The sequence below is a fragment of the Eubalaena glacialis genome, chromosome 5 (assembly GCF_028564815.1).
Source record: "Eubalaena glacialis isolate mEubGla1 chromosome 5, mEubGla1.1.hap2.+ XY, whole genome shotgun sequence".
NCBI classification, from domain to species: domain Eukaryota; kingdom Metazoa; phylum Chordata; class Mammalia; order Artiodactyla; family Balaenidae; genus Eubalaena; species Eubalaena glacialis.
Genome location: NC_083720.1, coordinates 94,819,218 through 94,963,396, shown reverse-complemented (window position 1 = coordinate 94,963,396; position 144,179 = coordinate 94,819,218). Strand labels below are relative to the sequence as shown.

General features: G+C 39.1%; 2 protein-coding genes and 1 non-coding gene across 3 annotated transcripts; 2 read left to right on the top strand and 1 right to left on the bottom strand.

The window, feature by feature from the left end:
• The first annotated feature begins 31,814 nt into the window (after nucleotides 1-31,814).
• On the top strand, nucleotides 31,815-135,514 carry CCDC158 (coiled-coil domain containing 158). Its single transcript, XM_061191504.1, has 22 exons — nucleotides 31,815-31,884; nucleotides 37,953-38,170; nucleotides 43,369-43,478; nucleotides 43,595-43,922; nucleotides 44,284-44,360; nucleotides 45,808-45,918; nucleotides 46,553-46,667; nucleotides 52,823-52,942; nucleotides 55,008-55,205; nucleotides 55,881-56,363; nucleotides 62,680-62,869; nucleotides 64,686-64,838; nucleotides 66,887-66,999; nucleotides 70,794-70,952; nucleotides 72,319-72,411; nucleotides 73,246-73,371; nucleotides 107,693-107,850; nucleotides 114,208-114,267; nucleotides 116,758-116,825; nucleotides 119,064-119,222; nucleotides 133,062-133,169; nucleotides 135,438-135,514. The coding sequence occupies exons 1-22, from the start codon at nucleotides 31,815-31,817 to the stop codon at nucleotides 135,512-135,514; spliced, it is 3,294 nt and encodes a 1,097-aa protein (XP_061047487.1).
• On the top strand, nucleotides 65,502-65,609 carry LOC133092868 (U6 spliceosomal RNA). Its single transcript, XR_009701217.1, has one exon. It is a non-coding gene; the product is annotated as a U6 spliceosomal RNA (small nuclear RNA).
• Nucleotides 135,515-138,635: 3,121 nt separating the features above from the next.
• STBD1 (starch binding domain 1) lies at nucleotides 138,636-142,852 on the bottom strand. The gene is made up of 2 exons (XM_061191503.1): nucleotides 142,418-142,852; nucleotides 138,636-139,965 (listed from the first exon to the last, which is right to left on the bottom strand). Exons 1-2 carry the CDS (start codon nucleotides 142,623-142,625, stop codon nucleotides 139,103-139,105), a joined length of 1,071 nt encoding a protein of 356 aa, XP_061047486.1. The 5' UTR covers nucleotides 142,626-142,852; the 3' UTR covers nucleotides 138,636-139,102.
• Between the last annotated feature and the right edge of the window lie 1,327 nt (nucleotides 142,853-144,179).

Below are 144,179 nucleotides of genomic sequence, written 5' to 3'. Positions count from 1 at the left end.
TTTGTTCACTGATGTTCTTGGCATATAGTTGGTGTTTAATAAATATTTGTTGAATGAGATCAAACTTTCTTTTTTTTTAATTAATTAATTAATTAATTTATTATTTTTGGCTGTGTTGGGTCTTCATTTCTGTGCGAGGGCTTTCTCTAGTTGCGGCGAGTGGGGGCCACTCTTCATCCGGTGCGCGGGCCTCTCACTGTCGCGGCCCCTCTTGTTGCGGAGCACAGGCTCCAGACGCGCAGGCTCAGTAGTTGTGGCTCACGGGTCTAGTTGCTCCACGGCATGTGGGATCTTCCCAGACCAGGGCTCGAACCTATGTCCCCTGCATTGGTAGGCAGATTATCAACCATTGCGCCACCAGGGAAGCCCCTCAAACTTTCTTCTTTTTTTTTTTTTTTTTTAATGTAAATGACTTATCCTCTCCTGTTTTCTTTCCATGTCTGGTTATACTTATTTCTCTGTGTTTTGTTTTTTTTATGTCTGTGTCCAGTCATCACTTTATTTATTTATTTTTTTAATTATTTATTTATTTTTATTTATTTATTTATGGCTGTGCTGGGTCTTCGTTTCTGTGCGAGGGCCCTCTCCAGTTGCGGCAAGCGGGGGCCACTCCTCATCGCAGTGCGTGGGCCCCTCACTATCACGGCCTCTCCCGTTGCGCAGCACAGGCTCCAGACGCGCAGGCTCAGCAAGTGTGGCTCACGGGCCTAGTCGCTCCGCGGCACGCGGGATCCTCCCAGACCAGGGCTCGAACCCGTGTCCCCCGCATTGTCAGGCAGACTCCCAACCACTGCGCCACCAGGGAAGCCCCCAAACTTTTTTTTTTTAAATATAGTTTATGGAAGTATAGTTTATTTACAATGTGTTAATTTCTACTGTACAGAAAAGTGATTCAGTTATACATATATATATATATGCATTCTTTTTCATATTCTTTTCCACAGGTTTATCACAGGACACTGAATATACTTCCCTGTGTTATACAGTAGGGTCTTGTTGTTTCAAACTTTCTTACTAAATACATTTCTTTTCTTGTAGTCTTAGCGGAAAGAAAATGTTAGAACATTAACTATACAGTTTCTAATGTTTTATACCATATCTACTTGAAAAAATTATTGGAGGTGATTTGCCATTTATTTCCTCCACAATATATATTGAGTCACTTCTATGTGTCTGCATTCTACCAGGCACTGGGGAAATACGGCTGTCAAATAGCGCTTGAAATAGAAATTTTAAAACCATAATCAGAAAGAGAAAATATCTATACCAAAATCCAGGCTACTCTGTAACTCTGGTTTAGCACTGCATTTAGTTTTGAAGACCTTTGGCAAAAAATCTTTAAGGTTGAAGTTATAAAGGAAACACATGGTTAAAAATTTTTATATAATCTACACTATATTTTTTAAACTACCACTCATTTACAAAACTGATTGTGTTGGGTGAAACAAGATTTTTTTTTTAACTAAGCAAATCATGAATTAAATTTTAAGTGACCTTACATATACATCATGTATGGGATGTCTGAAGTGCTTTCCTAGTACACTTTTAATCAGTGCTACTGTACTAAGATAAAGTTCTATTTTTTGGTTTTATAGAATCATAGTGGGGTTTTGGGGTTTCTTTTGAGTTAGAAATATCTCGTGATAATTTCTACATCTAGCATTTTGCAGATGAAAATACTAATGCTCCAACAGGTTAAATGGCTTGCCCAAGGCTGTATAGTTAGTGACAAAGCTCAGACCAGCTCTGGGTTCCTTATTACTGAACCATCCTCTAATCAACCAACAGTCCTTAACTGCACCTCATAAAGGCCAGCAGCCATTCAACAATAAGAAGGACACTGGTTATTTGAGGGCAGAAACTGGAGCTTCTTTGTATCTTCCCCCAGTGCCCAGCATAGGGTCTGGTCCAGAGTAGAAACCCAAAAAGGGAGACAAATAACAACCCTGGATTGAGGCATGGACTCTTACTAACGAGCTCTTGGTGACTTGGGCCCTATATGACCAGAACCCCCAACCTCCTCTGGCTGGTCCACTCTGCTCAGGCCAAGCTGGCTTTTTGGCTGATTCTTTTTTTTTTTTTTTAATTTATTTATTTTTTATTTATTTATTTTTTTAGCTGTGTTGGGTCTTCGTTTCTGTGTGAGGGCTTTCTCTAGTTGCGGCAAGCGGGGGCCACTCTTCATCGCGGTGCGCGGGCCTCTCACTGTCGCGGCCTCTCTCGTTGCGGAGCACAGGCTCCAGACGCGCAGGCTCAGTAGTTGTGGCTCACGGGCCCAGCTGCTCTGCAGCATGTGGAATCTTCCCAGACCAGCGCTCGAACCCGTGTCCCCTGCATTGGCAGGCAGATTCTCAACCACTGCGCCACCAGGGAAGCCCCTTGGCTGATTCTTAAATACAACAAGCACACACTTGGGGAGCTGTGTTCTACAATATAGCTCCTCCCTCTAGGAGGAGACCTCTGTTCAATGTCACTTAATCAATAAGGCCTTTTCAGACCACACTACGAAATTAACCTCCTTACATGTCTCATTAACACTTATCCCCATCTGACATATTTGAACTTGCCTCTTTGCACATTGCTCATCTTCTTCTACAAGAATGTAAACTCCACGAGGGTAGGGACTTTTTTTATGATTCACGGCTATATTTTCAACACCTTTCCATCAGGTGCTCTGTGAATATATGTGAAATGACTGGATGAATGGTAAATTAACTCTGGACCCCTTCCTTTATCTCTAAATTATTTTAAAAGCTAAGAAGCTCTTCTATATTCAATATCAGAAAAATACCATGAAGTAAAACTGCAAGATACTTCAAAATGCAAAGAATGTTACAATGAAGTTATAATAAAATAATAAGAGAGGGCAGACAGCAGAAGCAAGAAGAACTACAATCCTACAGCCTGTGGAACAAAAACCACATTCACAGAAAGATAGACAAGATGAAAAGGCAGAGGGCTATGTACCAGATGAAGGAACAAGATAAAACCCCAGAAAAACAACTAAATGAAGTGGAGATAGGCAATCTTCCAGAAAAAGAATTCAGAATAATGATACTGAAGATGATCCAGGACCTTGGAAAAACATTGGAGGCAAAGATCAAGAAGATGCAAGAAATGTTTAACAAAGACCTAGAAGAATTAAAGAACAAACAAACAGAGATGAACAATACAATAACTGAAATGAAAACTACACTACAAGGAATCAATAGCAGAATAACTGAGGCAGAAGAACAGATAAGTGACCTGGAAGACAGAATGGTGGAATTCACTGCTGTAGAACAGAATAAAGAAAAAAGAATGAAAAGAAATGAAGACAGCCTAAGAGACCTCTGGGACAAAATTAAATGCAACAACATTCACATGATAGGGGTCCCAGAAGAGAAGAGAGAGAGAAGGGACCCGAGAAAATATTTGAAGAGATTATAGTCAAAAACTTCCTTAACATGGGAAAGGAAATAGCCACCCAAGTCCAGGAAGCACAGAGAGTCCCATAAAGGATAAACCCAAGGAGAAACACGTTGAGACACATAATAATCAAATTGGCAAAAATTAAAGACAAAGAAAAATTATTGAAAGCAGCAAGGGAAAAACGACAAATAACATACAAGGGAACTCCCATAAGGTTAACAGCTGATTTCTCAGCAGAAACTCTACAAGCCAGAAGGGAGTGGCATGACACATTTAAAGCGATGAAAGGGAAGAACCTACAACCAAGATTACACTATCTGGCAAGGATCTCATTCAGATTCGTTGAAGAAATCAAAAGCTTTACAGACAAGCAAAGGCTAAGAGAATTCAGCACCACCAAACCAGCTCTACAATAAATGCTAAAGGAACTTCTCTAAGTGGGAAACACAAGAGAAGAAAAGGATCTATAAAAACAAACCCAAAACAATGGAGAAAATGGTCATAGGAACATACATATTGATAATTACCTTAAACATGAATGGATTAAATGCTCCAACCAAAAGACACAGGCTTGCTGAATGGATACAAAAACAAGACCCATCTATATGCTGTCTACAAGAGACCCACTTCAGACCTAGGGACACATACAGACTGAAAGTGAGGGGATGGAAAAAGACATTCCATGCAAATGGAAATCAAAAGAAAGTTGGAGTAGCAATACTCATATCAGGTAAAATAGACTTTAAAATAAAGAATGTTACAAGAGACAAAGAAGTACACCACATAATGCTCAAGGGATCAATCCAAGACGACATAACAATTATAAATCTATATGCACCCAACATAGGAGCACCTCAATACATAAGGCAACTGCTAACAGCTATAAAAGAGGAAATCAACAGTAACACAATAATAGTGGGGGACTTTAACACCTCACTTACACCAATGGACAGATCATCCAAACAGAAAATTAATAAGGAAACACAAGCTTTAAATGACACAATAGACCAGATAGATTTAATTGATATTTATAGGACATTCCATCCAAAAACAGCAGATTACACTTTCTTCTCAAGTGCGCATGGAACATTCTTCAGGATAGATCACATCTTGGGTCACAAATCAAGCCTCAGTAAATTTAAGAAAATTGAAATCATATCAAGCATCTTTTCTGACCACAACGCTATGAGATTAGAAATCAATTACAGGGAAAAAAACATTAAAAAAACAAACACATGGAGGTTAACAATACGTTACTAAATAACCAAGAGATCACTGAAGAAATCAGAGGATATCAAAAAATACCTAGAGACAAATGACAATGAAAACAAGACAATCCAAAACTTATGGGATGCAGCAAAAGCAGTGCTAAGAGGGAAGTTTATAGCAATACAAGCCTACCTCAAGAAACAACAAACATCTCAATTAAACAATATAACCTTACACCTAAAAGAACTAGAGAAAGACGAACAAAGAAAACCCAAAGTTAGCAGAAGGAAAGAAATCATAAAGATCAGAACAGAAAAAAATGAAATAGAAACAAAGAAAACAATAGCAAAGATCAATAAAACTAAAACCTTGTTCTTTGAGAAGATAAACAAAATTGATAAACCATTAGCCAGACTCATCAAGAAAAAGAGGGAGAGGACTCAAATCAATAAAATTAGAAATGAAAGAGGAGAAGTTACAACGGGCACCGCAGAAATACAAAGCATCCTAAGAGACTACTACAAGCAACTCTATGCCAATAAAATGGACAACCTGGAAGAAATGGACAAATTCTTAGAAAGGTATAACCTTCCAAGACTGAACCAGGAAGAAATAGAAATACGAACAGACCAATCACAAGTAATGAAATTGAAACTGTGATTAAAAATCTTCCAACAAACAGAAGTCCAGGACCAGATGGCTTCACGTGTGAATTCTATCACACATTTAGAGAAGAGCTAAAACCCATCCTTCTCAAACTCTTCCAAAAAATTGCAGAGGAAGGAATACTCCCAAACGCATTCTATGAGGCCACCATCACCCTGATACCAAAACCAGGCAAAGATACCACAAAAGAGGAAAATTACAGACGAATATCACTCATGAATATAGATGCAAAAATCCTCAACAAAATACTAGCAAACAGAATCCAACAACACATTAAAAGGATCATACACCATGATCAAGTGGGGTTTATTCCAGGAATGCAAGGATTCTTCAATATACGCAAATCAATCAATGTGATACACCATATTATCAAGTTGAAGAATAAAAACCATATGATCATCTCAATAAATGCAGAAAAAGCTTTTGACAAAATTCAACACCCATTTATGATAAAAACTCTCCAGAAAGTGGGCACAGAGGGAAACTACCTCAACATAATAAAGGCCATATATGACAAACCCACAGCAAACCTCATTCTCAATGGTGAAAAACTGAAAGCATTTCCTCAAAGATCAGGAACAAGACAAGGATGTCCACTCTCACCACTATTATTCAACATAGATTTGGAAGTCCTAGCCAGAGCAATCAGAGAAGAAAAAGAAATAAAAGGAATACAAATTGGAAAAGAAGAAGTAAAACTGTCACTGTTTGCAGGTGACATGATACTATACATAGAGAATCCTAAAGATGTCACCAGAAAACTACTAGAGCTAATCAATGAATTTGGTAAAGTTGCAGGATACAAAATTAATGCACAGAAATCTCTTGCATTCCTATATACTAATGATGAAATATCTGAAAGAGAAATTAAGGAAACACTCCCATTTACCATTGCAACAAAAAGAATAAAATACCTAGGAATAAACCTACCTAGGGAGACAAAAGACCTGTATGCAGAAAAGTATGACACTAATGAAAGAAACTGAAGATGATACAAACAGATGGAGAGATATACCATGTTCTTGGACTGGAAGAATCAATATTGTGAAAATGACTATACTACCCAAAGCAATCTACAGATTCAATGCAATCCCTATCAAATTACCAATGGCATTTTTTACAGAACTAGAACAAAAAATCTTAAAATTTGTATGGAGGCACAAAAGACCCCGAATAGCCAAAGAGGTCTTGAGAGAAAAAAACAGAGCTGGAGGAATCAGGGTCCCAGACTTCAGACTATACTACAAAGTTACAGTAATCAAGACAATATGGTACTGGCACAAAAACAGAAATATAGATCAATGGAACAGGATAGAAAGCCCAGAGATAAACCCACGCACCTATGGTCAACTAATCTATGACAAAGGAGGCAAGGATATACAATGGAGAAAAGACAGTCTCTTCAATAAGTGGTGCTGGGAGAACTGGACAGCTACATGTAAAAGAATGAAATTAGAACACTCCCTAACACCATACACAAAAATAAACTCAAAATGGATTGGAGACTTAAATGTAAGACCGGGCACTATAAAACTCTTAGAGGAAAACATAGGAAGAATACTCTTTGACATAAATCACAGCAAGATCTTTTTTGATCCACCTCCTAGCGTAATGGAAATAAAAACAAAAATAAACAAATGGGACCTAATAAAACTTAAAGGTTTTGCACAGCAAAGGAAACTACAAACAAGACAAAAAGACAACCCACAGAATGGGAGAAAATATTTGCAAACGAATCAACGGAGAAAGGATTAATCTCCAAAATATATAAACAGCTCATGCAGCTCAATATTAAAAAAACAAACAACCCAATCCAAAAATGGGCAGAAGACCTAAATAGACACTTCTCCAAAGAAGACATACAGATTGCCAACAAACACATCAAAAGCTGCTCAACATCACTAATTATTAGAGAAATGCAAATCAAAACTACAATAAAGTATCACCTCATACCAGTTAGAATGGGCATCATCAGAAAATCTACAAACAACAAATGCTGGAGAGGGTGTGGAGAAAAGGGAACACTCTTGCACTGTTGGTGGGAATGTAAATTGATACAGCCACTATGGAGAACAGTAGGGAGGTTCCTTAAAAATCTAAAAATAGAATTACCATATGACCCAGCAATCCCAATACTGGGTATATACCCAGAGAAAACCATAATTCCAAAAGACACATGCACCCCAATGTTCATTACAGCAGTCTTTAGAATAGCCAGGTCATGGAAGCAACCTAAATGCCCATCGACAGATGAATGGATAAAGGAGATGTGGTACATATATACAATGGAATATTACTCAGCCATAAAAAGGAACGAAATTGGGTCATTTGTAGAGACATGGATGGATCTAGAGACTGTCATACAGAGCGAAGTAAGTCAGAAAGAGCAAAACAAATATCGTATATTAACGCATACATGTGGAGCCTAGAAAAATGGTACAGATGAACCGGTTTGCAGGGCAGAAATTGAGACACAGATGTAGAGAACAAACGTATGGACGGACACCAAGGGGGGAAAGCCGGGGGGTGGGGGGGCGGTGGCGGTGGTGGTGGGATGAATTGGGAAATTGGGATTGACATGTATCTACTGATGTGTATAAAATGGATAACTAATAAGAACCTGCCATATAAAAAATAAAATAAAATAAAATTCAAAAAAAGTTATAATAAAATAATTTTCATACATATATTCGGGTTTAAATAGTTTTATAGTGTTCTAATTAACATACTATTTCAATTAAAGACTTCAAAACGTAAAGAAAACAGAACTTTCTTTGTTCGTAGAGCCCAGGGTACAAATACAAACATGAGACACCAATGGAAATCACATATTAGGAACTAAAATATTTTCTTGCCACACTCATGCTTTGATAGAATAAAATTTAAAACAATATAATTAAAGAATGCTTTCTGTCTAGCCACAAAACTTAAACCATTCATCCCTTCATTTAATACGATTTCATTCCCTATTAAAATACTTGATTCTATAGGCAATCTTAGCTCTCTCCCAGTCAATAAATGGAATAATTTATATCATAGGTATGATAAAAAGCAATCTTTAGTGGTATTTAATACTAGTTTTATTAAATTTATAACTACATTATATAATGTAGGATTTATTAATACTTCCAATCAACTTGCACATAAAAAGTTATTCACTGTAGGTGTCCGTATAACGCGGCAGCCAATAGCATTAAAGCGACAGGTTGCATCTATCACACGCAGGCCTTTCTGGATTCCTTCCATCTGAGCACTAATTTAGGCAGCACCGAGAGGTCTAAGTGTGCAAATCACATTATGTGAAAGTTCTATATTAGAGATAACGACAGAGAGCAACTGAAGCACAGCGGAAGAAACAACTCTCCGGAGGCAAGAGGGTCAGCTACCCCGAAAACACTTGTGAACCTTACAAATCATTCCGTACAGAGGATCGGCATAAACGAAGGCAGAGCTGCAGAATGTGAACCGTTAAATGAGATAGTCAAAGGAGAATTGAGGGGTGGGTTGGCGGAGGTGGGGTACGGAGGCACTGTCAGAAGGTGGGCGGGGAGACCTGACTGGCAACGCCAGGATTGGGCTTGACGCTTAGATTGTGGGTGGAGATAGGATTTGTGAGGGTCGGTAAGAATTGGGGAAGATCATTTGCGGAACAACTTCGAGAATAGCCTGGGGCGTGCGGGTGCGGGGGCGGGGGGAGGGAAGAGTAGGACTTGGAAACCGGCTAAGAGACTGTAGATAAAAGAGAGATGCCTTGAGAGGCAGAGAGCGTAAGTGGAGGCCCGAATCAGGGTCGTTTCTGGGGTAGGGCTGGCAGGATTTGATGCTTGCTGGGTGCAAGCAGCAGCCTCCTTAGGGCTTCTGGGGTCGGGGAGGAGGGCGGGAGAGGGGGGGAAATGGCGCTCGGTTGCCCGGGCGACGGCGTCTGGGGACGGAGTCCGGGGCTGGCGCCGGCCCCCGCAGGAGTAGTCCAGCACCCCTTCCCCCTCCCCACGCCCGGCTGAGGTGCTAACCGTTGCCCGCGCGGCTGGCTTGGAGCAGGCGGCGGCCGGAGCCCGAGCGCACGAGGAGTGGGCGCAGGCGTGGGCGGGGCAGCGTCCGCGCCCCCGCTGCCCCGCCCAGTCGACGCAGGTGCGGCCGCCGCGCCCGCCGGCGTCCCCGCGGGGATGGGGCCGGTCTCCTAGGATGAGGCGTTGGTCGCAGGTACAGGGGTGGGCGCGACCCTGGGACCGGGTGAGGGGGTGGGTCGTTTTCCGGAGGACCCGAAGCAGCGCGTCTTCATTTCTGGAACCTTCCAGACCTTTGTGTTTGTTTTGCACGTGGTAGATGGCCAGTTGTTTCTTTATCAGAACGGACTGCCGTCGTTTTCGGGGATCGCAAGACCTCCGGGGACGGTGGCTGAACTCTGGGACCATAGTATTACTTTTGGTAGAAATAACGGGATCCTGTCCCGACATTACTGCCAACTCCTGTTCCTACCGCGCTTCCGGCGGACGGGGGGAGGGGTGGGGAAGACAGAGGTATGAAGAGGAATGTGTAGCCTTGGACAGTCTCATGCAGAATGAGATTGTATTAAATGCTGTGCAGGGGCCCTTTCAGGTGGAGCCCGCCCTGTTAAGTGAGGAGTCTGGTTCTGCATCAATCAGAAACAAGAAGTTCTCAGATGAGACCATCCTTTTCCACAAAACTGTGCTCCAAGTCCCCACTGAGGCTGTTCCAGGTTCTGTTCATTTATCTTGGTGTACTTTAAGGGCAAGGAAAAGTAGAAGAAAAGTGAAGTCGGCTATTTCTCAGGGTTTTTAGACTGGCAAAACCACTTCTTGCTTTCTCAGCAGCCGATTCGGGAAGGACAGGGCTGGCACTTTCCACTGTCCCAGAGACCAGCCGGGCAGGACTGTTTCCATGTGGGTAAAGTCGTGGGATGGAGGTGAGGGAGTGGTGGGAGACAGTCTGATCCTCCCACCTCTGTACCACATTTATTGTTTTAAAACTTATACAGTTATCTTTATTTGTGTTGTGGGTAAAGTGGTTTTTAGGCCGTAGACACATTATTATACTCCTGAATTGAGGGCAGAAATTGACAAGTTATTTGGTATGTGCAGAGCCCTTACTATTGTGTTCTACAAAGAGGACTCAGTGTTGTCTATCTAGTATGTTAGGGCCACTCACTGTAAAAATCCACAATTCATTAAATAGGGCCTCTGTGAACCACCTGTTCCCAAACTAGATGGCCCCAAATTATATGGTATAGTAGGCGGAATAAGGGCCACCCCAAAATATCAGGTCCTAATCCCTGGAACCTGTGAATGGGATAAGGAAAGAGGGTGAAGTCAAAGATCTTGATACGGGAGGTTATCTGGGTGGGTTCTAAGTGCAAACACAAGTATCCTTATAAGAAGGAGTCAGAGGAGATTAGATACAGAAGAAGAGATGCAGTGTGACCACAGAGACATAAATTGGAGTGATGCAGCCACAAGTCAAGTAATGCCAGCAGCTACCAGAAGCTGGAAGAGGCAAGGAATGGATTCTTCCTTAGAGCCTCTGAAGGGAGCACAGCCCTGCCAATACTTGGATTTTGAACTTCTGGCCCCAGAACTGTGAAAGAATAAATGGCTATGGTTTTAAGCCACCAAACGTGTGGTAACTTGTTATGGCAATTACAGGAAACTAATACAGTTATACTTATAAATCACATAGAATCAATCCTGTATTGATGAATACAGTAAGTCTTCTACATATGAACCTCCAAGTTGCAGGCTTTCAAAGATGTGAATGTGCCCCTGTATGCCAACTGTTGTACTGTACTACTGTACTTTTCAAGGTACTGTACTGTAAGATTAAAAATGTTTTACTTTTTGTGTTTGTTTGTTTTTTATGTATTATTTGTGTGAAAAGTATTACAAACCTATTACAGTACAGTACTATATAGCCGATTGTGTTAGTTGGGTACCTAGGCTAACTTTGTTGGACTTACGAACAAATTGGACTTACAAACACACACAGAACGGAACTCGTTCATATGCAGGGGACTTACTGTATTTTAAAGCTCTCCAGCTGGGGCAGTGGCAGGTGTAGTAGTGGAGACCACTAAATATTTCCTGAACCCCGTAAATCCTAAGGAAAAGGCTGAACAAAGAATTTGGTGAGAAAAGAAATTAAAAAGTGCATAAGAAAGAGGTGGTCTAGCACTTCAAAGCAATTTTTTAAACTTTCGTTGTATTCCTATTAATATATCACTGCATTTATTCTGGTTAAGAGAATAAAGGTACAAAGTGACTTAGGCTTGGTCCTTAGCTAAGACATTGTTGGATAGCTGTCGTGTGTTTATCAAATAAGAGTTGCAGACACTTGGGGATTGAGTTCCAGGCTCAATCCAGGGGAAAAGAGGTAATGCCAAAGTGCCTCCATGTGGCGGGGAGTTAAAAACAACCTCTAGTCATCTTGAAATAAAGACCCTTTGGAGTATTCAGGATGCAGGAAAAAGCCAGTGTTCAGGTTTAATTGATTGACTTCTGGGTCCCAGGCAGCTAATTTGCACCCCTCTTCTTACCCCACAGAACATCACAAAAACGTACAAAGAGTAGCCAATCTGCTTTCTTTTTGAACTGCTTTTTTGAGATATAATTTGCATACCATAAAATTCACCAATGTTAAGTGTAAAATCCAATGATATTTAGTAAATTTAGAGTTGTGCAGTCATCACCACAAATCAGTTTTAGAACATTTCCGTCACCCAAAAAAGATCCCTGGTACCCATTTGTAGTCAATCCCCATTCCCAATCCCAGCACGAATCCAGTCTAGATCACTGGCCTCCTTTAGAGTTAAGGTTTTAGTCCCTCTGCTGTACTACTCCAGTGGCCTCATAACTGGCTCCTTCTACTCAGTAGACTTCCCACCCAGCCGCTAGAGGATTATATTCCCCTGCTTAAAATCCTCCAGCGGCTTTCCACTGCAATTATAGAATAAACCCCAAAGTCATTAGTATGACTTTTTCAAGGTCCCGTGAGCTCTACCACCAGCCAACCTCACCAGCAACTTCTCAGGATAATTTAGGAAAGGAACTGCTAATAAGCACAGCATTCCTTTGGGCACAGTACACAGTTGGCTGTCTATAAGCAGACCTCCCATTCTCCCTGGACTACATGCAGCTTCACTAGCCTCCTTCCTGGCAGTCAGTGAACCCTTAGCCCTTCTCATCTCAGGACCTTTGCATGTGGCACTTCCTCTTAAGATCTTCCCCAGTCCTCTGCAGGGCTGAATTTTTGTCATTCAGCTCACATGTCACTTCAGGAAGTCTTTCCCTGACCTACCCTAACTAAGTAGTCTCAACTCCTTCTCTCTGTATATTATTACTACCGTGTGTTATTCTCATCATTGCACTTGACCAATTTCCAAAATTATATATATATATATTTTTTTTTTTTTAAAGATCTGATTCTTTTTTATTTATTTATTTATTTATTTATTTTTGGCTGTGTTGGGTCTTCGTTTCTGTGCGAGGGCTCTCTCTAGTTGCGGCAAGCGGGGGCCACTCTTCATCGCGGTGCGCGGGCCTCTCACTGTCGCGGCCTCTCTTGTTGCAGAGCACAGGCTCCAGACGCGCAGGCTCAGTAGTTGTGGCTCACGGGCTTTGTTGCTCCGCGGCATGTGGGATCCTCTCAGACCAGGGCCCGAACCCGTGTCCCCTGCATTGGCAGGCAGACTCTCAACCACTGCGCCACCAGGGAAGCCCAAAATTATATTTTTGATTTGTTTTGTTAGTGTCTTTCTCCGTTAGAATATAAGATCCACGAGGGCAGAAACTTGATTGGTCTTGATCTTAGAAAGTTCTATCTCTAGTATTTATAGAAGCACTATTCATAGCAGCAATACATTGTAAACCATCAAAATGCTAACAACAGTAATTAATAATTACCAGAGGTCTACTTTGTACCAGGCCCTGTGCTAAGTGTTTTATATGCATGAATGATTTAATTAAAGCGTACTACTTTTGATGTGGGGAGAGTAAGGGGAGCATGTCCTCCAGATATAGTCCCCTACATTAAATTATATTTTTCAGAGGCATTGGGCAGTTTTCTTTCCCTTTTTATTAGAACACTGATTTTAAAGACTGGATCAGTGTACATTGCTACCAGCTACATAGTTTTGAACCTCTTTCTCCACATCCCTAAAAGCTAAACTGGAGAGGATTTTGCTGGGAAGAAAGGAGGAAGAAAAAGAAGAGTATAAATACAAGCAGGGTCCTGAAAGAGCAGGACATGCTCAGGACACAGCTAGTAAACTTTGAATGGTGCACAGTGTGTGTAAAGGGAGTGAAGATGAAGATGAGGCTGGGAGGTTGGTTAGGCCAGATGGTAAAGGGCATTGAGTGCTGGTCTTAGGTCAAAGCTTTGTTTTTGGGCAAGGTATGGCAAAATGGCTCTGATTTTAAAGGAAGATTGTAAGAAAATGAAACTAGAAGGATCATTATGAGGTATTTTGTAGCAGGTCTAGTAAGAGTTGATTAAAGCATGAAAGAATACGATAGGACTAAAATTAACTAAACTGCATATTCCAGGATTCCTTCCTTATAACTTTTGACCACACTTAAGTCTCCTTCCCTGAGTTAAAAGGTATTACAGAGATAGACTCAACAGAATGTGGAGTTTGAATAGATGAAGAATGAAGACACTGAAATGTCTGACTTGGGAAGTTGGGTTTATGGTATCACTATCTGAGAACGCCCTAGAAAACAGGTTAGGTGGGAAGGAAAAGAGACCAGATTTGGGATAAGATGAATTTAAGGTGACTGTAAACATATATGCAGAGGTGTTAAAGGAACAGATTTCATTAAAATTTATCTAGAGCCAAAATTTTTAAACAAAAGAGCATGAAACTTGGTGGAAGCAGTGGAATTGTCCCTATCTGGCTTTGCTGTTGACTGAAATCATCTGTGAGAAGTCACTGTATTTTTGGTCATCTTTTTGCTGAATGTTCTCCATACAAAATCATAGAATGTCCAGATTGGAGAAGATTTTACACTTCTTCTAGTCCAATACTCTTCCCAAGAGAGGACAGCCAGTGGCAAGTTGTCATCCCAACAAATGCTCATCCACCCTCAGTTTGAGCACCTCACAAGGGAGTCCACCATGTAAATATCCAAGGTGCTCTAGTTTTTAGAATGTCCATTTCCACCCTGAGCTAGAACCTACCTCCCTTTACTTCTGTTCATTAGTCCTCATTCTGAACCTAGAATATTATCATTCTTTTTTTCAAATGAGGTATAACTGATATATAACATTATATTAGTTTCAGGTGTATTTCACAATGATTTGATACTTGTATTGTCATTCACTTTTCCAATGAGGCAACTGCTTACTTAGATTCCACTGAGATAGTCCAAAAATCCTAGTTGTTTATCTCAGCTCCATCGCTTAAGATTTATAGACCCATTTCTGACCTATTTCTGATTTATAGACAGAATTTCCTCTGCTCAGTAACTTTTCTAACCAAGCATAAGAGCTGTTACCTGGTCAAAGCATCTCCAAGCAGTGAAAAGCAGTTTAAATGATCAGAAGACATTCAGGGGGTCTACTTAAGTCAGTTTGGACAGTACCTGGAGAAAGGTCAGGTCTGGGGAATGTAGACACGGGCCTATAGGTTTACTTGCTGTGCTATCTTGATAATGTCAATGAGACCTATACCAACAAGATTAGCATTGGGCCAATAAATAGGGAGCATATAATTGAACATGTTCTGTTGTATAAACATAGCCTAGATAAGTGCCATAGGCTGTAATTTTAAAGCATACTCTCATATATAAGATAAGCCCAAAGGAAAAAGAATTTAGTTTTGTTGCTGCTGGTGGTGTTGTATGTGTGTGTTTTAGGTGTTGTCAAGATCTTAAGTGATGAAAATTAACTTGCAAATTGAACTTTTTGAAAATAATAAATTTCAGGTAATGAAGTATTCTATATATTAATAAGCAGATTTTTAAATATTTTTTTTCAGGTGTTAATAGTATAAGTGAAAATAAGAATATCCAGATTTTAAGGTATTTCTTGTTTTACTTTTGAGTTATATTTAAGAATTGTGACTAAATACAACTGATACACTAATTTATTATATCTGTATCTAATTTTAGAGCCTGAAGTCTTAAACTTTATGAATGCCTAGGCTGGAGTATCTAAGATAATAAAGTTGTAAGGGGTTTATCTCTGTGGTTTTCAAACTCTGCTCCGTGGAGCCTTCTGCATTCCATAAAGGTGTTTGGGAGGCAGAGAGGAGGGTGTGTAGTCGGGGGTCTGAAGATGCAAAAAAACGGCTTCCACTCCTTAAGAAATGTTTGGAAAACACACCCGTAACCTCACTTAGGAATGGTGGAAATTGAGGCTCAGAGATGTGAAAAGATTTGCCCATGCTTTCACAGGTAACCAATGACAGAATTACATGTCCTGATCCTAAGTTCTGTGCTTCTTACATGCTGCCTCCCTACAAGATGGTATTAGGTACTGGTGAAGTAGGGTCTAAATAGCTTAATTCTGCATTACATTATAATGGTCCCTGTGTTCACTCAATGCATTTTAAACTCACTCTCTTCTCTGTTAGTGGACCTATATGAAACTTATATCTTCTTTCTAGATATACAGAAAGATATAGCCATTTATTATGGGCAAGTGAGGGGGTATACACTGCCTAAATTTTAAAAACAATATTGTTATTCATGGCTTACTGTGGCACTATGTACCTATAGATTGAGGCAAGTACTGTATAGTAAGGCTGACATGAGTTATCTCAGTTAACTCTTATTCTTTTGAGGTATGTACTCTATCTCCATCTTATAGTCTTACAGAGGTTAAATACAGTTCTCAAGGTCACATAGGTGGTAGATCACAGAGCTAGGATTTGAACCGTAACAGTCAATGACAACATCTAGAGAGAAAGAATGTGATTGAGAAAGCAGACAGTAAGAGTGATGTGAAGTTATTGGTAACAACAATAACTCAGGCAATAAAGGGTTATTCAGTAATAATTGCCGCCTCATTGCGTTTCTGAGACTGTACCAGCCCAGGTATGTGGTATTTGGATCAATCTTGGGGTACCTTAGAATTTTCTAGGGGAAACATACCTGCACACTGGTTCTACGAGAGTATGGACCAGTTTTATAAAATCACCAGTCTCAGGCTTCTGTGAAAGGTAGCACTCTAGGGGCTTGAGTCATTAGTTGACAAATCCAGTAATCTAAATATGACACACATTATACGTAATCTTTCCCAATCAAAATAGAGCATGGATTCTAAATCAGCTTACTGTGGAGACAGTCACATTTTATCACAGTCACATGAGAGGTCCACCTTACGTAGCCATAAGGAAAGAAATCAAGGTGAGGAATGGTCACATTAGGGAAAGTAGGTGTACAGCCACCATGGCCTTTTGGAAGCCAAGGAGAAAGGGGTGAGAACCCAGGAGATAGTTTTAAGTCTTTTAGCTCAACTATGTAACAAAAACTAAAGCCTATAAATTATTTTCCTCCAAAAGTCCTCTTTTTGTGGTTTGTGGTTTCTAAGGCCTTTTCTGCAACATTCCAATTAAATAACAAGAGTAGAGTCTTTACCTAGCTATTACTTGTCAGAAATTTAAGGCTCCTTTCAATGTGAACCTGTTCATAATTTTAAACCAGGTAGAATTGTTCTTAATAAATCTTGAGCGTACTAGAAGAGGCCAAGATCTTATGTGTGTACTTTACTCAGAGATTTAAATCAGACACATGTAAGCTCATGTTTTGATCCCCAAATCAACAAAGTGCAGCGTTTTCACAATTTTATGACTTACTGAGGCAAAAAAACCTTTCTCTTCCCAGGAATCCTTAGTAATTTAATAAGTTTTATGCCTGAAAATAGGAATTATCTTTCAGTTCTTACAATGCAATGCAAGTAGAGAAACACTGAATGATTTGACCAGTTTAATGATTTGGTTAGTCTAAAATAGTGAAAATCTAGATTACAAATACTTTTTTAAAGACAGATTTCATTACTCTACGGTACATAAAATAGCTAGCAGCATTGACAAGTAGAAGTGCTAAGCATCTTTACAAATAAATGGTTTTAAAATTCTTGTTTAAGTAAATAAACCTGTGCTGTCTTCTTTATTAATTTTCTAAGAAAAAAAATTTCCCTCTGAAGGACTGTGGCTCCTAATGTCCTACCAACAATCAGTGGTTACTGAATTAATGAGTTTATTATCATCATCTTATGCCAAAGTAGAACATGGTTTCCATATCAGAATAATTTGAAGTCAAACCTTTTCCTTTCTTCTCACTTCTCCAACTTCTAGTACCCGTTCTGCTTATCTTGCTTGTAGGTTCTGTTTCCTTCTTGATACCCAGAACTCTGGTATCAAGCAGAGTGGATTAGTGTATGATCTCGCAATGCTGGGCTTTGATTCACCCTGTCCTGCTCATTCGTTCATGCTTTTGATCTATCTGTAATTTATGATAATATTACTCACTAATTTACATTTTCTTACTGTCTTTCATCATCCTGAAGAATCCCCAAATGCATCACTTTAGCGTGTAAGCTAAGTTATACAGCAAACATTCATGATAAAACTTGTTTAAATGAGAGTTTTTTCCCAAATAGCAATTCCTTCTGTTAGAACATTTAAATTGCCTAGCAAGCTTGAGTAACATTCCATTTGTTATAATTCTTTATGGAATGTCTCCCTACCTACTATGTATTTCCTAAAAATGATAGCACAAAACATATTAAGGTAGAATTTATCTAACTGTTGTTTTGACAGGTGGCACCTCAGTAATCTAAAGGGAGAAACTATGAGTGAGATAAAAAGGAATTCTGTTCAACAAAAATTCTTTTTAGCTCAGAAGTTTTTTTTAAAAAAAATTTTAACACTATGCTTACATTGTGCATTAATGTAAAAATGGTAAGCAGCATGTTATAAGTGATCTTCCTCTTTCTATCATTTTGATGGTCCTTACCGATATTTTTTAAAGAATCAGGATTCTGATTCATTAATTTGATCTGTTGTTTTTCTGTTTTCTTCATTAATTTCTGCTTTTATCTTTATTATTTCCTACCATGTGCTTTCTTTTTTTTTTTTTTTTTTTTTTTTTTTTTTTTAAACATCTTTATTGAAGTATAATTGCTTTACAATGGTGTGCTAGCTTCTGCTTTACAACAAAGTGAATCAGTTACACATATACATATGTTGCCATATCTCTTCCCTCTTGCATCTCCCTCCCTCCCACCCTCCCTATCCCACCCCTCTAGGTGGTCACAAAGCACCGAGCTGATCTCCCTGTGCTATGCGGCTGCTTCCCACTAGTTATCTATTTTACATTTGGTAGTGTATATATGTCCATGACACTCTCTCACCCTGTCACATCTCACCCTTCCCCCTCCCCATATCCTCAAGTCCATTCTCTAGTAGGTCTGTGTCTTTATTCCCATCTTGCCACTAGGTTCTTCATGACCTCTTTTTTTTTTTTTTTTTTTTCCCTTAGATTCCATATATATGTGTTAGCATACTGTATTTGTTTTTCTCTTTCTGACTTACTTCACTCTGTATGACAGACTCTAACTCCATCCACCTCATTACAAACACCTCCATTTCATTTCTTTTTATGGCTGAGTAATATTCCATTGTATATATGTGCCACATCTTCTTTATCCATTCATCCGATGATGGACACCTAGGTTGCTTCCATGTCCTGGCTATTGTAAACAGAGCTGCAATGAATATTTTGGTACATGACTCTTTCTGAATTATGGTTTTCTCAGGGTATATGCCCAGTAGTGGGATTGCTGGGTCATATGGTAGTTCTATTTTTAGTTTTTTAAGGAACCTCCATACTGTTCTCCATAGTGGCTGTATCAATTTACATTCCCACCAACAGTGCAAGAGTGCTCCCTTTTCTCCACACCCTCTCCAGCATTTATTGTTTCTAGATTTTTTGATGATGGCCATTCTGACCGGTGTGAGATGATACCTCATTGTAGTTTTGATTTGCATTTCTCTAATGATTAATGATGTTGAGCATTCTTTCATGTGTCTATTGGCAATCTGTATCTCTTCTTTGGAGAAATGTCTATTTAGGTCTTCTGCCCATTTTTGGATTGGGTTGTTTGTTTTTTTGTTATTGAGCTGCATGAGCTGCTTGTAAATCTTGGAGATTAATCCTTTGTCCGTTGCTTCATTTGCAAATATTTTCTCCCATTCTGAGGGTTGTCTTTTGGTCTTGTTTATGGTTTCCTTTGCTGTGCAAAAGCTTTTAAGTTTCATTAGGTCCCATTTGTTTATTTGTGTTTTTATTTCCATTTCTCTAGGACCTGGGTCAAAAAGGATCTTGCTGTGACTTATGTCATACAGTGTTCTGCCTATGTTTTCCTCTAAGAGTTTGATAGTGTCTGGCCTTACACTTAGGTCTTTAATCCATTTTGAGTTTATTTTTGTGTATGGTGTTAGGGAGTGTTCTAATTTCATACTTTTACATGTACCTGTCCGATTTTCCCAGCACCACTTATTGAAGAGGCTGTCTTTTCTCCACTGTATATGCTTGCCTCCTTTATCAAAGATAAGGTGACCATATGTGCGTGGGCTTATCTCTGGGCTTTCTATCCTGTTCCATTGATCTATATTTCTGTTTTTGTGCCAGTACCAAACTGTCTTGATTACTGTAGCTTTGTAATATAGTCTGAAGTCAGGGAGCCTGATTCCTCCAGCTCCATTTTTCGTTCTCAAGATTGCTTTGGCTATTCGGGGTCTTTTGTGTTTCCATACAAATTGTGAAATTTTTTGTTCTAGTTCTGTGAAAAATGCCAGTGGTAGTTTGATAGGGATTGCATTGAATCTGTAGATTGCTTTGGGTAGCAGAGTCATTTTCACAATGTTTATTCTTCCAATCCAAGAACATGGTATATCTCTCCATCTATTTGTATCATCTTTAATTTCTTTCATCAGTGTCCTATAGTTTTCTGCATACAGGTCTTTTGTCTCCTTAGGTAGGTTTATTCCTAGGTATTTTATTCTTTTTGTTGCAATGGTAAACGAGAGTGTTTTCTTAATTTCACTTTCAGATTTTTCATCATTAGTATACAGGAATGCAAGAGATTTCTGTGCATTAATTTTGTATCCTGCTACTTTACCAAATTCATTGATTAGCTCTAGTAGTTTTCTGGTAGCATCTTTTGGATTCTCTATGTATAGTATCATGTCATCTGCAAACAGTGACAGCTTTACTTCTTCTTTTCCGATTTGGATTCCTTTTATTTCTTTTTCGTCTCTGATTGCTGTGGCTAACACTTCCAAAACTATGTTGAATAATAGTGGTGAGAGTGGGCAACCTTGTCTTGTTCCTGATCTTAGTGGAAATGGTTTCAGTTTTTCACCATTGAGGACAATGTTGGCTGTGGGTTTGTCATATACGGCCTTTATTATGTTGAGGAAAGTTCCCTCTATGCCTACTTTCTGCAGGACTTTTATCATAAATGGGTGTTGAATTTTGTCGAAAGCTTTCTCTGCATCTATTGAGATGATCATATGGTTTTTCTCCTTCAATTTGTTAATATGATGTATCACGTTGATTGATTTGCGTATATTGAAGAATCCTTGCATTCCTGGAATAAACCCCACTTGATCATGGTGTATGATCCTTTTAATGTGCTGTTGGATTCTGTTTGCTAGTATTTTGTTGAGGATTTTTGCATCTATGTTCATCAGTGATATTGGCCTGTAGTTTTCTTTCTTTGTGACATCTTTGCCTGGTTTTGGTATCAGGGTGATGGTGGCCTCGTAGAATGAGTTGGGGAGTGTTCCTCCCTCTGCAATATTTTGGAAGAGTTTGAGAAGGATAGGTGTTAGCTCTTCTCTAAATGTTTGATAGAATTCGCCTGTGAAGCCATCTGGTCCTGGGCTTTTGTGTGTTGGAAGATTTTTAATCACAGTTTCAATTTCAGTGCTTGTGATTGGTCTGTTCATATTTTCTATTTCTTCCTGGTTCAGTCTCGGCAGGTTGTGCATTTCTAAGAATCTGTCCATTTCTTCCAGGTTGTCCATTTTATTAGCATAGAGTTGCTTGTAGTAATCTCTTATGATCGTTTGTATTTCTGCAGTGTCAGTGGTTACTTCTCCTTTTTCATTTCTAATTCTATTAATTTGAGTCTTCTCCTTTTTTCTCTTGATGAGTCTGGCTAATGGTTTATCAATTTTGTTTATCTTCTCAAAGAACCAGCTTTTAGTTTCATTGATTTTTGCTATTGTTTCCTTCATTTCTTTTTCATTTATTTCTGATCTGATCTTTATGATTTCTTTCCTTCTGCTAGCTTTGGGGTTTTTTTGTTCTTCTTTCTCTAATTGCTTTAGGTGCAAGGTTAGGTTGTTTATTCGAGATGTTTCCTGTTTCTTGATGTAGGCTTGTATTGCTATAAACTTCCCTCTTAGAACTGCTTTTGCTGCATCCCATAGGTTTTGGATCGTCGTGTCTCCATTGTCATTTGTTTCTAGGTATTTTTTGATTTCCCCTTTGATTTCTTCAGTGATCACTTCGTTATTAAGTAGTGTATTGTGTAGCCTCCATGTGTTTGTATTTTTTACAGATCTTTTCCTGTAATTGATATCTAGTCTCATAGCGTTGTGGTCGGAAAAGATACTTGATACGATTTCAATTTTTTTAAATTTACCAAGGTTTGATTTGTGACCCAAGATATTATCTATCCTGGAGAATGTTCCATGAGCACTTGAGAAAAATGTGTATTCTGTTGTTTTTGGGTGGAATGTCCTATAAATATCAATTAAGTCCATCTTGTTTAATGTATCATTTAAAGCTTGTGTTTCCTTATTTATTTTCATTTTGGATGATCTGTCCATTGGTGAAAGTGGGGTGTTAAAGTCCCCTACTATGATTGTGTTACTGTCGATTTCCCCTTTTATGGCTGTTAGTATTTGCCTTATGTATTGAGGTGCTCCTATGTTGGGTGCATAAATATTTACAATTGTTATACCTTCCTCTTGGATCGATCCCTTGATCATTATATAGTGTCCGTCTTTGTCTCTTGTAATTGTCTTTATTTTAAAGTCTATTTTGTCTGATATGAGAATTGCTACTCCAGCTTTCTTTTGATTTCCATTTGCGTGGAATATCTTTTTCCATCCCCTCACTTTCAGTCTGTATGTGTCTCTAGGTCTGAAGTGGGTCTCTTGTAGACAGCATATATATGGGTCTTGTTTTTGTATCCATTCAGCCAGTCTGTGTCTTTTGGTGGGAGCATTTAATCCATTTACATTTAAGGTAATTATCGATATGTATGTTCCTATTCCCATTTTCTTAAATGTTTTGGGTTTGTTATTGTAGGTGTTTTCCTTCTCTTGTGTTTCTTGCCTAGAGAAGTTCCGTTAGCATTTGTTGTAAAGCTGGTTTGGTGGTGCTGAACTCTCTCAGCTTTTGCTTGTCTGTAAAGGTTTTAATTTCTCCATCAAATCTGAATGAGATCCTTGCTGGGTAGAGTAATCTTGGTTGTAGGTTTTTCTCCTTCATCACTTTAAGTATATCCTGCCACTCCCTTCTGGCTTGCAGCGTTTCTGCTGAAAGATCAGCTGTTAACCTTATGGGGATGCCCTTGTGTGTTATCTGTTGTTTTTCCCTTGCTGCTTTTAATATGTTTTCTTTATATTTAATTTTTGATAGTTTGATTAATATGTGTCTTGGTGTGTTTCTCCTTGGATTTATCCTGTATGGGACTCTCTGTGCTTCCAGGACTTGATTAACTATTTCCTTTCCCATATTAGGGAAGTTTTCAACTATAATCTCTTCAAATATTTTCTCAGTCCCTTTCTTTTTCTCTTCTTCTTCTGGGACCCCTATAATTCGAATGTTGGTGCGTTTAATGTTGTCCCAGAGGTCTCTGAGACTGTCCTCAGTTCTTTTCATTCTTTTTTCTTTATTCTGGTCTGCAGTAGTTATTTCCACCATTTTATCTTCCAGGTCACTTATCCGTTCTTCTGCCTCAGTTATTCTGCTATTGATCCCATCTAGAGTATTTTTAATTTCATTTATTGTGCTTTTCATCGTTTCTTGGTTCCTCTTTAGTTCTTCTACGTCCTTGTTAAATGTTTCTTGCATTTTGTCTATTCTATTTCCAAGACTTTGGATCATCCTTACTATCATTATTCTGAATTCTTTTTCAGGTAGACTACCTATTTCCTCTTCATTTGTTAGGTCTGGTGTGTTTTGACCCTGCTCCTTCATCTGCTGTGTGTTTTTCTGTCTTCTCATTTTGCTTATCTTACTGTGTTTGGGGTCTCCTTTTCACAGGCTGCAGGTTCGTAGTTCCCGTTGTTTTTGGTATCTGTCCCCAGTGGCTAAGGTTGGTTCAGTGGGTTGTGTAGGTTTCCTGGTGGAGGGAACTAGTGCCTGTGTTCTGGTGGATGAGGCTGGATGTTGTCTTTCTGGTGAGTTCGTCCACGTCTGGTGGTGTGTTTTGGGGTGTCTGTGGCCTTATTATGATTTTAGGCAGCCTCTCTGTTAATGGATGGGGCTGTGTTCCTCTCTTGCTAGTTGTTTGGCATAGGGTGTCCAGCACTGTAGCTTGCTGGTCGTTGAGTGAAGCTGGGTCTTGATGTTGAGATGGAGATCTGTGAGAGATTTTCGCCGTTTGGTATTACGTGGAGCTGGGAGGTCTCTTGTGGACCAGTGTCCTGAAGTTGGCTCTCCCACCTCAGAGGCACAGCCCTGATGCCTGGCTGGAGCACCAAGAGCCTTTCATCCACACGGCTCAGAATAAAAGGGAGAAAAAATGGAAAGAAAGAAAAAAAGAGGATAAAATAAAATAAAATAAAGCAATTATAATAAAAAATAAGAAAAAAAATTATTAAGAGTAAATTTATTAAGAAAAAAAATTTTTTTTAATTTTTAAAAATAGATTTATTAATTTTTTATACTAAAAATAAGAAAAAAATTATTTAGAAAAAATTTATTAAGAAAAAAAATTTTTTAATTTTTTAAAATAAAAAATATGAAAAAACTTATTAAAAATTTTTTTAAAAATAGAAAATAAGGAAAAAATTATTAAGAAAACATTTATTAGGGAAAAAAATTTTTTTTAAGCCAAAAAAAAAAAAAAAAAAAAAAAACGGACGGACCTAACCCTAGGACTAACGGTGAGAGCAAAGCTATACAGACAAAATCTCACCCAGAAGCATACACATCTACACTCACAAAAAAAAGGAAAAGGGGAAAAGTTAATATATCCTGCTCCCAAAGTCCATCTCCTAAATTTGGGATGATTCGTTGTCTATTCAGGTATTCAACAGATGCAGGCACATCAAGTTGTTTGTGGAGCTTTAATCCGCTGCTTCTGAGGCTGCTGGGAGAGATTTCCCTTTCTCTTCTTTGTTCGTACAGCTCCCGGGGTTCAGCTTTGGATTTGGACCCGCCTCTGCATGTAGGTCCCCTGAGGGCGTCTGTTCCCCGCCCAGACAGAACGGGGTTAAAGGAGCAGCTGATTCGGGGGCTCTGGCTCAGTCAGGCCAGGGGGAGGGAGCGGTACGGAGGAGGCGGGGCGAGCCTGCGGCGGCAGAAGCCGGCGTGACGTTGCAGCAGCCTGAGGCGCGCCGTGTGCTCTCCCGGGGAAGTTGTCCCCAGATTACGGGAGCCTGGCCGTGGCGGGCTGCATGCACAGGCTCCCGGGAGGGGCGGTGTGGAGAATGACCTGTGCTCGCCCACAGGCTGTTTGGTGGCGGCAGCAGCAGCCTTAGCGTCTCATGCCCGTCTCTGGGGTCCGCTCTGATAGCCGCGGCTCACGCCCATCTCTGGAGTTCGCCCAAGTGGCGCTCTGAATCCCCTCTCCTTGCACGCCGCGAAACAAAGAGGCAAGAAAAAGTCTCCTGCCTCTTCGGCAGCTGCAGACTTTTTCTCGTGCACCCTCCCGGCTAGTTGTGGTGCGCTAGACCCTTCAGGCTGTGTTCACGCAGCCAACCCGTCCTCTCCCTGGGATCCGACCGAAGCCCGCGCCTCAGCTCCCAGCCCCCGCCCGCCCCGGCGGGTGAGCAGACAAGCCTCTCGGGCTGGTGAGTGCTGCTCGGCGCCGAGCCTCTCTGCGGGAATCTCTCCGTTTTTCCCTCTGCGTCCCTGTTGCTGTGGGATCCGCGCTGATAGCCGCGGCTCGCGCCCGTCTCTGGAGCTCGTTTAGGCGGCGCTCTGAATCCCCTCTCCTTGCGCGCCGCGAAACAAAGAGGCAAGAAAAATTCTCTTGCCTCTTTGGCAGCTGCAGTCTTTTTCCCGGACTCCCTCCCGGCTAGCACCGAAGCCCGAGCCCCAGCTCCCAGGCCCCGCCCGCCCCGGCGGCTGAGCAGACAAGCCTCTCGGGCTGGTGAGTGCTGGTCGGCACCGCTCCTCTGTGCGGGAATCTCCGCTTTGCCCTCCGCACCACTGTGGCTGCGCTCTCCTCCGTGGCTCCGAAGCTTCCCCCCTCTGCTACCCGCAGTCTCTGCCCACGAAGGGGCTTCCTAGTGTGTGGAAACCTTTCCTCCTTCACAGCTCCCTCCCACTGGTGCAGGTCCCGTCCCTATTCTTTTGTCTCTGCTATTTCTTTTTTCTTTTGCCCTACCCAAGTACGTGGGGATTTTCTTGCCTTTTGGGAGGTCTGACGTCTTCTGCCAGCGTTCAGTGGGTGTTCTGTAGGAGCAGCTCCACGTGTAGATGTATTTCTCATGTATCTGTGGGGAGGAAGGCGATCCCCGCGTCCTACTCTTCCGCCATCTTGCCCCTCCCATGTGCTTTCTTTTGTTATACTTTTTCCCCCTACCTTTTTGTGTTAGAAATCTAATTCACTTATTTTCATTCTTTTTTAAAAATTGAAATAGGTGTTTAAGGATAGGAATTTTCCTCTTTGCATTGGCTTTTTTTTTTTAAAGTCTGTTGTTTATTTATTTATTTTTGAGGGGGCTGCGTTGGGTCTTCGTTGCTGCACTCGGGCTTTCTCTAGTTGCAACGAGCGGGGGCTACTCTTCGTTGCAGTGTGCGGGCTTCTCATTGCGGTGGCTTCTCTTGTGGAGCACGGGCTCTAGGTGCGCAGGCTCAGTAGTTGTGGTGCATGGGCTTAGTTGCTCCACGGCATGTGGGATCTTCCTGGACCAGGGCTTGAACCCTTGTCCCCTGCATTGGCAGGTGGATTCTTAACCACTGCGCCACCAGGGAAGTCCCTGCATTGCTTTAATGTATCTCAGATTCTGATATGTAGTGCTTTCATTGTCATTATTTTTCAGAAATTTTTAAATTTCTGTTTATATTTCTCTTATCACATGAGTTATTTAATACAAGGCCTTTTAATTTCCAAGTGGAAAGGCCTTTTTGCTTTTGGGTTTTACTTTTACTTTCTAGTTTTATTACATTGTGACCAGAGGTGGATGTTTGTAACATTTTTATTTATGGAACCTACTGATCTTTTATTTGTGCCCTAAAGTATGATTGGTTTTTGTGAATATTCCATGTGCACTTGAGAGGAAGGTATATTCTCTATTATCAAAATGTAGTGTTCAATATATATCCAAAAAGTCTACCTTAGTGATTATTTCATCTAAATCTTTTATATCCTTACTCATTTTTTGGCCGCTTGACCTATCTCATACTGAGTGGCCTGTTAAAGTCTCTCATTATTACTGTGTTTCTAGTTCTTATTGCATTTCCTGTAATTTATGTTTTATCTTAGTGGTTGCTGTGTTATATGGTAAATGGAGTCAGGGATAGTATATCTTTATTGTGGAATGTAGCTTTTAACTTTAAGTGCCCTTTGTCTTATTTAATACTCTTTGGCTTGAGGACTACTTGGTCTGGTATCAGGATTTTAACCCATGCTTTTTTTTTTTTAATTTTATTGAAGTATATTTGGTTTACAGTGTTGTGTTAATTTCTGCTGTACAGCAAAGTGACTCAGTTATACACACACACACACACATATATATATATATATATATATTCTTTTTCATATTCTTTTCCATTATGGTTTATCACAGGATATTGAGTATAGTTCCCTGTGCTATACAGTAGGACCTTGTTGTTTATCCATCCTATATATAATAGTTTGCATCTGCTAATCCCAAACTCTCAATCCTTCCCTCCCCCACCTCCCTCCCCCTTGGCAACCACAAGTCTGTTCTCTATTTCTGTGAGTCTGTTTCTGTTTCCTAGATATGTTCATTTGTGTTGTATTTTAGATTCCACATATAAGACATATCGTATGGTATTTGTCTTTCTCTTACTGACTTACTTTGCTTATTATGATAATCTCTAAGTCCATCCATGTTTCTACAAATGGCATTATTTCATTCTTTTTTATGGCTGAGTAATATTCCATTGTACATTGTATAGCATTGTATACCACGTCTTCTTTATTCATTCATCTGTCAATGGACATTTAGGTTGTTTCCATGTTTCAGCTATTGTAAATAGTGCTGCTATGAACATAGGGGTGCATGTATCTTTTTGAATTTGAGTTTTGTCTGGGTACATGCCCAGGAGTAGGATTGCTGGATCATATGGCTACTCTATTTTTAGTTTCTTGAGGAACCTCCATACTGTTTTGCATAATGGCTACACCAGTTTACATCCCCACCAACAGCATAAGAGGGTTCCCTTTTCTCCACACCCTCTCCAACATTTATTATTTGTAGACTTTTTATTGATGGCCATTCTGACTGGTGTGAGGTGGTACCTCATCATAGTTTTGATTTGTATATCTCTAATAATTAGCAGTGATGAGCATCATTTCATGTGCCTATTGTCCATCTGTATGTCTTCTGTGGAGAAATGTCTATTTAGGTCTTCTGCCCATTTTTCAATTGGGTTGTTTGTTTTTTTGTTATTGAATTGTATGAGCTGTTTATATATGTATTTTGAAAATTAATCCCTTGTCGGTCTCATCATTTGCAAATATTTTCTCCCAGTCCATAGGTTGTCTTTTCGTTTTATTTGTGGTTTCATTTGCTGTGCAAAAGCTTATAATTTTGATTAGGTTCCATTTGTTTATTTTTGCTTTTATTTCTATTGCTTTGGGAGACTGACCTAAGAAAACCATGGTACGATTTTTGTCAGAGAATGTTTTGCATATGTTCTCTTCTAGCAGTTTTATGATGTCATGTCTTATATTTAAGTCTTTAAGCCATTTTGAGTTTATTTTTGTATATGGTACGAAGATGTGTTCTAACTTCATTGATTTACCTGCAGTTGTCCAACTTTTCAACACCACTTGCTGAAGAGACTGTTTTTTCCCCATTGTATATCCTTGCCTCCTTTGTCGAAGATTAATTGACCATAGGTGTGTGGGTTTATTTCTGGGCTCTCTATTCTGTTCCATTGATCCATATGTCTGTTTTGGGGCCAATACCATGCTGTTTTGATTACTGTAGCTTTGTAGTAGTGTCTGAAGTCAGGGTATGCCTCCTGCTTTGTTCTTTTTCCTCAGGATTGCTTGGGCAATTCTCTGTCTTTTATGGATCCATATAAATTTTTGGATTAATTGTTCTAGTTCTGTGAAAAATGCCATGGGTAATTTGATAGGGGTCACATTAAATCTGCAGATTGCTTTGGGTAGTATGGCCAACCCATGCTTTCTTATTGCTTTCATTTGCCTAGCAAATCATTGTCCATCACTTTATTTGTAGTCTTTTTGAATCAATGCCTATTAGTGTCCTCTTGTGTACAGCACAGAGTTGAATTTTTTTAGGAGCCAATTTGATAATACTTCTCTTTGAATAGGCAAGTTAAGTCCCTTCAGGTTTATTGATGTGACTGTTGTGTTTGGTCTAAATTCTGTCATATTGTTATTACATTATTATCTTCTGGTGTAATTACTGCAAGTATTATATTTACTGAGTTTATTTGGTGTTTCTTCTTTACTTTTTCTTTTTAAAATTCTTTTGTCACTTAAGAAGATTTGTATTTTTATTCTAGTGGTTACCTTTGCCTTAATACTTTCTATACTGCACCTATAACCCCCTTTTTTTCTTTCTTTACCTTTTGCTTTTTGTCAGTTTTAATGGTACCTTTTACAACCAATGGCATTCTACTTTCCCTTTTTTTCTCTTTTCCCGTCTTTAGTTACATCTGTTCTCCATTGTCACACATATAATATTTATATGTTATTCTTCAGTGCCATTATCCCACCCATGTTTTAGTCTCAACTTTGCAATTGAATATTTAAGTGTTCACCATCAGTCTTTTTTCAGTGTTCCCAGTCATCTTTTTTTTTTTTTTTTCAAATGTTCATCTTTTTTCCCAAGTTTTATTTTGAAAAATTTAAAACCTAGAGAAAAACCAAAGATTTTCACCAGTTGTTACCATTTGGCCACATTTGCTGGTCATCTATTGGTTGGATGAAGCTTCACTCCCTCTAGTAGACTTCTCAGAAGGGGCACTTAATGTACAGTGTTCTGGTGCATTCAAAACTGCTTTTCTGTGCCTTTGAATCTTTTGAAGATCTTGGCTGGGTATAATATCCTTGGTTTATATCAATACTTTCTTTCCTTAGATTTCTTGAAAATGCTGCTCTTCTGTTGCCTTGCTTTGTATGTTGTTTTTGAATAATCTGATGCCATTCTAATCCTCTTGTCTTTGTATATTATTTCATCTTTTTTGCCTGAAGGCCCTGAGGATTTTTTCATAATCTTTAAAGTCTTAATATTGTTTTATTAGGATATATTTCAGAGTTGATCATTCTTGGTCGATTTTCCCTAGTATGAAAAATGTGTAGATTTGGATCTTCCTTTATTTATAGGAAGCTTCCTTGGATTATAGTTTTAAATAATAGTTCTGTTTCATTTTTTTGGACTTTTTTCTTCAGGGACACCAATTATGTTCAACCTTCTTTGCCTGTCTTCCATTTCATTCACTTCCTCTCCCACCCTTTTTATTTCTTTATCTCAGTTTTCATCCTCTTGGTTGTTTTCCTGATTTTCTTCAATGCCTTTATTAAGTTTACATTACAGTCTCTCCTCCCTGTGTACTTTGTAATTTGGTCTTCATTTCTGATATAATTTTGTCTTTTTCTTTTCCTTCTTTCCTTACTTTAATCAACTCTCATTTCATTTCTTCCTGATTTTTTGCTTTTTTCTTTGTTTCTTGTCCACTTCTGTACTTGCATTTACAATTCTCATTCAAGGGTGACTTTTCATCACCCCCAAATGCTTGCTTGAGAATATGTAGTTCAGTTTGGAGTGTTGTGTTACAATTTTCTTTGACTTCATGTTTGTTGGCGGGGAGGGTACGGGGGGGACTCTTCATAGGCAAAAAAGAGTTTATCCACATTTTCTGACATTTTGTTGTAGTTTTGTATGGATGTGTTCTACTTTTATTTATTTTTATTCATTTAGTGGACAGGATTCCTTGTCTGAGAGAGCCGTCTTCCATGTGTTCCCTTTTATGGATGGTGGTGGGGACGTTGGGTGGGAATGGTAGAAGGAGCATTGGCATATCTTGCTTCTTTTTGTTTCTGCTGGTTCCTGAATTTTCCCCTCTCATTTCCTTCTTCCCTTTACTGCCATGTCTCCATATCTGATTCTCCCCCAGAAACATTCTTCTCTGAGGCTGACACTCCTGGTGCCCGCCCACTTTCAAGCCCTTACTGCATAGCCAGGGCTACAGACTATCATGTTCCAGCCTGTGCTTAGTAACCTGGCCTTTCTTCTTCACTTTCCGGGGTGGCTCTGTGCTTCCTCTCAGTCCTCTACTCCTTTTCAGCCTTTTCAGCCTCTCCTTTCCTGTTGTCCATACTCACAGGCCTGCAGTGCTGGTCGGTAGAATATGGGAGAACTTTTGGAAAAAAATTTCCCTCTCCTTACAGACAATTTGAAGGCTGTGGTATTCTCTGTCTTCTGGGAATGCTGAAGGCTTGGAGCCCATGTGCTTTTATTTATTTGTTGTTCTTGTTGTTTTATGGATATTCAGAGGATGAGGAGGAGATTTGGAATCAGGCCACCACCAGTGTTTTCCAAACCCAGAAGACCCCTTTTGGCCTAATCTAAAATTATGAGCACTATTTGATATCAAAGAAGTTTTTACATTTTATTAATGATTTCTAATTTGCTGATTTGTGATCTTTTTTCCTAATTTGTGACTCTTTACTGAGGAAATGTCTTCTTCCATTATTTGACAATGTAAGGTGATGAGAGAGACTTAAGAAGAGAAAAAACTCTGCCCCAAATCAGAGTGCTAATAATCATAATAATTAAAGTGTTAGTTTTTTATTTTTAGATTGTCTCTAATAAGCCACTTGACCACTAAAATCAATAAGTTTTACAGTAAGATTCTGTTCACTTACTAATGTTAGATAATAATAAAATATTTCTGTGTAAATATTTTCCTGGTGAAAAATTGCTATTAAATTTCAAATGTAAATATAGTCAGTTCCTCCTCTATGAACTTTTTTCACATAATACCTTATTAATAAAGATTGAATCCCTGTCTTTTATAGATAAGAACTAAAAGAACTAAATAGGGAAGCATTCATATTTCAAGATCTCTAAGAAGAGGTAGCAAATATTTAATATGGAACAAAAACCTCGTGAATCAAATAATGAGGATCTTTTATCGAATAGTGGCATTACATCCAATGCAGGTACGTGCTTTTTATAAAACAAAATGGGAAAAAAATTAGAACTAAGCAGTCTTCATAATATTCATTCAAGCTGCTATTTTTTCAGTATGTTTTGACTTTAACTGTGCAAGGCACAGACCTTGTTCATGAATGTTTACCAGATTATTTATAATTCTGCTTTATGAGGAAGAAATTGTTTAGTCTTCTAAAAATAGCATATCTATTTTTTAGCATGTGTTTACATTATTTTTTGGTTTGAAGATACATTATTTTTTGGTTTGAAGATTGTTTTCAAGTTGAGGCACTTAAGCACATGCCATGTTTCTCTAAATGCCTTCTCTTCCTCGGTCTGCTCTAAGCCCAAATTCTGCATCACTGTAACTTCTTTTCCCTCACACCCCCCGCCCCCCCATCCAGTCAAGTACCAAGTCCTGCTTTCTCTATTCTCAGAAATGTGTCTTGAATGCATCTTCCCTCTCCATTTCCATGACTACTGTCCTAGTTCAGGCCCCCCATCAACTCTGATGAAAATTATTTCAGTCAACAGATAGCAGGCAGGAAAACAGAAACAGTTGGAATAAATAGGTGACATTTAATACAGGGAATTGATAACACAGGTGTTGAAAGAGCTGAGAAGGCTCAGAGATGAGCCACTGCAGGAAGCTGCTACCAGCTTTTGGGCTAGAAGGACCCTGAGAATGGGAACTGTCATACGGCGTAGGTACAAGCAGGAGCTAGAACCATGGAGACGGCTGCCTGTGGGAGCTGAAGCCACCACTCACTGCCAGAAGCCTGTCTGAGGCAGGAGAGAGGAGCGATCCCTTAGCTTCTCCCTTCCTCTGGCCTTCTGGTCTTTTGCCAGTACCTCCCACTGCGAACCGTCCTGGAAACAAGTTGGGAACGGGGCCTAGGAAAACAAGTTCTCCACAACACACAGCAAAATAGGGGCAGGACAGAGAATGGATTATCTGGCAGTCAGGCAGGTGACCTGCACAGCCCTAACTGCTTTCCCTGTCATGTCTCTCTCATCTGAAAGAATGCAGCCAGAGTTTATTCTCAGTTATAGGTGTTGTTTCACTGTTTCTAAGCACAGTGAAACGGTGCTTAGAAACTTTTATCTTAGCACGCTTATTTTGTAAAAGCTTCTGCTGCTTAGGATGCTCATGCCATTGTCACCTCCATCCTACTATACCCATCAACCCTGCTCACCTCCCCACCTACACGATATCCCTCATCCTCATCAGGGACATGGGCACTTAGCTCATGGGCTGTCTCTCCCTCCCCAGGCATATCATCATCCCGTAATATCATCGTCCTCATGGATGACCCATCTAAGATCTTAGACTCACGGCTTCTACACCTTTCTAGTTCTAATCGTTTTGACCTATACTCTAGCTACTCACTTTCCTATCTTGGATCCTATTGCCAAGAATGGTTGGACTTCTGGAATCCAGCCTGCTGTCTTCTAGCGCTCTCGCTCCCTTATTCCTGCAACACTTATTTTTCTGCCTCGTGAAGGTAGTGGTTCTCAACCATGGCTCCATGTCAAAATCACTTTTTGAGACTTTAAACATTTAAATGGCTTAGAACCACACCTAGAGATGCTAATTCGGGAGATCTGGAATGGGGCTTGGGCACCACTGGTTTTTTTTTTTTTTTTAAAGCTCTCCTTGTGTTCCTGGTTTACAGCAAGGGCTGAGAACAGCTGCTCTCCCTTCTGCTATTTTCTCCTAAACTATCAACCTCTTCCTATCTTCACTTTCTTTATCACTTGCCAATATCCTCAACTTCCTCTTTCTCTTATTCTTCTTTGCACTCTTACAGGAAAATCCCAGTCCTTTCAGGCTGACTGCCTTTTCCATGTTTGTTCTGGGCTGCTGGAAGAAAATACACAAATGTGGATTTTCCACCAAGTTGCCACTTCAGAGTCATAGTCTGCCATCTCAGCTGGGCCCCTGATGCTGCTGAGGAATCTTTCCCTTAATCTTAGCCAGTTCTGTCTCCAATTTCTCACCATACTTATTTCAAAATTACACCATTCTCAAGCCCCTCACTCTGCCACCGTCTTTCTCACTCTCAGATAACATCATTTCCTAATTTGCAGAGAAAATACGCCATTAGGTTGGTATTCTCCTACCCTCTCCTATACTGCCCCTAAGACTCACTGTTTTTCACAGTCGATGCGTCTTCATAGTTCAGTGGAGGAGGTACCCTCCTAATTTGCTACCCGTGCTTTAATTCCCACCCCTGCTCACACCACCTCAGCCTCCTCGGAGGTTTGGCTCCAGAATCTCTGCAGAGTCTTGGGCCCCACTCACTCCGATATCTTCAGTCCCTCTCTCTCTATTTGCACTTATCCATCAAAGTAAACATGCTAAATCTCTCCCAGCCTAAAACCACTAACAAGGAAATATAACAAACCAAAACAACAAAAATTAAAACCTTCTCCTCAACCTACGCCTTCCGTGTCTCTTCTTCCTTCATAGCTGTGCTGTCTGAAAGACAAGTCTGTGTTCCCATGTCCACATCTTCACCATCCATTCACTCTGTGAACCACTGCCTTAGGACTTTTGAACCTAGTATTCCAATGAAATCACTCTGGCCATAATGACTAGATTTTCTCTTTTTTGCCAAATGCAGTGAACTCTCCCCCTGCCCAACATTTTATTTCGAATTTTTTCAAAGTGGTTGAAAAATTGAAAAAATAGTACATTGAATACATTAAATACCCTTCAACTGATGCACCAGTTGTCAACATTTTATCATATTTGCTTTATCTCTGTACCTACAATTTATATTTCGTTTTGCTGAAGTTGAAGGCATCATTATTCATGCCTCAAAACCTGAATGTGCATCTCCTTAGGAAAAGGATGATTTCCTGAATTGCCACATCATTGTATCTGAGAAAATTACTGTCGATGCAGTTATCATCTAATTTATATTCATATTTAAATTTCCCTAGTTGTTCCAAAAAAAGTTTTAGTTAACGTTTTAAAAAATCTAATCAAAGATCATGCACTGTATTTGGTTGTTTGGTCTCTTTATTCTCTTAAAATCTGTAACCATCCTCCCTCCTTTTGTTGTTGTTGTTTCTCATAGCATTTTCCTTAAGAGTCCAGACCAGTTGTATTATAGAATGTTCCACATTCTAGATTTTTCTGATTGTTTCTCATGTTTAGATTCAGATGAAACTCATTTGGCAAGAGTTTTACATAGGTGACAATTTATACTTTTACATCATACTTTAGGGAACACATGATGCCAGATCCTGCTAATTTAGAGTTATATTTTCTCCTTTACAATTAATAAGTAACCTATAGGATGGCCCTTTGAGACCTTGTGAATATCCTAGTACTAAATAACCTTTCATTCAGTGGTTTTAGCGTCAATTGAAGATCCTTGCCTGAATCAATTATTACATTGATGATTTCTAATTTTACCATAGTTATTAGCATACATTTTTTAGGAAAGAAAAGCTTTTCTTTTGTTATTATCATTCTAGATCCATAGGTTGTTTTTAATTCAGAGTGCTATAATGTATTGTTGTCACTGTTGCTTTGATGCTCAATTGTACCAAATTTGGCCAGCCCCTTTAAGCCAATTCTGTGTCTTTTTAAAACATGGCCCACTTCATTACTTTCTGGCACATCAGAATGTTCCAGGCTGTACTTTTCCTGTTCCACCAGACCTGGAATCAGCTATTCACTAAGGAGCCCTGGTTCCTTCTAGTAGGAAATAGTATTCACACACCAAGATCTCGTGTGCTTATTGCTACTGAAGTGTCACTGTGTCCAGGAGTGTTCAGTGTCTAAAGCTTGGAATTAGATTTTTTTTTCCTTAAGTTCACACTGGTAATTCTCAAATCCAGTACCATAGAGTTCTTCCTCATCTTCCCCCCATTCCATATCTGTATTTCCCTTACAGTGAAAACGCACGTTTCCAAAAACTTCAGTGTGTTTACTCGTTTTCTCTCTTACACAGTACACACAAAATTGTTTCAGAATTGTAACGACACCTGTTATAGTAACAACTTACCTGCTAAGTTAAGTTCACGTGCAGTCAGGGTACTGTGTTCTAAAGTTATTTGAAAGGAACTATTTTCTCTGTGAGGTTATGTTATCAACTTACTGTACAGTTAGGTTTATTTTTTTCTGTTAGTTTTCAATTTTATTTTTTGAATATGTATAACATATATATGGCTCAAAAGTGAAAACTTTATAAAAAGGTATATTTAGTAGAGTCTTGCTGCCATCCCTATCTTTTCCATTCTATTTCCACCCATCCCTATACTCCTATAGATAGCTGTTTTCATGAGATTCTGTCTTATTCTTCCAGTGTTTCTTTTGTGCAAAATTAAGCAAATGCCACACATACACACATATCCATATATGTACACACACATACACATACACTTCTTGTTTCTCCTTTCTTACAAAGAAGAGGGAAATTAACCTCCACCTATTTAAGGGAGGAGTAGCAAAGAATATGTGGACATATTTTAAAACCACTACAGTTTACCTTCTGGTCACAGATTATTTATATTTCTCTCACATGCAAAATATATTTACTTTCCTAAGAAGGCCCCTAATAGCCTGATCACACTACAGCACTCACTGAAAGGCCAGAATATCTTTATCTAAATTAGATTCAAGTATGGATGAAACTCCTTAATTGTAATCCCTTAAATACAGCTCCTTGAGTAGAGTTCCTTGTTATCTGAAGACTTGTGACACCCAACATGCAATGGTAGCCGGGCACAGGATAACCACTGTCCTCTCCTACTGAGAAAGCAGTAAACAGGAAGCACATATGTCCGTCACAGTTCTGAAATCCAGCTGGGCACAGGTTGACCCCTCAGGACCAGCTGACTGATTAGGACCCAGGCCTGGGAATAAGTCTCCATGGTTCCTGGCACCATCCACTGGACTCTTGGGTCTGACCCTGAGTTCTCCTCCCTTTTGCATGAAAGGTAGCATATGTTTCCAGCTGGGAGGCTTTTTTCAGCCTGCTTGTAGAAAAGCCTCTTTCCATCTCATACCGTCTCTGTCCCTCAGTTCAAGCCGGTGGTGGTTCTTGAAAATCTTTGTGTGTCTTCTGTGACTCTTACTGGGTTTTACCTCCTTTGTCTTCCTTGTAAATGTTAATATTTCCTCAGAGTGCTCTTCTTGATCCTCTTCCCTTTTCACTCTGTACGCTGCCCCTAGATGATCCCGTTGACTCCAAGGATTCATTAGAGCTCATATGCTGATGATTCCCAGAGGCTTATCTCTAAAGTAAAACACTCTCCCAGACTTCAAGTCCATGTACAGTATTTGCAAATCAACATCATTACTTGGATGTTGCTGAAGCCGGAAACTAAAGAGAAATCTTTGATGTCTCCCTCTCTCTTACTTACCACATATATTTCTTAAATTCATGCCCTTGTTTCTATCTCTGCTGTCTCTGCTTTAGGGCAGACCCTTGCCGTGTCTTGCCTGAACTGTTGAAAGCCTTCTTCTACTTTGAGTTTCTACCTTCATTTTTATCCCCATCCAATGCATTCTCTACACTGAAGCCAGAGAGCCTTTTCAGAACACAAGTGTAGTTATATTACCCCTATCTTCAGGTCCTTTAATGATTCCCTAGAGCTTTCACAATGAAATCCAAATTCCTTGGCATGACCACAAGGCCCTTTGTGATTTGTCCTACATTTTCATTCTCATATCTGGCCACTACTTCCTTTCACCCGTAGCCTGCCATGCTGCTTCAAGACCCCCCGCCAATAATGATGGTGTTCCCACTACCTGGAATGCTCTTCCTCTTCTCCTGTCTTCCAGACTAGTGACTTCTTACTCATAGATGCTTCAAGACTAATTCAGCTCAAGTATCACTTGATCACTGTCAAGTAAAACTACTCCCTCCTCCCTGACCTGCTCCTCCTTTTTACCTTGTGCTCTTCTCTCTCAGAGAGACTCTCACTTTTCTGTTTTCCCCATGAGACCTTGAGCTCCTTCAGGGTTCAATAAGGGAATCTACCCGGGATAATGTTTGCCACAAAATTATTTTATTATTAAGTTAATTAATTGGTTAATTAATTATTTAATATTTAGGTTCTTCAGGTTCATTTTTTATGTCATCTATTCGTGGAACAATAATTGAAAACACATCTTCAACTGGGACTTTGACACAAATCCCTTTTTTCCCTAAATATGAAGTGGAACGTGATTCTCACAGAAAAGTCATTCCTTACCCTGGAAAGGAACACATTGAACGTGTTTTGGAAGAATATTCACATCAAGTCAAAGATTTGCAGAGAAGACTAAATGAAGTGAGTTACATTCTTTTCCTCCAGTATCTGATACCATTTTGGGGAGACAGCGAGGCACAGAGCTTTGGAATAGAACCCAAACTTTCTGGAAGAAAAACTTAATAATGGATTCATGGGACTTCCCTGGTGGTTCAGTGGTTAAGAATTCACCCCCCAGTGTAGGCGATGTGGGTTCGATCCCTGGTCAGGGAACTAGATCCCAAATGCATACCACAACTAAGAGTTTGCATGCCACAGCTAAGGAGCTCACTGGCCGCAACTAAGACCCAGCACAAAATAACCAAAAATAAATAAATAAAATTTTAAAAAAAAATAATAATGGATTCATTGGTTAAACTTGTTAATTTGGCCTATGCCTTCTATTTCACTATTAAAAATTGGACTGATGAAAAGTCTACATACCCATTTGTCTTTTATTAATAATAAGTCATAATGCCTTGTCTTAATGGTGTAATTTTTTTCCAGTTTTATTGAGCTATAATCAACATACAGCACTGCATAAGTTTAAGGTATACAACATAATGAATTGACTTATATGTATCATGAAATGATGACCACAATAAATTTACTTAACATTTATCATCTCATATAGATAAAAAAAAGAAAAAGAAAAAAAATTATTTTCCTAGTCATAAGAACTCTTAGGATTACTCTCTTAACAACTTTCATATATACCATACAACAGTGTTAATTATAGTCATCATGTTGTACATTACATCCCCAGTACTTATGTTGTACCTTTTGATCACATTCATCCAATTCCCCCTCTCCCCACATCCCCATTTGGTAACCACAAATCTGATCTCTTTCTGTATAAGTTTTTTTGGTTTTTTGTTTTTTAGATTCCACATGTAAGTGAGATCATATGATACTTGTGTTTCTCTGTCTGACTTATTTCACTTAGCATAATGCCCTCAGTGTCCATCCATGTTGTCGTAAATGGCAGGATTTCCTCCTTTTTGTGGCTGAATAATATTCCATTCTGTGTGTGTATATATACACACACATACATACATACCTCAACTTCTTTATCCATTCGTCTGTCAGTAGACACTTAGGTTGTTTCCATGTCTTGGCTGTTATAAAGTGTGCTGCTATGAACATGGGGGTGCAGGTATCGCTTCGACATAGTGTTTTCATTTCCTTTGGATATATTCCCAGAAGTGGAATTGCTGGATCATATGTTAGTTCTCTTTTTGATTTTTTGAGGATCCTCCATGCTGTTTTCCATAGTGGCTGCACCAGTTTTTTATAATCCCATCAGTAGTACACAAAGGTTCCCTTCTCTCCACATTCTCGCCAGCATTTGTTATCTCTTGCGTTTTGGATGTTAGCCATTCTAACAGGTGTGAGGTGATATCTCATTGTGGTTTTGATTTGCATTTTCCTAGTGATTAGTGATATTGAGCATCTTTTCATGTACCTGTTGGTCATTCGTATATCTTCTTTGGAAAAATGTCTATTCGGGTCCTTTGCCCATTTTTAATAGATTATTTGGATTTTTGCTATTGAGTTGTATGAGTTCTTTATATATTTCGGATGTTAACCCCTTATCAGATATAGAATGTGCAAATACCATTTTTTCCCAATCCATAGCTTGTCGTTTCATTTTGTTAATTGTTTCTTTTGCTGTGCTCTTGGTGTAATCTTAGTGAAACTTGAATAGCTCAAAATGTTATAATTAATGACATTCATCTATAATTATAATTAGTAATTGGTTCAGGCCTGCTGTCCTGCTTTCATGATACCTGGTTTTTCTTTACAAAGCAGTTGGTAGGGGGTCGGTTTTTAGATGTATGTGTATACATGATAGCTAAGTAGTGTATAGAAGTTATTCGATAAAAATTTCAAGTGGACCTTGTGTAGAATCAAGCTGGCTTTAGTCAGCTTTACAGCTGCATGTTGGATCCTAATAGTCTATAGCCTAGAAGTCAAACTTATACAAAGGCCTTTGTGATCTTATTTTTTCCCTGTACATTTTAGCCTCTTCTGCTACCTGTTCCCTATATGTACCCTCCATTCTAGCAATATCGCTCTTCCCTGGATGTGCCATTCTATTCTAGACCTTCATGCCTTTGCCCAAGTCATTTCCTCTTCTCTGCCTGTCTACCTGTTAAATTCTTATTATCCATCAAGACTCAGCTCAAGCATTTCCTTCTCTGAAGCCTTTCCTCTAGACACAAGTAGATGTGTTCTCCTCTGTACACTTGTTGCTCTTCATACACACATCTATTGTAGTATTTAGTACGTTTTATTATATTCATTAATGGATTGTTCTACTTCATCAGAATGTGTGAGCACTTAAAAAAACTACAAATTTATTAAGTGCTGAAAATGAGATACCATTGTATTATGTAGAGGGGATGCAAAGATGAATAAGATAGGACTCATAAGGAGTTCATAGTCTTGAAGGGGGCCTGGCATATAAACAAATAATGACAATACTTTATGATAAGTGCACTAAAGAGATGGATTGATGATAGATAGATAGATAGATAGATAGATAGATAGATAGATAGATAGATGAAGCACAGAGGTACCAATGAGGAAAAGAAGCAATGTCAGTTAATTTTCCAAGTCTATCCTCTGGCGGAGTATGTGACACTTGACTGGCTCCCAATAAATTAGTTAAATCAGTAAATAAATAACAGGGCTATTTGGGTACTTATAATATTTATCACAAACCTCCTATGAAACAGATATTATGCTAGGTACTGGATATATAAAAATGGAAAAGATGTGGTCCTTTTTATGTACACATTTATAGTCTTATAGCTGAGATATTTAAAATAGAAAATGATAGTAACAGGACATGTATGCTACAGTAGGGGTAAGCAGTGATGCTAAATCTAATCAGTGCTTTACATTCCTTATCTTACTTGACTTTTCAACAACATTTGACACACATGACAATTCTCTTCCCCTTGAAGTGCTCTTTTCTCTTAGGTCTCATGGAAACACACTCTCCTGATTTTCCTCCAGCTCATTCTTTTTCAGTTTCTTATTCCAGCAAAACCCTCCATAGACAGTAATAGTGATTCCCATAGCTTCTGTTGCCATTTATATGTAAGTGAATGTTCAGTTTACATTTCTGGTCAGACCTCTTAACTGGTCTCCACACCAGTTAGTGTACCTGTGTTCCTACTGGACAGTTCTACTCGAAATGTTTCTCAGGCTCCATAAACTCAACATTTCCAACTGCATACCTGATCTTTCCCCCAAACCTTTCTTCTAGCTATATATGGTGCCACATTTACATAGTTGCACAGGGCAAAAACCTGATTCATTCTGGATACCTCTTCATTTTCCCTGACATCCACTTTACTACCAAGTCCATCCAGTGTACCACATATATATTTCTCAAATATGGAAATGTTTTCATTTCCACTGTTACCATCCAAAGTTCAGACTACTCTAGCCATTCACCTGGACTATTAGAAAAGAAGGTAAAGGGTCTTACCTTGTATTGACTATATAAACATTGTCAACTGCAGAATTAGGTAGTAACCTATTATATTTCCTTTCTTGTGTAATTTTTGTTTTTCTTGTGGTTCCTAATTGCCTTGCTTTTTCCTTATACTGTTGATATTTACATTTATCATATCCTCCTCATTAAAAAATTATTATGTAGGTTTTCTACCAAACCTCCTTTAACCCAGGACCCTTTAGGAGTTCTTCTGTCTAGTCTCGATGAGTTTCTTCTTAGGTCTGCTGTATAGATATTTTCTTGGGATTCCTATCACTGCTTTCCTGGTTGGATTCATGATTTCCAGGATTCACTGTTTTCTCTTTTCCTCTTTCTTGATTTGTTTCTTCATTTAGCCAAAACACATCTTTAGAAACTTTTAAGAAGAAGTATATGGGACATACATTATATGAATTTTTGCATTCTGATAATGACTTAAGCTGGATAAAGTTGAAAGTTATTTTCTCTCAGTCCTTTGAAAATATTGTGTGCCCTTGCACAGACTGAGAAGATGTCTATGTGATTCTTGTTCCTTTGTAGATGATATGTTTTTACTTAATTGGGGTTCATCTTTGGAAACTTTAGGGTCTTTATCTCTGAAATTCCACTATGATGTTCTTAGGTGTGGATTTTTGTTTTTTTCTTCCCTGTGCTGGTACCAAAAGGGACTCAGTGGACCCTTTTGGCCTGCAGATTTGTGCCCTTCAGCTTTGAGGAATTCAGGTTTTTTTGGTTTCTTTTTTCTTGGATAGTTTTTTTCTGTTTTCTCAATTCTCTCTTTCTGAAGCTCCTGTTAGTCAGATATTATCTCCTAGGTTGAACCTCTAAATCTCTTACCTTTTCTTTCAAAATTTTTGTCTACTTTTTTACTTTTGGGGTGCATTTCTTGAATTCCAACATTTCTATTGCAACTTTTTAGTTTGCAACCATATTTTTAATTTCCAAGAACTCTCTCTTCTGCTCTGATCACTTCTCTGACACAGTGTCCTGTTCTTACTTTACAGCAAAAATGTCTCTCAAATTTCTCTGCAATACAAGTTTTTGGAAGTGTTCTTCCACTGTTGCATTATCTCTTTTTGTTTCTTTGGATCTTTTTTCCTGAGTATTTGCTCATTTGTTTAATCTTGGTCTCTTTTTTATTTTGTAATCTTCCTTCAAGTGTTCAGTGGTTTTTGTTCATACTCAAGAATGAACAGTAAACAACTGATGGCATTCTCCCTGAGGGCAGAACTTGATGGCTTTACTTTGGGATAATTAGGTGGGGCATCAACCATTATGCTGGGAGATCTCTCAGTGCCTGATTTTGAGATCTTTGTGAATTTCTTTGTAGTAGAACACCTTGATTTTTGAATGGTAGTTGTCTGCTGCCAAGTTTTTTAAGTCAGTTGGAGGTAGGGGTTGACTTTTCTATATACACAATTTCCACCAATTCTCATGTCCTCAGGAGTAGAGTTTATTCCTATCTCTATCTTGAACCAGAGTCATTTGTTCTAGGAACGGTGTTTTGGTTGTAAAGTGAATGGATTGAAAGGGGACAAGGTTGAGACAGTGAGACTAAGGTATTCAAAAAACCTAGATGAGAAATGATTAATTAGGCCCCGAACAATGGTGAAGGGGGAAGGAAGTACACATATTAAATAAATCATTGATATATAGATTTTTGGAAATTATTAGCTATAAAAAAATACGTTCCTCTAATGAAAACTAATTTGCAGGACTTTTTTTTTTTCAGAGCAATGAATTGCATGAGAAACAAAAATTTTACTTAAGACAGTCAGTCATTGATTTGCAAACAAAACTTCAAGAGATGCAGATGGAGAGAGATGCCATGGCTGACATCAGGTTGGGATTCGTTACCTGAAATTATCTTAAAGTTTTACTCTCTACTGTAGTGTAAAATCACTTGTGTGAATCTGAGTTTTATCAGTATTATTTCTTCTCTTTCATTTATTTCATAGACGAAGAGAGAGTCAGTCCCAGGAGGATTTAAGAAATCAGCTTCAAAATACCGTTCATGAACTTGAAGCTGCCAAATGCCTTAAGGACGATATGCTGAAAGATAGCAACACACAGATAGAGCAGCTAAGAAAGACGATGCTTAGTCATGAGGGAGTGCTTCAAGAAATCCGATCAGTCCTAGTTGACTTTGAAGAAGCCTCAGGCAAGAAAATGTATGAACATGACAGCATGTCTACCATCCACTTCCGCAGCATGGGCTCAGCTATTAGTAAAATCCTAAGAGAATTAGACACAGAGATTTCTTATCTTAAAGGGAGGATATTTCCAGTAAGTGGTGAGAACACTACATCAATTTTCTATTAAAATTCATTAAGACAATAGTATTAGGCATATAATTTTTAAAACTCTTCAAAGTAAGCCAAGTTCTCATTTTTGTTCTCTAAAATAGCAGAAGTTACTTCCACAATGATCTTTGTTAATAATGGGAACTGACTCGACTTATCTGTGTAGTTACCTGAGAGTATAACCAATGTAAAAGATCTAATAAAATGCAGCGATAGAATGGATCTGATTTTAGCATTGCTTCTATTTGCATCTTTCTAAGGAATTCCTTTTGTTGGAAAGTCTCTAAATTTTCCAAGCTTTAGATTTACCAGTTCCTAAATCAGTATCTCTTTTTTATAACCAGGTAGAGGATCAGCTTGAAACACTGAAATCTGAATCACAGAACAAAATAGAACTACTACTTCAACAACATCAAGACAGGTAAGTTTCTGAGGTATAGAACAGGGGTCCCCAACCCCTGGGCCACTGACTGGTAGCGGTCTGTGGCTTGTTAGGAACTGGGCTGCACAGTAGGAGATGAGTGGCGGTGAGCGAGTGAAGCTTCATTTGTATTTACAGCCGCTCCCCATGGCTCGCATTACTGCCTGAGCCCCGCGCCTCCTGTCAGATCAGCAGTGGCATTAGGTTCTCATAGGAGCACAAACCCTACTGTGAACTATGCATGCGAGAGATCTAGGTTGCACGCTCCTTGTGAGAATCTAATGCCTGATGATCTGAGGTGGAGCCAAGGTGGTGATGCTAGTGCTGGGAAGCGGCTGCAAATACAGATTATCATTAGCAGAGAAGTTTGACTGCACAGGGACCATAATAAATCAATTGGAAAACAAGCTCAGGGATCCCACTGATTCTACATTATGGTGAGTTGTATAATTATTTCATTATATATTACAATGTAGTAATAATAGAAATAAAGTGCATAATTAATGTAATGCACTTGAATCATCCCCAAACCATTCCTCCCCCACAACCCCAGTCCATGGAAAAATTATCTTCCATGAAACCAGTCCCTGGTGCCAAAAAGGTTGGGGAACACTGGTAAAGATGATCGTAGTGAAACTATACCACAAGTCTACAATCTCTCATCAGCAATTCCAAAATCTATAAAGCACTAAAGCACAGAATCTTTTTTTCATAGATTTGTGGCAAACTCATGTTAAAGAAAAACTTATTCTGACATGTGTTTAAAAAGTAGGGAAGACTTTATTCAAGACTATTGCAACAGGAGTTTGCATTAGAGGGTGATGAGGCTCAACTCCCAATACAACAAGGGCAAATGAGGATTCATAGCCAAGAAGCAGGATGAGGGGTTCAGTGGATAGAAAATTACTAGGAGGAGGCATCGAGGCGAGAGGCTTCTCACTAAACTGACTTAGCGAGATTCATACTAAGCCTAGGCTTCTTACTAAGTGGGGTGGAGGTGCAGACTGCCGAGAGGAGTCCGACTAAAGTTTGGTCAAGGTTAGAGTCTTTGTCACTCATTTGTTGGGAAAACCTGAGCTAATGTAAAGCTTTTTATAGTCTTTATGAGTTACTGTGAATATTTAAAAACCTACTGTTGTGTTAGTAATGTGTGCCTTCTAGGACACTTCCCTAGATCTCTCTGGGGGTGTCATATGATATTTAGTACTGTTATTTATTACCATTGTAAAATTAAAAAAAAAATTCTGAATCCTAAAACCTAACTGTCCCCAAAGGACTTGGATAAAGGATTCTGGATCTAATTTATATACTTGTTATAAAAAGAATAGCGTATTCAAAGCTAAAACAAAATACTAAATTTAAGAGTGTTAAAAATCATTAATTTTTAGAATAATTCATTGTCAGGCAAAATCTGTATCAAATAACAATCACCACATTCTTTTTATAGGATTGAGCAGTTAATAAGTGAACATGAAATTGAAATAGCAGGACTTACTGAGAAAGCTAGCAGTGCTCGGAGCCAAGCCAATAGTATCCAAAGTCAACTGGAAATCATTCAGTATGTGTGTCCTGGTGGTTTGAAATTGATAGTCATTTATCTTCATTTTATTTGTATTAATTTTTTGTTCTAAGATCTTTTAAAAAATTGCTTAATAATTGATTCTACAGGAAAGTAAAACTTTTCTAACATTCAAAGAAACAGAAAAGATTACTTAACATGTAGATAATACTTTATAACCATAGCAGAAGTATTATGGCAAGTATTTGGGCCTCTTGGGACTGGATGTTTTAGATATTGTCTACATTTCAACTGATAGGATAAAACAAACACACACACACTATATATATGTGTGTGTATGTATAAATATACATAAATTTTATATATATACATATAAATAATTTTATAATTTGAGCTCCTGTGTTGAAACTTTTTATATGGACATTTTCAGTCATACACAAAGGTATAGAGAAAATTGTATGATGAACTCCTATGTATACATCACCTACCTTTAACAGTTAACATTTTTGAATTTAATCTTTTAATAAAGCAGTTTTGGAAAATAAAAGACTGTTGGCCTAATAATGCCATATTAAATAATTAGTGGAAGTATCTAAAAGCTAGAGAACCCTTAGGTATCACACTTATTCTCAGTCTGCTATTTGTTGTTATTCCTCCTTTAAACCCTTTTTAGAGAGCAAGCAAGAAACCAAAATTCAATGTATATGCGTCAACTCAGTGACCTGGAATCTACTGTTTCTCAGCTACGTTCTGAATTAAGGGAAGCCAAAAGGATGTATGAAGACAAGGTGAGTTTACATTTTGCTGCTCTGCTTCCAGCGACTATTATACACAGAATCAATTATATAGTTTTTAATGGTTTATTTGAAAATGAGGACTCAAAGCAATCATTTAAAATTAAAAGCAGTTTATAAGATGGGTGCTAAATAGCTACATGTTAAATTACTATAGAAAAACAGTTTTTAAGTTGTTTGCTCAAATTAATTCATTCTTAGAAAAGTTTTTTGCATCCTTCAAGTAAGTTTCTAAAAAGTGAATAATAAGGCCATTTTAATTACTTTTACAAGGCTTAGCTTTAGCAGGTACTTTGGTACCAGCTGGTCTCCCCGACCATTGAACGTTTTGGGGCCTAACCTCCTCTCTTACTTCAACTCCTCCTTATTAATCATTGTGCGGCTAGCAAACTGAGTTCACTTCAAGATTAGGCCGAATAAAAAATAATTAGGAAGCTAAATCTTCATTTCTCATCACACAGTTCCTATTAAAACTAGATATTAATATTTACTACAATATTCTGTTCTCTCACTGTCTATAGCTAAAAACAGGCTATTCATTATCATTATCAACCATTTTTCTGGAGCTTAGGTTTTTGTTAATTTCAAGGACACAAAATAGTGTCCTGTTTTGTGAATGCCACCTTCCATCTCCAAAATGTCCTAGTCTGGAAGATAAATTCTACGTATAATCATCCTACCTATAAGAGAACCTACAGTTCGAACCACTTGTAGCTAATTTCCTACTCCGTATCTGATTGGGAAGAAATAGAGTATAAGGAAGCTGCCAGATTTTCTTTATAGAATAATCCAGTTCTACAGGGTAACAGTACAAGAAAAAAGCTCCTTATGGGAAGAAGCAATTGAATATTGCAGCACTAACTCTTCCAGACATTTTCCTGCCTTTGAGCAACCCCTCCTGTAATTACCACTGTCACCCCTTTGCTGGCCACAGGAGGGGGCTGTTTCTCCTCGGTTCTCTAGCTCAAGACCTCAACTTTAATTCGTTGTGGCACAGCTGAAAGAAGAATGGAAAATTTAGACATGAATTTACTATAAAAGTCTAAACAATAAAGAGTAACATGAAACTATATAATCTCAGTTATGAGATTTGGATCCTTTACAGGGACTTTCAAACATTTTTGATCACTACCCACAGCAAGAAATATAGTTTACCGTATAATCTAGTACACACATACAACTGAAGCACACTTCACAAAACAATACTTACCCCTATTACTTAAGACGCTGGCTCTTTTCTGTTTTCTTCAGATACTGATTTGATGCTCACTAAGTTGACTTCATGTTTCACTGCCCGGTTGCAGTGTGAATAACACTGCTCTCCAAGACCTCTTCCTTAGCTCTTGGCCTAGATTCTTGTATCAAGGTCATTTCAACAACTGCCACCTGGAAGCAGCCTTGAGGAACCTTAGACTTCTTAAAGGCTAAACCCAAGAAACAAAAGCCCAGAGAGAAATATTTGTTCTTTACTGCTTCTCTGAGGCCTGCTTTTTGTGTTCTAGTTTCTTTTCTCAGGGTGAACTTTTCCCCTGAAGATTGATAGCAGGAATATCGATCGACCCCATTCTGGGCAGATCAAGTCTACACAAAAGGCCTTGATCTCACCCTATAGGATGGTAATGATTTCAATACAGCGTGGGGTAGAAAGATGCTTTACTTTACTACTCAGGTTGAGTGGAGGTAGGCACCTTGGCCAAGCTGAGCACTGACAATCCAACAGTGAGAAAGGAAATAGGAGAGCTGCTGTATTATAGTACAGTACAATGACCGATATTCATCATACTCAAACCATTTTGAAAAGACTATTCATTGTTTATTGACAAAGTAAACCCTTTGAAAAGCCGCGAAGTACTAAATAAAACTCAACTCACCTGTTTGTCTTACATAATTTGAAATTGATATAGCTTTCCATTTGTAATGTTGCTTGGAAAAATTACCCCTTCATAAGTATCACCCATTGCTAATCTGCATATGGTCTGATATATAGCATCATGCTGATCAACTCTAAATTTGGGCATGGTAGGAAATTTTAACAAATACATGTAAACAATACAAAAATAGTTTTTGTTTTTATAAACGTCTATCTCTTTAGCATTCTAGAAGCATAAGCATCCAGATGAATGACTGCAAACCTTTTATATGAGTGTTTTGAGGTCATATAGATACAAACATAATACTAAAATCATTGTCTTACTTTGCTCTAATGTAAACAATGGATCACCAAGAATTTCGACAGTCTTAAACAGTCAACATTATTGGAAATAAGGGGGGCATATTAGTTTAATTAATTTTAATCCAGATCGTTCAGACTTATAATAAAGCATATTGAACCTAATTGAGTTCGCACCTAGTTGATGGTTAACAAGGATCTCTTAACAGTAACTCCCTTTAGTGAAGGAACACTGAGTGATGATTACCCTGCCATGTAAATATAGATTTGAATATACTCCGACCTGAAAGGCATTAATAATACATGGCGTAACTGAGCAAAGAAGATCAAGCAAGTTAACAAAAGTATTTCATTTTGGATTCATGAAAAATTCTATTGTTATGAAATGTTTTTGTTGTAATAAATCGAATATAGAATTTTAAAAGACAGATTCTTTTGTTAATTTCTTTTGTTTTTTCATGTACCTTGACTTTACATTGCTAAAGCCTATTAAAACTTTAAAATATATTTTATTTTCCACTGCTTCAGTGCACATTTTAGTATATACTGTCCAAATAATAATAAGGAAAAAATACTTAAAAGCTATGATTAAAAGTGAGATTTGTGAGAAAAGGGACTTATAAGGGTATGTTGATATTATACATCAACATATTTTATGAGAGGCAGGCAGTATTAGTATTTTCTCCTGAGGTCAGATTCCTTAAGAAAAAAAGTATTTATTATTTTAAAAAACTGATGACATGACAGGTCTGAACAAAAGTTTCCCAACTAAAATGCATAAGTTTAGAGAAAACTTGTTTAGGAGGGCAGTGTTTCTCTTCAGATCATATTGATGAAAATAGAAATTGTATTTCAAAGAAGATTTTAGACATAGCTTTCAGACATACAAAAGTGTTTTACTGTAATGTTTTTTCTATTCTTCTCTTTCCATTTTAGGAGAACCTCCAGAATTCCCCTTTACGAATTTGGACCAGTAGAAGCTGTCACTATTGGCTCTGTAGATTTGGCTTTACTCTTAACTTTCGCTTTTTGACAACAAAAATATCTCATGACCTTGATTCTAAGTTTATTTTTCCTACTTTGAAAGCATTTGGGGCTGAATTTCATACTCAAAAAGTGAAGATTTAGTAGCACTGGCTCGAGCTATATACTGTGCGGGAAGATTCTGTGCAAACCTCTTTGCATAGTTCTGCCAATGCACCTCCATGCTCACCTGCAGCATCCCTTATTACCCCATAACTGTGTCTTTTTGAGCACAGAAAACAAAAGATACAATTTGGCATGATTGGTGATACCTAAAATCACTGTAAGATTAAAATGAGATCCCACTACCTATTTGTCCAGTGATCCAAAACAAAAAGTAGATTCATAGATGGTGAAAGGGAAAACCAGTGCTGCTATTTAAAAAGAAAAAGAAAAAACCTTTACTATATCTCAGATGTCAGTATTTATTCTGGAGATTTTAAAAGGCTTTTCTTTATAGTGTTTTTAACAGCTGTTTGTATCAGCTCAGCTGCTACTTCAATGGTTTTCCCTTTCACTCTCCATTTATCTTTTTGAATGATTAATTAATATAAATATTTTTACTCTAAAAAGTGAAAGGTAAAAGCAGAGCTATAGCAGTTGAGTCAGTACTGACAACTACAAAACAAATGTTCCTGCAGGGGTCTGGAGGAACTTCTGATACTTAGACAGAACAGTTACGAGTTGACTCTTTTTCTTTTTTCTTTTCTTTTTAAAATTTTGGTCTCATAGATTTTAACATCAAATGGTTACCCAGGATTTCTTAAAAAGTGAAAACAGACATAAAATCGCAAGTCTTAATTGAAGCTTTTAAAGCACATATACAAATACTTTGCTCAAAGACAGAAACGGTTTTACACCAGACTAGGAGTAGAAGATGTTTGTTTTAGTCATATGAGTAACTTTTCAAGTTGAAAGTGTTCTTGTCAAATTTATAGCTCAAAATATGGTTCCTTTGACCATATTTTGTTTCCAAAGACAGGTGGGAAAGATAGAATTTCAGCTTCATTAATACTCTTCTTCTTGTGTTAAAAAGTATTAGTAGCAGAATTGAAAGGAATTTAAAAGATCATCTAGAATACTCTTCAAATTATTGGTGAAAAATGTATAATTTAGACTCAAATTATAGACTCAGACAGCTTATGTGACAGAAGCTGGTTCAGAACCCAAGGTGTTTGACTCTTAGTAAGATCACATTTCCTGTCTGATCACATTTGTCTACCCAAAGTGAAAGTTTATGGGTTTTTTCCTAACTATTCCTACTGTCTTTACTAAGTGTGCTGAGTTAGTCTTTCCCAATAATAAAAGAGCTGAAGAGGTTGTATCAACTGATATTATTCATTCATTTATCTTAGGAAGCTACTTGTGCCACAGAGGGTGAATTGTTATAGGGCTTTTTTCTGTATATGCCCCCAAAGGAGCACAAGAGTGAAAGTACTTCTTTATAGGATTATTAGACTCTATGAGCACATTTCAGTCAGTCACCTAATGTTTTATTTTATCTAATTCCTGTGAAATACTTTTTTATATATAACATGCAGTCAAATACAGAGTCAGTTTTAAAATATATCCAATGTGTATATTAAAATTTATATTCCAGTCCCTGTAGGCTGTAATACTACTCTGTTGGTAAATTTGAAACTGTTTGATAATCCTGTATTAGTATTTTCTTAAGTCGTGTATGTATGTATGTAGATAAAGATATATATATATATATATATATATATATATATATATATATATATATATACATACACACACAGATAACTTCTAAGTATTCATACTTACCATTTATCAAAGAGATAGTTGCATATATGTGTTTATATATAATGTGCTTAATAAGTGTGTGCTGAATTAATCAATGAAGATCTTAAATGAACTTAGTCCAGTTTAAAATAGTCATTAAGAAAAAGTTAGTCTTGCTCATATGTTCTTTAAGAAGGTTTAATCACAGTTGCATCCAAACCAATCAATAAGTTTTATTCTTGACAGTAGATTTGGAAGCCTGTTCAATAGATGCCTTAGCAGTAAGAAGGGATATGTAACATTTATGCAGACATGAAAGATTTGTTATTACTGAAAAGTGGACGATGAAATATCATTGTAGGTATCACATTAAAGATCAGGTATTACTACATGTCACTAAGTATCAATAGTTTTTCATTATTTTAATATCTGTGTCTAAGTTATGAATTTGTACAGCTGTGCCAGAATCTAAACCCAGAATCTACATCGTCTGAGACCTTAACCTTTTAGCCTGCACTGCACCTCCAGGTTAAGAGCTGTAGGGATGCTGTTAACAGCTATGGCCCTTCTGGCATATGATATAGAAATGCACAGTCACACAGATGCGACAGCTGCCTGTCTGTAAGAGAAAAATACACCTCTAACAATCCTTTAAAATTGGTATTCTTATCCCATTTTATAGTCGTAGGAATTGAGGATTGTAATATAAATTCACTTATTCTTTCAAAATAGGGTGATTATATAATAATGACAGTAACTATAAACTTGTTGTTACCATTTATTCTTTTATATTCAATGCCTTTTATTATTGACACTGATATTCTGAAACAAAATAGCTCTTCTAAGTATAATATAGTTAATTTATGTGGGCTCTGCAGAATGTTATTTGTGCTACATCAAGCTTCCTTAAATACCAAATTATAGAACACATATTCACAGAAGATAAATCTTGAATAGTGTGAAAATGAGAGTGATGCATTACAGACCATGGCTTAACCTAACAGCACCAAGTATTTCATTTTGGTCAATTTGTCTGGCTAAATTCTACATAGATCTTAAGTTTAGAAAACTTTGCAAAATACATCACAATAAACTTTATTTTTGCCCCCCAAATAATACCATTGCCCCCAAATAATACCATTTTTTTTCCAAAGACTATATTTTATATTACTCATTGACGTAGTCAGACTGATTTGTGCTCTCCTTTCAGATAGAAGAGCTGGAGAAGCAGTTAGTTCTTGCGAACTCAGAACTAACGGAAGCACGGACGGAACGTGATCAGTTCAGTCAGGAATCTGGAAATCTGGATGATCAACTTCAAAAGCTCTTGGCAAGTTGATGCTCTGAAATATGAATGAGATTAATTCTGGGAAATTTTTACCACAATAGTTCACAAAACTAGTTTCATTTGTAAAATTACAAATTTTACAACATAGTTGTACATTTTTATACACAACACAATATCCAAGACACTATTCAAGTTTTACATATAAAATATAGTATTCTATACTTTAAGCAGAACTGTTAAGGCTTAAACGTTAGGTGAAGCTGATCTTCAAACAGCCATAGTCTTTCAATTAGGTACTGTGTTCTGCTAAATTGAAATAATGTTGAGTGTTCATTTCAAAGCCAAACAACATCCAAAACACATACAAATTATGTATAAAGAAAATTTAAATGCAAGTTCAGGTAAAAAAAATTTTTTTAGAAGGAAAGAAAAGAGGATTCTGAGAGTAGTGAACCAGATTCTGCCCTCTGTTTAGGGGTACTACAGGCTGAGAAGTTTAGGAAAGGAGATGTTAGTACCCCTTCGTGTGATATTTATTAGAGGTCCTATAGAATAGGGTTCTTTCTCCCCTCCCAACCTTATTCCAGGCTACAGCGCCCTCTGCTGGTAGAGCATCCTTCACAGGCCGACAGGGGGCTTGATGAGCGTGCCGTAAAGGGAGAGCTGGCAGCTGGGAGAGAAGCTCTAAACCTTAGGATGATCCTCACTTCTTTCCCTCCTATTGCGTGTATCCCAGTGTCCTCATATCTAATTTGAAAATCTTGGGGGTTAAATGTCTGAACCTTCCTCATAACCATCCCCTCCTTTTCATTCTTGCTGCCACTACCCATTCATCCAAGCCCCTCATTATACCTGCAGCGTGGCAGCATCTCCTTACTCGGTTCCTAAATCTAGTTTCTTCCCTCTTCCGTCCAGCCTATATTCATCTTTCTAAACTATAGCTCTGATTGTGTCTCTCTTCCACTCAGAAATTACTCTCCCCATAAAGTCAGACTCCCTGCCTTTCAAGACTGTCCGTTATCTGGCCCCAGCTTACCTTTCCAATCTTTTCTCTCCACATACACCCAGTGCTCCAAGCAAACCCCATGTGCGTCTTTCTAGTCCCTTCTTCCTAATCTCTGCATCTCCGAGCTGTTCTCAAGGTCCAACTTAGATGCCTTCTTGAAGCACTTGATCTCCTTTTTGATCATTTCTCTCTGCTGTTCATTAGCTCTGTCTCTTCAGTGAAAAGCCACTTCCAGTTATTTGTCCATGTATCTCTCTCTGGGTGAAAAGTTCTCTGAATATCTGTGTGTCTTTTTTTTTTTTTTTTTAATTTATTTATTATTTATTTATTTATTTTTGGCTGTGTTGGGTCTTCGTTGCTGTGCGAGGGCTTTCTCTAGTTGTGGTGAGTGGGGGTGCACGGGCCTCTCACTGTCGCGGCCTCTCTCATTGCAGAGCACAGGCTCCAGACGCACAGGCTCAGTAGTTGTGGCTCACGGGCCTAGTTGCTCCGTGGCATGTGGGATCTTCCCAGACCAGGGCTCGAACCCATGTCCCCTGCATTGACAGGCAGATTCTCAACCACTGCGCCACCAGGGAAGCCCCTGTGTGTCTTTTTTTTCTCTTTCTCCGACTATGGAGTTTTTGCCAACAGTAAACACTCACTAAGTGTTTCTTGAGTAACTGAAGAGGGAGGTATTCTATTCACAACCCAATTGCCACTCCAATCCCAATACCAGACACTATTCTGCTATTTCTGAAGCAGTCAACCAAATTACTATTGCTGTTCCTTCAAGCTTTTCTTTATTACAGGAGTACACTTGATGTGAAGCATAATGCCTTTGTTAGAAAATTGAAAACAGGATGATTTGTATTCTCCTCTTCGTTGTATACTATTTGGGGTCTAGTCCATTGAGATGTAATGCTAGAAATTACAAGTAAACAAAATGTTATTCTTCTAGGAAATACTGTTCTTTATCAAGCCATTAAAAGGGAATCAGATTCCAAAATCAAAGGCTTCTCAAATCACATAACAACTCCAAAGATGATGTAAGGAAGGAAAATACGAATTTTACTTTAATTATTTAATACCAGGGGAAAAGCTTATCTTCGTTTCTTGTAGACTGATCTGCATAAACGAGAGAAGGAGCTGAGTCTGGAGAAGGAGCAGAATAGGCGCCTGTGGGACCGGGACACAGGCAACAGCATCACCATCGACCACCTGCGGCGGGAGCTGGACGACAGGAACATGGAGGTGCAGCGCCTGGAGGCCCTCCTCAAGGCCATGAAGAGCGAGTGTCAGGGCCAGATGGAACGGCAGGTCAGGCAGGGCGGGGAGGCTCCTCCTTGGGCTCCCCCAAAGTAGAGTTGTGGATTCTGTGAGCAACTTATTAAAAACCTGTTGTTTATGTCTATGTTTTTGACGACTTGTTAAATTTAAAATGTTAAGCTTTATCTCATTTTTGTCCATTGTTGAGTCATGAAACGCCCATCCAATTTGCCTTTTCATTTCCACCTAGAAATCGGTAACCTAACAATTGCTTATTTCAGAAAAGCATCAAACCATAGGGAGATCTGAGGAACAGCAGGGTTGAAGGTTTCCAACAGATGTTTTTTTGTTTTTGTTTTTCCCCCGGAATTAAGGGACAGGTTGGAGGGAAATAGAAAGGGCAGTTTGTCTTCAATCCTACCACACTTTCCACTATTGCCAGTGTTATCCTAACTTAAGTTGGTGTGGAAAACATCGTCAGAGGAAACTTGCCAAGCTCCTCCCAACGCTAGAAAACCATTCTAGAGGAGCATTATTATTAAATTAAGGCCTCTCCACCTTGGTCTAAGTAACACATGTCAGTCTATGGTCTCTATGAGGTTCTGACAGCAGAACAATTTGAGACACTGTCAGATTCATGATTTCATGCTGTTGAGCTAACTTGTCATATCTCTTGAGACCTCTGTCTGTCTGCCTAAATTCATGAAATTCTTCTTTAACAATCAGATGGCAGCAATTCAGGGAAAGAATGAAAGTCTAGAAAAAGTGTCCTCCTTGACTGCTCAGCTTGAATCCACCAAAGAGATGCTCCGCAAAGTAGTAGAAGAGTTGACAGCCAAGAAGTTGACCCTGGAGAGCTCCGAGAGGACTGTGTCGGACCTGACAGCCTCACTCCAGGAGAAAGAGAGAGCCATCGAGGCCACCAACTCGGAGATCATGAAGCTGCGCTCCCGGGTAGACTTGAAGCTGCAGGAGCTGCAGCATCTGAAGAATGAAGGGGGTCACCTCAGAAACGTGCAGACAGAATGCGAGGCCCTCAAGCTGCAGATGGCAGAGAAGGACAAAGTGATCGAGATCCTGCGACAACAGATTGAAAACATGACGCAGCTGGTGGGCCAGCACGGACGGACGGCTGGCGCTATGCAAGTAGAGAAAGCCCAGCTGGAGAAAGAGATCAATGACAGGAGACTGGAGCTACAGGAAGTTAAGGTCTGTAGAGTGTTTTGGTGGTTTAGCTTCTGAAATATCTTTTTTCCCATGAGTAAGTACGACTAATTGACTGGAAAGGGGTTCTGTAAGATGATTGTGGACACTCTGAAATTGTTTGAACGTATTTGTGTCAGTGTGCATATATGTTTTTGTGAGAAAGTTGCCATACTTTTGTCAGATTCCACAAGGAATGGCCCCAAAATGGTTCAGAACTGCTGACACAAAAGAGAAAAATCAGAAAATCCAGCTGCTTCGTGAAGCCTTTCCTAATCCCACAGTTTGAAGAAGTATTCTGTCCCTCTTCAAACAGACCTAAATTTGAACCCCATCTCTCACCACTCAATAACTGTAAAACACTGGACTGTTTGCTGAATGTCGGCTTCTATGTCTGTAAACCAAAAAGCAAACAAACAAAACAAAACTCCCAAAACCTATTGGGTTATTTGAGGCTTAAATGCGAAAATATGTATCAAGGATTTATTTAGCTTGGTTCCTGGCCTGTGGAAGATGTTTAGAAAATATTAGTTCTCTTCCCCCGTTCCATTCTCCTTCTGAACCTTATCATACTCCATTTGTACCTGTTATAGCCTGGATCACGTTCTGTATTGCACTGTGTGTGTGTGTGTGTGTGTGTGTGTGTGTGTGTAAAAAGCAGTGTCTCCTCTTCCCTATAAGACTGCAGACTTCTTCAAGCAGGGTACACATCTTATTCAACTTTGTACCCCTGCCCCAGGACTTTGTGCCTTGCACCCAGCAGGTGCTCAGTAAATATTTATCAAAATTTAAAACTATTGAACAAATTTTTAAAAATTTGATTTCCTAAGCTTTATGTTACCTGTATCTGCCACGGTAAGTAGTAGGAGACAAGTCACGTACAATTAATTTTTTTCTTTTAGTTTTACTGAGATATAATTGACACAATACTGTATAAGTCTAAGGTATACAGCATAATGGCTTGATTTACATATATTGTGCAATGATTACCACAGTAAGTTAACATCCGTCATCTCATATAGATACAAAAAAAATTAAATAAAACAATGTTTCTTCCCTTATGATGAGAACTTTTAGGATCTACTCTCTTAGCAACTTTCAAATATACCATACAGCAGTATTAATTATAGTCATTATGTTGTACATTACATCACTAGTGTAGTTATTTCTGTTATATCTGGAACGTGGTACCTTTTGACCACCTGATCCAATTTCCACTCCCCCTCCTTTCCCTGCCTCTGATAATCACAAATCTTTTCTTTAATATTGATTTTCTTTTTTTTTTAAAATAAATTTATTTATGTATTTGTTTATATTTTTGGCTGCATTGGGTCTTTGTTGCTGCGCACGGGCTTTCTCTAGTTGCGGTGAGCAGGGGCTGCTCTTCCTTGCAGTGCATGGGCTTCTCATTGCGGTGGCTTCTCTTGTTGCGGAGCACAGGCTCTAGGCACGCGGGCTTCAGTAGTTGTGGCATGCAGGCTCAGTAGTTGTGGCTCACAGGCTCTAGAACACAGGCTCAGCAGTTGTGGTCCACGGGCTCAGTTACTCCGTGGCATGTGGGATCCTCCTGGACCAGGGCTCGAACCCGTGTCCCCTGTATTGGCAGGTGAATTCTTAACCACTGTGCCATCAGGGAAATCCTGATAATCACAAATCTTGATTAAACTTTAGATGCCCGAGTTTCCTCATTCTAAAAATTGGGCCAATGGATTATTACCTATCCTATGGAGATATACAAGTTCATTGCATAAAGACCTAGAATTTTCTAGTGCTTAAGTTTTACTTGATTATGTCATACTTTTTTTTTTTTTAAACTTTGGATTTATTTATTTATTTATTTATGGCTGTGTTGGGTCTTCGTTTCTGTGCGAGGGCTTTCTCTAGTTGCGGCAAGCGGGGGCCACTCTTCATCGCGGTGCGCAGGCCTCTCATTATCGTGGCCTCTCTTGTTGCGGAGCACAGGCTCCAGACCCGCAGGCTCAGTAATTGTGGCTCACGGGCCTAGTTGCTCCGCGGCATGTGGGATCTTCCCAGACCAGGGCTCGAACCCGTGTCCCCTACATTGGCAGGCAGATTCTCAACCACTGCGCCACCAGGAAAGCCCCATACATTTTTTTTTTAACAGCCAAACTCACCATGAAAGAGACTTTTAAAGGCTTCTCAGTGGCCAACCCTTACAGTGAAAACTTTAGAATAGGTTTGCAGAACATGTTAGAGGAGAAAAGATGATTATTCCACCTCTTGTTAAAGAAAAGAGATGGATTTCTAGTATTGTTAAGAGTACAAAGAAATGGAAGAATATGTTGTGTTTCATACTCTGTAAATTAAATCAATTTCACGTTCACAAAAACATTATGAGGTATGTACATTATTGTCCCATTTTGCAGATGAGAAAACTGAGAAATGGAGACATTAAATAGCTTGACTGAGAACAACACTACCTCGGGATTTGGTCCTTGGCAGTATACTAGTAAATACTACAGTGCAGTGGTTCTCAATCACCTGAGAACTAGAAGTTCTCAGTCACCTGGACTGAAAACCAGAATCACCTGGAGGGCTTGTTAAAATACAGACTGCTGGGCGCCAGCCCCAGGGTTTCTGATTCAGTAGGTCTGGGACGGGGCCTGAAATTTAGTGTTTCTAAACAAATTTCCATCTGATGCTGGTCTAGAGAGCATAGGCCAAGTTCTGATATTAGAGTATCCCAGAGCAGTGTGGATTACTGTGACTAAAATGGCCAATGAAGCCTTCCTAGAGAAGTGGGGACTTGAAAGGGTAAAAACTAGGCAAAGAGGAGGAAAGAAAGCATTCCTAGCAAGGGGAAGTAGCTCAGTCTATACCTTATCCTACAGGTGGTGTGGGAGCTGTTAAAAGTTTTGGGTAGAGAAGAGAAGGTGACGTGAAAAAGGCAATGTTGGGGGTAGGTTAATCTGACGAAGTTTGGATAAAGAATTTAAAGATAGATTAGACAGGGTAGAAACTAATTTTTAATTCCCAAATACGGAACTGGAGCGGCTTCAGGGAAAGATTTCCTAGTTGAAAAGAGCTTCACACAGATGCATAGAATGTAAGTTAAAAACCTGAGCTTTTATGCTACATCCACTTCCCTCCACAATCCAGCGAGGACGAAAGGAGGGGAATCCTAGCCCTAGAAGGTATGGTTTCTCTCACCTCTTTAGGCTGGGGCCTGCGCACACTGACAGCAAAGGAGCAGGGTAAGCTCTCTTCTAGCAACTGCAGGGCCTCACAGCTGGATCCTTTCTTCCAAGGCTGAAAAAGGACCAAATGTCCATCAGCTGACCCCACCAGTTGGGACAGAAGTAGCATATGCCCAGTACATGTTGTGATGCCGCAGGCTGTCCCAGGAAAGCCCTCCCCCTCCGTCACCCCATGAGTCCAGCTGGATCTGGGGTGACAGTTACCGGGAGTGGCTAGGCAATCTGGGATCAGATGGCCTTGTTTAGGGCCTTTACTGCCCAAGCCCGTCACAGGTGGGAGTGAGACAAGCTCATAACTCTCCACCGATCCTTTCCGCAACAGCTAAAAGCTTGTCACGTGTTACATTTCAAATATAGCATTGGTCTATACATTTAAACTGCATTAGCTAGTATTATATTTAAGGCCTACAGGCCGTAATTTGAGGGGATAATCTGATGACAAATAAGTAAGTTTCTTTTCAAATGGTGTTTGCTCAGAAGGATCTAGGCCGGCTCTGTCCACTAGAAATGTGATGTGAGCCACATATATAATTTAAAATTTTTTGGTAGACTCGTATAAAGAAACCGGTGAAATTAATAACATTTTATTTTACTCATATCCAAAATAGGGTGATATTTTTATATTGTAATCAATATCACAAATTGAGATATTTTAATTTTTTTTAATATAGAGTCTGAAATCTGGTGTTTGAAATCTCCACTTAGATTAACCACACTTCAAGTGCTCAACAGTCACTTGTAGCTAGTGGCTATTGTACTAGACAGTGCAGACCTAGGTCTGGGAAGAGAGGGCTTCATCCTGGGAAGGCTCACCAACGTAAATAGAGACCAGTTTTGAGCCAGTTGTAGGAATCCACATGAGAGGGATGATAATCCACATTGGAGGTTGGGGAAGATTTAGTTGATTATAAGGGGTCAGGGGAAAGGGAAAGACATAGGAGACTTTGAGGTTTCAAAGACACTTAGGTGTCTGAGGGACTTAGAATATGGTAGCACCTCTAACAGAAGAATTGGGAAGAAACTCGAGAGGAAAAGCCCTGTGAGGAAGGAGTAGGGGAGTGGTTTGGTCAGAGTTTGCAGCAGGATGCCAAGCTGGGAATTCCTGGCAGTTGGTTGGAAATGCAAAATGAGAGTTTCCAAATTCATATTCCCTGCTCACTTCAAGGACCAGATGCAGCCCACCTCATTGGCTTGTTCTAGCAGGTGCCTTCTCATTGGTCTCCCACTTCCACTCCTCCCTTTGTCCCCACCGCTGTTTATGCTTCACACAGGAGCCAGAGTTATATTTTTAAAACATTATGCTGTATCACTCCCATGCTCAAAACTGTCCAGTGGCTTCTTTCTCAGAAGGAACTCTCACTCACGTCCTTACATTGCCTCTAAGGCCCATCTTGCCCAGGGCTCCCTCTGACTCATCTCCCACCACTTCCACCCACTCTCACTCCACTCCAGTGTAGAGGACACAAAATCCTTTTCCTTCTGTCCTTCTAAATCCTCTGGGGCCCTGACAGATTAACAAGAGAAAGACAAACACAAGTTTATTAACATGTATGTTTCATATATGCATGGGAGAGACCCAGGGAAATGAGTAATTCAGAGAGGTGGCTTAGAATTCAGGCTTAAGGACCATCTTCAGCTAAAACGAAGAACAGTGTAGGGGAGGTATGTCATGGGAAGTAGACCAGGAAAACTATGGTAAACAAGGATGAGGTCTGTTAAGTAGATTTAAGTTGGTGCCTCCCCAGTTGCTAAGATTCTCTCGTGATTTAGTCTTCCTCCGGTTCAGAGAGCGAGACACCCTTACAAATGGAGATTTCCTTTATAAATGTAAATTTCCCTTAAAGGTTAACTTCTGCTGTTTTCAGAGCTTCTTCTGAGTTTGTTGTTTCTCAAAATAATCCTATGCCGAAGAGGCAGATTTTGGGGTGGCCTATTCTGGTGTCCTCCACCAGCCATTCTGAGAGCCTTGCTGTTCCTTGAACACATTACCCGTGCCTGGAGCTGTCCCCAGCCTGCCACATGCTTGCTCCTTTACCTCTGAGGTTTCTGTTCATCAGAGAAGGCTTTCCTGACCAACTGTGGCAGGGTCCCAAGACCACTCACAGGGTCATCATTCGCTAGGAGGACTCAACAGTACTCAGCAGATAGTCGTGCTCATGGATAGGATTTATTACAACGAAAGGATCTAAAACAAAATCAGCAAAGGGAAAAAGCACACGGAGGAAACCAGGCACAAGCTTCCAAAAGTCCTCTCCAGCAGTCACGCAGGATATGCTTTATTCCCCCAGCAACAAGTTGTGACAACATGTGTCAAATGTTGCCAACCAGAGAAGGTCATTAGAGACTCAGTATGCAGGGTTTTTATACTGGGGGCTGGTCATTTAGGTACTCCTTAACTGGACAGGTGAATACAGTCTTCCGAAAGGAAAGCAGGTGTTCAGCATAAATCGTTTTGTTTGCAGAACAGTTTAGGCAGAGTGGGCCACTTTTATCAGTTAGACTGGTGGGAACCCTCTCAAAATCCAGGTTTCCAGAACAGCCAACAGCCAACCTGCCTAGCAGGCTTTCATCAGGGTAACTGTCAGGCTGTCTTCCACATACCAACTTAGCTCACGTAGCAGCCCTCTCCCTGTGTTCATTCTCTACCCTCTCACCTTTTTAATTCTTTTTTGTCCTTACTATTATCTGGCTATTAAATATTTGTTTCATCTGTCTCCTCTCACTGGAATGTAAAGCCCCACGAGGGCAAGGACATTGTTTGATTACTGTGATACACGGCCAGGGCAGGGGAAGCCTCGCAGGTGAGGTGTTTTGGGAGTAAAACAAGGAGGTACTCACCTAGGGCCTCCCCTGCCTCCCCTGCTACGCTATCCCCAGCAGATAAAGTGGGGCCTGGCACAGAGTAGGTGCTGGTGCTCAATGCCTTTTTTTGAATGAATGAATACAAAGAATAGGAATAATGAAGGGTTGTGGTCAGTGATACTGAGAATTAACATCTAAGGTTAAAAGGAAGTAAAGTATTCCTTTTGTTTTCCAGCTTACTATTGCTGCTTTGTATTTTTTTTATTTCTTACTCTGTCCTTTGTGTTTATCCCTCTATTTAGGTTTTGAAAGATAAAAAAGATGCAAAGATACGGGAGCTTGAAGCCAGAGTGAGTGACCTGGAGCTGGAAAAGGTGAAGCTGGTGAATGCAGGCTCTGAGCGGCTCCGTGCAGTGAAGGACATCAAACAAGAGAGAGATCATTTATTAAGTGAGGTGAAAGCTAGTAGGAATGAGTTAAACAGTCTTACAGGTATGTTACTCCAATTCAAATTCTGCTAAAAAATAGGAGTGCTATCAGTGAAGTTCAATGAGGATACTAGGACTATGTGAAAGAATGGTTCCTCATCCCAATTACAAACGTGGATAATTATGCTGTCCCAGTGGACACCTGAAATCCTGATACTTCTCCTTGAAGCCCTCCCAGAGCTTGCACTTATTAACCATTAACTTTAGTCAGCCTTCAGTGTCCATGAAATTCTTTACTGAGAGTTTCCAAGAGAAGGGTGAGGGAAGTGGAAACCTTGAGTCCTTTGAGGCAGATAGCTTGATTAGATGTTTAATAACGAAGCAATACATGTAAACAGACTTATGCAAATTTCTTGAAACAGAAAAATCCAAGGCCTTAAATTTTAAAAAGAAATACTCCTAGTTCACCAATAGTATGGTATAGGTATTATCTACTTGTCACACATACACACACACACACGCATACATCTGTGATTCCTGAACATTTACTATGCCAGATGCTGAAACAGGCCCTAGAAACAACAGTGAGGCTCCCGGCTAGTTGGGAACCAGACCCATATAGAACAGGTTACAGTATAGTGGGTGAGGCACAGTGGACGTGTGCTGGCTGCACATGTGGGAAAGGGTAGAGAATCAGCCTCCTGTAGGAGGTGACATCTGTACTGGGATTGATGGAGGAAAAGGAATTTGGCAGGTGGAAAAGAGGTAGAAGGGCAATCCAGGCAGAGAGAACATTATGGGCAGAAGCATGAAGGCATAAAATAACATAATGTGACCTCAGAAGTATTTATGGAAGTAAAAATACAAAGGAATGAGGACTAAGAAATGAGGCAGACAATGTGGAGCCAGCAAAAGATATTAAGTAAGAGATTGTTGTCATCAGATTTACATTTTAGAAGGACATTGTCAGCAGGTAAAGAAAGGCAAGCCTAAAGGAACAGAGGCCAACCAGTTAGGAGGGTTTTGCTGTAGTCCCAGGGAAGGGTGATGAGAACTTGAACTGAGGCAGTGGCAGGGAGAAGGAGAGGAGAGGGAAGAATTAAGAATATTTTTGGAGATTGGAGGGACTGTATATGTGTTTCAGGTTTTAAATTTGTAGTATTGGGAGAACAATGATACCAACAGCTGAGAGAAGGAAACCAGGAGGGGTTGGCTTGCGGGCAGGAGGGTGAGACGCAGTCAGTGTGATACCGTTGGTCTGGGGGCATCACGACATCCACATGGAAGTGTCTGGTTAGACAGAGTTAGATCTCAGCAGAGAGGTCTTTGCTCTGTTTGTTCCCTTTATATGTAAATCTATCTATCATATATAAATAAATATAAATAAATAGATAGTTGAATAAGTGTGTGTGAATATGTGTGTGTGTGTGTGTGTGTGTGTGTGTGTGTATCCTTATGTATGAACAATGAATGCCGGGTATTTTGATAGTTACTGGAGATAAAAAATCAGATAAGACACATGGCGGCCTCAGGTTACTTACCATGTGGTGGACATTTCGTCTACCTACAGCTGGTGGTTAAATCTTTGTGGTATATATGATTATCCAAGAAAGTTTAAGATGAAATAGATGTGAGCCAATTATACTGGCTGGGAAAAAGCAGTAAATAATAAGTGGGTAAAGGAGGAAGATCCACCCAAGCAGATTAAAAAGAGTCAGATGCCTGGAAATGTGTATGTACATCTAATTTCTGTAACAAATGATGTAACTAAATAGAATCTCTTTCAGCTCTAAAATTCTGTGATCATTAATTACAAATATACTTTATAACAATTGAGTAGAAAAAATTAATCAACTATTATTGATTATCACGTTGTACAGAGGACTATGAAGTCTTAAAAAGGAATTTTCGAAACAAAAGTGAAGAAATGGAAACTACTACAAATAAGCTGAAAATGCAATTAAAATCTGCACAGTCTGAGCTAGAACAAACAAGAAATACATTAAAGTCAATGGAAGGATCTGATGGTCATGGTATGCTTTAGTAGATTTTTTCCTTTTGTTTTTAATTCCCTTGGTCTAGATTTATTAAAACACAAACCTAGATACATTGCCTTTCACCTCTTCACAGGGCAGCATGATGTGAGAGACATACAACAATAGGTATCACTGATGGGTGTTATATAGCAGTAGTTCTCAGGGTTTTTTTTTTGAGGGAAATTGCCATTTACTTAATTTAATCTTTAAGTATCTGAATCTTTCTTTTTCTGTAGCTATTTCAATAATTTCTAACAGACCTCAATGTCCAGAAATGCCAGTTAATTGTTTTTAAGGAAGTGTTGATATAAATACAGGTTACCAATAATTTTCATTCAACACCTTATTTTTCACGTTTATTATCTACATAAACTGTGTATCTGTGGCTAATTGTCAGCTCCCAATTACTTCTCTGAGATGAAGATGGGAGGGAGCCCTGGGAATTGAACTGCTAGGATGAGGGGTCCCTTCAACCACTTACCTGTTCCCTTTTCACCTTGCTGCCCGTATTAATTCAGAGAGAGAAGGTTAGTTGCTGTTTCATATTATTCATATCATTGTTTGTATGGCTATATTAGCTGACTGTAAGAATAAATATTTAACTAAAGGTTACCTTTTTTCTATTTCTCAGTATTTTTTCATGTCAAAAGATTTACGTTTGTGCTTACTTCAACAGCACATATACCAAAATTGGAAAGATACTGAAGGAGATTACCATGGCCCCTGCACAAAGATGGCACGCAAATTCTTGACGCGTCCATATTTTGTGCGGTTCTTGGAGATTCAGCGCTTTCTTCTCTGGTTAACACCAAGAAAATGGAGGGGCTTGGAGAGGTCACTCCAGAGGCCCATCTGGGGTCTGTTCCCTCGTCCCCTCCACCAGACAGAGTCCCTCCTCAGTGTGCTCCAGGCCTCGCCACAACTGCCCCAGTCACATTACCATTGTTAAATTAACTAGGTAATCCTGTATTTGCTTTCGAATGCCTGTTTGCATTGATTAAGATCACCTTAAAACAAAAAATTTATTAAGAAAATTACCTTTGAAGGCCAACCGTGATCCACTTAATCAGACCAAAATTCTTCAAAGTGGTGAGAAAATGATGCCAACAAATCAGTGTCCTGTGCCTGTATTAACCCTGTCTTTGACAGTTTAGCTATAAGAACTATATCTTGTTAGGAAGAAGTCACACCTTTCATCCTCCAATAGTTTGTTTTTAAAGAATGGCACATTTTCTTTTTCTTGTTACCCTCTAAGCTCTAGCTGGACCTAACTCAAAGCAGTGGCATTTTCAAACCTCTTTTCTCAGCTGACTCCAAGAAACAACATAGGGTCTCTGACTTTGAATTTCCAAGCAAGGATGAGCTTTATTTATCTTTTCAGTGGCCTGCCTTATCTTAAGTATTCAGTGCCTACTGCCCGTCTAGAACATTCTCATCCTGTCACCAGTTTTAGTAAAATAATCACATATATGCTCGTATTGCCAGTTTGACTTCTGAAACAGCAGTGAGTTCCAAGCACATGACGATAACCATGAGATTGGAAATCGAATCGTTTGTGATATCACTGGGATCTTTTAAAAGATCACTAATAGTAGATGTCTTGGGTGGTATTTTATATATCCGTTTCTAGAAAAATTATTTTAGTAAAAATACTATATACATTTTTCATTTTATGACTGTATATATTTTGTGTGTATATATTTCCTATATGTATAAGTATGAACTTGGTCAGCATTATTTATTACTGTTGGAGATACAGCAAATTATGATGGCCAATGAAATTAATTCTAACAAGGAATCACAAAACATCATCATTTATATACATTTCTGAGCTCAAAACCTCTGAGTAACTGCTGAAAATTGTTATATCCCAATATTGTGAAATCTGAAGACATTTTCTGTGAACACTTCCTTGAAACTGTCCAGGTGCCTTAGAGGAATCTTACCTGTCACCTTCTCATAATGTTTGACCATCAAATTATAGTCACCTCTCAAAATTTAGAAACTTTAGAAACTAAGATACAGTTTAGTTCCTTTTTTTCCAGCTATGAAAGTGGCAATGGGGATGCAAAAACAAATTACAGCTAAAAGAGGTCAGATAGATGCCCTTCAGAGCAAGATACAATTTTTAGAAGAGTCCATGGCAAATGCAAACAAGGTAAGTCTCTGTCCTTGGAATGGGGGAAGCCAATATGTTCACTCATTAGTAAACTACAACACAGAATAGGACGTAGCAGAGATACAAAGTATGATGGAAGAAACACAAGAGTTTATTTCTGACAGAGAGAATGAGGAGAAAGTTCCTGAAGGAACATTTGAGCAGGACCTTGAAAGAGCTAGTATTTTTTTTTTTTGTAACTACTCTGGAATGAATTTTATTCTATTTTATTATTTTTTTTCTTGGTCCTCTTTTATTATTTTTTTGCATGTATCTGTTCTTTTTTTTAAAATAAATTTATTTATTTATTTATTTATTTTTGGCTACGTTGGTTCTTCATTGCTGCGCACAGGCTTTCTCTAGTTGTGGCGAGCAGGGACTACTCTTCGTTGTGGTGCACGGGCTTCTCATTGAGGTGGCTTTTCCTGTTGTGGAGCACAGGCTTAGTTTCCTGTTGTGGGCTCTAGGCGTGTGGGCTTCAGTAGTTGTGGTGCACGGACTTAGTTGCTCCGTGGCATGTGGGATCTTCCCGGACCAGGGCTCAAACCCGTGTCCCCTTCATTGGCAGGCGGATTCTTAACCACTGTGCCACCAGGGAAGTCCCCATGTATCTATTCTTTTTCAAATTCTTTTCCTATTTTGGTTGTTACAGAATATTGAGCAGAGTTCCCTGTGCTATACAATACGTCCTTGTTGGTTATCTATTGTACTTTAAATACAGCAGTGTGTATATGTCAATCCCAAACTCCCAATCTATCCCTCGCCACAACCCTTCTCCCCAGTAACCCTAAGTTCGTTCTCTAAGTCTGTGAGTCTGTTTCTGTTTTGTAAATAAGTTCATTTGTATCATTTTCTTTAGATTCTGCATATAAGCGATATCATACGATATTTGTCTTTCTCTGTCTGACTTACTTCACTTAGTATGATAATCTCCAGGTCCATCCATGTTGCTGCAAATGACATTATTTCATTCTTTTTTATGGCTGAGTAATATTCCATTGTATAGACGTACCACATCTTCTTTATCCATTCATCTGTCGATAGACATTTAGGTTGCTTCCATGTCCTGGCTATTATTAACAGTGCTGCAGTGAACATTGGGGCGCATGTATCCTTTTGAACAATGATTTTCTTCGGATATATGCCCAGGAGCGGGATTGCTGGATCATATGGTAGCTCTATTTTCAGTTTTTTAAGGAATCTCCATACTGTTCTCCATAGTGGCTGCACCAATTTACATTCCCACCAACAGTATAGGAGGATTCTGTTTTCTCCACACCCTCTCCAGCATTTTATTGTTTGTAGATTTTTTGGTGATGACCATTCTGACTGGTGTGGGGTGATATCTCATTGTAGTTTTGATTTTTATTTCTCTAATAATTAGTGATGTTGAACATCTTTTCATGTGCCTCTTGGCCATCTGTATGTCCTCTCTGGAGAAATGTCTATTTAGGTCTTCTGCCCATTTTTTGATTGGGTTGTTTGTTTTTATGATATTAAGCCACATGAGCTGTTTGTAAATTTTGGAGATGAATCCTTTCTCGGTCACATCATTTGCAATATTTTCTCCCATTCTGTGGGTTGTTTTTTTGTTTTGTTTGTGGTTTCCTTTGCTGTGCAAAAGCTTTTGAGTCTAGTTACGTCACATTTGTTTATTTTTGTTTTTATTTCCATTACTCTGGGAGACGGATCGAAAAAGATATTGCTGCAATTTATGTCAGAGTGTTCTTCCTATGTTTTCCTCTAAGAGTTTTACAGTGTCCGGTCTTACATTTAGGTCTTTAATCCATTTTGAGTTTATTTTTGTGTATAGTGTTAAAGAGTGTTTTCACTCTTTAATTTCACTCTTTAATTTCACTCTTTAATTTCATTTTTTTTACATGTAGCTGTCCAAGAGCTAATATTTTAACTGCAAGAAGTAGGCAAAAGGATATTCGTGGTAGAGAGACGGAATGGTTATAAACAAAGCATATTCAGTTCTGCTCTAATGCAACATATGTGTTACTGAAATCACCACGCTATTCATAAGTGTGCAATAAAAACCACCATGGGGCTCATCAGAACAGTGGGATTAGGAGCACTAACGAACTTCATCAGTGACAAAAGAAAAACAGGAACCTAATGAAAATGGTAGCACAGTTTTACACATGTTAAATGGTTAAGAGATACATAAACACTACAATTAGGATGGCCCTTTATCTTAAAAAAGACCTGAAGTTTGCTTGTGCATTGAAGAACTGCAGCGTGGGAGTTGTTAAGAAGGGGTAGAAGGTGGATTTCCTGTAACACAGGATGTGCATGGACATAGCTCATAACCCAAGGTAAACTGAGGGAGCTGATAGTTGTTTGAAGAGTGTGTATGTATGCTTTTTGTGTATTTCTGTGCAGCTCTGTTTAGCTGGGTGCTGTTTTCTGCACTGACCCCGTATTTCTCATAAATGAAACTGTGCATAAGTAGATGTGAAATTTGTGTTATACTCAAATGTTCCCTGATAACCTCAATCACTTTGGAACAAATTTGCACTTTTAGAAGAAGAGTTATAACAGAACTGACTGTAATGGAGATGAGAAGGTAAACAGCATAAGCAGAAAATAAGGGCAACTAAAATAATTGCTTTCCCCATACCGAAAATGCTGAAATACTTTTTTTAGAATGAGGCTAAATATTAACAAATATGTACATACATTTGTGCCTACCCCTCATCATATGGACTTATTTATTTCCTGTGCTTTTGTTCTTTCCCACTTTTTTCTCCCCTCCATTTCTTATCCTAAATTTGTTCTTTTCTTTTTCTTCTTCCATTATTTGCCTATTTGGAACCTAAAGCAGGGCTTACCTTCGTCCTCCCCAAGGGTACTTAGGGCAGTAAGAGGTTACTGCCTGCTGTCACCAGAAACACCTGCACCCAGTAAAGGAAGGTGTTCATCAAAGCTCAATGACATTCCCCTCAAACGGGAAGGAGGCAGCTTGAAAAATTAATCCTTCTTTCTTTCTGCAGCCTCTTCTGCCTAACTCATCAGAAAAGGAAAAACTATTTGTATCCAAATGTGTATTACAGTGGTGATACCTACTACCTTGTTTACATTAAACATTTTCTCTATGAAAAAAATATACATATAGAAAGAAATATAGACTCAGTAAGTTCAGGTTTATATTTTAACTTGATTACTATTCATTTGTTCTTTTCTACCCATTTCATGATATATTTTAAAGGAATGAACTAATTTTAATGAAATTTTGTTAGATACCAAAGATTCTCCATAAGTTTATCAGTAAGCTCATTCTCATCACTGGATCACAGTGACTTTGAGGACAGGAGCGTGTGTCCTATTTCTTTTTATGCCAGAGGGTCTACAGTAGGCATTTGTGAAATTAATATTTAACCATTTGTGAAATTAATATTCAACCTTGAAACAAAATAGAAAACCCATAAAGATTTCAAATACGTGTGTCTTCTTTAAATCTCTTGTGTCATTTTAAAGAAGTTTCAATTTGATTTGGTATATGATTACTCAATCTCAATTCACCACAACACTGTCTCTTTTTATGACAGCACAGCTATTACATATTTCATAGGTTTTATCAAAGATTTAATAAGCCTAGAAAGAAGTAATAAACTAGTAGTGATGAAAATGAGAGAGAACATGGTAACATAATTCTAGCAGCTCCCAACTCCAATCCATAAACAATTAAGCTATAGTTCAGATCTTTACATCATAGTTTTATATTTCCATCACATCTCAGCATCTACATCAGCATATTATTTCTGATATTTGCTCCTCTGTAATTGTAGGAAAAGCATTTTCTAAAAGAAGAAAAGACAAAATTAAGCCAGGAATTGAGTACTGTTGCAACAGAGAAAAACAAGATGGCGGGAGAACTAGAAGTCCTACGATCTCAGGAACGCCGATTGAAAGAAAAGGTTGCTAATATGGAAGTTGCTCTTGATAAGGTGGTTATTAACTAAATATATAAAATAGTTATCAACTAAATAGTTATTAACCAAGTAGAATTGTTCTGAATGAAAGCTCCATGTTGATAGGAACCAAATCTGTCAAACTGTATTGTATCCCAGTCACCTCACACAAGAAAAAAACTGTATCCTGTACAGAAGGCTGAGCTTTAAAAACATAGTCATGATGCATGCTTTTTACAAAATTATCTTTTTTCTGGCTAACAGGTCACAAGAGCAGTAAGATATAAGATGTAAGATGCTCCTGGTATCCTTCGTGACCTGAATAACTAAAAATACCACCAATCTAACTTACCATCAAAGAAGGACTTGAATACTAGGTAGAATACAGTCTGTTAAAAATATCCATACAGAGATAAAGTAATGCTAACGTCTGGCACTTTGTGGAGTTCAAAAAGTGCAGGTAGGGAGCTTCCCTGGTGGCACAGTGGTTGAGAATCTACCTGCCAATGCAAGGGACACAGGTTCGAGCCCTGGCCCGGGAAGATCCCACATGCTGTGGAGCAACTAAGCCCGTGCACCACAACTACTGAGCCTGCACTCAGGAGCCCACAAGCCACAACTACTGAGCCCATGTGCCACAACTACTGAAGCCTGTGCGCCTAGAGCCTGTGCTCTGCAACAACAGAAGCCACGACAGTGAGAAGCCCGTGCACTGCAACGAAGAGTAGCCCCCGCTCACCGCAACTAGAGAAAGCCCGCACATAGCAACGATGACCCAACACAGCCAAAAATTTAAAAAAACAACAAATAATTAATTTAAAAAAAAGAAAAGAAAGTGCAGGTAGGGAACACAGCTTAAAGAATGAGAAGGATCAATGATGACACTGTATTTGTCATTTCCATTTATTGTAGAGAAGGAAATCTCTCTTTGTGTCACCTGAAAACTCTAGAAGCCTAAAAATATACCAAGACTAGTTGTTGATTCTTGAGAAATCAGAGCCTTCATGGTGATAGAAAATGACCTGTGATCCCACCTATTCAAACTTAGGTCTTAGAACATGATATATTGACTCAATGAATTTCAGTTGTGTTTATTTTTATAGAAATGTTTTTACATTGCTAAAGCTGTTTGCTCATTTCATCCTTAGTTCATTCATTCTTTTGAGTGCCCTCCACATACTAAATGCCATGTAGATGCTGGGGCTACAGAGGATAAAGACATGGCCTCCAATTACTCTCAAGTTTTCTGAATAAAACAGATAAATAAATAGATAAATGTAATACCTTGTGCCAAGAACAGGGGAAGTTTCCTTGAAGAGATGGCGACTCTGCATTTATACATTAATAAAATAAAATTGCATAAAGAATGGAGGATAAACCACATGTGGTTGCTTGATTGTAGGCATCTTTGCAGTTTGCAGAATGTCAAGATATAATACAGCGTCAGGAACAAGAATCTGTGCGCCTAAAACTTCAACGCACTTTGGATGTAAAAGTAAGATCTTTTTTCATCAAAAGTAGTAGTTTAAGCAAAGATTATGACTTGGTTTGATATACTTTCATATTTTCCCCATGTACTTTAGATACATTCAAGTGTACTTTTAACATTATCTAATATTAGCAATTATAAAATCTGTACATTGTACAGATTATACCTATCCTTTTCATATATAGTAACAAATTGAAGCACCATGCTTTATGTTAAGTCTATACTGAATGAGGGCAACATAGAAGTACCTGCCTTGGGGAACCAGAGGTTTGTATACAGGAGGTCAAGTATGTTTGGCTTGTTTAGAGAATAGAAAAATGATGTAATTTGCATGACAAAACATGTGTTCTTTAAAAATAGATTTTTCCACTGGAGTATATGTCTGTTTTTCGAGTATATTTTAAAGTTGCAGACTTACTTTAAAGTCTCAATACTGGATATTTTCACAGGCAAGAGCACTCCATAGTTGGAGAGGATCTTTCTCAGTAGTCAGAAGTAGTGTGGAGTGTTTGGCAAAGTTAGAAACCAACGTAGTAGAAGTCAGAAGTCGTATGGAGTGTTTGGCAAAGTTAGAAACCAACGTAGTAGCATCCCATCTGAGATATGTTTTCACATCTGGAATGATTTTATCCATCAGAAGTGTGAAGGCATCTTCCTAAGCCCATGATTAGTCCCCGAAGAGTAACATACACCAGAATCATCTTGCTTAATACTTTAGCTTAAAACTTTGTAGAAGTTCAACATGTAAGACTGAAATTATATTTGCAAAAATACATTTTGATTTCACAATTCTCACTGTAGGTTGACAGTTATTTTGCTCACATGTATATTGTCTTCCAGGAACTTAAGGGCCCTGGATACACCTCCAATTCTTCTGTGAAACCACGCCTTCTACAGCCGTCATCTGCTGCCCATTCTCATTCTAATGTACCGTCTTCCCAGTCTGCAGCCAGCTTCCTATCTCATGTAAGTAACTAGTCTTATAGTCTAATCACACATGAAATCACACATGAAAATCAATTTCATTAGTTAATAGTCCTATTGTACGTATAGCAACAGGGTTGCTAGTAATCTACCAGTTATCCTGCTTATGCATTTAAATGAAAAGCATGCACTGCAAAATGAAAAAGTTGAAAAGGACTCTTTTCACACACATGAGTTATGTGCACTGATAAACTAGCTATCACACAGCAAGTAACATTCTATCAAACAAAAGAATATTATCAATATTAGAAGTTAACATGGTTCTCTCTGGAGACTGGAACCTGGAGGTGGGCAGAGGAAGGGAAGGAGACTGCTGCTTTTTGTTTTAAGTGTTATAAAATCACTTTACCTTTAAAACTGTATGCATGTTACATTGATAAAAATTAAATTAAACCCCTCTCCCCATGAAGCAAACAACAAACATAACAAAGAACATTTGACCAGGAGTCATTGGGACTTAAGATGTGTCTCTAACTACTTTGTGTGACCTTGGAAACTGAGTTAAATATATTGTTCCTTTTCATCTCTAATGAGGAGTCTGGACTATAGATCATCTCTAGGGTTTTCTAGAAGATCAGCTCTGAAATTCCATGACTTTTCATTACCCAAAAGCCAGCCTAGTAGTTAGGCTCTTTAATACATAGACTGTACTTGATTATAAAGAATATCATCCATCACTGAAAAAGTACTAGTCATAAGTCTATTAAATTTAAAACTTTAATTGTAATTCTAACAGCAGTAATGAACTGTATTATCTAAATAGACTGTTAAGCATGTTTTATACAATTTCTTCCCTTAAAAATGTTTATTATATAATTTTACACATTAACTGTAATGTACATTCTTTGTTTTTGTTTTTGTTTTTTTTTAAACATCTTTATTGGAGTATAATTGCTTTACAATGGTGTGTTAGTTTCTGCTTTATAACAAAGTGAATCAGTTATACATATACATATGTCCCCATATCTCTTCCCTCTTGCATCTCCCTCCCTCCCACCCTCCCTATCCCACCCCTCTAGGTGGTCACAAAGCACCAAGCTGAACTCCCTCTGCTATGCGGCTGCTTCCCACTAGCTATCTATTTTACATTTGGTAGTGTATATATGTCCATGCCACTCTCTCACTTTGTCCCAGCTTACCCTTCCCCCTCCCCATATCCTCAAGTCCATTCTCTAGTAGGTCTGCATCTTTATTCCCGTCTTGCCCCTAGGTTCTTCTGACCATTTATTTTCTTTTCTTTTTTTTTTTTTTTTAGATTCCATATATATGTGTTAGCATACGGTATTTGTTTTTCTCCACTGTATATTCCTACCCCCTTTATGAAAGATTAGGTGACTATATGTGCGTGGGTTTATCTCTGGGCTTTCTATCCTGTTCCACTGATCTGTATTTCTGTTTTTGTGCCAGTATCATACTGTCTTAATTACTGTAGCTTTATAGTATAGTCTGAAGTCAGGGAGCCTGATTCCTCCAGCTCCATTTTTCTTTCTCAAGATTGCTTTGGGTATTCGGGGTCTTTTGTGTTTCAATACAAATTGTGAAATTTTTTGTTCTAGTTCTGTGAAAAATGCCAGTGGTAGTTTGATAGGGATTGCATTGAATCTGTAGATTGCTTTGGGTACTAGAGTCATTTTCACAATGTTGATTCTTCCAGTCTAAGAACATGGTATATCTCTCCATCTATTTGTATCATCTTTAATTTCTTTCATCAGTGTCTTATAATTTTCTGCATACAGGTCTTTTGTCTCCTTAGGTAGGTTTACTCCTAGATATTTTATTCTTTTTGTTGCAATGGTAAATGGGAGTGTTTTCTTAATTTCACTTTCAGATTTTTCATCATTAGTATATAGGAATGCAAGAGATTTCTGTGCATTAATTTTGTATCCTGCTACTTTACCAAATTCATTGATTAGCTCTAGTAGTTTTCTGGTAGCATCTTTAGGATTCTCATCTTTAGGATACTATACTATGTATAGTATCATGTCATCTGCAAACAGTGACAGCTTTACTTCTTCTTTTCCGATTTGGATTCCTTTTATTTCTTTTTCTTCTCTGATTGCTGTGGCTAACACTTCCAAAACTATGTTGAATAATAGTGGTGAGAGTGGGCAACCTTGTCTTGTTCCTGATCTTAGTGGAAGTGGTTTCAGTTTTTCACCATTGAGGACAATGTTGGCTGTGGGTTTGTCATATATGGCCTTTATTATGTTGAGGAAAGTTCCCTCTATGCCTACTTTCTGCAGGGCTTTTATCATAAATGGGTGTTGAATTTTGTCGAAAGCTTTCTCTGCATCTATTGAGATGATCATATGGTTTTTCTCCTTCCATTTGTTAATATGATGTATCACGTTGATTGATTTGCGTATATTGAAGAATCCTTGCATTCCTGGAATAAACCCCACTTGATCATGGTGTATAATCCTTTTAATGTGCTGTTGGATTCTGTTTGCTAGTATTTTGTTGAGGATTTTTGCATCTATGTTCATCAGTGATATTGGCCTGTAGTTTTCTTTCTTTGTGACATCTTTGCCTGGTTTTGGTATCAGGGTGATGGTGGCCTCGTAGAATGAGTTGGGGAGTGTTCCTCCCTCTGCAATATTTTGGAAGAGTTTGAGAAGGATAGGTGTTAGCTCTTCTCTAAATGTTTGATAGAATTCGCCTGTGAAGCCATCTGGTCCTGGGCTTTTGTGTGTTGGAAGATTTTTAATCACAGTTTCAATTTCAGTGCTTGTGATTGGTCTGTTCATATTTTCTATTTCTTCCTGGTTCAGTCTCGGCAGGTTGAGCATTTCTAAGAATCTGTCCATTTCTTCCAGGTTGTCCATTTTATTGGCATAGAGTTGCTTGTAGTAATCTCTCATGATCGTTTGTATTTCTGCAGTGTCAGTGGTTACTTCTCCTTTTTCATTTCTAATTCTATTAATTTGAGTCTTCTCCCTTTTTCTCTTGATGAGTCTGGCTAATGGTTTATCAATTTTGTTTATCTTCTCAAAGAACCAGCTTTTAGTTTCTTTGATTTTTGCTATTGTTTCCTTCATTTCTTTTTCATTTATTTCTGATCTGATCTTTATGATTTCTTTCCTTCTGCTAGCTTTGGGGTTTTTTTGCTCTTCTTTCTCTAATTGCTTCAGGTGCAAGGTTAGGTTGTTTATTCGAGATGTTTCCTGTTTCTTGAGGTAGGCTTGTATTGCTATAAACTTCCCTCTTAGAACTGCTTTTGCTGCATCCCATAGGTTTTGGGTCGTCGTGTCTCCATTGTCATTTGTTTCTAGGTATTTTTTAATTTCCCCTTTGATTTCTTCAGTGATCACTTCGTTATTAAGTAGTGTATTGTGTAGCCTCCATGTGTTTGTATTTTTTACAGATCTTTTCCTGTAATTGATATCTAGTCTCATAGCGTTGTGGTCGGAAAAGATACTTGATACGATTTCAATTTTCTTAAATTTACCAAGGCTTGATTTGTGACCCAAGATATGATCTATCCTGGAGAATGTTCCATGAGCACTTGAGAAAAATGTGTATTCTGTTGTTTCTGGGTGGAATGTCCTATAAATACCAATTAAGTCCATCTTGTTTAATGTATCATTTAAAGCTTGTGTTTCCTTATTTATTTTCATTTTGGATGATCTGTCCATTGGTGAAAGTGGGGTGTTAAAGTCCCCTACTATGTGTTGCTGTCGATTTCCCCTTTTATGGCTGTTAGTATTTGCCTTATGTATTGAGGTGCTCCTATGTTGGGTGCATAAATATTTACAATTGTTATACCTTCCTCTTGGATCGATCCCTTGATCATTATATAGTGTCCTTCTTTGTCTCTTGTAATAGTCTTTATTTTAAAGTCTATTTTGTCTGATATGAGAATTGCTACTCCAGCTTTCTTTTGATTTCCATTTGCATGGAATATCTTTTTCCATCCCCTCACTTTCAGTCTGTATGTGTCTCTAGGTCTGAAGTGGGTCTCTTGTAGACAGCATATAGATGGGTCTTGTTTTTGTATCCATTCAGCAAGTCTGTGTCTTTTGGTGGGAGCATTTAATCCATTTACATTTAAGGTAATTATCGATATGTATGTTCCTATTCCCATTTTCTTAAATATTTTGGGTTTGTTATTGTAGGTGTTTTCCTTCTCTTGTGTTTCTTGCCTAGAGAAGTTCCTTTAGCATTTGTTGTAAAGCTGGTTTGGTGGTGCTGAACTCTCTCAGCTTTTGCTTGTCTGTAAAGGTTTTAATTTCTCCATCAAATCTGAATGAGATCCTTGCTGGGTAGAGTAACCTTGGTTGTAGGTTTTCTCCTTCATCACTTTAAGTATATCCTGCCACTCCCTTCTGGCTTGCAGCGTTTCTGCTGAAAGATCAGCTGTTAACCTTATGGGGATTCCCTTGTGTGTTATTTGTTGTTTTTCCCTTGCTGCTTTTAATATGTTTTCTTTATATTTAATTTTTGATAGTTTGATTAATATGTGTCTTGGCGTGTTTCTCCTTGGACTTATCCTGTATGGGACTCTCTGTGCTTCCTGGACTTGATTAACTATTTCCTTTCCCATATTAGGGAAGTTTTCAACTATAATCTCTTCAAATATTTTCTCAGTCCCTTTCTTTTTCTCTTCTTCTTCTGGGACCCCTATAATTCGAATGTTGGTGCGTTTAATGTTGTCCCAGAGGTCTCTGAGACTGTCCTCAGTTCTTTTCATTCTTTTTTCTTTATTCTGCTCTGCAGTAGTTATTTCCACCATTTTATCTTCCAGGTCACTTATCCGTTCTTCTGCCTCAGTTATTCTGCTATTGATCCCATCTAGAGTATTTTTAATTTCATTTATTGTGTTTTTCATCGTTGCTTGGTTCCTCTTTAGTTCTTCTACGTCCTTGTTAAATGTTTCTTGCATTTTGTCTGTTCTATTTCCAAGATTTTGGATCATCTTTACTATCATTATTCTGAATTCTTTTTCAGGTAGACTGCCTATTTCCTCTTCATTTGTTAGGTCTGGTGTGTTTTGACCCTGCTTCTTCACCTGCTGTGTGTTTTTTTGTCTTCTCATTTTGCTTATCTTACTGTGTTTGGGGTCTCCTTTTCACAGGCTGCAGGTTCTTAGTTCCCGTTGTTTTTGGTATCTGTCCCCAGTGGCTGAGGTTGGTTCAGTGGGTTGTGTAGGTTTCCTGGTGGAGGGGACTAGTGCCTGTGTTCTGGTGGATGAGGTTTGATCTTGTCTTTCTGGTGGGCACGTCCACGTCTGGTGGTGTGTTTTGGGGTGTCTGTGGCCTTATTATGATTTTAGGCAGCCTCTCTGCTAATAGATGGGGCTGTGTTCCTGTCTTGCTAGTTGTTTGGCATAGGGTGTCCAGCACTGTAGCTTGCTGGTCGTTGAGTGAAGCTGGGTCTTGATGTTGAGATGGAGATCTCTGAGAGATTTTCGCCATTTGGTATTACGTGGAGCTGGGAGGTCTCTTGTGGACCAGTGTCCTGAAGTTGGCTCTCCCACCTCAGAGGCACAGCCCAGATGCCTGGCTGGAGCACCAAGAGCCTTTCATCCACACGGCTCAGAATAAAAGGGAGAAAAAATAGAAAGAAAGAAAGAAAGAGGATAAAATAAAATAAAACAAAGCTATTGTAATAAAAAATAAGAAAAAAATTATTAAGAATAAATTTATTAAGAAAATATTTTTTTTTAATTTTTAAAAATAGATTTATTTATTTTTTATTATAAAAATAAGAAAAAAATTGTTAAGAAAAAAATTTTTAATTTTTTAAAATAAAAAATATGAAAAAAATTATTAAAAAAATTTTTTTTTAATTTTTAAAAATAGAAAATAAGGAAAAAATTATTAAGAAAACATTTATTAGGAAAAATAAATTTTTTAAGTAAAAACAAAAGAAAAAAAAACGGACGGACCTAACCCTAGGACTAATGGTGAAAGCAAAGCTATACAGACAAAGTCTCACCCAGAAGCATACACATATACACTCACAAAAAAAGGAAAAGGGGAAAAATTAATATATCCTGCTCCCAAAGTCCACCTCCTGAATTTGGGATGATTCGTTGTCTATTTAGGTATTCAACAGATGCAGGCACATCGAGTTGTTTGTGGAGCTTTAATCCGCTGCTTCTGAGGCTGCTGGGAGAGATTTCCCTTTCTCTTCTTTGTTCGCATAGCTCCCAGGGTTCAGCTTTGGATTTGGACCCGCCTCTGCATGTAGGTCGCCTGAGGGCGTCTGTTCCCCGCCCAGACAGAACGGGGTTAAAGGAGCAGCTGCGTTGGGGGCTCTGGCTCACTCAGGCCGGGGGGAGGGAGGGGTACGGATGCGGGGCGAGCCTGCGGCGGCAGAGGCCGGCGTGACGTTGCAGCAGCCTGAGGCGCGCCGTGCGTTCTCCCGGGGAAGTTGTCCCTGGATCACGGGAGCCTGGCCGTGGCGGGCTGCACCGGCTCCCGGGAGGGGCGGTGTGGAGAGTGACCTGTGCTCGAACACAGGCTTCTTGGTGGTGGCAGCAGCAGCCTTAGCGTCTCATGCCCGTCTCTGGGGTTTGCGCTGATAGCCGCAGCTCGCGCCCGTCTCTGGAGTTCGTTTAGGTGGCGCTCTGAATCCCCTCTCCTTGCATGCCGCGAAACAAAGAGGCAAGAAAAAGTTTCTTGCCTCTTCGGCAGCTGCAGACTTTTTCTGGGCTCCCTCCCGGCTAGCTGTGGTGCGCTAACTCCTTCAGGCTGTGTTCACGCCGTCAACCCCAGTCCTCTCCCTGCGATCCGACCGAAGCCCGAGCCTCAGCTCCCAGCCCCGCCCGCCCCGGCGGGTGAGCAGACAAGCCTCTCGGGCTGGTGAGTGCTGCTCGGCGCCGAGCCTCTGTGTGGGAATCTCTCCACTTTGCCCTCTGCACCCCTGTTGCTGTGCTCTCCTCCGTGGCTCCGAAGCTTCCCCCCTCCGCCACCTGCAGTCTCCGCCCGCGAAGGGGCCTCCTAGTGTGTGGAAACCTTTCCTCCTTCACAGCTCCCTCCCACTGGTGCAGGTCCCGTCCCTATTCTTTTGTCTCTGTTATTTCTTTTTTCTTTTGCCCTACCCAAGTACGTGGGGAGTTTCTTGCCTTTTGGGAGGTCTGACGTTTTCTACCAGCGTTCAGTGGGTGTTCTGTAGGAGCAGTTCCACGTGTAGATGTATTTCTACTGTATCTGTGGGAAGGAAGGTGATCTCCGCGTCTTACTCTTCCGCCATCTTGCCCAGACCCCCCCCCATTCTTTGTTTTATTCACTGTTGTGTTCCAAGCACCTGGAACAGTATCTAGCATGTGGTAGGTATTCAGTACATGTTTGTCTAATGGGTGAATGAATTCATTGTAAAATACTGTGTTAGGTTTTCATTGTTTCTACTGACAAGTCAGTTTTAAGTCTTATTGTCGCTTTTTGGGAGGTACTTTTTTTCTCTAACCACTGTAAAGATTTTCTCTTTGTTTTGGTTTAAGCAGTTTGACTGTGATGTGCCTACGTGTAGTCTTCTTTATATTTATCTTTCTTAGGGCTCACTGATCTTCCTGGATGTGTGGATTGATATCTTTCATTGATTTTGGAAAATTTTTATCTTTTATATTCTTGACTATTTTTTCTGCCCCATTCTCTTGTTTCCTTCTGAGACTTGTACTATTAAGTAACTTTATTTTTTAAATCGGTATGTCATAACTCCATTATCTGAATCCCCTATGAACTTGTGACCATTGTTTCTCTTGGTTTCTAGTCATATTTTTGTCTGCTCTTTTTGCTGCCTTTTTTTCAAGACTATTTTTTAGAGCAGTTTTAGATTCACACCAAAATTGAAAAGAAGATACAAAGATTTCCCATATACTCCCTGCCCTCACACATGCACAGCCTCCGCATTATCAACATCATTCACCAGAATGATGTGTTATCAAGGATGAACCTACATTGACACATCATAATCACCCAAAGTCCATAGTTTACCTTGGGGTTTGCTCTTGGCATGGTACATTCTATGGATTTGGACAAATGTTTATACATAGGTCATAATTGACATATATCCATCATTTTCATATCATACAAAGTATTTTCACTTTCCTAAAAGTTCTGCCTTCCCCCCATTCCACCCCTGGCAACCATTGATCTTTTTATTTTCTCCCAGTTTTACCTTTTCCAGAATGTCATTGAGTTGGAATCATACAGTATGTAGCCTTTTCAGATTGGCTTCTTTCACTTAGTAATATGTATTTAAGATTCCTCCATGTCTTTTCATGGCTTGATAGTTCATTTCTTTTTAGCACTGAATATTCATTGTCTGTATGTACCACAGTTTATCTGTTCATCTACTAAAGGGCACCTTGGTTGCTTCCAAAGTTTGGTGATTGTGAATAAAGCTGTTATAAACATCCATGTGCAGGTTTTTGAGTGGACATGTTTTCAACTCCTTTGGGCAAATATCAAGAGCATGATTGCTGGGTCATATGGTAAGAATCTGTTTAGTTTTGTAAGAAACTACCAAACTGTCTTCCAAGGTGGCTGTACCATTTTACACTCCCACTAGCTGTGAATGAGAGTTCCTCTTGTTCCACAGCCTTGCCAGCATTTGGCAGAGATTATATAATCCAGTGGTTTCCTGAGAATGGGTGCATTTCATTCATTATGTGTTTTAAAACCTTGCATGTCTGAAAATACCTTTATTCTTCACTTACATTTGATTGATGTGCAAAATGTTGTTGCTATTGTGCCATTTTTATTCCAGGGCTTTTGTATGTGACCTGTTTGTTTGTTTCTCAAAGCTTTTAGAGTCTTTTCTTTCCCTCTGGTATTCATTTCAGGATGATCTCTGCTGGGGGTCTTTTTCCCTTCATTGTGCAGGCTCTTATGTTCTTCTTCTCTGAACTTTTCTTGTGTCATTTATTTGATCATTTTCTTCCTTCACTTTTTCAGTTCTCTCTTTCTAGAATTCCTGTTAAGTCACCTATTAAGCCTTCTGGATTTATTCTCTAATCTCCTTTAATTTTGACTTCCAATTTCCATCTCCTCATATTTTATTCCCACCTTCTGGGAAAACTCCTCAACTCTATCTTCCAAACATCTATTGAATTTTTTTTCTGATATCATGTATTTTAAAAAATTTCCAGGAGCCTTTTCTTGTTTTTTAAATCTTCTCTTTATATAGTTTTATGTTCTTTTGTGGATGTGGTACTTCCTCATTTCCGTTTAAGGATATTAGTATCAGTTTTTCAATAATTTCTTCTGTTACCTGAATTATTGCTGTTTCTTTGAATTCATTTTTTTTCTGTTTGTTCTGATGTCTGTCTTTCATGTTGGAGATTTTCCTTCACTGTTTGGTGATCATTGGCTGTCCATTCATATTTAAGACTGAGGCCCTAAAAAGCCAATGAAAAGCACTTTGTAAGGTTCACAGGATTTGTTAGCTAGTAGGTGGTTAGGTATTACTTTTTAACTGAGGGATCCAAAAATTATCTTAGTTTTTTTTCTTGGTCCTGTTAATTCCCTTAAAGAGCGATTGTCTTACTACAGACTTGTAGATATAAATCTATCTGCCAGTATTCTGAGAGGTGAGTGGGGCAGGGAATCTGGGGTATCTATATATCTATAAATCTTACTTTATGCTTATATTTTCAGTTTGCAACCTTACTCCTGCCATGCCAGATATCCTTTTGGAGCCTAAAGTCCTTTGGTTCAACCTCACCCAGAGACTAAGCCTCTAAATGTATTTAGGGGAAAAGAACGAATTAGTACCTGACTACGTGGGGAGTACACCTGGTATTCTCACAGCTTCTACCATAAACTTTTAGCCAGTCCTCCCATTTTGCTGCCCTGTCCCTTACCCTGGCCTTTAGAAATACACAAGGCCTCCATTTCCTGAGTCTTTCTGGAATACTGTGATGCAGAGCAGCTTGCTGCTTCCTGGCTACTTCTGTGCAGGTACTTGATGTTTTAGCTTTCTTTATTCTGCTAAATTAATTATGAATTACCTATTTGCTTTCCATCTCCCAAAATTTTATCATCATTACTCATCTAATGTTATCTCTCCTTTCCTCTTTACCCTTGTTAATTTCTTTAGTGTCATTTTAGTGGGGCTTCAGATAGAGCAAAAATAAATGCCAAGTTTTACGTTTAAAAGTAGAATATTTCTATGTGCTTTGTTCTGCATTGCCCCTTCATTTATCTCGTTTCGTTTTAGTCTTTTTGTTCCATGATTCTAATAATAGTGATTACTTACTGAACCCCAGGCACTGTGCAGCATACTTTCTATAGATTATATAATTTATTCCTCACAACCACCCACACGAGATAAGTGCTGTTATTATACTTATTTTACAGAGGAGGAAACTGAGGCTTGGAGAAGCTAAGTGACTTACAGAGTTCACACTCCAAAAACCCAGTTGTGCCAACACTTAACCAAGATAGCCTGAGCCTAGAACCTGTCTCCTTAGCCAGTTTTACTGTACTGATTCTTTACACCACACTGTTGAATGCTGTTTATAAACAAAATAAATGAATGATGACATAAATAGATACTCTACCTGAACAAATAGTGTATTTCATTAGGTCTTTGTGAGTGAGTATTATACCATTTTGGAGGTACAAAGGCATTAAAAATTATCCAATTGATTGCCCTAGTTTTAACAGGTGAGAAAATGGTAGAACCAGAAAAATTATATTATGTGATTTGATCCAAGCTCAAACACCAAGAACATGTATATATGTATGTGTATCTAAATACATACCTACACAGACAGACACATACACACAAATAATTGGTAGCTTGACATAGAAGATTTTAGATGAAAGTTTCAGATAAAGGCTATTGTAGCATATAAAAATAAAATATTTCCAGGATCATATAATTTATTTTGTTTATATATCAGATTCCGTACACATGCACTGTAATTTGTGCTAGCTGTGCTTGATCTTTGTCATTGAAGTACCCATGATGTGAGCAAGATTTTCAGCAAGACTTTGTAACTTTTGTCTTATTTCCTACTCACCCATTTTTAGTATACAATATAAATAATATATTTATATTCTAAACAGTATATTTATATTCCATTTTTATTACCGCCTTCTGACAGGAACATAAGTATTATAGGAGATGGATTTGGTCAGACATTCTCAAAATAGAATAGTCTAATTCAAACTGAATGAGATCAAGCTTTTATTTTTAGCTTTTACATTCATCTTCTATCTTTGGAGAATGGAGCTAGGAGGAGTTGAAAAGCACACATTCTCCCTAGACATTACTTATCTTACATTATAACTCATAAGTTTGCCTGTAATGGACTCAAGGCCATTAGAGAGAACAGTATTTGGGGAAGATGGAGGTACATTAGAGAGATAATTTGCAAGGTATTTTGGAAACAAATTTAACATAAAATGATTTCAGAGTCAAAATGTAATAGGAAGCTAATCAAATCACAAAATAAACCTTAAGTTTAACAACAACAGTATAAGCTTATATTCTTCCCTTGAAACCAAAAAAGCTTGTAGAAGTTTTAACCTGAAAATGTATGTCCCCTAGCAATAGCCTTAATGTGTATCCTAAGGGTCAGAGATTGGAGTGGGAGAGAACAAGATTCTTTGACGGGCTCCAGTAACTTCAGGAAGAGCTTATATGTAGCTATTTCTTTACCAGCCAGACAGGAGTCATATGTAAAGAATGTTTTTTTTTGTTTTTTTTGTTTAAAATATTCCGACTATTCTCGTTTATTTTGCATTATTTTTTTTTAATTTTTTAATCCTCATTCTTTATTATTTATCTATTTATTTATGGCTGTGTTGGGTCTTCGTCTCTGTGCGAGGGTCCTCTCCAGTTGCGGCAAGTGGGGGCCACTCTTCATTGCGATGCGCGGGCCTCTCACCATCGCGGCCTCTCTAGTTGCGGAGCACAGGCTCCAGACGTGCAGGCTCAGTAATTGTGGCTCACGGGCCTAGCCGCTCCGCAGCATGTGGGATCCTCCCAGACCAGGGCTCGAACCCGCGTCCCCTGCATTGGCAGGCAGATTCTCAACCACTGCGCCACCAGGGAAGGCCAAGAATGTTTTTAAATTGTTCATTTCCTAGCTATTTTCTAATTTTTAAAAGTATATTTTGCTCGTGTTATAAATCAAAATATGTTCCATATGAATCAAACAGCAAAAGTATTAAAAATGAATCAGTGAAAGTATTACAAGATTTATGAACATTAAGAGGAACGATTGGGACTTCCCTGGTGACGCAGAGGTTAAGAATCCACCTGCCAATGCAAGGGACACGGGTTCGAGCCCTGGTCTGGGAAGATCCCACGTGCCGCGGAGCAACTAAGCCTGTGTGCCACAACTACTGAGCCTGCACTCTAGAGCCCGCAACCCACAACTGCTGAGCCCGCTCGCCTAGAGCCCGTGCTCCGCAACAAGAGAAGCCACCGCAATGAGAAGCCCGCGCACTGCAATGAAGAGTAGCCCCCGCTCGCCGCAACTAAAGAAAGCCCGCGCACAGCAACAAAGACCCAACACAGCCAAAAATAATTAATTAATTAATTAATTTAAAAAAGAATGATTATTTTGAGTAAATAAAACTTAAATCACAAAACCACCAGAAACAAAATCAAAATGAAATCACAAACTAGAAAAATATTTCTAATAAATAAAGGGTTAATGTATATGATAGAGTTTTTACATACCCAGATGAAGATAGCATATACTCTAAAAAAAAAGTGTACTAAAGATATGGATACAAAATTCACATAAGAAATGCATGTAGTCAATAAACATGAAAAATGTTCAAACTCATTTATAAACAAATAATAATTGCTGCATATTAATGCAAAACTAACAATTTTGCATATAAAATGGTCAAATGGTAATGGGAAGGGTGCAGCATAATGGCCACTCTTGTATCATACCTTACTGATAAAGATATAAATTGATATGATTTTATGTTGTCATTTTTGCTTCCAAAGTTCACTGTTTCTTTTTTTTTCTTTTTAAATTAATAGACTATTTTTTTAGGGTAGTTTTAACTTTACAGAGAATTGAGCAGAAAGTTTAGAGAGCTCCCATAGATTCCCTTTGCCCTACCCCTCCCTCCCCCCAGTTTCTCCTATTACCAATATCTTGCATTAATGTGGTACATTTGTTACAATTGATAAGCCAATATTGATACATTATTATTAACTAAAGTCTATAATTTACATTGGGGTTCACTCCTTGTACATTCTGTGGGTTTTGACATATGTATGATGGTGTGTATCGACCATTATAGTATTATACAAAATAGTTTCACTGCTGTAAAAATGCCCTGTGCTTCACCTGTTCATCTGTTCCCTGCCCCTTCCCCTGAACCCCTGGCAACCAGTGATCTTTTTACTCTCTTTGTAGTTTTGTCTTTTCCAGAATATCATATAATTGGAATCATATAGTATATAGTCTTTTCAGATTGGCTTCTTTCACTTAGCAATATGCTTGCAAGATTCCTTCATATCTTTTCATCCCTTAGTAGCTAATTTCTTTTTCACTGAATAATATTCCATAGTATGGATGTACCACAGTTTGTTTATCCATTCACCTATTGAAGGATATCTTGATTGCTTCCAAGTTTTGGCAGATTATGAATAAATCTATGTGCAGATAAACATCTGTGTGCAGGTTTTTCACAGACATAAGTTTTCAACTCTGTTGAAATACTACAGAGCATGACTGCTGCATTGTATAGTAAGAACATGTTTAGTTTTGTAAGAAACTACGAAACTGTCTTCCAAAGAGGCTGTACCATTTTGTAATCTCACCAGCAGTGAATAAGAGTTCCTGTTGCTCCCCATCCTTGACAACATTTGGTGTTGTCAGTGTTTGGATTTTAGCCATTCTAATAGGAATGTAGTGTAGTATGATATCTTGTTGTTTGACTTTGAAATTCCTTAATGAAATACAATGTTGAGCCTATTTTCATATGTTTATTTACCATATACGTATTTTCTATGGTGAGATGTCTGTTCCAAACTTTTACCCATTTTTTAAATGGGCATTAAAAAAATTTTCTTATTGTTGAATTTTAAGAGGTTCTTTTTTGGGGTGTATTTTGGTTACCAGTCTTTTATCAGTTATGTGTTTTGAAAAGATTTTCTACCAGTCTGTGGTTTATATTTCCATTTTTTTAAACATTATCTTTCACAAAGAAAAGTTTTTAAGGTTAATAAAGTACAATTTACTGATATTTTTCTTTCATGGATCATGCTTTTGATGTTGTATCTCAAAAGTCATCACTAAACCTAAGGTCATCTAAATTTTCTCCTATATTATCCTCTAGGAGTTTTATAGTCTGGAATTTTACATTTAGGTCTGTGATTCACTTTGAGTTAATTTTTGTGGAAGATATAAGGTCTGCATCTAGATTCATTTTTTTCTGCATGTGGATGTCCAGTTTTTCCAGCACCACTAGTTGAAAATAGTGCCCTTTCTAATAGTAAGTACCTTTCTAATAGTACCTTTGCTCTTTTGTTGAAGATCAGTTGGCTATATTTGTGTGGGACTGTTTCTGGGATCTTTATTTTATTCTGTTCCATCAGTCTATTTGTCTGTTCTTTTACCAGTACCACACTGTCTTATTACAGTAAATCTTTTTTTTTTTTAATTTTATTTATTTATTTATTTTTGGCTGTGTTGGGTCTTCGTTTCTGTGCGTGGGCTTTCTCTAGTTGCAGGGAGTGGGGGCCACTCTTCATCACGGTGCGCAGGCCTCTCACTGTCGTGGCCTCTCTTGTTGCGGAGCACAAGCTCCAGACGCGCAGGCTTAGCAGTCGTGGCTCATGGGCCTAGTTGCTCCGTGGCATGTGGGATCCTCCCAGACCAGAGCTTGAACCCGTGTCCCCTGCACTGGCAGGCAGACTCTCAACCACTGCGCCACCAGGGAAGCCCTGCAGTAAATCTTGAACTTGGATAGTGTCAATTCTCCAACTTTGTTCACCTTCACTATTGTCTTAGCTCTTCTGGGGTTTTTGCCTTCCCATATAAACAGTAGAATCAGTTTGTCAATATCAACAAAATTTAAAGAATTATTGGGGTTTTGATTAAGATTGTATTTAATTCATAAATCAGGTTGGAAAAAACTGATATCTTAACAATATTGGGTCTTCTTATCCATGAACATGGAATATCTCTCCATTTATTTAGCTCTTCTTTGATTTCTTACATCAGAATTTTGTAGTGTTACTCATGTAGATCTTGTACATATTTTGTTAGATTTATACCTAAGAATTCTATATCTTTGGTACTAATGTGAATGGTATTGTGTTTTTAATTTTAAAATCCGATTGTTCAATATTTTCAACATTCAATATTTTTGCAGATTATATTCCATTATAGGTTACTATAAGATAATGGGTATAATTCCCTCTGCTATACGGTATATCCTTGTCGCTTATCTATTTTATATATAGTAGTTAATCTCATACCCCTGATTTGTCCCTTCCCCACCCCTCTCCCCTTTGGTAACCACAAGTTTGTTTTCTTTATCTGTGAGTCTGTTTCTGTTTTGCATATATATTCATTTGTATTATATTTTTAGATTTCACATATAAGTGATATCTTATGTGGAATCTAAACAATTTCTCTGTCTGACTTATTTCACTAAACATAGTGTTCTCTATGTCCATCCACATTGCTGCAACTGGCAGTATTACATTCTTTTTTATGGCTGAGTAGTATCCATTGTGTGTGTGTGTGTATGTGTGTGTGTGTATATCTATGTGTCACATCTTCTTAATCCAGTTGTCTGTTCATAGGCATTTGGGTTGCTTCCATGTCTTGGCTACTGTAAATATTACTTGCTGTGAACATTGGGGTGCATGTATCTTTTCAAATTAGTGTTTTTGTTTTTTCTGGATATTTACCCAGGAGTGGAATTACTGGATCATATAGTAGTTCAATTTTTGGTTTTTTAAAGAACCTTCATACTGTTATCCATAGTGGCTGCACCAATTTACGTTCCCACCAACAGTGTATGAGAGTTCCCTTTTCTCCACATCCTTGCCAACATTTGTTTTTGTAGACTTTTTTTTTTTTTTTGGCTGCACTGCATGGCTTGCAGGATCGTAGTTCCCCAACCAGGGATTGAACCTGGGCCTACAGCAGTGAAAGCAGCAAGTGCTAACCCTGGACCACCAGGGAATTCTCTATTTGTAGACTTTTTGATGATAGCCATTCTGACAGGTATGAGGTGATACCTCTTTGTGGTTTTGATTTGTATTTCTCTAATAATTAGTGATGTTGAGCATCTTTCCATGTGCCTGTTAGCCATCTGTATGTCTTCTTCGGAAAAATATCTATTCAAGACTTATGCTCATTTTTTTGATTGGATTGTTTGTTTGTTTGATATTGAGTTATATGCTCTGTTTGTGTATTTTGGATATTAACCCCTTGTCAGTCACATAATTTGCAAATATATTCTCCCACTCTGTAAGTAGTCTTTTCATTTTGTTAATGGAAAGTTTCCTCTGCTGTTCAAAAACTTTTAAATTTAATTAGGTCCCATTTGTTTATTTTTGCTTTTATTTCTTTTGCCTTAGGAGACTGGTCCAAGAAAATATGTCAGAGAATGTTCCACCTATGTTCTCTTATGGGAGTTTTATTGTTTCAGGTTTTACATTTAGGTCTCCAAACCATTTTGAGTTTATTTTTGTATATGGTGTGAGGAAATGTTCTAATCTCATTGTTTTACATGTGGCTATGTTGAAGAAACTGTCTTTTCTCCACTGTATATTCTTGCCTCCTTTGTCATAGATTAATTGACTGAAGGTGCCTGGGTTTATTTCTGGGCTCTCCATTCTGTTCCATTGATCTATGTGTTTGTTTTTGTGCCAGTACTACACTATTTTGATTACTGTAACTTTATAGGATAGTCTGAAGTCTGGGAGGGTTATACGTCCAGCTTTGTTCTTTTTTCTCAGGATTGCTTTGGCAATTTTGTGGTCCCATATAAATTTTAGGATTATTTGTTCTAGTTCTGTGAAAAATGTCATGGGGTATTTTGATAGGGATTGGGTTAAATCTGTAGATTGCTTTGGATAGTATGGCCATTTTAATAAGATTATTTCTTACAATCCAAGAGCATGAGATATCTTTCCATTTCTTTGAATCATCTTTAGTTTCCTTTATCAGTGTTTTATAGTTTTCAGAGTACAGGTCCTTCACATCCTTGGTTAAGTTTATTCCTAGGTATTTTATATTTTTGGACGCAATTTTAAGTGGGATTTTTTTTAACTTTCACTTTCTGATATTTCATTATTAGTGTACAGGAATGGAACAGATTTCTGTACGTTAATCTTGTATCCTGCAACCTTGCTGAATTCATTTATTCTAATAGTTTTTGGGTAGAGACTTTAGGGTTCTCTATATAGAGTATCACGTCATCTGCAAATGTTTTACCTCTTCCCTTCCAATTTGGACACCTTTTATTTCTTTTTCTTGTCTGATTGCTGTGGCTAGGACTTCCACTACTGTGTTAAATGGAAGCAGCAAGAGTGGACATCCTTGTCTTGTTACTGAATTTAGTGGGAAGGCATTCAGCTTTTCACTGTTGAGTATTATGTTGGCTATGGGTTGGTTGTAAATGGCCTTTTGCTGAGAGTTTTTATCATGGGTGGATGTTGGCTTTTGTCAGATGCATTTTCTGCCTCTATTAATTTAATCATGCGATTTTTCCTCTTTAGCCTGTTGATGGTGATAGATTATATTAATTGATTTTTGAATGTTGAACTAGCTTTATATAACTGGGATAATTCCCACTTGATTGTCGGATGTAGTTCTTAAAATAGATTGTTGTATTGTACTTAGTAATATTTTGTTGAATATTTTTATATCTATGTTCATGAGAGATATTAGTCTATAGTTTTCTTTTCTTCTAGTGTTTTTGGTTTTGGTATCAGGGTAATGCTGGTCTCTTAGAATGACTTAGGAAATATTCTGTCTACATCTATTTTCTGGAAGAGATTGTAGAGAGTTGGTATAATCTTTTCCTTAAATGTTTGTTAGAGTTCAGCAGTAAACCCATTTAGGCCTGGTGCTTTCTGTTTTGAAAGGTTATTAATTATTGATTTAATTTCTTTAATAGATATAGGCCTATTCAGATTGTCTATTTCTTCTTATGTAAGTTCTGACAGATTATGTCTTTCAAGGAATTGGTCCATTTCATCTAGGTTATCAAATTTGTGGGTACAGAGTTGTTCATAATATTCCTTTATTATGCTTTTAATGTCCATGGGATCTGTGATGATGTCACCTCTTTCTGATAGAAATTTTTGTATCCTCTCTTTTTTTCTTAGTTAGCCTGGCTAGAGACTTACTAATTTTATTGATCTTTAATAAAAAGCAGGTTTAAGAACCTGCTTTTGGGTCATTGATTATCTCTGTTGGTTTCCTCTTTTTAATTCCATTGATTTCAGCTTTAAATTTTATTTGTATTTTCTTTGCTTGCTTTGGATCTAATTTGCTCTTATTTTTTCCTAAATTCCCAAAGAAGCTTAGATTATTGGTTTTAGATCTTTCTTTTTTTCTAATATGTGCATTCAGTGCTATGAATTTCCCTCTAAGCCCTACTTTTGCTATATCACACACATTTTGGTAAGTTTTATTTTCATTTTCATTTCATTCAAACTATTTTAAAATTTTTCTTGATATATCTTTTTTTTTTTAACATCTTTATTGAAGTATAATTGCTTTACAATGGTGTGTTAGTTTCTGCTTTATAACAAAGTGAATCAGTTATACATATACATATGTCCCCATATCTCTTCCCTCTTGCATCTCCCTCCCTCCCACCCTCCCTATCCCACCCCTCTAGGTGGTCACAAAGCACCGAGCTGATCTCCCTGTGCTATGCGGCTGCTTCCCACTAGCTATCTATTTTACATTTGGTAGTGTATATATGTCCATGACACTCTCTCACCCTGTCACATCTCACCCCTCCCCCTCCCCATATCCTCAAGTCCATTCTCTAGTAGGTCTGTGTCTTTATTCCCGTCTTGCCACTAGGTTCATCATGACCTTTTTTTTTTTTTTCCTTAGATTCCATATATATGTGTTATCATACTGTATTTGTTTTTCTCTTTCTGACTTACTTCACTCTGTATGACAGACTCTAACTCCATCCACCTCATTACAAATACCTCCATTTCATTTCTTTTTATGGCTCAGTAATATTCCATTGTATATATGTGCCACATCTTCTTTATCCATCCATCCGATGATGGACACCTAGGTTGCTTCCATGTCCTGGCTATTGTAAACAGAGCTGCAATGAATATTTTGGTACATGACTCTTTCTGAATTATGGTTTTCTCAGGGTATATGCCCAGTAGTGGGATTGCTGGGTCGTATGGTAGTTCTATTTTTAGTTTTTTAAGGAACCTCCATACTGTTCTCCATAGTGGCTGTATCAATTTACATTCCCACCAACAGTGCAAGAGGGTTCCCTTTTCTCCACACCCTCTCCAGCATTTATTGTTTCTAGATTTTTTGATCATGGCCATTCTGACCAGTGTGAGATGATACCTCATTGTAGTTTTGATTTGCATTTCTCTAATGATTAATGATGTTGAGCATTCTTTCATGTGTCTGTTGGCAATCTGTATATCTTTTTTGGAGAAATGTCTATTTAGGTCTTCTGCCCATTTTTGGATTGGGTTGTTTGTTTTTTTGTTATTGAGCTGCATGAGCTGCTTGTAAATCTTGGAGATTAATCCTTTGTCAGTTGCTTCATTTGCAAATATTTTCTCCCATTCTGAGGGTTGTCTTTTGGTCTTGTTTATGGTTTCCTTTGCTGTGCAAAAGCTTTTCAGTTTCATTAGGTCCCATTTGTTTATTTGTGTTTTTATTTCCATTTCTCTAGGAGCTGGGTCAAAAAGGATCTTGCTGTGATTTATGTCATAGAGTGTTCTGCCTATGTTTTCCTCTAAGAGTTTGATAGTGTCTGGCCTTACACTTAGGTCTTTAATCCATTTTGAGTTTATTTTTGTGTATGGTGTCAGGGAGTGCTCTAATTTCATACTTTTACATGTACCTGTCCAATTTTCCCAGCACCACTTATTGAAGAGGCTGTCTTTTCTCCACTGTATATGCTTGCCTCCTTTATCAAAGATAAGGTGACCGTATGTGCGTCGGCTTATCTCTGGGCTTTCTATCCTGTTCCATTGATCTATATTTCTGTTTTTGTGCCAGTACCAAACTGTCTTGATTACTGTAGCTTTGTAATATAGTCTGAAGTCAGGGAGCCTGATTCCTCCAGCTCCATTTTTCGTTCTCAAGATTGCTTTGGCTATTCGGGGTCTTTTGTGTTTCCATACAAATTGTGAAATTTTTTGTTCTAGTTCTGTGAAAAATGCCAGTGGTAGTTTGATAGGGATTGCATTGAATCTGTAGATTGCTTTGGGTAGTAGAGTCATTTTCACAATGTTTATTCTTCCAATCCAAGAACATGGTATATCTCTCCATCTATTTGTATCATCTTTAATTTCTTTCATCAGTGTCCTATAATTTTCTGCATACAGGTCTTTTGTCTCCTTAGGTAGGTTTATTCCTAGGTATTTTATTCTTTTTGTTGCAATGGTAAACGAGAGTGTTTTCTTAATTTCACTTTCAGATTTTTCATCATTAGTATACAGGAATGCAAGAGATTTCTGTGCATTAATTTTGTATCCTGCTACTTTACCAAATTCATTGATTAGCTCTAGTAGTTTTCTGGTAGCATCTTTTGGATTCTCTATGTATAGTATCATGTCATCTGCAAACAGTGACAGCTTTACTTCTTCTTTTCCGATTTGGATTCCTTTTATTTCTTTTTCGTCTCTGATTGCTGTGGCTAACACTTCCAAAACTATGTTGAATAATAGTGGTGAGAGTGGGCAACCTTGTCTTGTTCCTGATCTTAGTGGAAATGGTTTCAGTTTTTCACCATTGAGGACAATGTTGGCTGTGGGTTTGTCATATACGGCCTTTATTATGTTGAGGAAAGTTCCCTCTATGCCTACTTTCTGCAGGACTTTTATCATAAATGGGTGTTGAATTTTGTCGAAAGCTTTCTCTGCATCTATTGAGATGATCATATGGTTTTTCTCCTTCCATTTGTTAATATGATGTATCACGTTGATTGATTTGCGTATATTGAAGAATCCTTGCATTCCTGGAATAAACCCCACTTGATCATGGTGTATGATCCTTTTAATGTGCTGTTGGATTCTGTTTGCTAGTATTTTGTTGAGGATTTTTGCATCTATGTTCATCAGTGATATTGGCCTGTAGTTTTCTTTCTTTGTGACATCTTTGCCTGGTTTTGGTATCAGGGTGATGGTGGCCTCGTAGAATGAGTTGGGGAGTGTTCCTCCCTCTGCAATATTTTGGAAGAGTTTGAGAAGGATAGGTGTTAGCTCTTCTCTAAATGTTTGATAGAATTCGCCTGTGAAGCCATCTGGTCCTGGGCTTTTGTGTGTTGGAAGATTTTTCATCACAGTTTCAATTTCAGTGCTTGTGATTGGTCTGTTCATGTTTTCTATTTCTTCCTGGTTCAGTCTCGGCAGGTCGTGCATTTCTAAGAATCTGTCCATTTCTTCCAGGTTGTCCATTTTATTGGCATAGAGTTGCTTGTAGTAATCTCTCATGATCGTTTGTATTTCTGCAGTGTCAGTGGTTACTTCTCCTTTTTCATTTCTAATTCTATTGATTTGAGTCTTCTCCCTTTTTCTCTTGATGAGTCTGGCTAATGGTTTATCAATTTTGTTTATCTTCTCAAAGAACCAGCTTTTAGTTTCATTGATTTTTGCTATTGTTTCCTTCATTTCTTTTTCATTTATTTCTGATCTGATCTTTATGATTTCTTTCCTTCTGCTAGCTTTGGGGTTTTTTTGTTCTTTCTCTAATTGCTTTAGGTGCAAGGTTAGGTTGTTTATTCGAGATGTTTCCTGTTTCTTGATGTAGGCTTGTATTGCTCTAAACTTCCCTCTTAGAACTGCTTTTGCTGCATCCCATAGGTTTTGGGTCATTGTGTCTCCATTGTCATTTGTTTCTAGGTATTTTTTGATTTCCCCTTTGATTTCTTCAGTGATCACTTCGTTATTAAGTAGTGTATTGTGTAGCCTCCATGTGTTTGTATTTTTTACAGATCTTTTCCTGTAATTAATATCTAGTCTCATAGCGTTGTGGTCGGAAAAGATACTTGATACGATTTCAATTTTCTTAAATTTACGAAGGCTTGATTTGTGACCCAAGATATGATCTATCCTGGAGAATGTTCCATGAGCACTTGAGAAAAATGTGTATTCTGTTGTTTTTGGATGGAATGTCCTATAAATATCAATTAAGTCCATCTTGTTTAATGTATCATTTAAAGCTTGTGTTTCCTTATTTATTTTCATTTTGGATGATCTGTCCATTGGTGAAAGTGGGGTGTTAAAGTCCCCTACTATGATTGTGTTGCTGTCGATTTCCCCTTTTATGGCTGTTAGTATTTGCCTTATGTATTGAGGTGCTCCTATGTTGGGTGCATAAATATTTACAATTGTTATACCTTCCTCTTGGATCGATCCCTTGATCATTATATAGTGTCCTTCTTTGTTTCTTGTAATAGTCTTTATTTTAAAGTCTATTTTGTCTGATACGAGAATTGCTACTCCAGCTTTCTTTTGATTTCCATTTGCATGGAATATCTTTTTCCATCCCCTCACTTTCAGTCTGTATGTGTCTCTAGGTCTGAAGTGGGTCTCTTGTAGACAGCATATATATGGGTCTTGTTTTTGTATCCATTCAGCCAGTCTGTGTCTTTTGGTGGGAGCATTTAATCCATTTACATTTAAGGTAATTATCGATATGTATGTTCCTATTCCCATTTTCTTAAATGTTTTGGGTTTGTTATTGTAGGTGTTTTCCTACTCTTGTGTTTCTTGCCTAGAGAAGTTCCTTTAGCATTTGTTGTAAAGCTGGTTTGGTGGTGCTGAACTCTCTCAGCTTCTGCTTGTCTGTAAAGGTTTTAATTTCTCCATCAAATCTGAATGAGATCCTTGCAGGGTAGAGTAATCTTGGTTGTAGGTTTTTCTCCTTCATCACTTTAAGTATATCCTGCCACTCCCTTCTGGCTTGCAGAGTTTCTGCTGAAAGATCAGCTGTTAACCTTATGGGGATGCCCTTGTGTTATTTGTTGTTTTTCCCTTGCTGCTTTTAATATGTTTTCTTTATATTTAATTTTTGATAGTTTGATTAATATGTGTCTTGGTGTGTTTCTCCTTGGATTTATCCTGTATGGGACTGTCTGTGCTTCCAGGACTTGATTAACTATTTCCTTTCCCGTATTAGGGAAGTTTTCAACTATAATCTCTTCAAATATTTTCTCAGTCCCTTTCTTTTTCTCTTCTTCTTCTGGGACCCCTATAATTCGAATGTTGGTGCGTTTAATGTTGTCCCAGAGGTCTCTGAGACTGTCCTCAGTTCTTTTCATTCTTTTTTCTTTATTCTGCTCTGCAGTAGTTATTTCCACCATTTTATCTTCCAGGTCACTTATCCGTTCTTCTGCCTCAGTTATTCTGCTATTGATCCCATCTAGAGTATTTTTAATTTCATTTATTGTGTTTTTCATCGTTGCTTGGTTCCTCTTTAGTTCTTCTACGTCCTTGTTAAATGTTTCTTGCATTTTGTCTATTCTATTTCCAAGATTTTGCATCATCCTTACTATCATTATTCTGAATTCTTTTTCAGGTAGACTACCTATTTCCTCTTCATTTGTTAGGTCTGGTGTGTTTTGACCCTGCTCCTTCATCTGCTGTGTGTTTTTCTGTCTTCTCATTTTGCTTATCTTACTGTGTTTGGGGTCTCCTTTTCACAGGCTGCAGGTTCGTAGTTCCCGTTGTTTTTGGTATCTGTCCCCAGTGGCTAAGGTTGGTTCAGTGTGTTCTGTAGGTTTCCTGGTGGAGGGAACTAGTGCCTGTGTTCTGGTGGCTGAGGCTGGATCTTGTCTTTCTGGTGGGCACGTCCACGTCTGGTGGTGTGTTTTGGGGTGTCTGTGGCCTTATTATGATTTTAGGCAGCCTCTCTGTTAATGGATGGGGCTGTGTTCCTGTCTTGCTAGTTGTTTGGCATAGGGTGTCCAGCAATGTAGCTTGCTGGTCGTTGAGTGAAGCTGGGTCTTGATGTTGAGATGGAGATCTCTGAGAGCTTTCTGCCATTTGGTATTATGTGGAGCTGGGAGGTGTCTTGTGGACCAGTGTCCTGAAGTTGGCTCTCCCACCTCAGAGGCACAGCCCTGATGCCTGGCTGGATCACCAAGAGCCTTTCATCCACACGGCTCAGAATAAAAGGGAGAAAAAAAATAGAAAGAAAGAAAGAGGATAAAATAAAATAAAATAAAGCTATTATAATAAAAAATAAGAAAAAAATTATTAAGAATAAATTTATGAAGAAAAAAAATTTTTTTAATTTTTAAAAATAGATTTATTAATTTTTTATAATAAAAAGTAAGAAAAAAATTATTAAGAAAAAATTTATTAAGAAAAAAATTTAATTTTTTAAAATAAAAAATATGAAAAAACTTATTAAAAAATTTTTTTTTAATTTTTTAATAATAGAAAATAAGGAAAAAATTATTAAGAAAACATTTATTAGGGTAAAAAAAGTTTTTAAGTCAAAAAAAAAAGAAAAAAAAAATGGACAGACCTAACCCTAGGACTAACGGTGAGAGCAAAGCTATACAGCAAAATCTCACCCAGAAGCATACACATATACACTCACAAAAAAAGGAAAAGGGGAAAAATTAATATATCCTGCTCCCAAAGTCCACCTCCTAAATTTGGGATGATTCGTTGTCTATTCAGGTATTCAACAGATGCAGGCACATCAAGTTGTTTGTGGAGCTTTAATCCGCTGCTTCTGAGGCTGCTGGGAGAGATTTCCCTTTCTCTTCTTTTTTCGTACAGCTCCCGGGGTTCAGCTTTGGATTTGGACCCGCCTCTGCATGTAGGTCGCCTGAGGGCGTCTGTTCCCCGCCCAGACAGAACGGGTTAAAGGAGCAGCTGATTTGGGGGCTCTGGCTCAGTCAGGCCGGGGGGAGGGAGCGGTACGGAGGAGGCGGGGCGAGCCTGCGGCGGCAGAAGCCGGCGTGACGTTGCAGCAGCCTGAGGCGCGCCGTGCGCTCTCCCGGGGAAGTTGTCCCCGGATCACGGGAGCCTGGCCGTGGCGGGCTGCACTGGCTCCCGGGAGGGGCGATGTGGAGAGTGACCTGTGCTCGCACACAGGCTTTTTGGTGGCAGCAGCAGCAGCCTTAGTGTCTCATGCCCGTCTCTGGGGTCCGCGCTGATAACCGCAGCTCGCGCCCGCCTCTGTGCTCCGCGCTGATAGCCGCAGCTCGCGCCCGTCTCTGGAGTTCGTTTAAGCGGCGCTCTGAATGCCCTCTCCTTGCGCGCCGCGAAACAAAGAGGCAAGAAAAAGTCTCTTGCCTCTTCGGCAGCTGCAGACTTTTTCCCGGACTCCCTCCCGGCTAGCTGTGGTGCGCTAGCCCCTTCAGGCTGTGTTCACGCCGCCAACCCCAGTCTTCTCCCTGCGATCCAACCGAAGCCCGAGCCTCAGCTCCCAGCCCCCGCCCGCCCCGGCGGGTGAGCAGACAAGCCTCTCGGGCTGGTGAATGCTGCTCGGCGCCGAGCCTCTGTGCGGGAATCTCTCCGTTTTTCCCTCTGCACCCCTGTTGCTGTGGGATCCGCGCTGATAGCCGCGGCTCGCGCCCGTCTCTGGAGCTCGTTTAGGCGGCGCTCTGAATCCCCTCTCCTTGCGCGCCGCGAAACAAAGAGGCAAGAAAAATTCTCTTGCCTCTTTGGCAGCTGCAGTCTTTTTCCCGGACTCCCTCCTGGCTAGCACCGAAGCCCGAGCCTCAGCTCCCAGCCCCCGCCCGCCCCGGCGGCTGAGCAGACAAGCCTCTCAGGCTGGTGAGTGCTGCTCGGCGCTGATCCTCTGTGCAGGAATCTCTCCGCTTTGCCCTCCGCACCCCTGTGGCTGCACTCTCCTCCGTGGCTCTGAAGCTTCCCCCCTCTGCCACCCGCAGTCTCTGCCCACGAAGGGGCTTCCTAGTGTGTGGAAACCTTTCCTCCTTCACAGCTCCCTCCCACTGGTGCAGGTCCCGTCCCTATTCTTTTGTCTCTGTTATTTATGTTTTCTTTTGCCCTACCCAAGTACGTGTGGATTTTCTTGCCTTTTGGGAGGTCTGACGTCTTCTGCCAGCGTTCAGTGGGTGTTCTGTAGGAGCAGTTCCACGTGTAGATGTATTTCTACTGTATCTGTGGGAAGGAAGGTGATCTCCGCGTCTTACTCTTCCGCCATCTTGCCCCTGTCCGATATATCTTCTTTGACACATGTGTTATTTAGGACTGTGCTGTTTAATCTTCAATTATTTTGGGATTTTCCAGCTGTCCTTCTGTTACTGATTTCAGGTTCAATTCTATTGTGTTCCTAGAGTAGACATTGTATGATTTTTATTCTTTAATAATTGTTAAGGTGTGTTTTATGGCCCCAAATTCGTATCTTGGTGAATGTTCCATGTAAATTTGAGAAGAATATGTATTCTGCTGTTTTTAGATGAATTAGTCTTTAGGTATCAATTATATCCAGTTGGTTGATGGTGTTGTTAAGTTCAACTATATCCTTACTGAATTTCTGCCTGCTGAATGTTTCCATTTTTGAAAGAAGGTTATAAAAGTCTCCAACTAATTGTGAATTCATCTATTTCTCCATGCAGTTCTGTCAGGTTTTGCCTCACATATTTTGATGTTCCACTGTTAAGTGCATACACATTAAGGATTGTTATACCTTCTAAGAAAATTGACCTGTTAATCATTATGTAATGCCCTTCTTTATCCCTGATCGTTTTCCTTGCTCTAAAGTCTGCTCTGTCTGAAATTAATACTACTCCAACTTTTTTTTTAATGAGGACCATTTTTAAAGTCTTTATCGAATTTGTTACAATATTGCTTGTTTTTTATGTTTTTTTGGTTTTTTGACCGCAAGGCATGTGAGATCGTAGCTCCCTGACCAGGGATCGAACCCATAGCCCCTGCACTGGAAGGTGAAGCCCCAATTACTGGACTGCCAGAGAAGTCCCCTGATTTTTTAAAATTAGTGTTAGCATGGTGTAACTTTCTTCATCTCTTTACTTTTTTTTAAATTATTATTTATTTTTTACTTTTGGCTGTATTGGGTCTTCATTGCTGCATGCAGGCTTTTTCTAGTTGCGGCGAGCGGTGGCTACTCTTTGTTGCGGCACGTGGGCTTCTCATTGCGGTGGCTTCTCTTGTTGCAGAGCACGGACTCTTGGCACATGGGCTTCAGTAGTTGTGGCATGCGGGCTCAGTAGTTATGGCTTGAGGGCTCTAGAGCGCAGGCTCAGTAGTTGTGGTGTACGGGCTTAGTTTCTCCGCGGCATGTGGGATCTTCCCAGACCAGGGCTCGAACCTGTGTCCGCTGCATTGGCAGGTGGATTCTTAACCAGTGCACCACCAGGGAAGTCCATCATCTCTTTACTCTTAATCTATATGTGCTTTTATATATGAAGTGGGTTTATTGTAGACAATAAATATTTAGGTCTTATTTTTTTTGATGCATGCTGACAATCTCTGTTTTTTAATTGGTATATTTAGACCATTAACATTTAAAGTGATTATTTATATAGCTGGATTAATATGTATCATATCTGTTACTGTTTTTTGTCATTGCCTTTGTTTTCTTTCCTATTTTTGTCTTTCACTCTTTTCCTCCTTTTTTTTTTAAATTGAGCATTTTGTAAGATTTTATTTTTCTCTCCTTTTGCACATCAATTATGGGTTTTTTTCTGCTTTTTTTAGTGTTTGTCCTAGAGTTTGCAATATACATTTACAGTTAATCCAGGTTCACTTTCATATAACACTATACTGTGTCATGGGTAGTGCAAGTACCTTCTAACAACAAAATAGTACTAATTCCTCTCTCCTGCCCCTTGTATCATTGTTGTCATTCATTTCATTTATGCATAAGCATATATTAGTAATACATATCATAACATATATTATATTATATATTTTATTAATATATATGATGTACGTACCTAATTGAATACATTATTGCTATTATTGTTTGAACAAACTGCTGTTAGAGCAATTAAGAAAAAGTTTTGTATTTTACTTTCACTTATTCCTCCTTTAATGCTCTTCCTTTCTTTATGTAGGTCTGGGTTTCTGAGCTTATAATTTTCCTTCTCTCTAAAGAACTTTTAACATTTCTTGCAAAGCAAGTCTACTGGCAACAAATTCCCTCAATTTTTGTTTGAGAAAGTTGTTATTTCTCCTTCACTTTTGAAGGATAATTTTGCAGGGTTCATAATTCTAGGTTGGTAGGTGTTTTTCTCTCAATACTTTAAATATTTCACTCAGCTCTCTTTTCACATGCATACATGGTTTGAAGAGAAGTCTGATGTAATTTTTATCCTTGCTACTCTATAGGTAAGGTGTTTTTTTCTTCTGGCTTCTTTAAAATCTTTCTTTTTTTTGATTTTCTGCAGTTCGAATATAATATACTTATGCATAGATTTTTGTGTGTGTGTTTATACTGCTTGGTGTATTCTCTTAGCTTCCTGGATCTGTGGCTTGGTATCTGTCAGTAATCTTGGAAAATTCTCAGCTATTATCACTTCAAATATTTCTTCTGTTTCTTTCTCTCTTTCTTCTCCTTCTGGTATCCCCATTATGGATGTTACACCTTTATAGTTGTCCCACAGTTCTATTTTCTGTTCTATTCTATCTTTTTCATGCTTTTTTCTCTTTGTATTTCAGCTTTAGAAGTTTCCATTGACATATCTTGAAGCTCATTGTTTCTTTTTTTGGGCATGTCCACCCTACTGATAAGTCCAACAAAGGCCTTTTTCATTTCTTTACAATGTTTTTTCTTTCTAGCATTTCCTTCTGATTCTATCTCAGAATTTTAATCTTTCTGCTTACATTACCCATCTGTTCTTACAAGTCACCTACTTTTTCCATTAGAAACTTTAGTATATTAATCATAGTTATTTTAAATTCCTAGTCTGATAATTCTAAAGTATCTGCCATATTTGAGTCTGGTTCTGATGCTTGCTCTGTCTCTTCAAACTGTGTTTTTTTGTCTTTTAGTATGCCTTGTAGTTTTTTGTTGAAAGCTGGACATGATGTACTGGATAAAAAGAACTGAGATAAACAGACCTTTAGTGTGTGGTTTTGTGTTTTTTCGCTAGGAGTTGGGCTGTGTTTACTGCTTGCTGTAGCTGTAGGTGTCAGAGGCTAAAATTTTCTTAGGTGTCCTTGTTTTTGTTTCCCCTCTTGTCTTTGGGTTTCCCTAGAGACTTTCTCTTAAGGCCTTTGACATGCAGTTCTTTATGTTGTAGTCTCATTATTATACAGAAGGCTTATTGATATCGTGGTAAGGTGTGTGTGTGGGGAACACTGTATAGTCCTATTATTAGGTCTGTCTTTTAGTGAGCCTATGCCCCTTGGGTGGGACTCTCCCAAGTTCTCAGTTTTGTTACCCCACCACCACTGTCATCTTTAGGTAAGACAGGAAGGCTAGGGGGAGTTGAGTTGGGTATTTCCCTTCCCCCAGGTTGGTCAAGCTCTAGTAAAACCCAAGGTGTTTCACCTCTGGTTTGATATCAAGTGTCCCTTGAGGGCTGGATTTGTTAAGAAGAACAGAAGGCTCTGAGCATATTTCAAGATAGTACTTTTCCCTTACTCCTGTCGGGAAACACAAGGGGATTTTTCTTCAGTCTTCATTCTGAGAACCTGATGGGGCTCCTGGAGGTAAAGCTTACAAAAATGTGGTGGCCCTAACTTGGAGTTTTTAATTCTTAAACTTGTTCACACTGAGCCTCTAGCAATTCATCAATTTAAGTTTTTCTACCCTTTACTGGCTTCAGTGGAGGGTCTCTGCTCCTGGACTTCTGCTCCAGTAAGCTATAATTCTGTATATTTGCCTCCAGTTTTGAGAGCAGCAGTTTGGCCTGTGTCCTCAGTTCTCCGATGGATCTAAGGAGAGTTGATGATTATCAGTTTGTTAAGTTTTTTTCTTGTTGTGAGGAAAGAAGTGGTGACTTCTAAGCTCCTTACATATTGGATTGGACTGTTATGACTTTTCTAGATAATAGTTATCAGAAGTCCTAAAATGCCCTTTGATTCAGTAATATCATCTCTAGAAATTGATCTTGATAAAATAATCAGAGATAGGCACAAAGGTAAATGCATGAAGATATTCACTGAAGCATTATATTTATAATAGCAAAAAATGGAAATAATACAACTGTCTAATAATAGGATATTGGTTTATAAAGGAAGGGAGCGAAGAAAAAAGAAAATAAAGATAATGTCTCTACTTATATCAAGGAGAGCATAAGTAACTAGAATGCACAGTTAACCCTGATGACATCTTCTTAGTGGCTCTATCCTAGTACTAACACATTATAATACTTTAAGTCTTATTACCTTTCTGGTCATTCTAGATCAGTAAATATGAAGCATATAAAATACTTCATGTGTTTTTATGCTAAGGGGAGAAGGAAGTGGAAACCAGCCTTTACTGAATACTTCCTATGTATACATTAAGTGCTTCTCATTCCTTATGCCATCCTTATAAAGTAAGAGTTATTTTCCTCATTTTTACAGATTAGGAGATGGAGATTAAAAGAAGCATTTCCCTTGTTATAATGAGATGATCTGTTTATGCATTTGCCTCCCATATTAATCTGTATGGTCTCTGCAAGCAAGGACCAGTTATATTTGTCATTTTACATTAGTTCGTAACAGAGTGTCTGGCACATAACAGATATCCTGCAAAGTCTGTTGGAGTGTGAAAGGTAACTTGTTCTACATCACATAGCCAGAGAATGGTAGTGGCCATGATTTAAAAGCCTGTGCTGTCTTCCACTGGTACCACACTGCCTCTCTATTCCCTGTCACCTCCAGAATGGGTTAGGAAGTGGTACTGGCATTTGTGTTACTATCTCTTTAGTAGTTTTAAAGATTCCCAGGGTACATTTGACTGATAAATCAATTCTTGTTTCATGCCTCTGAGTTTGTAGAGTAGTTGTCTTCATGTGATTTGTGAATTACTTTTAGTAATAACCAGACTGTAAGTATGGTGAGCTCACGTGTTCAACTATATGATTTAATACTTGTCCATATTCTACAATTTTGTGATTTTATGATCCTAAATTCGGACAGCTCATTACATACTGATAACATTTCCTAATGAATATATCCAGTGAGAATTAGTCAGTGTATCACATTGGACAGATCATGGACTTTGAAGACAAACAGATGATTTTTTTATCCCAGTTGTGCCATTTACCCCTTGTGTGATTTTGAGCAAGTTGTTTAACCTCTCTGTGCCTCAGTTTTCTCATTTCTAAAATGGAAGTGATGATTTCTACCTTATTGGGTGGTTTGAAGATTAAAGTTTAAATGAGATAATATATTGAGTACTTGGTACATGGTAAACATTTGATAAATGGTGCCTCTATTAATTTATCTTGACAGTTGAAATGATGAGCCACATCTATGAGAGAAAGTTTGACTGGGATAGATATAGTCTTGAACTTGGTACGAAATACACAGAAATGCAAAGTACAGGACATGGAAGATGTGTTTTATCAATAACGTGTGGAAAAGACCTGGGGAGCCTCAGCTGACTGCCTGCTCAGTCTGAGTCAGCAGTATTATGCTGCAGCCAAAAAAGGTTTTAAGGATAGCGCCCAGATCAAGGAAGGAGACAGTTCTTCTCCCTTCTGCTCTGGTCAGATTCTCCTTGAATTAAGAGAATCATTGATAAACCAGAGTCTGTCAAAAAGAAGCACAACCAAAGTGGTGAGAAATCGTGAGCCCATGCTACTTAAAAGAGTAGATGAATTGAGAAGATCTAGCCTGGGGAGTGTGTTAGAAAGTATAGGTGGGGGAGGGGAGGTTGGCATGATAAAATAAGTATCCATTGCTAAAAGGTTATCATGTTAGATTGTTCCCTCATAACACTAGGAGATAAAACTATGACCAAGGATGGAAGTTGTATGGAGGAGATTCAGTTTAAGCCTTTCTTGCAAAGGATTAAAGCTATATGAAAATTAATCTGCCTTCCTTGGTTTTTGGTGATCAAGTAAATGCCAGGTAAGTATATTGCTGGCATGCCATAGAGAAAATTCATCATCACTTCTGACTGGAGATTGGACTAGAATTAAATGATCTTAAAGACCCTTCCAACTTTATATTTTTGTGATTTTATATACAAGCAAAGTATGGGTTATTTGAAATGCAGTGTATAAAGACGGAGATGGTCGAACCAGTCCGTGCCTCTATGAAACTTCTATTTTAACTGGAGGAACAACACAAATTTTAAAAGTTTTAAAGAGTGTTAGGATGAAATCACAATAAGAGAATATCATAGGGCTGATTATGATTAATTGTTAAGTAAATGTTAATGTTAATTGAATACTTTTCAACCCTGTATGTTTTGTAAAGCACCAGTTACTCTCAAAGAACATGAGTGTCATGATCCTGGGGGTGGGGAAGGAAGCATATTTACATGTTTGTACGTTATTATACTGATAAGTTATAATAAATGTCAAGGGCTTAAAAATTTTTTTTTTTTTAATTTATTTATTTTATTTTTGGCTGTGTTGGGTCTTCGTTTCTGTGCGAGGGCTTTCTCTAGTTGCGGCGAGCGGGGGCCACTCTTCATCGCAGTGCGCGGGCCTCTCACTGTCGCGGCCTCTCTTGTTGCGGAGCACAAGCTCCAGACGCGCAGGCTCAGTAGTTGTGGCTCACGGGCCCAGTTGCTCCGCGGCATGTGGGATCTTCCCAGACCAGGGCTCGAACCCATGTCCCCTGCATTGGCAGGCAGATTCTCAACCACTGCGCCACCAGGGAAGCCCTAAAATTTTTAATGACAAAGCTTATTAAGTAAACTTTCTAGTGGGCAGAAGATATGAAGGTCCAGGTGTTATATTGAGATTTCAAGGTTAGAACTAAAGTGACTGAATATTGCAATAGGATAAGGTTTTTGAAGTTTTATTCCACATTAGATATGATGTCCACCAGGGCTAGGGCAGGAACAAAGCCAGTGTTTGGTGAAATTGGATCTGCTTAGAGACAAATGCTTTTATTTATGAGTAAGAAACTTGTTCAGCATGTGTGTGATCAGCAGGTGTATGGGAAATCTCTGTACCTAATACTCATTTTTGCTGTGAACCTAAAACTGCTCTAAAAAATAAAGTCTATTAAAAATGGTTCACATCTTCATATATTTTAAATTAATGAAATCAAATTTCATAATTTAATGGAGTCTAATTTATGAAATTCTGAACTCGTCATGGTAATTTCTAGGTAAGGTGACCATCAGTAAACTGGAAAGAGCGTAATTACCACACATTCAGTTAGAACTCTTGACATCTTCAGCTGGATATCTTATGTGGTTTATCAGTGGTGGTAGGAAGGGGAGGGGAATGTGAGGGTTATACCAGTAACATCAACACTTGGTTGACATGGACCCTAGAAACGTAATGCCCAAAGAACAAAAATTTTGCAGTGTTCATCCTTCAGCAACCAATCCGTGTGGCAGGTGTAACTCTGCCTTAGGACAGACACTTCTGGCTAAAATAGCTTGATGATGCTTGATGCCTCTCTAGCCATGAACATCCTCCAACTAAGTCCACCTACTCACCAGGGCAACTTCTGACTATCGTTAGGTTTCCTCTCTTTTTGTGCCGATTGGGAACCTCTGTACTTTTTCTTATATTATAAATATTCATTGAGGAATACTATCTATTTGAAAATCTTTTTTATATTATTCTCCAACTAACACAGTTTGAAAATACTGGATGTCTCTTTCCTCATCAGTAAAGTGTTGGGGGTAGATTGACTCATCGCTAGAGAGTTCCTTATTTGTAAAGTTCTTTAGCTTTATAAAATTAGTTCAGCCCTTAACAAAAGTCTTGGAATTATTTTGCCTGGAGGTAGTTGTAAATATTTAATGGCATGGTAAGATGTACATACCACATTGTTAAAGTTAAAAAAAGATTTAAAAATAGATGTGTATAGTTTGATCCTGTGTTTACATATATATATAAATAGGTATACACACATTTATAGATTAGGTATAGCACTATGTGGATTATTGATTGAATATTATTGATTATCCCTGAGTAGTAAGATTACAGGTTTTTTATTTCCTCTTCTTTCTCCTCCATAATTTCTGTTTACCAGTTGAATTAATTTTATAGTAGGAAATGGCATTCGAATCTGAAAAAAACAAAGTGTCCTTGTCTTGTAAATTGTTTTAATTCAGCACTCTACGAAACCTAACACAAAGGAAGATCCAACGAGGGACTTGAAACAGCTTCTCCAGGAGTTGAGAAGTGTGATCAACGAGGAGCCACCCGTGCCCCTGGGCAAGAGCGAGGAAGACGGGAGAGCACCATCTCTGGGGGTCTCCTATGTGGCTGTGTAAGACTGAGTGTACTTGAGAGTGGGAAGGCTTCTCTCATCAGTGGGCGGTGATCACGTTGTCTATGTGGGACAACTTCTGGGGGGTTAAGTTTCAGTAACTTTGAGGGGTATCTGGACATTACCAGGGAAAACAAAAGTGGATGAGTTAGCAAAAGTAAAACACCTTGACATCAAGAGAAAATAATAGCAATAGTTTTTCTACTCAGAAATTAGTCAAGGCAACGTGTTACCCAAAGTTACATTCATACAATAATATATAGTTCCCAACAGATTTCACATCCATAATCTTTTTTTTTTTTAAACATCTTTATTGGAGTATAATTGCTTTACAATGGTGTGTTAGTTTCTGCTTTATAACAAAGTGAATCAGTTATACATATACATATGTCCCCATATCTCCTCCCTCTTGCATCTCCCTCCCTCCCACCCTCCCTATCACACCCCTCTAGGTGGTCACAAAGCACCAAGCTGAACTCCCTCTGCTATGCGGCTGCTTCCCACTAGCTATCTATTTTACATTTGGTAGTGTATATATGTCCATGCCACTCTCTCACTTTGTCCCAGCTTACCCTTCCCCCTCCCCATATCCTCAAGTCCATTCTCTAGTAGGTCTGCATCTTTATTCCCGTCTTGCCTCTAGGTTCTTCTGACCATTTATTTTCTTTTCTTTTTTTTTTTTTTTTTTTAGATTCCATATATAGGTGTTAGCATACGGTATTTGTTTTTCTCCACTGTATATTCCTGCCCCCTTTATGAAAGATAAGGTGACTATATGTGCGTGGGTTTATCTCTGGGCTTTCTATCCTGTTCCACTGATCTGTATTTCTGTTTTTGTGCCAGTATCATACTGTCTTAATTACTGTAGCTTTGTAGTATAGTCTGAAGTCAGGGAGCCTGATTCCTCCAGCTCCATTTTTCTTTCTCAAGATTGCTTTGGGTATTCGGGGTCTTTTGTGTTTCAATACAAATTGTGAAATTTTTTGTTCTAGTTCTGTGAAAAATGCCAGTGGTAGTTTGATAGGGATTGCATTGAATCTGTAGATTGCTTTGGGTACTAGAGTCATTTTCACAATGTTGATTCTTCCAGTCTAAGAACATGGTATATCTCTCCATCTATTTGTATCATCTTTAATTTCTTTCATCAGTGTCTTATAATTTTCTGCATACAGGTCTTTTGTCTCCTTAGGTAGGTTTACTCCTAGATATTTTATTCTTTTTGTTGCAATGGTAAATGGGAGTGTTTTCTTAATTTCACTTTCAGATTTTTCATCATTAGTGTATAGGAATGCAAGAGATTTCTGTGCATTAATTTTGTATCCTGCTACTTTACCAAATTCATTGATTAGCTCTAGTAGTTTTCTGGTAACATCTTTAGGATTTTCTATGTTTAGTATCATGTCATCTGCAAACAGTGACAGCTTTACTTCTTGTTTTCCGATTTGGATTCCTTTTATTTCTTTTTCTTCTCTGATTGCTGTGGCTAAAACTTCCAAAACTATGTTGAATAATAGTGGTGAGAGTGGGCAACCTTGTCTTGTTCCTGATCTTAGTGGAAATGGTTTCAGTTTTTCACCATTGAGGACGATGTTGGCTGTGGGTTTGTCATATATGGCCTTTATTATGTTGAGGAAAGTTCCCTCTATGCCTACTTTCTGCAGGGCTTTTATCATAAATGGGTGTTGAATTTGTTGAAAGCTTTCTCTGCATCTATTGAGATGATCATATGGCTTTTCTCCTTCAATTTGTTAATATGGTGTATCACGTTGATTGATTTGCGTGTATTGAAGAATCCTTGCATTCCTGGAATAAACCACTCTTGATCATGGTGTATGATCCTTTTAATATGCTGTTGGATTCTGTTTGCTAATATTTTGTTGAGGATTTTTGCATCTATGTTCATCAGTGATATTGGCCTGTAGTTTTCTTTCTTTGTGACATCTTTGTCTGGTTTTGGTATCAGGGTGATGGTGGCCTCGTAGAATGAGTTGGGGAGTGTTCCTCCCTCTGCAATATTTTGGAAGAGTTTGAGAAGGATAGGTGTTAGCTCTTCTCTAAATGTTTGATAGAATTCGCCTGTGAAGCCATCTGGTCCTGGGCTTTTGTGTGTTGGAAGATTTTTAATCACAGTTTCAATTTCAGTGCTTGTGATTGGTCTGTTCATATTTTCTATTTCTTCCTGGTTCAGTCTTGGCAGGTTGTGCATTTCTAAGAATTTGTCCATTTCTTCCAGGTTGTCCATTTTATTGGCATAGAGTTGCTTGTAGTAATCTCTCATGATCATTTGTATTTCTGTAGTGTCAGTTGTTACTTCTCCTTTTTCATTTCTAATTCTATTGATTTGAGTCTTCTCCTTTTTTTTCTTGATGAGTCTGGCTAATGGTTTATCAATTTTGTTTATCTTCTCAAAGAACCAGCTTTTAGTTTTATTGATCTTTGCTGTTGTTTCCTTCATTTCTTTTTCGTTTATTTCTGATCTGATCTTTATGATTTCTTTCCTTCTGCTAACTTTGGGGTTTTTTGTTCTTTCTCTAATTGCTTTAGGTGCAAGGTTAGGTTGTTTATTTGAGATGTTTCCTGTTTCTTAAGGTAGGATTGTATTGCTCTAAACTTCCCTCTTAGAACTGCTTTTGCTGCATCCCATAGGTTTTGGGTCATTGTGTTTTCATTGTCATTTGTTTCTAGGTATTTTTTGATTTCCTCTTTGATTTCTTCGGTGATCTCTTGGTTATTAAGTAGTGTGTTGTTTAGCCTCCATGTGTTTGTATTTCTTACAGATTTTTTCCTGTAATTGATATCTAGTCTCATAGCGTTGTGGTCGGAAAAGATACTTGATGTGATTTCAATTTTCTTAAATTTACCAAGGCTTGATTTGTGACCCAAGATATGATCTATCCTGGAGAATGTTCCATGAGCACTTGAGAAGAATGTGTATTCTGTTGTTTTTGGATGGAATGTCCTATAAATATCAATTAAGTCCATCTTGTTTAATGTATCATTTAAAGCTTGTGTTTCCTTATTTATTTTCATTTTGGATGATCTGTGCATTGGTGAAAGTGGGGTGTTAAAGTCCCCTACTATGATTGTGTTACTGTCAATTTCCCCTTTTTTGGCTGTTAGTATTTTCCTTATGTATTGAGGTGCTCCTGTGTTTGGTGCATAAATATTTACAATTGTTATTTCTTCTTCTTGGATTGATCCCTTGATCATTATGTAGTGTCCTTCTTTGTCTCTTGTAATAGTCTTTGTTTTAAAGTCTATTTTGTCGGATATGAGAATTGCTACTCCAGCTTTCTTTTGATTTCCATTTGCATGGAATATCTTTTTCCATCCCCTCACTTTCAGTGTGTATGTGTCCCTAGGTCTGAAGTGGGTCTCTTGTAGACAGCATATATATGGGTCTTGTTTTTGTATCCATTCAGCCAGTCTATGTCTTTTGGTTGGAGCATTTAATCTATTTACATTTAAGGTAATTATCGGTATATATGTTCCTATTACTATTTTCTTAATTGTTTTGGGTTTGTTATTGTAGGTCTTTTCCTTCTCTTGGGTGTCCTGCCTAGAGAAGTTCCTTTAGCATTTGTTGTAAAGCTGGTTTGGTGGTGCTGAATTCTCTTAGCTTTTGCTTGTCTGTAAAGCTTTTAATTTCTCCATCAAATCTGAATGAGATCCTTGCTGGGTAGAGTAATCTTGGTTGTAGGTTTTTCTCCTTTATCACTTTAAATATGTTCTGCCACTCCCTTCTGGCTTGCAGAGTTTCTGCTCAAAGATCAGCTGTTAACCTTATAGGGATTCCCTTATGTGTTATTTGTTGTTTTTCCCTTGCTGCTTTTAATATTTGTTCTTTGTATTTAATTTTTGATAGTTTGATTAATATGTGTCTTGGCGTGTTTCTCCTTGGATTTATCCTGTATGGGACTCTCTGTGCTTCCTGGACTTGATTAACTATTTCCTTTCCCATATTAGGGAAGTTTTCAACTATAATCTCTCAAATATTTTCTCAGTCCCTTTCTTTTTCTCTTCTTTTTCTGGGACCCCTATAATTTGAATGTTGGTGCGTTTAATGTTGTCCCAGAGGTCTCTGAGACTGTCCTCAATTCTTTTCATTCTTTTTTCTTTATTCCACTCTGCAGTAGTTATTTCCACTATTTTATCTTCCAGGTTACTTATCCGTTCTTCTGCCTCAGTTATTCTGCTATTGATCCCTTCTAGAGAATTTTTAATTTCATTTATTGTGTTGTTCATCACTGTTTGTTTGCTCTTTAGTTCTAGGTCCTTGTTAAACGTTTCTTGTATTTTCTCCATTCTATTTCCAAGATCTTGGATCATCTTTACTATCATTATTCTGAATTCTTTTTCAGGTAGACTGCCTATTTCCTCTTCATTTGTTAGGTCTGGTGGGTTTTTGCCCTGCTTCTTCATCTGCTGTGTGTTTCTCTGTCTTCTCATTTTGCTTAGCTTACTGTGTTTGGGGTCTCCTTTTCACAGGCTGCAGGTTCTTAGTTTCCATTGTTTTTGGTGTCTGTCCCCAGTGGCTAATGTTGGTTCAGTGGACTGTGTAGGCTTCCTGGTGGAGGGGGCTAGTGCCTGTGTTCTGGTGGATGAGGCTGAATCTTTTCTTTCTGCTGGGCAGGTCCACGTCTGGTGGTGTGTTTTGGGGTGTCTGTGATTATTATGATTTTAGGCAGCCTCTGTGCTGATGGATGGGGTTGTGTTCCTGTCTTGCTAGTTGTTTGGCATAGGGTGTCCTGCACTGTAGCCTGCTGGTCGTTGAGTGGAGCTGCGTCTTGGCATTGAGATGGAGATCTCTGGGAGATTTTCGCCGTTTGATGTTACGTGGAGCTGGGAGGTCTCTTGTGGACTAGTGTCCTGAACTTGGCTCTCCCACCTCAGTGGCACAGCCCTGACGCCTGGCTGGAGCACCAAGAGCCTGTCCTCCACACGGCAAGCAACAGTGAAAAATGCAGAGATGACTCCTCCCAGTTATAGCCCACAGCTGCTCTTGCACATCCTCTTCAGAGAAGCTCCTCAGGGATATCTGAGCTGCTGCCGCCTGTGCTAGAGTCCTCAGTAAGATCCCGGAGTACAGCTTAACTCGCAACTTTTAGGTTGTGAGTTTTCCTTCAGTTGACATGTGTGTTCAGCTGCTAGAGTTGGAGGGTCTCCTGCAGAGGCGGGGGGTGGCCGTGGCTCACGGTGGGGACAAGGACACTGGCAGCAGAAGCTCTGGGAAGTACTCCTTGGCGTGAGCCCTCCCAGAGTCTGTCATTAGCCCCATCAAAGAGACAATAGGCATTTTTTAAAATTTACTTATTTTATTTATTTTATTTTTGGCTGCATTGGGTCTTTGTTGCTGCACACAGGCTTTCTCTAGTTGCGGTGAGCGGGCTACTCTTCGTTGCGGTGCACGGGCTTCTCATTGCAGTGGCTTCTCTTTGTTTCGGAGCACGGGCTCTAGGTGCCCAGGCTTCAGTAGTTGTGGCGCATGGGCTCAGTAGTTGTGGCTTGCGGGCTCTAGAGCACAGGCTCAGTAGTTGTGGCGCACGGGGTTAGTTGCTCCGCGGCATGTGGGATCTTCCCGGACCAGGGCTCAAACCCATGTCCCCTGCATTGGCAGGCGGATTCTTAACCGCTGTGCCACCAGGGAAGCCCCAGCATTTTTTTTTTTCTTATTTTAAATTTTACTGCTGTTTAACCAGACGAAGATATTTATACGGTATGCCATTCCAAAATCGGAATACTTTTTCTACATTTACATGTATTTACAATAGCTTACATAACTTTTGAGAGAAAGGTAGTCTGAAAGGAAGTTACAACAACCTCAATATAGGATTATAAGAACCTTACTGAAAACAGTTCTATTTTTATTAATAATTGAATAGCTGAATGTTTAAATGAAATCATAAAGAAATGAAGTCCATAACCCCTAAACAAAGACAACTTCTGAGAACTGACTTTAGCCAAAAAGGAAAAACAGCTAATATTACTTTGTTACTCATGTCAGACACAGAAGCCATTGCCTGCAGATCTTCAGTAGCTCCTCACTGTCTGCTGCATTCAGTACATGGTTCTCAGGCTGACGTTGAAGAATCTCCCTAACTCGTCACCACCCTGCTTTCCTCCTGTATTGTGCTCTAACCAAAACAGACTACTCCTGATTCCCAAAAGGGGTTCATTTCCTTCTGTCTTCAAGCTCTTCTCCATACTGTTCTCTCCACTGGGAAGAGCCAGCGCCCCAGTCTCACTCTTTTGAATCTGCATTTGTCTAAAAGCAGTATCCAGAGGAACAATTTTGTTTGATCACTAAGTTAAAATAACATCATGTAGTCTTTAACTTCTCCCACCCTCTGCCAACAGAAGCAACAACTCATTAAGGGAATCCACTGAAGGCAGCAAATCAAGTGAAACTCTTAGCAGGTAAGAAACGATCTCTCCAGCCCCTGACTTTCAAAATGTCCCCTTTGCTACTGTTCATTCATTAATTCAGAAGATCGTTAACTGCCCATGATGTGCCACACTCTGTGCTAGGCCCTTAGGATGTAACAGTGAGGAAGACAGGTATGGGCTCTGTCCTCAAGTTGCTTATAGTCATAGGGTCTATTTATTGACTGACTGCCTGGAAAAAAGCTTTTATCTTTTCTGTTTTTACCACTTATGAAAAATAGAGATATCAGAACCCTCTTTATAGCATAAGAATATGAAAATGAATTCTAGTGTTTAAATTCCATTTAGGCAAAGAAAGGGTTATTCATTACTGTATCTTCAGCACCAAGCATATTGCCTGTCATATAGTAGCTGTTCAGGAAATATTTGTTTAGTGAATGAATTAAGACAGATACTTTCTAACTGTCCCTGCTGTTTGATCAATATTCAGTGAACTTGAATCTTTCTAAATACAGCTTTCTCTTAGCCTAAAAGAAACAAGTTTTGATTTTCTTCTCACCTGAGTGTGTAACATTACATCATTCCTGTTAATAATATCTGCAGCTATCTACTGCATATTTTTATTTTTACTATTACATGGACTCATCTCATTTAGTCTGTCTAATCGAATCTATGATATAGGCATTATTATCCCTGTGTATAGGTTAGAAATGAAGACTCAGCTTGACAAGCAATTTGCCAAGGTCATACAGCTTGTAAATGGAGGAGCCAGATTTGAACTCAGGTCTAGCTGGCTCCTGAGCTCAGGCTTGTAACTGCTCCTGTGTTCTGCCTCTGAGTACCTGAACAATCAAGGTGATGGCAAGGCTGCACTCCTTGCAGAAGCCCTTGGGATTAATCCATTTCCTTACCTTTCTCTTTTAGAGCTTCTGGGCCTCTAGAGCCTCATTCTTTGCACTCTTTGCCTTGTGGCTCCTTCATCCATCTTCACACCCTATGACATAGCATCCTCCAGTCTTTCTGCTGAGATTGTCACATCACCTTCTCTCTTCTGTGTGAAATGTCCCCCTGCCTTCCTCTTTGTACAGAGACTTGTGATGGCATTTAGATAATGTAGGTATATCTCCACATAATCCAGGATAATCTCCCCATCTCAAGATCCTTGATGTAATCATATCTGCAAAGTCTCTTGTGCCATATAAGGTAACATTCATAGGTTCTTGGCATTTGGACACAGATATATTTGGCAGCTATTGTTCATCCTACCACACTGCCTTTTAGGCCATTTTACCATTTGCATGTACCATTGTGGTGGGCTCTACAGTGTTTAGTGTGGATGTTTTAAATCTCCAATCTCTTGCAAGTTCCAGTCACTTCTGTGCATCAATTTCATATTGATCGCCTGAAGCACACCTCAGACTATGTTCCCAGCCCCCAAACCTTCAAAGGCTCCCCATTGCCTACTGCAGCAAGAACAAACTGCTTGCCCTGATAATTAAAACTAGCCGCAATATAGCCATGACCTTCCTTTCCAAGGCTTTTCTCCTAATATTCTCAAACTTTTTGGTCTCAGGACCCCTTTGCACTCACAAATATCACTGAGGATTCCAAAGAGCTTTTGTTTATATAGGTCATTTCCATTTTTAGTATTGGAAAATAAAATTTAATTTTAAGTATTAAAAAATTAAAACATTTTGATATTTATTCACTTAAAAGTAACAAAGTAAGTACATTACATATTACCATAATAACATATTTTATTATGAAAAATAACTATGTTTTTCAAAAAAAATCATTAAGATTTAATCATTAAAAATCATTAAATCATCAATTTAATGCATGGCTTAATAAAAGATAGCTATATTCTCATATCTGCCTCTGCATTTGTCTGCTGTGATATCAGATATCATGGAGCCTCTGGGAAACTCCACTATACACTTGTTTGAGACTGAGAGTTAAAAAGAAAATAATACCTTAGTATTATAATAAAAATAGTGTTGACCTCACAAACCCCCTTTGCAAGGGCACCACCTTCAGAGCTGCTGTCATAATATTATCAAACTGGTACCCATCCTACAGAGAACTATGTAGTTTAGTTCAACTTACGGATTTAAATAGGTCTGATAGTTTTGTAAAGCGATACTTATTGCTAAGAGAGGTTTTTTTTTTCCTTTGGTTTTTTAATTTTTAAATGAGTCATTAAAATTGCATCTCTTAGAATCCATGAGAGAAATACTGGGTTTTATAGCTATTATTACACAAAAATGAATTTTCTAACCAAGATTATATATTATTACCTTTTCATTCTGCAAAATGTTCATGGGCACTGAATACACAGAGATGATGCAACTTTGGATCTCCCTCATAGGGTATTTTAGGACTTCTGCAGTTTTGGGTTATGGCTGCCATCTTGGGCTTATATTTTAAGCCATCACTTTTGCCTTCATTAGCTTGTTTCTGTCAATAAATCTTAACACTGAGTTTTAAAATGGAATGTTTGCATGACCATTCTTATGCTTCCAGAGAGCCAGGCACATTACACACAGGAGAGTTGGAAGATCCACCTAGTTGCTTCGCATTCCCATCTGCAGGTGAGTTTTTAATGAAAGCACAGAAATGGAGCCTGCTTAAAACCCTGCAGTGGCTCCCCTTTCAATGGTTCGCTCCACACTGCTAGTCTCCTCACCGCCTTTAAAGCCTTTGCTCAGATGTCACTTTCCCAGTGAGACCTACTCTCACCACCTTATGTAAAAATTATAACCCTCTCACAGTCCCATTCCCCCTTATCTTTTTCTTTTTTTAAATTACACTTAGCATTTTTTTATACTATGTAACCTACTAATTTATGTTGTTGATTGTGTGTCACCTCCTGCTAGACAAAAGCTGCACGAGGGCGTATGTCTTTAGTTGTTTGGTTCCCTGATATATCCAGTACCTAGAACTTTCCTGACACATAGCAGGTCCTCAATAAATAATTACTGAATGGATGAAAAGAAAAGAAAAAGAAATGAGACAGATGGTTCTCCATGTACTTTCCAAAGACAAAATGTTCTCTATAAAACAAGGAGATCAAGGAAGAGATTGAAAGATAACAGAATCTGTTGAAAAACAAAATGGCACAACTCGGGCTAGATATGGAAAAGAAAAAATAATAACATTACAGAGGAAAGCCTTAGAAAAATTAAAATTAGGATATGCATGACTGAAATCATAGTCAGGGACATGATGGACCCTAAGAGAAAATTACAGAAAAGGAATTTTTAAAACTAAGAAACATGAAATATAATGATACAGAATATGTTAGATTTGGAAGGCTAAGGCAAATCAGCAGACACATTATCAGCCTTCTTATGGAAGAGAACAAAATAAATGGGAAAGAATGAAACTGTGAAAATGATGGTTATTCAACAAATTGTAGCTATAAATCTGGACAGTAATAATGTAAATAGGGAAAATCGAGGTGTGAGGTGAAATAGATAGAAGATAAGTTTCCAGATTTTCTTGTCTTTTGTAGAAGAGTATCTATGTATATCTAAAATAAAAACATAATATTCTTAAATAAAATAATTGCAAATTCTTAATTTTTAAAACTTTAACTTGTGAGAAATCTTTAAGAACTAATATTTTGAAGAAAAGAGCATTTATTTGAAATTGAACAATTAATTCCTTCAGGTTTTACTTCACTTATATGTTTATACTGTTGTTTCAATGTTCACCCAAGAGAAAACAACATATATCCTTGTTTTATTAGATTAATATGTGAGTGCCTTTACCTTTTCTCATAATTTGTGAGTACCTTAGAACATGTTAACTCCATTCACTTTCCTTCCAACTGTCATACAGTTGTTGTCACATATAAAGGTAAATACCATAAGGGATCATTTGCATTGTGTTGTACAGTTAATATTCATTTACATACACCCACATATTCACACTTTACTTTCTATCTGCTATCATTTTACTTAAGCCATTAATGTTTCCTTTAATGTATTCTCCCAGTTTCTGTTTTCCTGAACTTGTCTTTATTTTATCCCCATTTTTGAGGAATATTTTTGCTGAGTATAGAATCTAGGTTAACATTTTTCCTTCACTTTGAAAATATTCCACTGTTTTCTGGCTTCCAGTGTCTCTACTAAGAAGTCAGCTCTAAACTTAATTGTTGCTCATTTAAATGTAATCTGCCATTTTTGCCCTTCTGGCAGCTTAAGATTGTTTTTGTCTTTGGGTTTTTTGTGGGTTTTTTGTTTATTTGTTTGTTTTTTGCAGTTTTTATTGATATACCTAGGTATGATTTTCTTTATATAAAAAGAACTTGTTTGGGGTTTGGAGTAATGCTGTTGAATCTGTGGTAGTCTGCGCCTCCATTATACAGACCTTGTGGGTCTATATCTATTACCTGTATTTTTTTACTCTTGGTTTCTGCCATGTTATTTTGTCTCCTCATATGCCTGGTTATTTTTATTGTATGACAGACATATGTGAAAAATTGTACAGATGGTTTCAGACTTAGAATATTATCACCTTCCTCCAGAGAGCATTCATGCTTGCTTCTGGTACACAACCAAGGACACCAGCAATCCCAGATCAATTTAATCCAATCAGGAATTAAGATGATTTGAAGATAGACCTCAGGATCCCCAAGGGCAGGTCCAGTCATTCCTAAGATGTAGCCCTTTTCTGTTCCAACCCAAAGCCTTGGGGTTTTACCAGAACACACCCCAGCCCCGTGATTGGGAACATATTCTCATGAGAGTTTGATTTTTTCAGAGGTGCAGCATACTATTTTTAAGTAATTCTGTCCTTTTACTTTTGTTCTTGTAAAATTTTAGGAAGTCCATCTGTGAAAAATTCAGCTTCTCGTTCATTCCATTCTTCTCCTAAGAAGTCTCCAATTCACTCACTCCTAACTAGTTCGGTTGAAGATTCTATAGGTTCCACACCACAATATAGATCCACCAAGCCTGTTCATTCACCTGATGCTGTTAAAGGTAAGAATGACCTGATATAACTGATAAGATTAATTGATTTCCTACTCCAGTGACTTAAAAGTTCTATAATTGGAATTAATAAAGGGTCACATGGTGTTCTTATATGTACACTCTAATTGATGCTGTGTGGTGGGTGTGTGCTTAAGTGGGTCTTCTTTATTTGTTTATTTATTTGAGCCTTATTTAAATACAATAGCCACTGTATACCACATACACACCCCTTAGTAAATATACATAGATATTATAGGTAAATATTATCTGTTTCTTTCTTTGACATGAATAATGACCTTTTTTTCTCTATTTTATTATTAGATTTTGAGTCTTCTTTTAAATGCTGAGAATGACTTTTCTTTCTTTTTTTTTTTTTTTTTTAGTTTGGAGGAAATTTTATACACCAGGTTCTTATTAGTTATCTATTTTATACATACTAGTGTATATATGTCAGTCCCAATCTCCCAATTCATCCCCCCCACACACCTTTCCCCCCTTGTTGTCCATACGTTTGTTCTCTACATCTGTGTCTGTATTTCTGCTTTGCAAACTGGTTCATCTGTAACATTTTTCTAGATTCCACATATATGCATTAATATACGATATTTGTTTTTATCTTTCTGACTTACTTCACTCTGTATGACAGACTCTAAGTCCATCCACCTCACTACAAATAACTCAATTTTATTTCCTTTTATGGCTGAGTAATATTCCATTGTATATATGTACCACATCTTCTTTATCCATTTGTCTGTCGATGACACTTAGGTTCCTTCCATGTCTTGGCTATTGTAAATAGAGCTGCAATGAACATTGTGGTACATGACTCTTTTTGAATTATGGTTTTCTCAGGGTATATGCCCAGGAATGGGACTGCTGGATAATATGGTAGTTCTATTTTTACTTGTTTTTTTTTTTTTTTAAACATCTTTATTGAAGTATAATTGCTTTACAATGGTGTGTTAGCTTCTGCTTTATAACAAAGTGAATCAGTTATACATATACATATGTTCCCATATCTCTTCCCTCTTGCATCTCCCTCCCTCCCACCCTCCCTATCCCACCCCTCTAGGTGGTCACAAAGCACCGAGCTGATCTCCCTGTGCTATGCGGCTGCTTCCCACTAGCTATCTATTTTACATTTGGTAGTGTATATATGTCCATGACACTCTCTCACCCTGTCACATCTCACCCCTCCCCCTCCCCATATCCTCAAGTCCATTCTCTAGTAGGTCTGTGTCTTTATTCCCATCTTGCCACTAGGTTCTTCATGACCTTTTTTTTTTTTTCCTTAGATTCCATATATATGTGTTAGCATACTGTATTTCTTTTTCTCTTTCTGGCTTACTTCACTCTGTATGACAGACTCTAACTCCATCCACCTCATTACAAACACCTCCATTTCATTTCTTTTTATGGCTGAGTAATATTCCATTGTATATATGTGCCACATCTTCTTTATCCATTCATCCGATGATGGACACTTAGGTTGCTTCCATGTCCTGGCTATTGTAAATAGAGCTGCAATGAACATTTTGGTACATGACTCTTTTTGAATTATGGTTTTCTCAGGGTATATGCCCAGTAGTGGGATTGCTGGGTCGTATGGTAGTTCTATTTTTAGTTTTTTAAGGAACCTCCATACTCTTCTCCATAGTGGCTGTATCAATTTACATTCCCACCAACAGTGCAAGAGTGTTCCCTTTCCTCCACACCCTCTCCAGCATTTATTGTTTCTACATTTTTTGATGATGGCCAATCTGACCAGTGTGAGATGATATCTCATTGTAGTTTTGATTTGCATTTCTCTAATGATTAATGATGTTGAGCATTCTTTCATGTGTCTGTTGGCAATCTGTATATTTTCTTTGGAGAAATGTCTATTTAGGTCTTCTGCCCATTTTTGCATTGGGTTGTTTGTTTTTTTGTTATTGAGCTGCATGAGCTGCTTGTAAATCTTGGAGATTAATCCTTTGTCAGTTGCTTCATTTGCAAATATTTTCTCCCATTCTGAGGGTTGTCTTTTGGTCTTGTTTATGGTTTCCTTTGCTGTGCAAAAGCTTTTAAGTTTCATTAGGTCCCATTTGTTTATTTGTGTTTTTATTTCCATTTCTCTAGGAGCTGGGTCAAAAAGGATCTTGCTGTGATTTATGTCATAGAGTGTTCTGCCTATGTTTTCCTCTAAGAGTTTGATAGTGTCTGGCCTTACACTTAGGTCTTTAATCCATTTTGAGTTTATTTTTGTGTATGGTGTCAGGGAGTGCTCTAATTTCATACTTTTACATGTATCTGTCCAATTTTCCCAGCACCACTTATTGAAGAGGCTGTCTTTTCTCCACTGTATATGCTTGCCTCCTTTATCAAAGATAAGGTGACCATATGTGTGTAGGTTTATCTCTGGGCTTTCTATCCTGTTCCATTGATCTATATTTCTGTTTTTGTGCCAGTACCAAACTGTCTTGATTACTGTAGCTTTGTAATATAGTCTGAAGTCAGGGAGCCTGATTCCTCCAGCTCCATTTTTCGTTCTCAAGATTGCTTTGGCTATTCGGGGTCTTTTGTGTTTCCATACAAATTGTGAAATTTTTTGTTCTAGTTCTGTGAAAAATGCCAGTGGTAGTTTGATAGGGATTGCATTGAATCTGTAGATTGCTTTGGGTAGTAGAGTCATTTTCACAATGTTGATTCTTCCAATCCAAGAACATGGTATATCTCTCCATCTATTTGTATCATCTTTAATTTCTTTCCTCAGTGTCCTATAATTTTCTGCATACAGGTCTTTTGTCTCCTTAGGTAGGTTTATTCCTAGATATTTTATTCTTTTTGTTGCAATGGTAAACGGGAGTGTTTTCTTAATTTCACTTTCAGATTTTTCATCATTAGTGTATAGGAATGCAAGAGATTTCTGTGCATTAATTTTGTATCCTGCTACTTTACCAATTCATTGATTAGCTCTAGTAGTTTTCTGGTAGCATCTTTAGGATTCTCTATGTATAGTATCATGTCATCTGCAAACAGTGACAGCTTTACTTCTTCTTTTCCGATTTAGATTCCTTTTATTTCTTTTTCTTCTCTGATTGCTGTGGCTAACACTTCCAAAACTATGTTGAATAATAGTGGTGAGAGTGGACAACCTTGTCTTGTTCCTGATCTTAGTGGAAATGGTTTCAGTTTTTCACCATTGAGGACAATATTGGCTGTGGGTTTGTCATATATGGCCTTTATTATGTTGAGGAAAGTTCCCTCTTTGCCTACTTTCTGCAGGGCTTTTATCATAAATGGGTGTTGAATTTTGTCGAAAGCTTTCTCTGCATCTATTGAGATGATCATATGGTTTTTCTCCTTCAATTTGTTAGTATGGTGTATCACGTTGATTGATTTGCGTATATTGAAGAATCCTTGCATTCCGGGGATAAACCCCACTTGATCATGGTGTATGATCCTTTTAATGTGCTGTTGGATTCTGTTTGCTAGTATTTTGTTGAGGATTTTTGCATCTATGTTCATCAGTGATATTGGCCTGTAGTTTTCTCTCTTTGTGACATCTTTGTCTGGTTTTGGTATCAGGGTGATGTTGGCCTCGTAGAATGAGTTTGGGAGTGTTCCTCCCTCTGCAATATTTTGGAAGAGTTTGAGAAGGATAGGTGTTAGCTCTTCTCTAAATGTTTGATAGAATTCGCCTGTGAAGCCATCTGGTCCTGGGCTTTTGTTTGTTGGAAGATTTTTAATCACGGTTTCAATTTCAGTGGTTGTGATTGGTCTGTTCATATTTTCTATTTCTTCCTGGTTCAGTCTCGGCAGGTTGTGCATTTCTAAGAATCTGTCCATTTCTTCCAGGTTGTCCATTTTATTGGCATAGAGTTGCTTGTAGTAATCTCTCATGATCGTTTGTATTTCTGCAGTGTCAGTGGTTACTTCTCCTTTTTCATTTCTAATTCTATTGATTTGAGTCTTCTCCCTTTTTCTCTTGATGAGTCTGGCTAATGGTTTATCAATTTTGTTTATCTTCTCAAAGAACCAGCTTTTAGTTTCATTGATTTTTGCTATTGTTTCCTTCATTTCTTTTTCATTTATTTCTGATCTGATCTTTATGATTTCTTTCCTTCTGCTAGCTTTGGGGTTTTTTTGTTCTTCTTTCTCTAATTGCTTCAGGTGCAAGGTTAGGTTGTTTATTCGAGATGTTTCCTGTTTCTTGAGGTAGGCTTGTATTGCTATAAACTTCCCTCTTAGCACTGCTTTTGCTGCGTCCCATAGGTTTTGGGTCGTCGTGTCTCCATTGTCATTTGTTTCTAGGTATTTTTTGATTTCCCCTTTGATTTCTTCAGTGATCACTTCGTTATTAAGTAGTGTATTGTGTAGCCTCCATGTGTTTGTATTTTTTACAGATCTTTTCCTGTAATTGATATCTAGTCTCATAGCGTTGTGGTCGGAAAAGATACTTGATACGATTTCAATTTTCTTAGATTTACCAAGGCTTGATTTGTGACCCAAGATATGACCTATCCTGGAGAATGTTCCATGAGCACTTGAGAAAAATGTGTATTCTGTTGTTTTTGGGTGGAATGTCCTATAAATATCAATTAAGTCCATCTTGTTTAATGTATCATTTAAAGCTTGTGTTTCCTTATTTATTTTCATTTTGGATGATCTGTCCATTGGTGAAAGTGGGGTGTTAAAGTCCCCTACTATGATTGTGTTGCTGTCGATTTCCCCTTTTATGGCTGTTAGTATTTGCCTTATGTATTGAGGTGCTCCTATGTTGGGTGCATAAATATTTACAATTGTTATACCCTCCTCTTGGATCGATCCCTTGATCATTATATAGTGTCCTTCTTTGTCTCTTGTAATAGTCTTTATTTTAAAGTCTATTTTGTCTGATATGAGAATTGCTACTCCAGCTTTCTTTTGATTTCCATTTGCATGGAATATCTTTTTCCATCCCCTCACTTTCAGTCTGTATGTGTCTCTAGGTCTGAAGTGGGTCTCTTGTAGACAGCATATATATGGGTCTTGTTTTTGTATCCATTCAGCCAGTCTGTGTCTTTTGGTGGGAGCATTTAATCCATTTACATTTAAGGTAATTATCGATATGTATGTTCCTATTCCCATTTTCTTAAATATTTTGGGTTTGTTATTGTAGGTGTTTTCCCTCTCTTGTTTTTCTTGCCTAGAGAAGTTCCTTTAGCATTTGTTGTAAAGCTGGTTTGGTGGTGCTGAACTCTCAGCTTTTGCTTGTCTGTAAAGGTTTTAATTTCTCCATCAAATCTGAATGAGATCCTTGCTGGGTAGATTAATCTTGGTTGTAGGTTTTTCTCCTTCATCACTTTAAGTATATCCTGCCACTCCCTTCTGGCTTGCAGAGTTTCTGCTGAAAGATCAGCTGTTAACCTTATGGGGATTCCCTTGTGTGTTATTTGTTGTTTTTCCCTTGCTGCTTTTAATATGTTTTCTTTATATTTAATTTTTGACAGTTTGATTAATATGTGTCTTGGCGTGTTTCTCCTTGGATTTATCCTGTATGGGACTCTCTGTGCTTCCTGGACTTGATTAACTATTTCCTTTCCCATATTAGGGAAGTTTTCAACTATAATCTCTTCAAATATTTTCTCAGTCCCTTTCTTTTTCTCTTCTTCTTGTGGGACCCCTATAATTCGAATGTTGGTGCGTTTAATGTTGTCCCAGAGGTCTCTGAGACTGTCCTCAGTTCTTTTCATTCTTTTTTCTTTATCCTGCTCTGTAGTAGTTATTTCCACCATTTTATCTTCCAGGTCACTTATCCGTTCTTCTGCCTCAGTTATTCTGCTATTGATCCCATCTAGAGTATTTTTAATTTCATTTATTGTGTTTTTCATCGTTGCTTGGTTCCTCTTTAGTTCTTCTACGTCCTTGTTAAATGTTTCTTGCATTTTGTCTATTCTATTTCCAAGATTTTGGATCATCCTTACTATCATTATTCTGAATTCTTTTTCAGGTAGACTACCTATTTCCTCTTCATTTGTTAGTTCTGGTGTGTTTTGACCCTGCTCCTTCATCTGCTGTGTGTTTTTCTGTCTTCTCATTTTGCTTATCTTACTGTGTTTGGGGTCTCCTTTTCACAGGCTGCAGGTTCGTAGTTCCTGTTGTTTTTGGTATCTGTCTCCAGTGGCTAAGGTTGGTTCAGTGGGTTGTGTAGGTTTCCTGGTGGAGGGAACTAGTGCCTGTGTTCTGGTGGATGAGGCTGGATCTTGTCTTTCTGGTGGGCACGTCCACGTCTGGTGGTGTATTTTGGGGTGTCTGTGGCCTTATTATGATTTTAGGCAGCCTCTCTGCTAATGGATGGGGCTGTGTTCCTGTTTTGCTAGTTGTTTGGCATAGGGTGTCCAGCACTGTAGCTTGCTGGTCGCTGAGTGAAGCTGGGTCTTGATGTTGAGATGGAGATCTCTGAGAGATTTTTGCCGTTTGGTATTACGTGGAGCTGGGAGGTGTCTTGTGGACCAGTGTCCTGAAGTTGGCTCTCCCACCTCAGAGGCACAGCCCTGATGCCTGGCTGGAGCACCAAGAGCCTTTCATCCACATGGCTCAGAGTAAAAGGGAGAAAAAATAGAAAGAAAGAAAGAAAGAGGATAAAATATAGTGAAGTAAAATAAAGCTATTATAAAGCAAAGCTATACAGACAAAATCTCACCCAGAAGCATAAACATACACACTCACAAAAAAAGGAAAAGGGGAAATATTAATATATCCTGCTCCCAAAGTCCACCTCCTGAATTTGGGATGATTCGTTGTCTATTCAGGTATTCAACAGATGCTGGCACATCAAGTTGTTTGTGGAGTTTTAATCCGCTGCTTCTGAGGCTGCTGGGAGAGATTTCCCTTTCTCTTCTTTGTTCGCACAGCTCCCGGGGTTCAGTTTTGGATTTGGACCCGCCTCTGCGTGTAGGTCGCCTGAGGGCATCTGTTCCCCGCCCAGACAGGACGGGGTTAAAGGAGCAGCTGCTTCGGGGGCTCTGGCTCACTCAGGCCGGGGGAAGGGAGGGATACGGATGCGGGGCGAGCCTGCGGCGGCAGAGGCCGGCGTGATGTTGCACCAGCCTGAGGCGCGCCGTCCGTTCTCCTGGGGAAGTTGTCCCTGGATCACGGGAGCCTGGCCGTGGCGGGCTGCACCGGCTCCCGGGAGGGGCGGTGTGGAGAGTGACCTGTGCTCGCACACAGGCTTTTTGGTGGCGGCAGCAGCAGCCTTACCGTCTCATGCCCGTCTCTGGGGTCCGTGCTGATCGCCGCGGCTCGCGCCCGTCTCTGGAGTTCGTTTAGGCGGCGCTCTGAATCCCCTCTCCTTGCGCGCCGCAAAACAAAGAGGCAAGAAAAAGTCTCTTCGGCAGCTGCAGACTTTTTCCCGGACTCCCTCCCAGCCAGCTGTGGTGCGCTAACCCCTTCTGGCTGTGTTCACGCCGTCAACCCCAGTCCTCTCCCTGCGATCCGACCGAAGCCTGAGCCTCAGCTCCCAGCCCCCGCCCGCCCCAGCGGGTGAGCAGACAAGCCTCTCGGGCTGGTGAGTGCTGCTCGGCGCCGAGCCTCTGTGTGGGAGTCTCTCCGCTTTGCCCTCCGCACCCCTGTGGCTGCGCTCTCCTCCGTGGCTCCGAAGCTTCCCCCCTCTGCCACCCGCACTCTCTGCCCGCGAAGGGGCTTCCTAGTGTGTGGAAACCTTTCCTCCTTCACGGCTCCCTCCCACAGGTGCAGGTCCTGTCCCTATTCTTTTGTCTCTGTTATTTCTTTTTTCTTTTGCCCTACCCAAGTACGTGGGGAATTTCTTGCCTTTTGGGAGGTCTGACGTTTTCTGCCAGCGTTCAGTGGGTGTTCTGTAGGAGCAGTTCCACGTGTAGATGTATTTCTAATGTATCTGTGGGAAGGAAGGTGATCTCCGCGTCTTACTCTTCCGCCATCTTCTTCTCCCGGGCCTATTTTTAGTTTTTTAAGGAACCTCCATACTGTTCTCCATAGTGGCTGTATTAATTTACATTCCCACCAACAGTGCAAGAGGGTTCCCTTTTCTCCACACCCTCTCCAGCATCTGTTGTTTGTAGATTTTCTGATGATGCTCATTCTAACCGGTGTGAGGTGATACCTCATTGAAGTTTTGATGTGCATTTCTCTACTAATTAGTGATGTCGAGCAGCTTTTCATGTGCCTCTTGGCCATCTGTATGTCTTCTTTGGAGAAATGTCTGCTTAGGTCTTCTGCCCATTTTTTGATTGGGTTATTTGTTTTTTTAATACTGAGCTGCATGAGCTGTTTATATATTTTGGAGATTAATCCCTTGTCAGTTGCTTCGCTTGCAAATATTTTCTGAGGGTTGTCTTTTCGTCTTGTTTATAGTTTCCTTTGCTGTCAAAAGCTTTAATGTTTCATTAGATCCAATTTGTTTATTTTTGTTTTTATTTCCATTACTTTAGGAGGTGCGTCAAAAAAGATCTTGCTGTGATTTATGTCAAAGAGTGTTCTTCCTATGTTTTCCTCTAAGAGTTTTATAGTGCCCGGTCTTACATTTAAGTCTCTAATCCATTTTGAGTTTATTTTTGTGTATGGTGTTAGGGAGTGTCCTAATTTCATTCTTTTACATGTAGTTGTCCAGTTTTCCAGCACCACTTATTGAGGAGACTGTGTTTTCTCCCTTGTATATCCTTGCCTCCTTTGTCATAGATTAGTTGACCATAGGTGCTTGGGTTTTATCTCTGGGCTTTCTATCCTGTTCCACTGATCTATATTTCTGTTTTTGTGCCAGTACCGTATTGTCTTGATGACTGTAGCTTTGTACTATAGTCTGAAGTCAGGGAGTCTGAATCCTCCTGCTCCGTTTTTTTCCCTCAAGACTGCCTTGGCTATTCGGGGTCTTTTGTGTCTCCATACAAATTTTAAGATTTTTTGTTCTAGTTCTGTAAAAAATGCCATTGGTAATTTGATAGGAGTGGCATTGAATCTGTAGATGGCTTTGGGTGGTATAGTCATTTTCACAATATTGATTCTTCCAATCCAAGAACATGGTATATCTCTCCAACTGTTTGTGTCATCTTTGATTTCTTTCATCAGTGTCTTATAGTTTTCTGAGTGCAGGTCTTTCACCTCCTTAGGTAGGTTTATCCCTAGGTATTTTATTCTTTTTGTTGCCATGGGGAATGGGATTGTCTCCTTAATTTCTCTTTCTGATCTTTCATTGTTAGTGTATAGGAATGCAAGATATTTCTGTGTATTAATTTTTTATCCTGCAACTTTACCATATTCATTGATTAGCTCTAGTAGTTTTCTAGTGGTATCTTTAGGATTTGCTACGTATCATATCATGTCATCTGCAAACAGTGACAGTTTTACTCCTTCTTTTCCTATTTGGATTCCTTTTATATCTTTTTCTTCTCTGACTGCCGTGGCTAGGACTTCCAAAACTATGTTGAATAAGAGTGGCAAGAGTGGACATCCTTGTCTTGTTCCTGATCTTGGAGGAAATGCTTTCAGTTTTTCACCATTGAGAATGATGTTTGCTGTGGGTTGTCGTATATGGCCTTTATCATGTTGAGGTAGGTTCCCTCTGTGCCCACTTTCTGGAGAGTTTTTATCATAAATGAGTGTTGAATTTTGTCAAAAACCTTTTCTGCATCTATTGAGATGATCATATGGATTTATTCTTCAATTTGTTAATATGGTATACCACATTGATTGATTTGTGCATATTGAAGAATCCTTGCATCCCTGGGATAAATCCCACTTGATCATGGTGTATGATCCTTTTAATGTGCTGTTGGATTCTGTTTGCTAGTATTTTGTTGAGGATTTTTGCATCTATATCCATGAGTGCTATTGGTCTGTAATTTTCTATTTTTGTAGTGTCTTTGTCTGGTTTTGGTATCAGGGTGATGGTGGCTTCATAGAATGAGTTTGGGAGGGTTCCTTCCTCTGCAATTTTTTGGAAGAGTTTGAGAAGGATGGGTGTTACCTCTTCTCTAAATGTTTGATAGAATTCGCCTGTGAAGCCATCTGGTCCTTGACTTCTGTTTGTTGGAAGATTTTTAATCACAGTTTCAATTTCATTACTTGTGATTGGGCTGTTCATATTTTCTGTTTCTTCCTGGTTCAGTCTTGGAAGTTTATACCTTTCTAAGAATTTGTCCATTTCTTCCAGGTTGTCCATTTTTTTGGCATAGAGTTGCTTGTAGTAGTCTCTCAGGATGCTTTGTATTTTTGCGGTGTCCATTGTAACTTCTCCTTTTTCATTTCTAATTTTATTGATTTGAGTCCTCTCCCTCTTTTTTCTTGGTGAGTCTGGCTAATGGTTTATCAATTTTGTTTATCTTCTCAAAGAACCAGCTTTTAGTTTTATTGATCTTTGCTATTGTTTTCTTTGTTTCTATTTCATTTATTTCTGCTCTGATGTTTATGATTTCTTTCCTTCCACTAACATTTGGTTTTGTTTGTTCTTCTTTCTCTAGTTCCTTTAGGTGTAAGGTTAGATTGTTTATTTGAGATTTTTCTTGTTTCTTGAGGTAGGACTGTATTGCTGTAAACTTCCCTCTTAGAACTGCCTTTGCTGCATCCCATAGGTTTTGGATCGTCGTGTTTTCGTTGTCATTTGTCTCTAGGTATTTTTTGATTTCCTCTTTGATTTTTTCAGTGATCTCTTGGTTATTTAGTAACGTATTGTTTAGCCTCCATGTGTTTGTGTTTTTTACGTTTTTTCCCCTGTAATTGATTTCTAATCTCATAGCGTTGTGGTCAGAAAAGATGCTTGATATGATTTCAATTTTCTTAAAAATATGAAGGCTTGATTTGTGACCCAAGATGTGATCTATCCTGGAGAATGTTTCATGTGCATTTCAGAAAGTGTAATCTGCTGTTTTCAGATGGAATGTCCTATAAATATCAATTAAATCTATGTGGTCTATTGTGTCATTTAAAGCTTGTGTTTCCTTATTAATTTTCTGTTTGGATGATCTGTCCATTGGTGTAAGTGAGGTGTTAAAGTCCCCCACTATTATTGTGTTACTGTCAATTTCCTCTTTTATAGCTGTTAGCAGTTGCCTTATGTATTGAGGTGCTCCTATGTTGGGTGCATATAGATTTATAATTGTTATATCGTCTTCTTGGATTGATCCCTTGAGCATTATGTGGTGTACTTCTTTGTCTCTTGTAACATTCTTTATTTTAAGGTCTATTTTACCTGATATGAGTATTGCTACTCCAACTTTCTTTTGATTTCCATTTGCATGGAATGTCTTTTTCCATTCCCTCACTTTCAGTCTGTATGTGTCCCTAGGTCTGAAGTGGGTCTCTTGTAGACAGCATATAGATGGGTCTTGTTTTTGTATCCATTCAGCAAGCCTGTGTCTTTTGGTTGGAGCATTTAATCCATTCACGTTTAAGGTAATTATCGATATGTATGTTCCTATGACCATTTTCTTAATTGTTTTGGGTTTGTTTTTGTAGGTCCTTTTCTTCTCTTGTGTTTCCCATTTAGAGAAGTTTTTTAGCATTTGTGTAGAGCTGGTTTGGTGGTGCTGAATTCTCTTAGCTTTTGTTTGTTTGTAAAACTTTTGATTTCTCCATCGAATCTGAAGGGTAGAGTAATCTTGGTTGTAGGTTCTTCCCTTTCATCACTTTAAGTGTATCATGCTGCTCTCTTCTGGCTTGTAGAGTTTCTGCTGAGAAATCAGCTGTTAACCTTATGGGACTTCCCTTGTATGTTATTTGTTGTTTTTCCCTTGTTGCTTTGAATAATTTTTCTTTGTCTTTAATTTTTGTCAATTGATTACTTCGTGTCTCAGCGTGGTTATCCTTGGGTTTATCCTGCCTGGGACTCTCTGCGCTTCCTGGACTTGGGTGGTTATTTCCTTTCCCATGTTAGGGAAGTTTTCTACTAATCTCTTCAAATATTTTCTCGGGTCCTTTCTCTCTCTCTTCTTCTTCCGGGACCCCTATAATGCAATTGTTGGTGTGTTTAGTGTTGTCCCAGAGGTCTCTTAGGCTGTCTTCATTTCTTTTCATTCTTTTTTCTTTATTCTGTTCCAAAGTAGTGAATTCCACCATTCTGTTTTCCAGGTCACTTATCCGTTCTTCTGCCTCAGTTATTCTGCTGTTGATTCCTTCTTGTGTATTTTTCATTTCAGTTATTGTATTGTTCATCTCTGTTTGTTTGTTCTTTAATTCTCCTAGGTCTTTGTTAAACATTTCTTGCATCTTCTTGCTCTTTGTCTCCATTCTTTTTCCGACGTCCTGGATCATCTTCTCTATCATTATTCTGAATTCTTTTTCTGAAAGGTTGCCTATCTCCACTTCATTTAGTTGTTTTACCTTGTTCCTTCATCTGGTACATAGTCCTCTGCCTTTTCATTTTGTCCATCTTTCCACGAATGTGGTTTTCATTCCACAGGCTGCAGGATTCTAATTCTTGTTTCTGATGTGTCTGACTTTTCTTTCTTATTTACATTCTTTAAAATTATTTACATTCTCTTCAGTCTCTGCCTTTGTAAGTGCAAGTGTCTATCATACAAACTTACCAAAATGTTCTCATTTTTAAAATTTTAAGTTCATTTGTTATTCACTAAGACAGATGGGGAAATGATTTGATTTAGAATAAGAGCCTGATAAATAAGTGGACATTAAATATGTATATGTTGAATTGAACTTGAAATGTTTTTCATCATATATGACAGTGATTCAAACTGCCCCAGTGCTCTATGGTATCATTCCCTTTGATAAGGGATAAATTAGCAAGTTGTTGCATCATTGTTAAGTCAGTTCCTGGTCTTTTGAAATTCTATGCCTAACATATTTTTAGATCCTAAAAAAAAAGAAATCAGGACCTAATCACAGATTTTAGTACATTTTCTGTTTTACCATCTTTTTCTGCATTTGTGTCCTCCTTCATCTCTTATGCTTCTAAGTTATTCTTTAATATTTTAAAAAATTTAGAGTAGCAAATTACTTCATTATTACAGCAGTGATTATTGCAGGAGTAGAACAGTGCTGTTGGTCACCCCATTATTAATTTGTGGTTACATAATAGCATGGCTTTTTTTTTTTTTACCCTGTTGTCAGATACTCATCAAACTTCATATGTTTTGTGTTATGTTAAAAATTTCTCAATGAGAAATTATTTTTTATTCTCTTGAACCAAAATAACTCCTAGATGATTGCCTTTAAAATTTAATATCTTTAAGTGAAAGAGTCTTTTGATAGGAAAATGAGCCATCAAAAATATTTTCAAGATTATACAGCAAGTCAGAGGCTAAGCTCAAAATTAAAAGCTTGTGGTTGACAACCAGTATTTTTTAGAAGTTGACAAAACTTAGCATACTTATTAGAGAATAGCTCAAATGCTTCTAGCCCCTCCTCAGTTGCTGCTGCCACATTTATTCTAGGTTCACTGTGGCCATGTCAGCATCTGTACTCCCCTCTCCCATCATTTAATACTGTCCTCATTCAGGTGTCAACAACTGAAATGGGCACTTGGCCTCACACACCTTCAAAACTGTTGCCAGCATCAGTATTAAATCTTGTGCTTCCAAACTCTAAGTTACTGGAACTGCTCAGGTTTGGTATGAAAAGTTGTCATTTATAATGCAGAATGTATCATTAAACTTGAAGTGTTCTTCACACTCATCACATTTAATGCTACCTAGTTAAAAAATAGTAAATCAGATTGGTTTGAAACAAAATCAAATAAGCTAGTATTGCAGTATTAGATAAAACATTTCTTTATTTTCAAATAGTGTTTTAAATTTTTCATTATTTTAAAGGAAAGATTGTTTAACCTGTAAGTGAAAGATTTCTAAAATGAAATACTGAATAGATTTTTAATACCACATCTAAGCAATTTTCTAATAGCTTCACAGTCTCAGCCAATAGAAACAACCGGAAAAACATGCAGGAAGCTTCAGAACAGACTGGAAAGCTTGCAGACTCTGGTAGAAGATTTACAGATGAAGAACCAAGGTACAGTGTACATTTTTGGAGAGATCTTCCTAGTTCAAAAGAATACTCACCTTCCCTTCAGGTTAAGCCTCTTATCTGTAGTCCCACTGAAAAGGATCTTGAACAAGAAATTCAGAAACCTTAGTCAAAATATGAGTGTCTTAACCATGCCTAATGCCTGGATTAATAGTGTGACCTTGGGCAGGTCACTTTAGCCCTGCTCCCCTCTTTCATCTAATAGGGACGATAATATGGCTGACTAACCCTCAACAGAACACATGTTTTGAGTGGCTGATTTCACATGAGACTTTCCCATACACTGTCTTTCTTGTCCCTGTTAGGTCTGTAGATAAGAATTTGTATGGCAGTAGCCAAGATAAGTTTGCAGTTAATAGCCAGAAAACAAAACAACAGTATTTAGCCTTATAGAGGATTTAAATTAGCATGGGTATAGGAGACTGTGCCACCCAATGAATCACTAAATAAAAAGATAAACTGCATATAAATATACTGAAGCAAAAATAAATAAATAATAATAAATGAAAAAATTTTTTTAATTTAAAAAATATATACTGAAGCTATCTGAATGAGAAACTGTTGTACTCTGCAGATGATAGACAACTTTTGGGGCATAAATTCTAAGTGGATGTTCCCGTGGATTTGGGAGGCTGTCATGTTTTATGATTTCCTGACATGAATCCAGGAGCCTTTGTCAGAAAGAAATTAATTTTGGAGGATACATGTTATTCTCATTTCATCTTCCATCTCTAGAGAATATAAGTTGCTAGATGGAGGATAATAAATAATTTTCTAAGAATAAATCCTTTTAAAATAAATTTAACCTTATTAATAATAATAGTTGTTATTAGCATTTACTGAGCACTTATCAGCTATGTGCCAGGCCCTGTACTCAGTGTCTTACTAATTAGCTTCACAACACTGGGAGGTGGGTGCTAATATTATGTCATTTGGTGATGAGGAAGCTGAAGATCACAATCAGTCAATAAATTTTAAGTCACACAATAAGTAGTAGAGCTGGGACTTGATCTCTGCAATTTCTGACTCCAAAATGCACATTTTTTAATGTACTAAAGCTATACCAAATTGTTACTAAAGAAAATTAACAAATTCTTTATGATAACTCCAGATGCCTGCATATATAAACATAAAGAAAAATGTTTGATTTTAAGTTTATCATAACTTTCTTAAGGAAGATGCATTTTCTTATTGGCCCCATTTTTATTCACACTTTGACTTATATTTCTGACTTTATCTGAGTAATCCTACCATGTAATAATCCAAATGGAAAACATGTTGTATTTGTTTAAAAAAACTTTTAAAAAGTTTTTTTAGACAAATACTTTTTATTGGATGCATTGTCTGGATGGAGTGTGTCTTGGAAATTCTGCAATAGATATTTTGTAGAGAATTTTGGGAACATTTATCAAAATTTAAAGTGCATGTATTCTTTTACCCAGAAACTCTACTTCTAGCAATTTATTCTGCAAGGAAAAATTGTACATACAAAAGTCTGAAGTATTTCCTATAGCATGTTCATAAACAAAAATAAGAAACAACTTTTAAAAATTTATTTACTAACATGGTGCATCCACACAGTGGAATACTGTGCAGTCATAACAAATCATGAGCTGAACTGGAAAGATGTTGACATTTTGCTAAGTGAATAAAAGCAAGCTACAGAACAATTTATACCACATATTTCCATTTGTGTAAAGAAGAAAACTGTGTGTGTGTGTGTGTGTATGTGTGTGTACATGTGAAGATACTCACTGGCGGGTTTACAGTGATGACCTGGGATGGGGAGGTTCAACAGATTGAGGGAACAAAAACAAACAATGACCTTTACCCCTCTTTGTACCCTTCTGAGGTGTTCAAATTATTTACAATTAGTATGTATTACTTCTATAACAGTAATTATCATGTTCATTTATTTATTGGCTGTGCTGCACAGCTTGTGAGATCTTAGTTCCCTGACCAGGGATTGAACCCACACCCTCAGCAGTGAATGAGCAGAGTCCTAACCACTGGACCACCAGGGAATTCTCTATCATGTTCATTTAAAACAACTGAAAGAGCAAAGATTTACCCTTAGCTCTGTTTCATAATTTCAGTCTTTTAAAAAATACGCTACTTTGCAATATTTGAGAACTTACTGAGCTCAGGATGTATCTATGCTGTGGTAGCAAGCTGACCTTTTAAGAAGCGCATAATAGAATTTAAAGCCTGAGTAATGTTGCTTTCCTAACTTTGCTTTATGAACATTTTCAGCAATGTCTTCAATGATCAGAAATCAAGAAAAGAGGATACAGAAAGTGAAAGACCAGGAAAAAATGTTACTAAAATGATACATTGCTTGCCTATTCTTTACAGAGAGATGATGCCCAATTAATTGTGGTGTTACTTATAATTAGTGCCCTGTGTACTTTTTTCTTTTTATGTGAAAATTTAGTAAAAGATACCCTGTCCTGTAAACTCTATTTTGAAATAAACTAGTCTTGAGTGCTGTCTCAGTAAAACTTAAAAGCAGTACTAGCTAGATGCAAAAGTACCTTATAGGTGTTATTTTGTGCTAATACCAGTGTGTTGGAATAATCACGTGTTTTTTTGTTATCTTTAGTGGTGCTGAGGCAATAGTCTTCTTTTTTTTTCAGCTTAAAATGCTTCTTTCACATGAAATTGAAAGATGGGGTATAATGCCCAGAACGGGAGGACAAACTCCAAGGTACTGACCAGGATTCCTTCTGTGACCCTGAACTCCCTGTTTGTTCTGTCAATATCAGTGAATGTAATCACATAACTAAACATTGTGGCCCGTAATCAAAACTTTTAGAAAAGTTTCTTTTTACATATTAATAACTAGGAAGCAAGAGAGAAAAAGTTTGTTATTCTTCAGCCAGTGGGTAACTTCTGCAGATTGAATGGATTCAGTCTGCCTTAATTAGAGTTTAATAAATCAGTGGGGTTTGTATGTGGAGTGTTTTCCAACACCAATAACCAATTCTCTGTGGATACCACCTGGGTGTCTATGAGTCAATGCCATTCTGACACTAACTACCTGGAGTTAGTGTCAGATTCTACAGATTTAAGGGCTCAGTCCCACAAGACTGCCCCTACTTCAGACACCAGTCACAAGTCCCGGGCCACCTATACTTTTTGACTGACTGGCTATAAATTGGGGGTTCCCACATCCCCCTCTAAAGTTTCAATAATTTTCTAGAACTGATCATGGAATTCAGGAAAGTGCTTTACTTACTATTACAGTTTATTATAAAGGCTATAACTCAGGAACAGCCAAATGGAAGAGATGCACAGAGCAAGGTACGGGGTGGAGGTGTGGAGCTTCCACGCCCTCTCAGGGCTCCCGGCGCCTTGTGTTCGCCAACCCAGAAGCTCATTAAATCTCACCATTTGAGACTTTATAGAGCTTCTTCTCCAGCCCCGCTCCCCATCCTGGAGATCGGAGTGTGGCGCTGGAAGTTGCAAGCCTCTGATCACTTGGTCTTTCCGGTGACCAGCCCCAGCCTGAGGCTATCTAGGGGCCCCATCTAAGTCACCTCACTAGCAGAAGCTCATGTCTGCATAACAAGATACTCCTATCTCTCAGGAAATTCCCAGGGTTTTAGGAGCTCTGTGCCAGGAACAAAGACCAAATATATTTGATACTACAGGATGTGAACCAAATAAAAGGAGACCAGAAGAACAGATACAAAAATGTTTAAATTGTGCCAAAGACAACAGGAACGGTGTCACAGAAGCCAGCCTGTCCAAAAAGCCTGTACTCCCGTTCCATAGTACAGCTGTCACTGAGAAACTGCTGCCCAACTAGAGACTCTGTTTCCCAGCCCCACTTCCCCTCTCCCTACATGGGAACACCTGCCCAGTTCTCAGTAATGGCACGTGGACACAGCAGTTTGTGGTGCTTTCTGGGCCAAAGTTTTAGTGGGGTCTTTCCTTACTTTATTTCCCCTTCCACAGGCTGGTTACAGAGGACAGTGAGGTCCTAGGGGATGGAGGAGCCACAGGACAGGAGCCTGGGTGATGACCTGCAAGGAAAGCTGCCCTCCTGCCAGGAGCACCCACTGCTGTTTAGTGAGGGAGAAGTAAGCTGCTGTCGTTGCAGCCTTCTTACACGCTGGGGTCTGTGACAGCGGGTGGCGCTCAGGGTAACCAGTGCAGATGACACGCTAAGTAGGACGTGTTACCACCACAGCCCTCACGCTCCTCCCTCTAAGCACATCCGATTTTAAATAACAAGTTTTAAAAATATAAAGTTTAGTATTATATGTTATCTCTTAAATCAGTTGGCTTTACTGAAAGATTTTTATTTCATCAGGTAATGATAAAATGGCTAATGATAGAACTCTAAACAGATTTTGACTGTAAATTGTTTTACCTTTAGTTTGACCTAATAGAAATGCTTGGGCATTCTGTACAGTAATGGTAAATGCCTTCTGAAGACCTCACTGGTAGAATATAAAATTCATTGTGAAGTCTGTAGAAAATATATGTGAATTTAACACAAAAGTGCTATGAGCCAAAAAACAGTTCTTAAAGCACTTTCTAACACTATTTTCAGTTGGGTTTAGGCTCTTTTCAGCAAAGACCATCTATAACCAGGATTAAACGTTGTTTTGCCAATAGATGTTACACTTATTAAAAGTTGTTTTAATATAGAATTAATTTTCAAGTACAGGCATGTATAATATCCCTCCAAACAAAGGTAAAGTTTTAAAAGAAATATTCTAAAACTTTTTCTCTAAAGGGAGAAGAACAGACTCTGTGCCTCTTGATATTTGCTTTATTTCTGTGTCATTAGTGGAGAAAATATTAGTATTTTATTTTACATCTAAGCTATTATGGTACTAAGATTTATACAGATAAAAATTCAGACATTTAATAAAGATGTTAAAACTCAGGTTTTAATATTTTTTTCAGTTATAATGGCAAAGTTTAAATGTTTATTTCTTCCCAGAGCAAAGATGTACTTCCGTATCACTCTCCTGTTATAATTTTGTTAGCTACTGGCATGAAGGGAGAGGGAAGAGGCTGAAATGATTGCTATGGGGCAGTCCATCTGTCAACCCAGAGCTGCTGTGAGAGGAGGGGCCGTGGGGAGAGATGGTCCTGCAGGAGGCCCGTGAGGAAATCACGGGCGTGTCCCACCCTGCAGTCCGGCGGGGCCTGTAGCTCCCAGCTCTCTAAGAGGTGTCATTCAGGCCACCTTGCTCAGCCCTATACCCTATCCCCCTTCCTGTTCTTTCTTCTTGGGCTGCTCCTGCTAACAGGCTCTGATTAGGCCCCTTGTTTGTATACCAGCCATTGATCATTAGGACAAAAACATACTTGCTACCCTCAAACCATACATGGCAAGTAAAATCAAGCAAAAAACATTGGGAAGTCTTAATGCATTACCTTATATCCTGGCTAATCACATCTAGTGACCAGACATTTTCTAATCACAGTTCCATACGATGTTAACGATTTTTAAATATAAAGTGTGTATGATTAAAGAGAGCATTTCTCCAGCTGTACCAGTACGAAATCTCCTTTTGAATAAGGCATGTTTTACTCCCCTGGTTCAAGAATCACCCAAAGGCTCAAGCCTCAAGCCTCTGCAGCTGGTTAGTTTCTGTGCTCCATGACCAGTGCACATCTGTGCACATCTGAAGTTTAGCCAAGCCCTCCTCAAGACCACCAAGCCCTAAAGTAATGATGGATCAGCATAAATCCATCCATCAGTGCCACAGGAAAAAAAGTCCATGCTCAATGGAAGCATTATCTACACATTAGACAAAAGCCACTAGCAGATCTGAAACAACTCTGATGGCTAGACTGGAAGTTTCACTTCCTTTATTTTAAATTATTCAGGGTGCTGCACAACCTTAGCCTCTTCCATGTTCTGCAATAGCCTCTTCGATGCTTTGCAAATTGAATCAGTGAATCCCCCACCACTTGTGAACCACTTTATCCTCGTGGCCAGTCTCTAAGAATCTATTGCTGCATTCTTCCCAACGGGTAACTTGCCCATTCTCTACTACCACAAACTTCCATTCCACCACTGTGTCTGCTGGCAGGGGCACAGAACGAGACCAGAGCCCGTCCTTGCTACACTGGAGTGGGATGTAAGTGTTCCATCTCCCAAGACTCTCATGGTCTCCAGTTACTGCAAGGCATTGCACACCAGCGCTTGTGATATAATGGACCTGGAACCTGACGCTAACCTGATGAGACTCTGAAGACACTGCTCCTGCCCTTTTTGGTTTCACATCCACTTCCTGACCTCTTGCTTCCACGGGACTGCTTCTGTCATAGTCCTTTCCCTGCTTAGAGCTTAACACTGGAGACTCAAGACTGCCACCCAAACCAACATCGCCCCAAGATGAGTGCCGGGACACCATCTCCCAGTCCACGTGGTCAGCCTGGGCCCGACTGTCTGACTGTGCAAGGCTCACTTCGTCTTTCTCTCTGTGCAGGAGCAGGTTGCTAGAAGGCAACTTCTCTGCCAGACATGGAGCTGCTTTAGCACTTTTCTCTTGGCCTGTTTGGAATCCCCATTCTCCTACAGGAGATCCAGGGCTTTCGTTTCTTGAAACGTCAGAGTCACTTCTAGAGTTACCAGTCTCAGAGGTAGCTAGAGATTGTGTGTCTGGAAATTGTCCAGAAGGAACATGTGCTCTTGAATTGTCACGGTTACTGCCTTCTCCAGAAGGACTCTGCAGTCTCCATGCTGCTTCCTGCAGGTCACCAGGGCCTTTAGTCTTAGAAACCAAACATCCATTGCTTTCTTGAAGATGCTCTAAAAAACAAAAGGAAAAGTGTAATAGTGTTGTGCAGTTCATGTGAGAAAAAAGTAAGTTAGGCTGAGAAAATAGTTTTAGTTTTTAAAGACTTTGCTACTAATCTATCTGCAGTTCACAAAATTTGTCTCTATTAAAATCAAGTACTTAATTACCTGGTGTGTTCCCAACTGTGCTCTAAGAATATACAGGCATATCCAGTAATAAAAGGCACATCCAGGAGTGTCAATATACCAGCACAAGAGTGTAAAACGAGGTGGTAAGCTGTAGAGGTGGAAGTGTAACCCTGTCATGGTCCTGGATCTCTGCAGTCCAGGCCGTACTGGCATGCAACCAAGTCAAGTTGTTTGGCTGCCATCATCAAAAAATGTCCAGCCTGTGTGACGAAGAGCTGCACGGTTACCCTGCCAACCAGATGAGTACACTTGTACTCCCAGGAACTGCGTGCAGGTCAGGGATTGGCTCTCACAGATGCGGGCAGGTCAGCAGCAGCTGTCACTGTGGGAGAATACAAAGGACAGCAGTGCATGGCTGGGCAAGAGTTGGGGGTGAGGGTGGGGAGGAGGGCTGGATTCGCCTTGCACACCCCATGTGCATTAGGAACCTCTTCGACAAAACACAGGCATCTTATATCCCCTCCCATTGCATACTTTAAAAATATATTTTCTTGGGACTTCCCTGGTGGCACAGAGGTTAAGAATCCGCCTGCCAAGGCAGGGGACACGGATTTGATCCCTGGTCCGGGAAGATCCCACATGCCGCGGAGCAACTAAACCTGTGCGCCACAACTACTGAGCCTGCGCTCTAGAGCCCGCGAGCCACAACTACTGAGCCAGTGCTCTGCAATAAGAGAAGCCACCGCAATGAGAAGCCCGCGCACAGCAGTGAAGAGTAGCCCCCGCTCGCCGCAACTAGAGAAAGCCCGCGCGAAGCAACGAAGACCCAACGCAGCCAAAAATAAATTAATTAATTAAAAACAAATAAAAATATATTTTCTTAAGACTACACAATCCAAGCTCCCTAAAGACTCAGTTTCCTTCTTGGCCACCTCATTGATAGTCCAAATAGCTCCCTACAACAGGGGTCCCCAACCCCCGGGCCAAACCGGTAGGTAGCGGTCAGTCCTCTGCCTGTTGGGAACCCGCGGCACAGCAGGAGGTGAGAGGCGGGGAGCAAGCGAAGCTGCCTCTGCCGCTCCCCATCGCTCGCATTACCGCCTGCACCACCCTCCCACTCCACCCCCTTCCGTGGAAAAATTGTCTTCCACGAAACCTGTCCCTGGTGCTAAAAAGGTTGGGGACCGCTGCCCTACAAGATCTTACTCTCCAAAACCATACAATCAGCATATGGGGATTGGGGGGGATGGCGGTGGGAAGAGGGTGGTCTTGTTTAATTTTGTCTTTTTAATGGTGGTGTTGGAAGTGAGACGTAAACAAATATTACTCTGAATTCCCAATCTTTCGACCTGAAACATGAGTTAGGCTTTCAGGAAAAGAAGAGAAATGAGCTCTCTGCAGGAGAGGCACAGGGGCAGATTTTCAAGTGGCTACACATGAATCGCCACTCCACTAAAGTTTACCGATGTCATTTTCACCACTAGGCTGGAGTCCAGGCATGGGCAGCTTGCCAAGGGAGGGCGCTGGAAGGTAAGGTTCTCTGCCAGTGCTCTTACTTTGCCTAGTACACAGGGTCTAAAATATAGAGATGGAAACCTAGATGTCAATTAATTGTACTCATCCGAGTAGAATGAGGTGTCTCTTCCCTGGGGTTTCAGACAACCGTGCACTGTTCGGGTGAGCGTGGGGGAGGGCCGACAGCTCCGAAATGGGCGGCCATCGAGCAGCCCCAGGGCTTCAGCCGAAGCCTTCAGGGCCACAGTCCAACCTGAACTTTGCCTCCCCGACAGCAGCGTCCAGATAGCGGGGGCTGCTCGCTGCGCCGGTGTTCCCAAACACGGCTCTTCCATGGGGTGAGGGATGGGAGGACATGAGGCTATGGGATTGGGACCGAGACAGTGTCCCTGCTCGGACAGAAATTGGAGAGGGTCGTGGGATCTCCGAACCCTAAGCACCCCTTTCCGAAGGCCCGGAAGGGGCGCCGCCGCTGCAGCCGCCCGCACTGCGCCAAGCGCCGCCAAGCGGAGGAGCCCATCCCCGCTGGAAGAGCAGGGCAGGTCCTCAGGGGCGGGCGCCGAGGGCAGCGACTCAGCGGGGCGCGGACCTGGGACAAACCGCCTGGGCATCCCCAGGGCCTCGGTGTAGGGCGAGAACCCCAGCCGGCGCGTGCGCACCAGCCGGGGAAAAATGCGAGCCGCGGGGAGAGTCCTGCCCGGGTTAGGAGAAGCTAGCCCTCGGGAAACCTCCAGGTGGATTTCCGCCCCTTGCCCCCTCCCGCGGGTAACTTCAGAGCCCCCCGGCAGATATGCCCTCGAGACACAGGGAGGAAGAATACCTGGTTTGGTGACCAGCTCCCGCCTAGAAGGTCCAGGGCTCAGTCCGCCGCCACCACCCTGATCGCCTCCCGGAGCCGCAGCCTCCCCTGGAGAGGCGTCTTTCCCCTGCTCCGCATCCCCCTCCTTTCCCGTGTCCCGCAGCAGCCAAACGAAAAGCGCTCCGGCCAGGCCCCCTCCGACCAGCAGGGCGGACCAGACGGCGCCCATGACTGAGAGGCCGCAGCTGCGGGAGACGACGGCGACCGAGACGGGGACTCAGGTCACGCAGGCAGAGCCACACCTACCCAGCCCGCTGCAGCCTTTTACGGTCCCCAGCGGCGGGCGCTCCCGCGCGGGGCCCAGCCCTCCGCGACCAAAACTCAACTTTCCCAGCCCCGCCCCACTCCCCGCCCCGGGGCTGCAGCCCCAGGTTCCGGCAAGGCGGACACGCGAGCGCCCTCCTTCTCCAACATTTTCCCTTCTCGACCCCGCCAGTCGCCGGCGGCGGGGAGCACCCGGCGCAGGGTTCCAAATGCGTCCCGCGCGCGTGAAGAGTCCAAGGGCGCACGGCTCCCGCGCGCAAACCCGCCGCCTTCGTTTCCTGCTCCAGCTGCAGCTCAGGTCCAGCCCTGCGTGGGACAGCGCCGGCCACCTCGGCGCCTCCTCCCCACAAACACTCAGTAGCAGTGCGAGCTTCTGGCTAGACGCGGAAGACGCCGTGGTGCATCTGCGACACACGAGGTTGCGGCGAGAGCGGGGGCGGGGCGGGAGAGGCAGCCGGGCCGGGTGGGTAGACCCGTACAGCCGGCGCGTTGGAAGCTCCATTCCTCCGCCAGTTAGCTGCGCCTAACCTCCCCAAGCCTCCGCCTCCCCGCCTGTAAAAGGAAAGGATTGGACTGAGATCCATCCATCTGTAAATGCCAATCACCTTAACCGCCTCCAGTCATTGCTGAGGGTGCGCGCCCTCCTGACGGGGCTGGATGTCGTGCAGACGCGAGCTCCTCCGGATGGGTTATTAATAAAAAATTGCAACCGTCTTTGTTAAGTGCTGTCGGTGTGCCAGGTGTTTAAGGTATGCATTTAATTTGATCCTCACAAAACAACAACAACCTGGGAACTAAGAATTATACACATTTCTTTCTAAAATTCACTCCTCTGCTGATCTGATGGCTTTACACACCAACTTCAAGCTAACGGTTCCCATGTTTGTATCTGCAGGGTGAGCCTTTTCCTTGACCTGCACGCTCCGACATCCAACTGCTAAGACCACAGCTGGAATGATTACTAAAATGGCTCCTCAGGTAAAACAAATCGTTCCAACGTGCCCCGGGCTCGAGCCTTGTTTGCAGAGTCAGGTACAGAAAGCAGTGGGAGAAGCTGGAGGGGCTGGGGGCAGTGAGGGTGTCGCTCAGCAGAGATTCGTGGATAGAGGGCTGAGGAAAAGTGGTTGCATTCGGCCTGTAAGAGGTCCTTGGTGACTCTGCAGTGTTTGGGGGGTGGGAGCTCGCTTTGGAAGGCTGAGCAGTGAACGTGGTGAAGGCTGTGAAGAAGGCCGACGTGGAGGGAGCCCTCTCCAGAGAAACTTGGAGGCAAAGAGTAGGAGAGCAATCAAGTGTAGCTTGAGAAGAGAACAAGGCCTAAGGGAAGCTCTTCAGACCGAGAGACACGTGGGCACGTTTGTTCAGTTTGTCGGCAGGAGAGAGCCAGCCGAGACCTGGAGGAAGATGTGAGGAGGACGGGAAATCCTGGACGGGGATTCCGCGGGAAGGAGGAAGTGGTGGG

What these genes read in the sequence shown, in the direction of transcription:
- STBD1 (XM_061191503.1), bottom strand. Translation starts at nt 142,625, where the DNA reads ATGGGCGCCGTCTGGTCCGCCCTGCTGGTCGGAGGGGGCCTGGCCGGA. An exon ending in GGAGCTGGTCACCAAACCAG is followed by an intron (nt 139,966 to 142,417) that starts GTATTCTTCCTC and finishes TTTGTTTTTTAG; the next exon opens with AGCATCTTCAAGAAAGCAAT.
- CCDC158 (XM_061191504.1), top strand. Translation starts at nt 31,815, where the DNA reads ATGGAACAAAAACCTCGTGAATCAAATAATGAGGATCTTTTATCGAAT. An exon ending in AGGGCCAGATGGAACGGCAG is followed by an intron (nt 55,206 to 55,880) that starts GTCAGGCAGGGC and finishes TTTAACAATCAG; the next exon opens with ATGGCAGCAATTCAGGGAAA. An exon ending in TCAAGTGAAACTCTTAGCAG is followed by an intron (nt 114,268 to 116,757) that starts GTAAGAAACGAT and finishes TTATGCTTCCAG; the next exon opens with AGAGCCAGGCACATTACACA.